Source organism: Miniopterus schreibersii, assembly GCF_964146895.1.
Source record: "Miniopterus schreibersii genome assembly, chromosome: 3".
In the NCBI taxonomy this organism is placed as follows: domain Eukaryota; kingdom Metazoa; phylum Chordata; class Mammalia; order Chiroptera; family Miniopteridae; genus Miniopterus; species Miniopterus schreibersii.
The window spans coordinates 35,772,108-35,916,286 of NC_138103.1; the positions used below are offsets into that span (position 1 = coordinate 35,772,108).

General features: G+C 42.9%; 2 protein-coding genes across 3 annotated transcripts in view; one reads left to right on the forward strand and one right to left on the reverse strand.

Moving 5' to 3' along the window:
* Positions 1-9,231: 9,231 nt before the first annotated feature.
* On the reverse strand, positions 9,232-109,867 carry PRDM6 (PR/SET domain 6). 2 transcript variants are annotated; one of them, XM_081132618.1, is made up of 8 exons: positions 109,596-109,867; positions 108,547-109,120; positions 99,306-99,607; positions 44,977-45,104; positions 41,330-41,454; positions 29,729-30,068; positions 21,460-21,636; positions 9,232-9,355 (listed from the first exon to the last, which is right to left on the reverse strand). In XM_081132618.1, exons 2-8 carry the CDS (start codon positions 109,103-109,105, stop codon positions 9,316-9,318), a joined length of 1,671 nt encoding a protein of 556 aa, XP_080988744.1. In that variant the 5' UTR covers positions 109,106-109,120; positions 109,596-109,867; the 3' UTR covers positions 9,232-9,315. The 2 variants fall into 2 exon arrangements, with proteins under 2 accessions (XP_080988744.1, XP_080988743.1); XM_081132617.1 differs by lacking the exon at positions 9,232-9,355 and adding an exon at positions 13,037-14,019.
* Positions 109,868-143,441: 33,574 nt separating this feature from the next.
* PPIC (peptidylprolyl isomerase C) overlaps positions 143,442-144,179 on the forward strand; it is a 13,583-nt gene continuing 12,845 nt past the window's right edge. The window contains exon 1 of the mRNA XM_081133671.1: positions 143,442-143,804. Coding sequence (XP_080989797.1) covers positions 143,688-143,804 — 117 coding nt within the window. The 5' untranslated portion in view covers positions 143,442-143,687. The remainder of the gene's footprint in view (positions 143,805-144,179) is intronic.

A 144,179-nucleotide genomic window follows, 5' to 3' on the forward strand; every position in this document is an offset into this window, starting at 1 on the left:
TTTAAGGTTTTAGCTGATTTCCAAGTTCTCTTTGTTCTGACTCTGGGCTATTGTTATGATGAAAGTCTCAATAAATCCCTGTCAATGGCTCAAGGGTTGAAACATCAGACTTTTAAGAAAAAAATAAAGAACCTGGGATTGAACAGTCTAGATATATACATTCAGAGGAATGTTTCTGCACATCTTTGGTAGCTACTGGAATTCTATCAAGTGGTCTGTGGCCTTTTAAAAACATGGCCAGCTCCAAAATTCTTTGACATTCCTCCCATTGAGAAGTTGAAGGTCCATGTCCTCTCCCTTGAATCTGAGCAGGTTTGCAACAGCTTCAATCTACAGAATATGGTGGAAGTGATGCTATGGAGTTCCAAGGCTGGTCCTTTTGGGATGCTCAGTCTGGAGGAAGTTAGCCACTCTATAATACATCAAACTCCCCTAAGACTGCTGTGCTAGAGAGGCCGTGTCCAGGCACTACAGTCAACAGCTCAGTTGAGCTCACAGCTGACAGCCAACATCTACTGCCAGCCACACCAGAGCGCCCAGTCATGCCATCAGGGGATCCAGCCCCACCCAAGCACTGGCTGCGACTCCTTGAGAGATTCCAAGCAAGAACCACCTAGCTGGGCCCTTCCCAAATTCTTTATGCACAAAATTGTGAGCAAAGTAAAAAGTCTGTTGTAAGTTACTAAGTTTTGGGGTAATTGGTTATGGAGAAACAGTAGCCTGAGTGTGGTCCCTTGGTAGTTTGGTAATTTCAGAAGAAAATGTGAAGAGACAACTTTGTTTATATACATATCACAAATTTTCAATGTTAGGTTGATTATGGTTTTCACCAAAACCCAATTCTGTCCTCAGTAACCATTATATTCTTAAAAGTGACACATGCATTATTAAAATTATGTATAGTCAGTTTGTCATGGCTAACTTTCAGTTAATAGGATACAGTTGTTCTTTATATTTGCATGTTAATATTTACATAACACTTGTATTTTTCATCTTTATTACACATGCATTTTCATTTGTTAGATGGCAGATATTCACAAAGCACTTCTTATATGCCTGATACTATTTCAAGTGAATACATTTAATCTTCAGATTGATCCCAGGAGGTAGGTATTATTATTACTATCTGCATTTTATAAAAGAAAAAGCTAAGTTACAGAGGGATAAAGTATCTGGCTCATGGTCACATAATTCTTAAGTGTTGGATTTGAAATTTGAACCCAGGTAATCTGGCTTGAGCCCATGAATGTTTTGACCCTCTGCTGTCTCTCAATTATGCATCATTTTATTTCCAATTCTCTCTCTCTCTCACACACACACACACACACACACGAACTCCATTGTGTTACACTGAAGTACAAAAGAAGTAATAAAAATATACAATTTGGAATAATGTCATAAATGCAAATGATCACCATAACTCAAGTGCAAATATAAAATACGTATTCTATGGGCTGGGATGTGTGAGAATCCGAGTATATGATACCTAAAAATTAGATTTAATAAGATTATCTACCCAATTATCCTTTGCCTCTAGTTATGAAACATTACATTATAAAACTTTATCATGTTAGGTTATGAAGCAACTAAAGCCTTCCCCTTATTTTTAAACACAGCACAACCACCTTCCTGGAACACCAACAGAGTTTTTCTAGAACAACTGTAAAACAATGCTCTCCATTAGGAAATTTCCAATTGTGCTGCTAAGGTGCAAGAGAGACCAAAAGCACAGAGGCACCATTTCAAGGGGCACACTCTACAGTAAAACAAGTCACACTATTGCCAATAGGCTTGTGAAGCCAGCCATCTATTTACTGACTGATATCATGTTTGGCAAGAAAGCAGAACAAGCTACAGGAGAAGCTCCCTCTTCAAGTGGCACTGTGTGTGTCACATCATAACAATGACACAAAGCCTGGAGGAACAACCACTGTCATGTGCAGCGATGGAGAACGTGGACTCCAGAGCCAGAAGGCCTCGATCCACATCCCACCTTTGCTACTTACTAGCAGTGTGGCACTGGGAAGGGTACTGACCCGCCCCCTGCCTCAGTTTCCTCCCACACAAAACAGTGATAACAGTGCCCCCTCAGAGCTGCTAAGAGGATTACGTAAATCAGTAACATAAGGCACTTAGGACAGTGCCTGGCACAGGGCATCTGCTATATAAATGTTTGTCAAATAAGTGAATGAGATGTGTGCTAACAGATAATTCACCCTGTGGTTGGCTAAAACCGCTGCTGCACGATGCAATGCGTATACGCACACGTGGGAGGGAGCAACGTGTGACAACTTTTGTCCTAATTAACACTGAAAGTGAATACTGCACAAGAATGTTTTGGTTAACAATTATTTGATGAGCTATGACATAAATAGAAAAGGTGAGTTAGTTTGAGTATTGATGGGGTGCCAAACTATGTGTGCACCAAGAATACAAGAGTAAAATAATCGTTAGTTACTAAGTAAGTGTCAATCCATCCCCAGTTTTATTCACCAAGAAAAGCCAATGGCCAAAAATATGCCTCCAAATCTTAAATGTTGAGGGAAGTAATGAAAGTTGTAAATCTATAATCAGTTCACAGCCACTGGGTGTCTTTTCGGTGCACTGCGTGAGAAAGCAGTGAAATACGAGCATTCCGGTTCTCCGCCCTGAGCTGTATCGACACAGTGATCCCGTGTAACAAAGAGTCGCGAAAACCTTCCTGGCAGGCAACAATACGTGTACTGCTCATGTAGGGGAATCATCTGGGGATTAGCTTGGCAGCGCGGTGGAAGCTGGCTGGGCTCGAACACGCATCTAGGGGTTGGCTGGGTATCAGCTAAAGCTACTGGGGCAACGTGGCTCAGTTCCAAGTGTCTCTGCTCCCCAGGCCTGTTCTCATGGCATTGAAAAGGGCACAACAGAGGAAGCAGGAACACACAAAACCTCCTGAGGACCGGGCCCAGAACTGGCACACGGTCACGTTACACACTCTGGTGACCAACAAGCTAAGTGCCAGCCTATATTGGAGGTGTGGAGAAACAGACTCCACCTCTCGTAGCCCAGACTATAAGCTCACATGGCAGAGAGAATGAAAACAGAGAGAGCCAAAGGAAAAGATCACTCAATCATTTAAAAATGGTTTTAGGCCAATATTTATTCTCCAAGGAATGCATTTTTAAATGTACCTAAAATTGGTGGGCTGTATTTTTATGAACTGCTCATAATGTACTCCGATGCTATAATACATCCTACAGGATCATGAATTTTAAGTTAAAACCATAATTTCTTAATAAGACAAAACTGGAACGCACATGTGTAACTGCCAAGAGCTTTTCTGACACTTGATCATTTCTGTCATTTTTTTGGAGGAAAAAAATCAGTGACGTAATATTGGACACATTTTAGAACCATAAACAAATACTAGAGCAGAACAGGAAAAAATACCTTTCACAGCCACAGGCAACCCATGTGCATTAGGAAACCAGCCTTTAACTCTCAAGTTGATAAATCAAATCTCCAATTCTGAAACAGTATGTGTTCTTCAGGTTAGATTTTGGCACAATGTCGAAAGAGATTTTTAGTGAAAAAATTTGTACTTCCTGGCATTGGGTCTAACCTGAATGTCTACGACTCTCTGACAAAGCCATTGGCTACCTGCTGCCCTTGCCAAACACAGAATTGGAAATTAAGTGTTTCTAAACGAAAAGAAATAAAGAAAAAGAAAATAAACTGATGAGATGTGGAAACAGACCTATGACTCAAGCTATTCATCTTGGAGCCAGATGACGAGATTACCTTTCAGGGAAATAATTTGGGGAAAGATTACAGACACCATCATTCCTATAGTTTATCATGAAAAAAAGTATGGTGAGTTTTTAGATGTTTTATTTATTATTTAAAACTTATACCAACTCTTTTAAAATACTATACCTACAATTGGCAGACTGCATGTATGCTCTTTGCCATTATATTGTCTACACACAATAAAAGTTTAAAAAAGAAGTAATAGTTAGCAAATGTCTGAAAAGGAGCTTGCCAACCCCGAGAGTCAGCAGAATACAGATTCTGTATAGATCCAGGCATTTAACTGATTCAAGAACAGCTATCATTAGGAATGCAGTCATTTTGCATGGCAAAAGCCACATGGGAAACCTTACTGACCAATGAGAGTGAGGACAAATGAAATGATCTCAGTGGAGAGAATTTCCCCAAAGTAAATGTCATTGCCCCACTCACTGTTTGCAAGATGCTGGGTCATAAGCTGCATGGTGTGTTATAGTTTCCTACAGCTGTAACAGATTACCACACACTTGGTGGCTTAAAACAACAGAAATCCATTGTCTCACAGATCTGGAGGCTCCTGCACTTTGAAATCAAGGTGTTACCAGGGCCACACTCCCTCCAAAGGCTCTAGGGGAGACTCTTTCTCTGCCTCTTTTAGTTTCCAGTGGCTCCAGGCACTCCTTGGCTTGTGGCTACAACACTCCAGTCTCTGCCTCTGTTTTCACATGGCCATCTCCTTGTGTGTCTTCTCTGCTTCAGTCTCTTATAAGGACACATCACCGGATTTAGGAGCTAACTGGATGACCTCGAGCACCTTAATTATATCCACAGAGACCCTTTTCCAAAATAAGGTCACATTTGTGGGTTCTGTGTGAACTTATTTTTTGGGGTACCATTCAACCCATTACACAGGGGAAAGGGTAAAAATTCAGAAGAGAAAACAAACAGAAGCTTGACTTTTTTTTTATTAAGGATATCAAATGGATTATCTCGTATAAAATGTGTGTGCCTAGGTGTGCGTGTGAGCATGTGCGCGCATGTGTGTGTGTGTGTGTGTGTGTGTGTGTGTGTGTACTGATTGCCTGAAGGCACATAAAATTGAGGTAAAGGCCTTGTAAGAGCACTACCCCCTCTATTATATGGTGAGTTTGTAACTACAAGTTCTGTTTTACTTGCTCTGAGAGATACTGAGTAATTGATTTTGGCTGTGACTGGGTTCCAAATAATTCGTATTCCTTTACATGTGTATGCATGTCATGCATAAATTCTATATACACAGAGACCTGGTTTTAATTTGGGGATGGAAAAGGGGAATAATCTGGAATAACAGGTGGGAAAAAAATCTCTGCCTGGCTGTTATCCTTTTAAATGATAACAAAATGACCTCTCTAACTTATTGATTTGGCCCTGCTTTCTTGCTAGGTCTCCATGGCCCTCATACTGAGTCATAAGCAGGAAGAGAAGCACCTATTACCCACCATGTCCCATTCATTCACTTTTATATATAAGCATCTCAGCACATAGGCTTTTAAAAGTATTTGTTAAATGAATGTATGAATGAGTGGATGAACAACTAGAAGTCGCATTAAAGCTACTTAGAACTGTCCCAACATGAGGCTGAAAACCAGAACCAACCTTCCACCCCTCACCCCCCGCGCCAGTCAGGCCCTGCCCCCACACACACACCAAGTGGCACTGAACTGAGCCTACCTTCAGACCAGAGAACTAGCGACACAGGGGGAACGGTGCCATGTGTATTCCCAGAGCACCCTTTCCTTAAAGAGTCTCCAGGATGAGACTCAAGCGTCCCATGGCTGCAGAGTTCTAATTTCGAAAGTAGAGTCTCGCTTCTGATTAATCTTTTTTCTTAAGAAACATTTGCACGCCATTCCTGGGCAATGGAATAACTATGTGATGTCACAGAGGAAGCAGGATAAAATTCAACTCCATTTTCACAGTGGAACTGGTGCTGAGCCTGGCCACGCAGGGGAGTCGGCATCCTTGTCACGTAACTGCCCACTGCGCATGATCATTTTCCCATTTATCACACCGGGATGACCCTGATGCTTATGGAAAGGATGAACAACCTGAAAATGGAGCATAAACCCCCAGACCAAAAAGTTCATCTTCCAGTTGCTTAAGCCAAAAAACCTTGGAGTCATCTTGACTCCAACAACCCACAAAATATACCCAGAATTTAACCGCCTGCACCACTATCACCCTTACAGAAGACATCATCTCTCACCTGCATTGAGGTGCCCTCCCCACCACCTCCCATCTTCAGCCCGTATTTCCCTACAGTCTATTCTCAGCAGAGCAGCTGGAACGATGCTTTCCGATCAGAGCATGCCCTGCCTCTGCTCAAAGCCAGTGCTCCCACCTCAGAGCAAACAGCCAGGTTCTTGCAGTGGCCTTCAAGGCCCTAATGGCCCAGCCCCCTTTACCTCTCTGTCCTTACCTCCTACAAATTCCCCCTCTCTCAATCCACTCCAGCCTCAGTGTCCTCTCTGCTGTTCCTTGAAGCTGAAATACTTTTTCTCAGTGTAAAGTGGGGAATTTTCTTTTCTAACAAAACAAGAGATAAATTAAGCAGCTAACTTCAGCTTTCTGACTGAGAGTCCCATGGCCCTGGACATTCAGAAGGGTCACAGATTCCAGCTACTCTTAGAGCAAGAACTTTATGCTTTCCTCCAAGTCTTATGAGGGCCAGAGATTAAATATCAACAGAATTGTGGCTGGGCCTCTGCATGTAAGTTTCCTTGAAAATGGACCTGACTCAGCCGAGCGAATGAGCATGCAAGTACAGGAGGGAGGCAAAAAGCAATTTCAAACACACCTGAATAAATCGCTGGGCTGAATTTTAACAATTATTCTGTTAGCTACTGCTGCAAACATTCTATTTCCCAAGTTATGTTTTCCCAAGGAGAGTTTGTTGGCTTCCTTACTACCTAAGCTGCACACCAAAATCAAACAGTTGGACAAGCAACCGACATGGGGCTGGAAAGACAGATACCATCGGCAGATCAAGTCAGCATAAGAATGTTTTATTAATCAAATATATTTACATTTCTTGGTCAATTATCCCTAAAAGTGTGCCTGTTTTTCATTTAAACATAATGTAATCCCCATAGATTCTATCATAAGAGTACAGCTGCATGCATGAGCTCATTGGTCCTTTGTACTTTTTTTTTAAAAAAAGAAGTGTGTTTAATAAAGCTAAAAAACATAAGCAAATTGCTGACCATTCTAATTTCAGGATAATCATTCTTGTCATACCAGTGGCCCTGACAGCCAATGCTCCTCCCACCCACAATGAGCTTCTCCTCATTCTCTTGACTGACTTGATGACACTTTCCAAACCTCAGAAAACTGAAATGGAGCCCTAACCCTGACTATTCTACATTGTAGGAAGAGGGAGAGAGACATATTTCTATTCCAATGGGGGATCATTTACAGTAAGTTGAAATTAGCTTATTAAGGAAATTTACACAATGCCTTGATGGCATCCGAATGTCCTTCTATTAGCATGCTACAAAGCTAGATTTGATAACTTCCTGGGAAAAGAATTATGGCTCCCTTTTTGCTGTTTCATTCTCTCAAAGTTGGGAGAAACTTGAGTACGTGTCTGAGCTCGTTCAGGGAAAGTAAGTCTACAAGAGCTGCTTTGCGCATTAGGCGATGCTTGAGAGGGGACCGGCAGGACTGTGCGTTGGTGGACATTTGGCCTGAGATGCCTGCTCTCACGGACATGTGGTGATCACCTGCTGTGACAGGATTTTTTTTTTTTAATTCCAGAGTTCTGTTGTAGAAATATATCTCCAACTTGTTGAAGTTTCTATCAGGATTGTTTTCAGTTGGGAGTGATGTGCCAAGCTTTGAGGGGGAGGCGGCAGCGGGGATGTTTCGCAAGGCAGGAAACAGGAAATACCACCCGGAGCCCACCAGCCCGCCTGACAGGGAAACCGACCGTGTTCATCATTTTCATAAACAAACAGGAACTTGGAAAAAAGCAGCAGACACTGTGGCTTCAATGCCATGGTAAAGAATTGCCTTGTAGTAAAGTCAGTTCATAAAGAAATTTTGTAAACTTACTTTCTGAACACATCTTGCCAATAGTCTCTCTAGACTGTGCCTGAGACCAGGAACTGGCTCCTGGAGTCGCCTAATTCACGGAACTGCGTGACCTGCGCCTCTGACAAAGCAGACCCGACTCCAGTCTTTCCGTCTCGCTGCTTTAAACCAGCAGGTGAACCACATGAGCTCGTATTCTTAACGGACACAACTGCATAATCACTCCATTGATACCCGAAAAGTAACTCACTTAGCATTCGGTCAGAACAAAGACAGGCAACTGGATTGCACTTAGCCTTGGTCAGGATGCCTTTTCACTTGTCCATAGTGTTCAAGCCTAGTTCCTCAGTTTTGGCCACTGCTCAACATCACCTGCCTTCCTGCCCGATGCCATTTGTCCTGATGTGTAGCACATACTTGAGAGGATTTTTTTCTTTTAATGTGGAATTTTAACTGCATATTTAGAAAAATAAAAACAATAGCTGCCAGCAATGGGGTATTTGAAACTCTGTTGTCCAACAGCACAGATTTGGAGATTACAAAATCAGCAACTACAATGATGGATATTTTTAAGAGTATTTTAGCATTAACGATAGCATTGTTCCCACAAACACATTTTATAAATAAATCATACTTGTGCTTATTTTTAAAAGCTCTTGTTCTCAGGAAGAAAAAAAAAAGCTTTGAATAAGGAAGTATTTTCCCTTTGAAAAATTACTGTCCTGTTGTTTTGGAGGGGAGAAAAGGTAAAGAAGCGGCTAAGAGAAGATTAGGTGTGTGTGAGAAAGGGATGATAGGATCTTTGTCTCAGAGTGAGGGTTAAATGAAATAATCCAGGTGAAGCACTTAGAACTGTGCCTGACGGTAACTGCACAGAATAAGTTGCTATCATTATAATCGTCCCCATCCACCTCTGAGGGAATTAGCTCAGACTTTTTTTTCACTGAAATTTACGCAACAGATTCTTTAGTAATTCTGAAAACTATAGTAATTTCTAAATATATAGGGAAGAAATACAATAGTCTTTGCTCTGTTTTCTGACTTTATCGTTTTTCATATTGATCTGATGAGACTTCTGACGTTCATTACTTACAAGAAGAACCGAAATAAATATTTTAAATGTTGAACACAACCATGGATTACAGGCTAAACGTCTGTGGCCAGGCTTCGCAGAAAGAGCAATATTCTTCTCAGTTTGGCTTTCTCCACTCAGTTGTACCTGACAGCTGATCACTGGGCCTGTAGAATTTAATCTTGAGAAGGACTGAAATACATGGCTCTTCCTGGGACTCCGTTTGTTGTTTTGCGGTAGTTCAGATAAGTGCTAGTGATGGGAAAACCTCAGGCTCTTGCGTGGGTAAGTACCCAAACATCTAGTCACTTCGTCAAATGTCTCCAAACCTCTTCACCTTGAAAGGATCCTGACAAACGAATGACGTTTTCTGCAACCTGCTGTTATCACTTAGAGAAGCATATCTCTTAGTATCTTGCAAGATTTGGTGTCAGGAATTCGGAAAGGCTGTGGGAAATAAAATAGAATTTACAGAAAGGAAGAAAAGTAGAAGCTAACTTTTTGGAAAGTGTGCTTGTTTAGTTTACTTGTCATTCCTGGCCTGATTTCTGCAGGCACATGTAGCCTTAATATGAGAATGACAGATTTGCCCCTAAACACAAGGCTGCTGGGGCTGCTCAGAGAGACCTGCGGAACCCAGGATGCTCTGAAAATGCCCTACTTTGTGCCATGGTCCCCATTTTAAACAACTCATCAGATTCTTGCATTTCATTTTTTAAATTGATGCTACACAAATGTAGTAATAATGCTACTTCTAATATGGAAGGCAATTAAATATTAGTTTTTTACATGAACATTCTTATAGCCAATGACTAAGAATGAGTTTTGTAAGATGTCCCAGAGACCTGGGGCCTCGGAGGGTAATACTGCTGACAAGGAACATCCTCCAGTTTTAGTGCGGAAGAACTTGATAGTGAGATTCAAAAACCAAAACGTAACCAACACTGCTGTTTTTAAATGAGGGGTGAATATCCACTCTGACTGTGGTCTCTGAAGCACCTGAGAGCAATTCAGGAGTTCCCACTTCTGAGAGCACTGCAGACACACACTGGGGACAGGGGCTGCATTGCCCAGACTTGGCACAGGAGGCCCCTCCGAACCATGCAGGGTCTGCAGAGTTCCTTCCCTGAGCAACCCCAGCCCTGTCCCCATTTGCTGCCTTATCACCAGAATAGGGTCATAAAAACGCTACAATCCTGGCCCTAACCCTGGTATCCTGACATTGTTGCTAAGAACCAATAGCCAAGTGGGTCAACCAAAACCAATCAAGTTGTGGAACTTAATTTGTTTTGAAATATGCTATCTTCTGGTCCTCAACTGAGTTTACATCCCTCTGATTCTCCCAACTGCAGAAATCCCTGTAACTTCACTGAGGCAATGGTCTTAGGACTAAAGTGCCCATGCAACTAGCCTGCCACTGATGGGGAGAGTATTATTTTCTTACCCATAGTCACTTAAGTAACTGCTGCTCAATAGTGAACACCTAAAATGGGATCTTATACAAGAGTTCAACAAATTTTTCTTGAGTAAATTAATAAAACAATGAATCAACTGATGAAAAACTTGATGAGTTGGTACATGTTTGTAAATCTTTCCATAGCTGGGCTAGAATGAAGATTTTACAAGGTATAATCCAATAAATTATAAGCCCTGTGAGGATGGAAGTGGTATCATAATCTTTTTCTGTTATTAAAAAAAGTTTCCTCCATAAGGCTACACTTGAATAGACATTCAGTAAATATTTACTAACTGAATCAAATTATAGAAATTACACAAGATTTCGTTTTACAGCCTTCATTATCCACACAGTAACTCTATAAAAGCATAAGTACCCTGAAAAAAGTCACTTTTTTAAACAATAAAGACAATGAAAGTGAAAAGCTTATCTTAAGAAATCATGCGCGTTTCCTGGGGGGAAATCTTCAGCTTTGCCTAAGGTGATTGAGATATTTCTAAAAATGTGATGTCTGCAGCCCCACCCCCTCATCCTCTGTACCTCGACTTTTATGTGGCATTACCCTTTGGTTTAGACTCATAGCTAGACCAATGAGCATGTGCTGGGAGGGCAGGTCTTATTCTGGGGTAAAAAAAAAAATCTGTTTCTATGGCTAGAAAAGGGCAGAGAGACTGCTTCAGCTCGGACAGTCTCCCTCCCCCGTTTCAGCTATCTTCCCCTCTCCTCAGTGATCCAGAGCATTAATTCTCTTTACACCAGGTTCATTAGAAAGTGGTTAATATGGGAGACTGGCAAATCTTTATAACCGCACTTTTAACACCACTTACACTGCTCCAAGGGAATATCTGTCAATTTTACACGAAAAAGGCTAAAGCAAAGGTTTTAAGGAAAAGCCTCCTCCTCAGAACATACTTCAGGTAAAAGCACTTGGGACTCAAATGATCTCAGCACCTGCTTCAAGGCTCCCATTCAGTGTGCAGGTGAAGGCCTGTCTCATGGACAGATGGCCTAGGCTGCTCTGCTGCAGTCTGGCAGTGGCTCAGCAGTGTGAAAACTGTGAATGTTCCCTATTCTCTATTTGCTAAGTAGAAAATATTTTCTAACCAAATTTGGTGGACAATACCTGCCAAAAACTTCTCCTACTAATAAAGGAGAGAGACAAACTTACATGAACCAGAAGGCTAGAAGAGTCCCTTGGTACAGAGGTTATTGTCATATCAAGTGAAAATTTGGGATCCACTGACAAAGCCATTAGAGTGAAAGAGACCATTGTTACAAAAACCCTTCCCATGCCCGATATCAAGAGCAAAGTGAAGGGTTCCCAATCTTGCATGGGGAGAAGCTCATGAAAACTGAGTGGGGTGCATTGTGTCCAATTATGAAATGAGGGGAAAAACTGCACTAATTTTTCTTACAGAAAAAAATTATCAGAGACATACAGGTGAGTATTTGAAAAAAGCACAACCAAAATGTTTCGACCTTAATAAATGGAACAGCTTGCTCATCTGCACAGCTGATCTGCCACTGTCTTGCAGGTTTGGGGTTAGCATGGCTACATGCTCTTTGCACCCTCCCCATTGCCACACATTGTTGGCAAATGCCTCCATCACTTCAGGCAAGGAGTGGCAAAATCAGAACACATCCCTATCGACCAGAGAGAACCCTTTCGATCAGCAAGTTACACAGCTGTACAGATAGCTGACTCCTTGCGTGATAAGAAGCGAGTAAGAACCGGGAGGAAGTTCTAGGTGAATGACTCCAGATTGGACACAGGAAGTCAGAATTAGGGAAGTTCCTCTTTGGGGCTTATAATCATATATATATAAATTACAAACACAATTAGCGAAGCCCTGTTTTACTCCATTTTGCACGTGGAAGTGGAGCTAAGGGATGGGGAAGCAATATTAAAAGGGAAGGAGGATTTTCTGAGAACCAAATACATGATGATCCATTAAACTGTACCAGGCAGTCTCCTTCCTTTCAGTGGTCAGTTCAATGACATGTCTCATATTTTCGTTGAGGGAAGGCAATGGGAGGGCTAAAAGGTAAGAAGATCCTTAAAAGGCAATGCCCTGATATCAGGCGACCAAGAAACCTACAAATAGAGACCACTGCAGGTAATTAAGCATTCTATATGGAACAGTTTGATCTGCACGGGCCATCAAGGTGGACTCAGTCTCTGAGATGCCGCAGTGACCTAATGGGCCAGAGCGCAGAAGCCGCTGTTTCTTCCTAAAGTTGAATCATTTCATGTAATATGACCCAATTTTATTGAGCATCATTGTTGAATTAGCAAAAGGCTTGCTGAAGTTAAACTCACTTTCTTAGCACTCAATCCCAAAAGAGCGAAATTGTGTACATAATTCTTTCTTTCAATGGATCAGTGCTGAGAGAAGACTATTACCAAGGACCATGGGAGACAAAAAGGTAATTCCTACTGATAAAATTAGCTTTTTCCTGGGCAGCCTGTTCTACCCACAACCCTCTCTGTGGCTCTTCCTTTCAATGTTCCCTTGTCCAGGTTACTTCCACCTATTTTTGCAGAAATGCTCCCTGCATACTCAGGAGGGTCTCCCGTGCTTCACCTGTATGAGGAAGGAAGATGAAACTGCCTAAAAGGCCTTGACAATGGGGCGTGGCACTATTTTTCTTATATATTCAACACTTTCACAGACACAACAAAAAACAAATTACTTGAAGCCTAATACCTTATATTCAGCCTCTTACCAAAGAAATTTTATTTTTGTGGTTTTTTAAAAGCTAAAATGTTACTGAAAACAAAATTTTCTCAACTAGCTGCTTCAGAACAATATACTGTATTATGAAGCTCCGTACATTTTAAATGTTTTTGAAACAGTGCCCCATTTTTTTCCCTTGAATTTTGAAATTGAAACCATTTTCTTCCACTTCCAGGCTCTTCTGCATCAAGACCAGGCTGTTGGATGGAAGGAGCCACTTGAAAAGTGCATGAGGAGTGAGCGTGGGAAACACAGACATGGAATGCCCATGGGCTGGAGGTGGCACCGGCCAAGGAAAGGCTCTCGCTTCTGCTTCCACGGTCCCGCCAGGGCAGCCCGCACCGGCCAGGCCAAACCAAGACAGCAGGAAGAATGGCTGTACAATGGGTCCCCTTGAATCATGCTACTAAAAAAAGGTGCAACGAGAAACAAGTCCCTGTGCATTCTTAGTCACAACTATGGGCAGAAGAACCCATACGATTCCTCCCTTTGGTATTAAATAACAGTTTAAAAAAGCTTTTTAGAAACAAAGCAAATACATGGTGGGACTGGAAATGTTGGCCATCCCAGGTTAGTTGTCCACTGAAATGAGTCTCATCCCTAGTCATAAATAAATAATCTCTCTCCTGGTCTGACTTCCACACCAGGATCGATATCTCTTAACATCTTACTTATTTTATTACTGCTTTTGGTTTTCTGGGACTGATTGAAAGTTGCTCAGAGGAAATCTTTGGTTTTGCTTAAGTGTCCGTGACATTTAATCATGACTTTCCTTGCAGTTTAATTCCAACCAGTCAATCAGTTAATCCACTTCGATTGATTCTGGGCTCTCGGTTATTGGCTTGCACTCATTGGGCATCCGCTGGTGTCGGCTCAGCTGGGTGGCCTGCGTGAAGCTCCTCTCACACCTCTCGCACCTGGTGGAGGCAAGAGAGAAAATTGAGACCAGGGAGCGGGGCCTGCAGGGTGATGGGCTTCCTCTCATCCTGCCTAATCAGAACAGACACTCCAAAGTGGCTTCAGATTTTCCCGGCTCAAGAGGTTTAATTGGTGGCTCCTTCCAAGGCCCCGGTGCCTGTGATGGGACAAAGCCCGTCTGATGCAGAACAGAGGGATCTGTCAATAGGCAGGGGAAGGTGATTTCTCCAGAGAGCCCTGTCCCGTTGCAGCTCTGATCACTGTCAGTTCAAATAGATAAAGAACAAAAAGAGATTTTTAGGAGTGAGCCATCAAAGCAGCAGCTTGTCTGCAGTTTTCTGCTCCGTAACCCGAAAGAGAAATTGATGACAAATAGAATTTCACCTGCTGCTAATTTAAAATCGGGAATTCTACTCCCCTCAAAACAGCAGCTGAGGGGTGATTGTCTCGGCATTTGGAAACCAGAGGAAGCAATACATTAGTTTGCGGGGACTGTGCAGGGTGGGTGTGGGTGGCTGCTTTTCGTGCAAAAGTTTGTTACAGTATCGCAGCCCAACCAAACTCAGGATTAAAACAATGTTTGTGGTTGGGTAGGGGATCAAAAACCGGAAATAAACAAATGATTGTGTGGTTCAAGAAGTTCACCTCTCCAGAAAGTTCAGTGGAAGAACGGCCTTGCGGGATAGTGTGCCTGAGGAGGAAACTGGTTTCACACTTCAAGACTATTTCCTCTCCTTACAACAAAAAAAAGATTGTAATCAAGAAACCCTGGGCCTGACCTACCTCCCAGGCAACACACATTACTAACTTGATGGCTACTCAATCTAACACACACACACACACACTCTCTCTCTCTCTCTCTCTCTCTCTCTCTCTCTCTCATGTAAGGGTGGCCTCTTGTTCTTGTGTGGCAGTTGTTCCTGACTGGTTGTCTATGATTATACACGCACTCTCTCTCTCACACACACTGGCAGCAAGCTGGGCACAGCGATTTCCCTGTCACTACCCTGCTGGGCTGGGCTGCCTGGAGCACTGGCTGAACACCCTTTAGGACAGCAGCCATCTCAGCCATCCCCTTAACATCCTCTCTTCAAACCTTTGAAGAAAAGATATTCAGGAGAGCTGCAGACAACAGTCTCTTTCTCTCTTTTAAATAACACAACCTTTGGTCCCAGAGTCCTTGCACTATTGGGAATGTGGCAAAAACCATCACAAGAAAGTCGTTACTGCCCTATCATGTTCCTGAGTCTTGTTATCTTGTGAGCAGTCCTCTCTTTCTCCTTTTTAGTAAATTATGCAAAGTCCCTTGCCATAGGAATAATTACCTATAAAAACTGAACACACCCATCCACTCTGGAGACTCTTACATGTTCTTGAGTGTTGGGAGGCTGGTGCTTGACTATCAGGCTTGGATTTTTCAGGGCTCCTGCGCCAGCTGTGTGTGTCAGGATGAAGAAGTTGTGTTTCTTTGATTGTCTTTCAGGGAATATTTTTAGCAGCCTGTTCCACTGTTAAAAACTGCACTGTGATCTTGACAAATGTATAATGTCAGCTTTAATGTATCAGACCTATCAGCTCAATGAAAATAACTCAGAAGTATTGATCAGCTAATGATTTTTGGTGTATTCATTAACGTCCACAGGCAGCTCATCCCCTCTCCAGAGCTCCCGAAGTGCTGATGACATGTTAGTGAATTGCTGATTGTTTATTAGAAAACTGATTAGTTACTGGATTAGTGTGTCAAAATATACTACCTTTCACTGCTTGACAAACTTTCAAATTATTATATTCCTTTTTTTTTCTTTTGAAGCTCTAGAATCAATTTCAATGAGAGCAGAACAGTTTGAACAATTATGAGGAATGGCAATTTACCTGGGTCATACTTTTGCACTTCTAACCTTGTATATTAGAATATAAAGAATTCGAAAGTAGGAAGTTTCATGCTTCATAGAAGGCAAAGTGTATGTGGATACGTAATATTTAAACATCCAGGCTGGAGAGAGACATTAAAAGGAGAGTTACATTTTTCTCAAGTGTTCGCCTAAATGCCTCACAGATATTTACTCATGGAACAATTTGTTGTAACAGTCAGGAAATTTACTAAGTCAGATCTAACCATCGCATGAGATCATTACTGAAAATTCATCTTTAGTGCCATCTGCCCACAAGTGTGAGCAGAAACACATGCAGAACCAGGCAACGAAAAATATCTATGAGGTCTGGGAACTAAACGAATACAATTTGTATTATTGAGGAAGCAAAGAGAGCTAGATATAAAAATATTTTTTAAATAACGGAAGGACTTCAGTTTTATGTATATTGTCTTTAATTTTAGAAAATTTCCTTCACAAGTTATTTTCATAGCTTAATAACACTCATCAGAAGGACAGACTCAATGCCAATGCCTACGTTCTAGCAGGCCGGATCTGGACGTCAGCTGGGCTGGCATTTAAGCCTGAACTACAATCCCAGAAGAATGACTGAGCATGGGTACCTCTAAGCCTGGACTTCGTGCAGGGGAGCAGAATTAAGGAGAGAGAGATGCAGTAGTGAGCTGGGAGCAAAGCAATGCCCTTGCACACAGGGTCCTCTTCATTGTGATGACATCACCGCCTTGGTCGCAGGAACAGTGAAGTGGGAAGTCGTCCAAATATTTCAGCAAAGGGAAAGTCCCCAACTTTCTACCAGTATGGGTGTCTTAATTAGACTTGATTTCTTTTTAGATTTGAGGTCATTCTTTACTTACTGTGATGGTTGACTGGATTATAGGTACAGGGAGTTTAACAATTACCATCTGAAATTGACAGAGATGCAAAATAATGTCAAGTTCTGTTACTTTCTGTGCCTCTACAACCTGTCAAAAAATACTTTATGAATTGAACCAAACTGCACAGGGCTTCATACATATGATGCTCTCAATGCATCTTTACTGATGTGCTTTTTAAATTTGCTTTGATTTTGCCTTGATCTTATTAAAGTATTAGATGTTCTCTGGAATACCCTTTGATTTTTTTTTTTGATTTTTTTTTTTTATGCTGAGCCAAACTGTCTTTACTTAAGGCAAAAATGTAGTGATGAGTATTTTCCCCTGCTTCTAACAGAAGAAGAGAAGAACCTCTCCTAGGGAAAGTCCTGGTCTTCCCAGGCACAGAGCCAGGCATGAAGCAGCTCACTTGGATCCTTCCAGGCAGAGGAGCCTCCCTGAAATCTTGAAAGATTGCGTTTAGTAATAGGAAAGGAGAAAGGGTTTCTCATTGCAAAGAATAAGTTTTAGACTCCTTCCTTCCTTCCTTCCTTCCTTCCTTCCTTCCTTCCTTCCTTCCTTCCTTCCTTCCCTCCCTCCCTCCCTCCCTCCCTCCCTCCCTCCCTTCCTTCCCTTTTTTCAATGAAGTGCTTGACAACTGCTATTAAATGAAATGATGTTTCGCTTTTGTTCCTCATTCCCCAGGACTCCTGGTCTCACAGTACAAACTGAAAGCCAAGACCTTTAATATGATCCTTGATGTGTATTTTTCCTATGTGCTCCTTTACCTTAGAAATTCTAAGTCTACAGCCACATCAGCTGCTGACAGGCCTGTGATCTACCTAAAGCATAGGGGATGGAGGCTTTCGGTGGGAGTTCAGCCAATCAGACTGGGATTAAAGCCTGGAATGTGACTGCTCTCTGAATGCCAAACCTTCTCCAGCCTTCTCTGGATGGCAATAACCTTGATCTGCCTTCAAAAACTGTGTCTCCGCAGAAGATTTTAGAGGTTGGAAAGATGTGGTAGGTTCAATATGGCCTGGCCCCTGAGAATTCTGTGAAGGACCTCCTGGGCCCTGGGTGGGTGGAACAATTTGGGGACTGAGACATTTGGGGCATCTATTTGGAAGTGGCCCAAGGAGGATAGTTTAGGGTTGTGCATCTTTTACAAGATTCTTTTCCTTCTTTGCAGCATTGTTTAAGCCAATACCCATTAGTTGAAGCAGTAAAATTAACTGTTGTGGTGAAACTCATTTTATTGACTAATCTGCAACAAAAGTTTTTCTGAATGTTTGTTTTATAAGCTTGTAAAAGGACATCTTCATAATATTTACAAATGTCCTTGGGCTGGATATCCATGAACTGTGGTTGGAAGATTCCCAAAACTCCCCTGGGATAGTTCAATCCTGACCGATCTGTTTGTATACACTGAAGGGTTTGGCTTTCCACTTCCTAGAAAACGTTAAAATCTTGCACTTATAAAATAAGCGTACACTCAGTTATCCTCCAGGAATATATATTTGATAAGTTAAAAAAAAATCCCTACAGCCCGGCTGGTATGGCTCAGCAGTCGAGCATCAACCTATAATCTAGGAAATAGCAGTTCAATTCCCGGTCTGGGCACATGCCTGGGTTTCAGGCTACATCCCCAGTAGGCGTGCAGGAGGCAGCCAATCAATGACTCTCTCATCATTGATGTTTCTATCTCTCTCTCCATCTCCTTTCCTCTCTCTGAAATCAATAAAGATATATTAAAAAAAAAAAAAAAAAATCCCTACAGCATGTGGCTAATCTTAATAAGAGCAGGAGCAGAATGAACTAAAACATGCTCACAGAATCTAATCCAACCAACTCTGGTTGTTTGCCCCACCCTCAGATGAAATCAGGTTATGGTCACAAAAGCATAGTTTTAGAAAGGAAGAAGATAAAATTGCTAAAGCCCTTCAAAATAGTAATCTGATGAATTAAAAGTAAGTTAAAATGGCAACTCTATTGGAAACATGACAAAAACAGGACGTTAAAGAAAAAAAATTGAGTGGAGTCAACGAGGTTACACATAAGTAACACCTTAACATTAATAGAAATCTATTTCCCATTTTGACCCTGAAACCTCTTCAATTAATTACTAAAATCTATTTACACAGCAACAAGATAAAAATCAATCTGATTCCCGGCACTGTGTCCGTCTGGCTGCCCTCTCTAATATACTGGGCCAGAAGGATTGTCAGTCCTGCGTCTCTTTTAAAAAGCTCTCTTAGAACATATATGCATAGCCCATGGACACAGACAACGGAGTGGTGAAGGCCAGGGGAGGGTTGGTGGGGGCTGGGTGGAGGTGGGCATGGGGGGAACAACAGGGGACATTTGTAATAGTTTCAAAAATAAACCAAATAAATACATACAGACATAAATACATAAATAAATGAATAATTTTAAAAAGCTCTTTTGCTCAAAGGCTCTTGGGGAGAGGGGCCACTGTCACCTTCCACATCCAGCGCAGGCGGGAAGCCAGAATCTGTGACCCCCCTGAGTGTCAGGCCTGAGGGCAATGACAAAGTCCACCTTGCAGGACTCAAACACCTGCCATAGGGAACTCTAGGGCTGTGCTAACCCATCTGGTCCTTAGGGAGAATGAAAAGAAGCAGCCCCTCTGAGCTGTCTCAGACCCAGAGATCACAGCTTGCTGGCATTAATGTGGGCTCGATTTTAGAACCCACCCAGTCCCCTTAGCCAGATGCCTTTATGCAGTAATAAGCAGCAACCATGTACAAAGACGAAAATTAAAACTATTTTTATTAAGTAGTTTCATATTTATTCAATTAAGCCACAATGGCAAACAGGAATCATGGATAAAGGTAACGAACACATGGGAGGTGAGTGAAGATGGCAGCCTTTTAGGGCCCCTCCCCCTGCTGGCGGAACAGGATGCTGCTGCCCCGAGCTGAGCCTGGCCTCAGACTGAGCACCGCGGCGACTCAGGCCTGGCGGTCCAGCGGGGACTCACGGGAAATGCGAGTGCAGGAAGACTCCTTGGCTGACACTGAGCAAGGGGATTAGTTTCCTGCTGCCCGAATAATTTCCTTTCTTGCTTGATCTTGTCTGACAGAAGGTAAATAAGCTATACATCTGTGCCCTTTTTATTTTCCTTCTTAACCAGTAGCGTAAGTGAGTAAAGAGAGATGTAAGAGCTTGAACAGAAAAGAGCCCATTACACAGTAGCAACTGCTCTGAGATGACCGACCCATCACACACACTATTTCACATTCCCAAGCCTTCCATACGCTGTCTGGACTACAAGAAATGCCACTTTCCTTTGTATGGCTAGAAAACTCCTACTTATCCTTCAAAACACATCTTAGAAACAAAACAGAAACAGACTCAGATGCAGAGAACAAACTGATGGTTGCCAGAGGGGAAGGGGGTTGGGGGGCTGGGTGGAAAAGGTGAAGAGATTAAGCAGTACAAATGGGTAGTTACATAACAACCATGGGGATGTAAAGTACAGCATAGGGAATACAGTCAATAATCTTGTAATAACTATGTATGGTGTCAGATGGGAACTTGAAATATCAGGGGATCACTTTGTAAAGTATATGATTATCTAACCACTATGCTGTACACCTGAAACTAACACAAAATAATAATGAATGTGAACTGCAATTGAAAAATAAAATTTAGAAAAATGTGGTCAGACATCATCTCCCGTAGACAGCACTGATTACTCCACTTCTTGCTACCCTGAGATACCTGGTTCCTCAGTTCTGAAGTCTACCGTAGTTCACTTCTGCACCATTCACCCTATGTGGTTAATACTTGTTTATCAACTGGGCTTCCCCAAAAACTATGAGGTCTTCAAAGACTGGGGGGCTAGTCTCATTCACCTTTGTATCTCTTGTGCCTCAAAGGGTGCCTAGTACAAAAGAAGGCGCTCAGCAAATATCTGCTGAATGAATGAGCACATTCATGAATGAGTGAGTGAACAGGCCATCTTGCATGACTCAGATGTCCACCGCTTTCATGATTGTGCTATATCTAGAAACACACTCTATCACTCGGCCAAAGCCCTTGGAATTCAGTTCCCCTTCTTTTTACATTCCCTGAGTTTGAATCTTCAAGAACTTAGACGTGCCCTGTGTTTTGTTTTTCTTTTTTTAACCAATGTGGTAATTCTGATCCAAAAGGCACACTGAAAATTGTAAGTTGGCTACTATAACAGAGTCAAACATCTTTAACGCACAGGAAAAGAGAAGGAAATAGTTCACCAGAATCCTACAGGGTTCAAGTTCCTCAAGAGACGGCCAAAACTGTGGGCACCCTGCTGATGGCCGTGGGGCCTGCTGATGGCCATAAGATGGTAGGCCAGAACTGAGCTCCTAGCCCCAATGCTAGAAGCAAGGATCCCTAGGAACCAGAAAGAATCAACCTGAGTTACTCCTACTTCCTTATTTTACTGATGAGAAAGCAGACCCAGATTGTCTTGTGTCCAAGGTTGAACAGCTCGAGCGAGGGTCAATGTACTGGTTTCCTGACTCTATTTTCCAAATGCGAGCCACTAAACAAGTAGGTCCTTTTGCAGCCCGGCCACTGACCTTCCAAGCAGCCTCCACCGGCCGGCCGAGCGGGCCGCGCCGACCCGCCTGTCGCGCTCTCGGAAAGGGCTGGGAACCAGGCGGGCGACAGGTTCGCCGCTACTTACTTGAAGGGCTTCTCTCCAGTGTGGGTGCGGATGTGGTTGTTGAGGGTGGTGGCCCCGGCAAAGGCACGGCCACAGTAGCCGCACTTGAAAGGCCGGTCGCTGGAGTGCGTGACCACGTGGTTCCTCAGTTCTGAAGGCTGCGAGAAGGACTGGGAGCAGTGGCCGCACTGGTAAGGTCTGAAACACAGAGAGGCGCCTGGTCACTACTGCCCGTCGCGGTCAGCGGGAAGCAGCAGCAGGCAAAGGCCACAGCTCTGGGGTGACATTTTCTGTTTTGCATAGAACTTCAGCCTCTAGGTTCCCATTACCTGACTTGTTGCCACAGGAACAACATTCAAAGAACCGCTGAGACATTAATTCCCAAACGATTATTTTTTTCAGGTATTAACTCTACCGTTTCAAGAACCCCTATTTTCTTGTTTCTATCCCCTCCCCTGGGCAAATAATAATGTGTTTTGGGAGCACGGAGAGTGCAGACTTGATTAACCAGAATGTTACAAGAGAAAATATGTAATTGTCTCTCATAATTCCATGGCACTTTTAACTTTTCAAAAGGGTTTAAAATCACTTATCTAGTTTAATCTTTACAATCATCCTCTGCGGCAGGGAAAGTGGTCCTTATTATCTCTGTCGGTTCAGAAAACTGAGGATAAACTGTCCTCATAGGAAATAAGCTCTTGATGCCAAGGTTGCTCTAGGGCATGTGGGCCTTATTCTAAGTGCCAGGAAAACACGCAGGCAAGTCAGCAGTGTTTTAATAAGTACTCCACTGTCTCACGATCTGTCTATAGCACAACCTCAACTTGGAGTCGTCTGACATCGCACAGGCGAACACAGGTATGTGCCCAGATTTGTTTCTTTGAAAAATAAACCCTGACTTCTCCTTACTCTCCTCTGGCCCCCGAATAATATTTATCCATTGGGCCTTTTTCTTGAACGACAGCTCCCCAGTTTAATCTGGTAGAAGCGGTGATTTATAGCAGCACAGGAATGACAGGATGTCACTGTGCCTGCAGAAGGGTGACTGCGATGCACAACAAATGCAAGGAAGTGGTGACAAATACCTGATAATTAGCAAGATGATCAGAGAACATTCTTTCCAGCTCGTGGAAAGAATCAATTTTTGGTTTTCATATAATAGATTAAAATTCTATCTTTTCCACAGAAGTTCTTCTGCTTACTTAAGCAAAATCTGCAGAGTGATATAAAACCTGGGCAGTTTTCCCTCTTTGAAGCTATTTCATGTCATTCTTCGACAGGGCTCCAATTTGTTTATCAAAATTTTTGTTAGGAAAATTAAGAATCTGTCATGAGGGATATTAACAGCACTCACAAAGCCCTGGTTTGCAGCCCAGGCATCTCTGGCTGCATTTAGAAAGCCACCCGAGAAATGGACTTAATTGCTCTCCCTTTAACAAACACACAAGCTCTGATGACCAGAAACCAAAACACAGGGCTAGGAGACAATGGTGGCCGAGCATGTACAACAATTCAATTAAGTGCAAAATAAAGTGTACCCTCTCATTTGTCACGCGAAGTGCTTAATTGTGGCTACTTGCCTCACTGAACACAAATACTATTATTTTACCAGACTTCAGCACGCTGAGCACTGATTGTAGAATTTTTTAGCTTGATTAATAGTCCAGGATTGATCAATAACTCAATACTATACAATTTTAATTACTTACACTTAGAAATCTATTTAACTGCTCTCAAACAGGTTTCAAAGAAATATGTAAGAGTCCTTGATAAGGAGTTTATCAATCTTGACAAACTGCACATGCATTTTATTATAATTATAAAATACTGCTTTGAAAGCCATTAAAATTATATGTAGATGAAAATGTCCTCCTGCCAAATCTGTTCTTTGTTGTAACCATTAACTTTAAAGAGTTTCAAGAAATCACTCTCTCATGGGTAAATTTTTAAATGTTCTTGGAGATTATAAACAAAATAATACATTAATATATGCTATATTCACTGACAATTGATTTTTCTAATGGTGAAAGGACCATTAACATTTATTAGCCTCTGGTTATCTATTTTTAATAGCTATCACAATAAACAATAAGCCAGGAAACAAAACCAATTAATCTTTTCTTTTTTTTTCTAACTCTGCTGTCAAAAGTTGGGGTGATTTATGTCCCCCAGTCAGAAGTCAATCCATCCTTTTTATGTTAATGGTCACAAAGATTTACATGTGGAAGAGCAGAAATGGCCACAGAGAGGCTTCGGTTGAATTCTTATATCAAGGTAATACTGATGAAATGCAAACAGGATTCCAACACATCACCTCTACCCAGGGCCCGCCGGAGAGATGTTGGCTAGGTATCCAGTGACCTATGTCACAGCTTTTAAAACATTGAAGAATTTAGCTTGACTGAATGGAAAGGTCTAGAACAGGGAAAATAGGAGAGGCGAGTCCTATTTCAGTCTCTGACCCCAATCAGCTGTGGGACTTGGACAAGTCACTCAACTTCCCTGACTGTACTTTTTCACCTCTCACCTCTCTGGGAAGGGGGATGGACTGAACCAGACGCTCTCCTGCATGGGGTCATGCTCTGTTCCTGCATTCAGATGTGTGCCCCCTGTGATCTGTCCAAGACACAGCCTCACAAGAGACAACATCAACAATATGATCGCCACCTGCCATCCTGTGTACTAGCCAGTTCCCTGTACACAGAGCTTTCCATGGTTGCGTGCGTGTGCATACGTATGTGTGTGTGTGTGTGTACCATTTAAACTTATTTGGTAAACAGTTGTGAATCAGAGCAACAAGAAAACCTAGTACCAAAATGTAGGATTGACCCTTATTACAGTTGATCTCAAAAAACAAAGTAATTGCCTTTTCTTCTTGAAGGATAAGATTTTAAACCATCAGGTCACGTTCGCCTTTGCAGAAGCTGACTTTATTTAGAATCCAGAACTAAAGTGTGCATTCTGCTTGCCAGTACAAAAATAGATTGTCTCTCTCGGCCTAGAAATGTACAGAAATTAGCCCTAAGAAAGCACAGAAGTTATACAGCCAGTTCACACAGTTCCTTCTTTTCCTGGATTGTCAATATTTTTTTAAAAAAACAAATAAAAGGAAATGATCAAAAAGTAATTTTAACATTGGTTATGTCCTAGGGTTTCATCTAAGGATGGAGGTGGACATTCAAGACAGAATGAAATCCTCAAGCCCAAGAGCAGGGACTAGAACACATCCTCACTGCTGTGGAATCTCAAATATCATTAACTTCTTTAGGGACAACTGGCCACAGCAGTCAAGACCCTGTGTGCATGTTTCAATGAGCATGCCCTGGCGCCTCACCTCTCGATTTACTGCGGGGGCATGGGGGGGGGGGTTGGGGACACAGAACTAATTGCCATTACTCAGTTTCTTATTCTGATGACTAACATTCCCATGAACTTTTCAAAGGTCTAGCCAAAAGGTAAGACTTAATGTATTAAACTTTGGGATACATCAAGTTCACCTCCAAAGTCCTGACCCCCTTTGGTGAGTCATACCAGAAGCAGCAGGGGAGGAGTGACATTGTCATTGCTGCGTTCAGCTTTACTCCTTCCGGAGCCTTGTATCATTGCACAACTGAATGAGAATCTCCTTTCTAATGCACTTTGATTCTTCCTAAGCCATCAAACACAGACAGCACTTTATTATTCTCAAAACAAATGCAACAAGCATTCCCCACAAAGGCATAACATCTCACAAACGGAAGCAGCTTAGGGCTCTCTTACTGATTGAGTGTTGGAAATGTTACCAGCAGTGTTGTCCAGTGACAGAAATGTTCTGTATCTACCCTGTTCAAGTCCACTGGCCACTGGAAAAGTATCTAGGGCGACTGAGAAACTCAAAGTGTTATTTTACTTAATTTTGATTAATTTTAATTCAAACAATCTTGTGTGGCTCATTTCCACAGAAATGTCAAGCTTCATGAAAAACTGGAAGGTGCTCCATACTCAAGAATGAAATAACTAAAAAACAGACGAAGCCTGAGTCCGTTTAGTTAGTGCACATCAATGCTGGTCAGAATTTAAGCAGAAAGAGAGCAGAGGGACAATTCTGTACGTCTCCTGGCATTCTCTGTAACTGGCAGCTCCTCAGCCAAAGATTCCTCCAGTAAAATGTGCAGTTCGTTTACTTTGAGTCTGTAATTGGTTTGGTGTACACATAGGAAAAGAATGAAACATTTAACAAAAGTAAGTGTGGTTTGGTTTAAAATATTATTAATCCTTCTTTGATTTTTCTTTCACGGCATGAAAGCCTCCAGGATAAAAGTTGTTCAGTTGGGGCCACATCCTCTCCTTGCCCCGTTAGTCAGCCCAAGTGCAAATCCCCCAAGACTTCAAAGGGAGCCTACTTAGGTCACTGTTGGCTGTGTGGAGTGAGAAATGACCTTAGCTCCATGTAAGGAGGAAAAGGTTGCAGGAAAGCAGCAAAAGTACAGAGCCCAAGGACCTGGAAAACATGGAATGCCAGCAAGAAGATAACCTTCTCTGTCGGGGAGGGGAGCAGGGGAGCAGGAGCGCAGAGACGCATTCCACAGAAGCGGTTATGGTGATGGATTAGCCCAGGCCCTCCCGCCCACAGCACCTTCCACGGTCATCTGCCCTTCTGGTCAACACCTCCGTACACAAACGACGACAACCAAAACGCCCATGTGAGCAGCTGACAGCGCACCCAGGAGGCTAAGGAAACTTTCCCTGCACGACACAAACCACCAAAACGGAAAAAAGGGAAAGGATGCAACGTGAAGATAAGCATTACAAAGACACTTTCTGCAGAAAATAAAAGGGAACGTATTCATCAGAAAATAATCCACTGTGATTGAAGGCTTTGCTTACCCCTTTCTGGATCCCACCCATGGGACCGTTGAGAGTTTCTGGAGCAGAAAAACAGAAGAGAAAGGGATTTCTAACTCCTGGTTCAAGAAAAGTGAGCCAAGTTGCCCTGGCCTAGGTCATAAGCTTATGCAAAACCCCAAATATTTATGATGTCCATGAATAAAATACTGGTTGGTCTAGATTCCAATAGCTTCTTCCCTTTTAATTCACTTAGGAGGGGGGCGAAAAGTCAGTTGACTGGGAAAAAGGAAGAAGAGATCTGGAGGTTTAATAGTAACAGAACAAAATCAAGAAATAATTCCGCGACTCTCTGGACCCTCGGGACTGTGAATCTTTTTTCGGTGTTCAATGTAAATAACACGGCAGCAAAAATAAAAAATGGTGATGCTGGCAACCCTGAGTTTCCTTGGATCTCTTTTCTTTATATCAAGACATAGATTTTTTTGATGGTCCCTCACATGAAAAAGCTCACAAATATAGACGCACAAAGTCTCTTTGATGAAGGTTGAAATGTCTTAGGTTTCATGGCTAAATACTCAGTCTGTTGAGTGAAAAATCTTTTGGACCTAAGATTCAGGGGCCTGTTTCAAATTTGGATCCGTTTGAAACTCTAACCTGTTTACCTTCTGGCTTTGTCTTCTGCATTCCCCCTTTCTTGCCCCTGGTTCTAGCGAGATTTTCCTATCAAAATAAAAGCACTTGAGTTTTCAAATCAATGGTTTTCTGACTGGCGAGTTCTAAGCTTTTTCGCCGTCTATGCCTGAGTAGGCACAAACGGCCAGCGACGGAAAGCCCCTGGATTTATGGTCACTCCCGAAAGAAAACACGGCCATTCGGCGTTTGTCATTCTCCACACGGATAATAAGAGTAAAGGCTCCAAATTTTGCAACCATCATGCACAAATTCGATGTTTCATTTTAGTTTTGTATATTTCTCTTATTTACCACCCACAGGGTTAAGAATTATACGGAGAGGATCTTTTACCTCCAAACTTGCTGCACAGAGAGCACGTCCTAGGTTCTGGAACTGAAAAGCACTAATCCAATCCCAGGTGCTAAAGGCAAACTATGTCTCTAGAATGAAACTAGTGGGTCAAAGTGACTGGGCATCTCCTAGGTTCCCTTGATCTCCAATAATCAACTCAGAGGTGATGGAGTCATTTGAGCATCTCCTCATCATTACTTTGCCCATAAAGGGACACATTTTTTTGAAGTCTTAATTTTAACTTATTTATGAGTGATGGTGACCACCTCTCATGTCACCAACAAAGCACAGGAAAGGGAGACGCAGGAACCCACTCCGTGAGTAATCTGATCCTTCTCTGGCCATCTACATGGGTATCAGACACCCATTACTTGACCTCATCTGGAGAGGGAAGGCCTGGCCACACCACACTGGGACATCCGAGTCAGAGACGCCCATCAGCATCTAGCACAGGACAGAAGTCTCAGGCCACTTGGATTTTTGCGAAGAACTCTGAATTATCTTGGAATGAACACTGACCCAAAGTCTCTCATGGAAGTGTATTTTGTACACGTAAGTTTCCTAATTTGTCAGGCACTCCTCTGACGGTTTACATAGACGTGTTACAAGTTATGACACCATTATCTGACAGGACAGACTTCACAGGACTTACACCATACTACACACACAGATTTCTCAGTGTGACTGGGCTGGTCCAAACAGTCTTTTTGGTCTCTTCCAATTCACCGTGACATATTTTCATTATGTGACATTCAGTGTGTCATTACTGTATCATACTCAAAGCTAAGCTTTGCAATCCCGAAACTTTCAACCACTACTTCATCTTTACCTTACATGTTTGGTTATTATAACAACGGGTCTATGCAAATAACAAATGTATCCACTGGAACTCACTCAATGCAAAAAACAAGTTTATAATAACAAGATTTAATGCATCATGTCACTCCTAAACTACTAAAATGCTTTGCAGACTTTGAATAGATATATCTTGAGGCTATATGTATGCTTGCAAAGAAAACAAACTTTCAAAAGAAAAATCCTTTCTGATTGAAGGAAACATTTTCAAAACTTTTGTGCCACCTCTAAAGCCAACAGCACTCATTTTCACTGGGGTGGGGGTAGGGGGCTCTCCTACTGAAAGTAAAAGATTGTAAGGACACAGCTGCCTTAAAAGCCCTAAAGCAAATATTTCAACATTAATTAGCTACAGCAATGATTAATGCCAAGCAAGTGATTTCGAGAATGGCAGAAATTAAAACATGTACACATGTAAGTGTGTATGTGTACCCTAAAATGGGTTACGGTTACTTTAGAGAAGACCTACACCCTGCCCACCATGCCCCATCCTTCCTGCTGGGTTTCCTAGTACACTGTCATATCCTGCAGAGCTGAGAGGCAAGAGCTGGATATACATTATAAGGCAAGGAGAGCCATGCGGCTTACGGTTAGTTAATCCAGCGGCCAAATTAAGAAAATAATTTGAGTCCAGCTTCCTAGTCTCTTTTCCTACTTCTAAAAATTATTTCCTGCTTTTACACTGAAAGTGATTTTCAATGCTATTCTTAGATATTTGGGGGTTAATCAAATTTCCACAGGCCGTGAAGAAGAGATAAAACACAACCCTTTCTTTCTGAATTAATTTGATTTTTGTCTTTTGCGCTCCCAGCTATCAAGAATGTCGAATAAACCGGTTTTGATTCATAAATAATAGTTCCATTATATCTACTATGCCACTCGTCAGAGTACCTGAAATTTTAATTCACTTGTTCAGCTAAATTTCATCCTCAGTTCATGGCCATAAAATTCTTTATTGACAAACTTTCAAACCAACTTTGACTCTGAGGTATCTAGTCCACATTTTTCTTCGGTGTGGATATTAGTTTATTGAATAAGTGGCATCTGTTTTCCTCCACATCACTAGTAGAGTAGGTATTTCCTTTTGACAGCTTTGCAGGATTTATGAGTTTGCATGCTCTGAAGAAAAATAGTACTAAGCAAAAAATTCCAATTCATTACCTCTTGGTACTTAATTAAGTTCATACCCACGGCACACTGGAGGTGAACCCTGAAACGCCTGTGACAGCAGCGAGCAGCCAGCTATATTATCTTTGGAAGACAGAGAGGATTCTAATGATCCTGACCTCATTTTTCCATCTCTGATATTCACAACTGTTCCTCCTGTTTTGCTCCCCTTTCGGCTTGGACAGGACTGTATGCAAACAAGAGCAGATTCCTCTCAATACCCACTGTGTGTTCAGCCCTTCTAAACAATAAAGTCAAGCGGTGGCCTAACGGGACTCTGACCTTCCAGAACGCGGACGCCTCTGATCACAGGGTTTTCCCCCAGGGGTGGCTGGAGGAGGTGACTGGCCCCTGTTCGGAAGGCAAGCGGTGGAGCTCACTAACCAAACACGCCAGGGGCAGGAAGAGTCGGGGTTACCTGTCGGGGTTCTGCGTGCACACGTGCATCTGTAGCAGGATCCTCTGCGTGAAAGTCTTAAAGCACTGCCCGCATTTCCAAAGATGCCAGTCACTGAACTCCGAGTGCAGCTGGCTTGTGGACGTGGGGCTCGCAAGGACTCGCTGGTTCTTCACGTTGATTTGGTTAAATCCTGACTCGATGGGCCCCGATTTGTCCAGGAGAGAGAAGTTCCTGCTGCACGGAGTCTGTGGGAAAACGACAGAGCGCTGCTGGGCCGGGGAGAGTTTGTTGCTCTTGCTGAAGGGCTGCAGGGCATCTTGTCTGCACATGGCTTCCATTACCGTTGAGGGGACATTTACTGGGAGAACAACATGGTTTTAGAAGATCAGTTTTATTAGCCCTTAAAATAAGCACAATAACATGCATTTTAAAACAATTCTTATAAATCAACATTTTAAAACTTTGTTTTTTCTGAACTCTGAATTAATATAACAGCAGACAATTTGATTTGAGGGGGGAAGCACTGTTATCAAAAATTGATAACTCATTCAATGCTTATTTAATATGCAACTACTACACGCTCAGGATTGTTTGTACATGGTCTTTGCCCTCGCGGAGTTCACTTAAGACTTTAGACATTAGGACTCCATAATGAGGCCCCACAGTGCACCAGAGATTTGGAGGGAGTTCAGATGGGAGGCACAGAAGAGAGGGGAAGAGAACGGTGGGGACTGCCCAGAGAGGGTGGTCTTGAGCAGTGCAGGGAAGGTAGATTCAGACCTTCCACCAGACCTTGCCAGCACAGGTATTCAAGAAAAACTGGCTGAAGAGATGAAGGGAACAATATGAAATGAAAGACACCTGGAGACAGGGGTCCAGCACACTGGTGAGATGATAAGACAGACTGACCAAGACAGACTGACACAAGCTCTCGACACTGTGGGAATAAGGCAGGAGGCAGGGAGGGAAAGACCTAAATCAACCTTTAAAGTCCAAAGAAATAAACAAATGACTTCAGGCCTAGGTAATAGGTGCAAACTGTTTCTGAGCAGAAATAGCAAGAAAAGAAAACCAGTGTTCAGGGAGGACTTGAGTGAGGCATGATTTACAGGCAGGGTGGCATGGATAAAGTCAGAATGGGAGGCAATGAGTATGGTGCTTGCAAATTGGGCTTTGAAATCAGAAAGACCTAGGTTCAAATCCTGACTCTACCTTTTATTAGCTTGGTGATCTTAGGCAAGTTATTTAATTTATCTGTGCCTTAGTTTCTCCTTCTGCAAAATGAAGATAGTGGTAGTAATAATCCTAAAAGTAACAGCAGATATGGTTGAGTGGGTGAGGTGGTATGGAACACTGAAATCCACATTTAGTCCTTGGTCAAATGTAAAATGGGTCACCCAAAAGATTGAGTGAGATAATGCACAGATAGCATTTGGTAAATGCTATGGTCACCACTCAATAGATGTTGAGCTCTATGAGCCCTGGTTTCCTCCTCTTTAAACCCCCTTTTATGAGGTTTAAATGAGATAATGAAAGTACTCATCACAGGGCCTACCGGCAACAATAGCCAATTCTTATTATTATAGAAGGAAAAGAGACTAGAATGAAGGAAGGTGGCCCTAAACTGGGGTGGTGAAAGTGAGAGTGAGGAAAGAATAGAAGAAATATTTTGGAGGAGAGAAACAATATACTTGAAATTTGTTTCCCTTTTTGTAAGTCATTATTGTGTTAATAATATATATCATGTATTCACTAGTCAACCTACAGTTTCAGAAGTCATTAGAACCTAATATGCTTAAAAACTATTATTCTTTTTTTTCAAGAACCTACTGTGTCAATAAACGTATTTATTGGTTATTTCAGGGGTCATAAAGATTAAAGACTATAAAGTGGACAAGAGAAGGAAATTAGAGACTAAAATATTTGAAAAGGTTGATTGGCAAAAATATTAGTGATGGGAAGTAAACCATGGCTGTTGGCCATTAGTTCAAGGCCACATGGAAGAAACACATGAACTAGGAGCTCTTATCCTTTCTAGCCACAGACCACTGCTGAGGTTCACACATAGCACAAAGACTCAGGCGTGTTCAACTATGAAGAGAGAATGGCAGGGGACCATGACTGCAAAGGACTCTGTGCTTAAGTGGACAGGTAGACATTAGGTGTGGGGACACAGAGGGGTTGCTGTGCTGCCACTAAGCACATCAGAGCATTCTGTATAATCACATGTAATTAGACAAATCCAACAAAAGGAACAAGGCTCTGTTGGCATGATCTACCCTATCCTGAGAAGAAAAAATAAAGCAAGAGACTCACAGGCCTGGAGAGAGCCTAGAGTTTTCCTAGTTGGCAGTTCTTGACTCTGACTGTACCTGAGATTCACAGGGGAGATTTTTTAAAACTTAAATCAGAATCACTTGGTAGAGTCTGGGCAACTGCATTTCTTTAAAGTTCCCCAAGTGCTTCTAATGTATAACTGGGGCTGAGAATCAGTAATCTAATCCTACTCTCTCTTATTACAAATAAAACAGTTCAAGTCCAAGAAAGTCCAATAACTTGCCCAGGGTCACACATTCAGTTAAGGGCACGGCTGAGCTAGAAGCTTTAGCTTTTTGACTTCCAGATCATTTGTTTCTGACCACAATCCTATACTGTCTCTGCTCACTAGTTGTGTTTCAAAAATAAAAAGGATGTTTTATAGCCAGTACATCTCACATGGACATATATGTTTCACATAAACATATAAGTCATATGTACATATAAATACATATATACCTATACACACATACATTATACAGATTTATGTACATATGTATTTTTATATATAAATATTTATGTATAATTCCAACTTCTGGGGCAAAAGTGTATAATTAATATGAAATTTGTCCATACATTTTAGACGTTCAAAAAAATCTTTGCACACAGACTGTTGTTTTAAAAATAGGTATTGAAAAATAAGGAGGAATGTTTTAGTCTATTTTGGCACTTTTTAAATAAAAAAACAACAACACAGCAGCATTGTCAGAGATCAGGGTAGAACTCATCTTGTTTAGCCCATTCATAACTAATCCGGAAGAGACAGAGCACAGGGAAACCCACAAGTTTTCAGGCAACACTGAGCTCCTGCGGGTTGGGAAATGCCCCACTAACAGGAAGGGAGGCATGGAGGGAAGACTGTGGGATGAACATGTCATCAACATGCATGAGAGCAGGAAGTCAGACAGAAGCTTCGCCATTGGGAAGAGGGATATGATGCCTTTGGGGGGAAATAATACAAATAATACTCTAAGTACAGGTTATAAATTCTGACTTCTCACTTATGCTTCTGGAAAGCAACCTAATAAATTAATTTTCAAATACTATTATGGTCACACAATCTTTATATTAAACTAAAGAATTTGTGGGCCAATGAATTTCTGTTACATTTAATGATCAATGTCAAAATGGTAATAAGGAAAAATTTAGACCAGTTTTTATAATAACCTGGGATATATGAGTTCTGAGTTAGTGATAGCAATAGCAGTATTTAGGCAGTAAGAGTGGGAATGGTTGGAATGAAATTATTTTTCTGTCTTATTATTTCTACCCCGAAACAAATGTAATACTTCTTTGAGATACAGGTAGAAACGCCTGCCGTATTCGACTTCTGGCATGATGCTTTATTGTACCTGTGAACAAATGCAATCCCACTGAATACAATGAGCATGTAATTTAGAGAGAAGGAAAACTGAGAACAGGAACAAGCATTTATATCTGATCTCTCAACTGTTCCGCAGTGCTCCTACACACTTAGGGTCCCTGGGACCTTAGAGATCCACAAAGTATAATTTTTTAAAGCAGGACCTACAGGACACAGATTATTCTTTCCAAATACCAGCCTGATTGGCAACAACAATCAAAGCATTAACAAAACTTGCAGGGAATTAACAGAAAGAGAATAAGAAATGAATTCAGAAAACATCATCTCATCCCAACTCAGGACAGTGCAGACAACTGCAAAAGGCCCAAAGATGACAAAAGGACCACAAGAATGCAGTGGTTTCTACCTGAAGACATGCCAAGCTAGTAAAAATCTCTTCAGTCTACACAACGAAGATTCATGGGAAGATGGCAAACTCTTAAAGCCCTAAAGGATATAGTAAGGATGAACATAAACTCATCAAATGCTGGAAAATGAGAACGTTGGATACAGGGGAGCAAGAGAGCCACAGCCCCTGTCCTCATGTCACTTAAACTCAAGTGAGAGAGACAGACAGTAAACAGGTGTTTTTACAAATAAACATTTACTCAGTTTTATCAAATCTAAAATTCCATTAATGGCAAGTTGTACCATTAATTGTAAGTCACCATTCATTGTAAGATATCTTTCAGGTTCAGAAAGAGTAAAGTGTGAAAAATGCATGAATTTTAGAACTGATAATATAACAGCTGATACAACTGTGATAAGTGCTGTGAGAGCAAAGAAAGGGGTGCCAGCAAAACATGTATCCAGGATGGCAAAACCTGGGTGTGAGCGATGGCTTCCCTACGGCAGTGACCTTGGATGGGAGTCCTAAAGGGTACACAGACCAGATAGGTGCAAAAGAGGAAAAGGCAATGCAAGGAGATGAAACACCGGCAGCTTTGCCATAGAGTCTGCGGGTGAGAAGGTGCTCAGGGCACTGAAGACACCAAAAGGCAGCTCAGGTGGCCAGAGAAAGAAGGGGAGAGGGGCTGAAGCTGGGGCTGGAGAGGAAGGCAGAGCAATTCTCATCCTGTGGGAGCTGAGCAGGTAACAGAAATAAGTGGTGGGAGGCAAGTCCATACAACAGAGGACGTTGGGGTTTGCAGCAAACTGAATAGGGCATGGCCAGTCTAATAATGCTTGAATCTAATTTTGTAAAACATTATGTGAGCCACGCAAAATATTTCTGAAGACTATATGTGGCCCAAAGGCTATCATATTAAAGAACTGGAGACTGCCGGGCATGGCTCAGCGGTTGAGCATCGACCTAGGATCCAGGAGATTGAGGTTCGATTCCCGGTCAGGACACATGCCCGGGTTGTGGGCTCGATCCCCAGTCAGGAGCGTGCAGGAGGCAGCCGATCAATGACAACTCTCTCATCATTGATGTTTCTCTCTCTTTCCCTCTCCCTTTCTCTCTCTGAAATCAATAAAGATATATTTTTTAAAAAAATAAAAATAAAGAACTGGAGATTTACTATGAGAGTAATGGTGAGCCAAAAAAAATTAAAGCTAGGGTGTGAAGTCATCAGATTTATGTTTTAAATGGGTCATCACTCTATATTGTTAAATGAAAAAACAAGGTGCAAAACAATGTATACTGCTATTTATATAAAAGGGGCAGGGGACAGAGTGAGAGGCAGAGGAAGTGGGAGGCTTGATGCTTGAATGGGAAGAAATATGTCTGGGAGGGCACCTATGAGTGTGTCAATTGATTGCCTCTGGGAAGGAGAATTATATAAGTCCATAGCCTTTCTGGATTTTGGTCTATGTAACCAAACTACCTAGTAACAAAACAAGTGAGCAAGCCAAAATGATAAAATAAGCAAATCCGTGAAACTTCACTTTGGCTGCTGTGATACTAAAAGAGCAAAAATGTGCCATGCAGTGGCACTGCAGTGGTGCAGGCCAGGTCAGCTGGCGGTGACGCTGACCAGGGCGATGGCGGCAGAAGGGAAAGAAATGCATTTAAGAATATACAACCGACAGGCCTCGATAACTGATTGGACAGAAGGGCGAGGAAGGGCAAGGTGTCACGGTTTATAGAAAGAGCAACTGGATGAGTGGGAGTGAGAGTTGCTGAACTGGGAGAGGGGCAGTTAGTCAGAGTGAAAAGGGTGGTTTCAGTTTTACATGTTTAGTTTGAGGTGCCTGTGAGTTGTGCAAGCGAAGATGTGGGACAGTTGGACAGGAGTCTGGGCCTCAGTGGAGAGGTCTGGATGGGAAATATGAACCTGGCAGTGCCTGTCTTAAGTCAGGTTCCCTGGGAAATAGACTCTGAAACGACATTTGGAGTTTTGTGTGCACCTTTATTGAGTGCATCTCTCAATCAACACCTGCTGAGTGAGGGAAGAGGATTCTGCCGAGAAAGATTAGTAGGCCTTGGCTGGGAAGGTCCTTCAGAGTTGTCCTGCTTTGGGACAGGAGAAACAGTCCCAAATACCCCCTGCATTGGCCATCAGGAGACATGGGCTCCACAGGAAGGGAGCATGAACAAGGTCACGTGGCTCTCAGGCTAAAGGTAATTCCTGGAGACGAACTCACCTGAGCGCTGTCACCCCTACACTACTGGGAATGGGGGGATGAGCACCTCTACCCTGTGCCAAGGGCAAGATCTGGGCAGCACACCACAGCTCCCAAGAGGTCAAACCTCCCATGACAGCGGTTCCGTGTGTCTGTCATTTCTCTGTGTGGAAGCACTTTCATCAGTGACCTGTTGGTGTCCTGTGCAGACACAGAGGCATCCCAATGCGGTGACTGCTCCTTTGCTTCTTCTAGGACCCTACAGGTTTCTCCATTTCTGGACTAGTTTTTGTATTAGTTTCCTGGCCCAGGGTTTCCATCCACGATAGGTGGAACAAAATCAAGCCCACACCATTCCACAGGGAGGGCTGCTTCAAAGATCGTGACATTCTATTTTCACCCAGTGGTGCGAGGACAGTTCCTCGGCCTGTTGGCTTGAGGTTAGCATTTTTCTAGTCCTTACTGAGGGAACAAAATGTAACTTCTGGTTCCTGGATTTACGTAAGGAGCCAATCCCAGCTTCCCACTATATACAGGGGCCTGGAACCCTGACTGCTCCCAGCTGCACTGGTCCTGAGCTTCACCCCCACCCCCCCTGCCAAGCTCTGCTCACTGCTATGGCCAGCTCCCACGGTCGCTGCATGGCGTTCTGTGCCGTAGTTGTGGGCTTATGTGCCTTCTCCTAGACTAAGTCCTTGAGGACGGGGCCTACGTGCTTGTAGCCCATCACGATGCTTCCCATAGGCCCCTGCATGCAGATGTTCTTGTTAGATGCAGCTACACTGTCATCTCCTCAGTGTTCATGGAAATAAGGCTTAAATAGGGCTTCTTTGCCCCGGGGGCTGAGTTTTTTCATTATTGGAGGAATAGTGAGGGTGAAGAGCACTACACAGAGGTGTCCCTTATTACTTTCTGCTCTTTAAAATCAAAAGAAAAAGGCAGGCCTCCCGGAGGCAGAGTTCACTCCCGTGCCAGCAACTCCCGCGTTGCCTTCGAGTTTCACATTCTGCTACGTCAGCTTCATGGGCCGAGGCAGCAAAAGCAGCAGGAAGACTTGTCTGACATTTATTCCCAGGTTTTTTTTTAATTTCCTCTGAAATGAATATGAATACACCGTGGTCTTTACACTCTGCGGGAGCTAATCCCCCCCTGGAAGCTTTGGGGAACCTCGCTCCGCTCTCGGATGCAATCTGTCGACATAGGCGTTCTTCAGGCTCTCCCGAAAGGCCTGCAGTGGACGGAGTGGCTCTCTCTATGGAGCTCTATTACATTTAAAACGATGGCTTTTTAAAAGAAAATAACATAGGAATTGCTTCCAGAGCCCAGATGCCTGTGTGAAATGCTGCCTTAGCTTTGAGGCGAGGCAGCTTTCAATGGCTTGTCTGGGCAGGGCGTGTGCCCACGGCTTCTTGGCCGCTGCCAGGGGGGCCGTTACCGGAGCCTGAACCCACTGCACAAGCTCGATAGGAAATGTGTACTTTCGATGTTGAAAGAACCATGGGAAGAAAATGATATTTTTATAAATGAATGTGTTTAGTAAGTATTATTCACTAAGTAAAATCATATTTTCCTTTAATGTCTTAGGTTGAGTATCAATTTCATTAACAAAGAAAAATCTGGCTGAAATATTTAATCCCCCAATATTTAATGGCAATAAGATTCTCAATATTTACCCAGTGAGCATTTATTAATTGTTTACTGTGTGCATAGCTGTGAGGAGGCTCTGTGGAGGCATTCTGTCAAGTAAGTTTTTGATCTCAAGAAGCCTTTTTTTTGGTTATTTTAAATTGATTTTAGAGAGAGAGAGGAAGAAATAAAGAGAGAGAGAGGGAGATCAATATGTTGTTCCACTTATTTATGCATTCATTGGCTGATTCTTGTACGTGCCCTCCCAGGGATGGAATCCGCAACCTTGGCGTATCAGGACGATGCTCTAACCATCTGAGCTACCTGGCCAGGGCAAGAAGCTTTTTTTTAAGGTACCTAATTTATTTTGTGGCTAGGTTAGTAGGATAAAAACCGTCTTAGAATTGTTGATCCACTTGAGATGATTTAAATAACTCAGGGCTGAGAAAGGCTGTCTGTTTTATCTGCCCACACCCTTTCACACATCTGTGCTTTTAAATCGCACAGAGTATTTTTCTCAGTACAGAATACGGAGTTCTCATTATAAGCATTCCCAGGCCTCTCACTGAGTCATATGGAATAAGAATGCATCTTCGAGTGAGAGTCAAAGTCATATTTCTATCTCCCCCACACTATCTGATGATGCTTTCTGCTGGTTTCTTGGGTGGCCGGTCACATGACAGATATATGACTTTAAGACAGGAACTGGAATAAAATTCCTATAATACCTTTAGGGGGAAGGGGGATTGTCACTGTTGAGCATTTTAGTCAGTGACTTAATTCCTTTTAAACTTCCCTCCACCCTCAGTTAGAGCTCTGAACTTGACCCAAAAAAGCTGCTCAGTTTATCTACTGAATCCACAATACTTCGAGCTGCTGTGGCTTTGTGAATTTTCTTCAAAGGATTTCAGGTGCTAAATGATATAACATATGCCCTGGGAGAGTTTTTTCAATACTCTAATCAGCAACACTTCACACGAGTCGGACTCTAGGAGAAGGAAGGACTGAACAGCAAAGCATATTGTGTTTCCAGAAAGTAAATTTTTTTATGGCACTATGGCACTGAATCCAAAGACCAGACGGGACATTCTTAGACACCCACTTTCAGGTGGCTGTAAACAGCACACAGGAATCCTCCAGCCCAACCCCTAAACCCCTCTCATCACGTCACAATGCCACAAAGCAGAAGCAGTGTTGTAGATGTGTGACTTCCACCCCACAGATCCATGTCAATGGTAAGAAATGCATTCCCTAAGTCGTCACTCCACGGCAGTTTCCCTTTCTGACTCATAACTCAGTAAACGGCCATTCCATCCTTCCAGGTGTTCAGACCAAAGCCTTGGAGTTATCTCTCACTCCTTTCTCTCTTACTCAGCATCCAATGTGTCAGCAAGTGCTGTTGGCTTTACTTTCAAAATATATCTAGAATCAACCACTTCTTACCACCTCCACCGCGTCTACACTGGTCCACACTACCACCACCTCTCCCGTGGATTCCTGCTCCACCCTGTTTCCACTTGGTAGCCAGAGTCACCCTGTTACAACTTCAGTCAGCTCATACCACTCTTCTACTCAAAACTCTGCAATAGCCCCTTTTCACTCGGCCCACACAGAGTAAAACACTGGGTCCTGATAGTGGCCTCCTGAACCCCATGAGATCCACCCCCCAATATCTAAGTTAACTTCTCTCCATCTCTCTCATTCCCAAACACCTCTGCCAAATTCTGTGTTGCTCTTCCAATAAACCAGGAGCATTCCTATCTCGGGGTCTTTGCACGTCTAGACAGCCTGCCTGGAATGCCCTTCTCCCAAATAACACATGGCTTGTTCTTTCACCTCCTTACATCTTACCCCAAAGGTCACATTTCCAGTAGGACCTACCCGGATCACTCTCTAAAACTGATTCCCAACTCCTGGCATGCCTTACCCCTTCTCTCTTTTGTTATCTCTACAACACTTATCACCACCTGACAAACTATTCACTTATGTGTTGATAATCTGTCTCCCTCAACAGGAATGTAAGCTCCATGAAGGCAGGAATTCTTGTCTGGTTTGTTCACTGCTCTATTTGCAGCACCCAGCAAAGACACAGCCTACCGTAGGTGTTCAATAAATATCTGGGCAATGAGTGAATGAGTGAACAAATGGCTGGTTGGACTATGTGCTATGTACTTTAGACTCTAGGCTTTGCTATGCTTATTCCCAGATAATCCTCGACACACACACCAGAACATCTTTAGAGTTTGTGGCAGGTATTAGTAAAGGATTTCTGGAATCCCCTGGAATAAAATTCCATACTTCAGAAGGTGAGGTTATTTCAAGGTTCTATGTACAGACGGGCCCATGTGAGCAGACCGGGGTGGGAGTGGGGGACTGATGCTGCTGCTTTTCTGCCCATGGACCTAAAGCCAGTGTTAGGGAAGCTCGCACGTGGAGCCGCTCTGGGAAGAGCGAGCATACTGGCCCCCATGTCCATATCTGCCTCTAACACCAGCTGCACACTCATGTCCAACACTGAGATTCTCTCCTGTGCAAACAGACACTCCCTCAAATAGGGGTATCACTGCAGGAAAGAAACTTTCCAGTGGAAACCTAGGAAGTCAGAGGAGTGTATTATATGTCCAAAGATTCGTGTTTTGATTTGAGATTGGTTTTGGGTTAAAGCAGAAAAGGAAAGTTGATAGTAATACGCCTTTTGAGGATTCTATTTTTCACAAAGAAAATAAAGGCAACATGCAAAAGAAACACCTGCTCATCAGTATTTTGTTCAGTAGTAATATGAACTTTTTTTTTTTTTTTTGGAGTTTGTGCAAAAGAGAAAGTTAAGTGGAGAAGAATAAAGTAACATAAAACTTTTCTTCAAAATCAAGTTTCTTAAATAGATCTGTTCTCTGGGCTGTATTTTCTGTTGCATAATCCCAGATTATCAACTCACAGGTTAGTCAGTTTTGTGACCAGAAAAAATAGCATCATTGAAACCAGTGTTGCTCACTGAATCACATCAGAATTATCCAATTCTGTTCCAAATACTGGAGATCACCTTAAAATATTTTCCAAAGAATGGATAAAACAAAAATATAAAGTTTACGTGAAAATTGCTGCAAGTCTGCATTTGCTTAGATGTTAGATTACTTTTTAGAAGATAATGGCTGCCATGGCAAGAAAGGCAGAAAATGACATGGTTTAGTCAGGCTAAGAAATTTAGAGAGACACAAGTTCCTCAGTCCTATGTCTACAATTTTTGCTACCATTTCTCACTGCAGTGACTACTTGGGAGGAAGCACACCCATCGACTGGAGGGGGTTACTCCTGATGAAGGGCACTGTGCTCTCATCATTTCATTTTTGCGGGGAGAGTGGCTGGAGCAGGACTGCACATCCCTTCAGAGCAGAAGTTGTACCTTTTGCTGCTTTTGTAACCCTGGAAGGTGGCAAGCACAGCACCGGACACACAGTAGGCTCTCAATAAATACCAGCTGCCTTAACACTGCTGCGAGTGATTATGTAAAACTGACAAACATTGTGATGTTGTAAACAGGCAAAGAAGTATTGGCCTGTACACACCAAGATGCCCCATGAGAAAGCAGCAGACATACAGGGTAAAGAAAATGATAGAACAGACTTGTGCACATTTGCATTATATATCAGAGTGAACCACGTGGCCGGAGTTTTAAACAACACTCTTAAATAGTCAGCTTTAAAATAGGGATTTTGAGATGTAAATTCAGAGCTAAAATAAATTCTTACAGTTTTCATCCTGGGCAATGCATTGTAAGGGGATCCCAAAGAAAGACGTATAGCTGTCATTGTACCACACCAGAAGCTCGGTGCCTCTGGGAATATCTATACAGGCTCGGTAGAATATATTCGACCTATTCAAAACAAAAGAAAACCCAGCTTAGTAATATGTAGGACTCGTGTGCCCCCAACCCCATTTTTTTATTGCCCCCAAAAAGTTCTGCCCATCTCCACCTAAACAGTTTCTGTTTGTAATAAAATAGGCACCCACCTTATTGTTCTCAGCAACCAATGAGAGCCTGTAACCCAGTATGAAAAAACAGCTCACAGTTAATTTCCATAGTTCCCCTTCCTACAAAGTCTTGACTGAAGAGACAGATATTTAGCCCAGGAGATGGCAGAAAGGAAGAGTTCATTTAAAAAAAAAAAATTACATCTCACACTGATGAGAAAATTTTCTCTCTTGGCAAACTACAGACACTGGTGCCTCAACCTTGTATATAAATTAATACTATTGATTTCTTTTTTGAAGGAAAAGCATTACATGTATTCTTGCAGCTTGGCATTGGGAGTTCTCAAATTTGTAATAAAATTAAACAGCTCTGTGATATAAGGATAAAGAGAAACAAAAATCTCCCTCATTGCCTTCCTTCTAAAGTTAGATATAGGAGAGGAGAAAAACCCTCTTCTGTGAAATGGATGGCAATTCAATAAATACAAGAGGAGCACTTGACTCTGGCGGAAAGATTACACTCTGAAATGATAGAGTGACGGTACCAAGAAATAAACTTTTTTTTTTTTTTTAACAGCTTTGGTACTGTAAAGAAAAATCTACAGATAAAAAAAAAAATGAGACCACAACTGGTTTTCTCAATGAAGAATTGCTGCAAATATTAGCCTCCAGTTCAAGATAAAAATGTTTAGGGTCGGTGGGCCTTAAATTTAGCCTTTCTGTGAGGAATTGGCTGTAGCAGGGCAATTTGTTCCTTGTACAACACTGCAGACAGAAGGCGAATCCTTCACCACATTTTTCATGGCAGTGAGATATGCACTTGTCAACATATTTTGTCACCACAAAGTGGCTCTTGGCAATAGGATCATAAAGATCAATAAAAAAGTGCAGATTCTCAATATTTTACTTGCAGCTGCAAAAATTTCATTTATCTTGTTATTTTCCTTACTTGCTGCCATTCTGTCTCACGAGGGCACTGCTAGCTAAGCAGAATGTTTTTTCCCAACATTCTATGAATATCTGACAAAAACTCCAGCCAGTTAGTTGTCCGGACCTCACTACCCTTCCTCCCTCTGCATCCCCAAGCGCCGTGCATTTTATTAATTCTTTCCACTGCTACATAAAAAAAAATCAAAATTGGAGCCGAGCTATAAATCACTGGCATCTCCTAACTTGAGAAAAATTGAGTCTACTTTGTACTTCACCCTTGTAACATTTCATCTCTCGGTTTGGCTTCCCTTAATATAAACACAGCGCCCGGCAAATGAATGTGCTAAAACCAAATGACACACTTTGCCGCTGAAAGAGCAGAACTGTTTTCGAGCAATGGGTGGTCTTCTGAGGCACGGAGTAGGCCGAGAGGGGGGGAAAGTGTAAGCGTACACCGTTCCTTACAAGCAGGCAGAGCTTCCAAAACTCGCAGCAATCTCTGCATGTTGAAGCACATCAAAGGGATTTTTCCCTTTTCAGATAATATTTCCTTTGCTGACATGTATTTAGTATTGTGGTTGGATGACTCATAAAGATAGCTTCATGGCGTCCCAACACAGTTGAAGCAGAACACATGCCAACAAACATTATTGTCAGCCTCAAAATAAAAACAAAACGTTCAGCTCAGGGTCAATCAATCAAGGGCGCTTTGAAGAAAATTCCATTTAGATATTACAAATCATAACAGAACGAATCTAAACCAGCTGACTTTCTGTGAAGAGGACATTCATGTACAATAAAAATTAGGCTGGCTCTTCAGGGTCCAACTTTTCTATTTTCTTACTCTTGGACATGGTCACTAGTGATGGATGCCAGTGTTTTGTTTTTTTTTAATTGTGTTTTTGTAGCTCATTTTATAAAGATCTGAAGTAATCAAAAACAGATTGGCAGAGAGAACTCGAAGCTTAAGCTCCCTCATGAAAGGGGAGCTATAAAATCCACTTAATATTGACAGATAGGTAATGACTTACTCATGCCCACCTTCCTCTCAGGGGTTTTCTTGTTTGCCCAGGTTCAGACTTTGCCTCGAGAGCTCCCTGGGTGCTCATCACAGGACCAAACTATCTCTTGCTGAATGGACAAGCACAGCCTTTACTAATTCTCTAGCTGCGAGTTTCATAAAACCTTCGTGACAGAAATGCAGCTGCAATAAAGGTGAGTGAGGCCCGTCCACAGCAGTGTAACCGAACGCTGCCATGTGCTGTTTCATGCGACCGTTATTTCATGAAATTAGCTGCATAGGAAACCAAGGCAGTGAAAAGTCACATGATGCCCACATACATTCCTTTTGAGTTGGAGACCTTCTGAGAGCAAGCCAGATTTGTGCAGCCTTTAGCCTATAAGGGGAATAAAGCTCTTTTTTTTTTAAAGGCCTCATTTTTAAAAAACAAAAAAAAAAGGAAAGGAAAATAAATAGCCACAGGCATGACTCCAAGTTGCCGAGCTCAGGGCCGCCTGCTTTGATGTGTCAATGGTGCCTAATAAAGTTAAACAGTTGCTTCTGATTCTAAAGGGAGCATGGCTGTTTATAACTGAGGTCATATATTTATATGGCACATGTTTTCGAGGGATTTTTGAGAAAAGGCTTAGTGGTGGGGCTTTTTTCCTATGTGATCTGTTTCTGCCCTCTCGTCTCCACTCCAGCCTTCTTTAGCACTAAATGGTAAACCTTGCCCAACAGGTGCACTGAGCAGATGTGGCTCAGCATCTGCTTCTCAACGCCCCCCACCCCGAGGCCTCCCTATGAGGCTCTGAGAAATGGGGATGGCTCCACCTTGTCTTTGGGCTTTTCGCAAATATCTTGGATACCCGGGGCTTCCCTATGCTCTGGAACGACCTCATCTCCTGAAAACATATTCTGAATCATCCAACGACCAAAGCCCAATGTTTTGGCACCTTTCCAGGGATCAGGAGAGGTAACTCTGGCTCAGATACTGCTGCTGAGCATAATGATTTCGGAAAAGCAGCCTTGGTAAGGCTGAGAGTCCTTGGTTTCCCAGGCCTTTGAGCAAATGAAACTGTTCCTCCTGGGGAAAGGCCTGAAGGTGACTGAAAGCAATCAATCTGGGGCTGAATCTTTGCACTTCTGTTTGTGTGTGTGCACACCTCTGCTGGGGGACTCTGCCCATCAGTGGGTGTGCTGGGCTCATTCAGCTGATGTGGAAGTTCAGGCGAGGACAGGGAAATAGCTTTACCTTGTGCACTGAGTGAAAGAGGCCTTCTACTAGGATTTTTATTCCTGAATTCTCGTGCAATGACTATTGCAAGAACTAAGGAGATTTCAGAAACCTAGCAAAAAAATTTTCTGCCAGTCCTTGCAGAGTTCCTGCAAAAACTCCTGCAGAATTGTTTCAAAACTAGCAGCAAGCCTGCATTTGTATACGCAAGCCCGAGGGCTTCAGCTACATAAGTGGTAAATCGAGATATACTTTACCTGTACTGAACTACTGTTAGATTCTGTTCTCCGCAGTGCCTTGCACATCGGATATACCTCATCCAGCTTGACTTACTAGGTTCCCCACCATCAATAAAGTGCTGTAGTGTCCCATCTTGGTCATATATCTAGAGAAGAGGTCAGAAGGTCAAGTAGTTAGAATGAATCATCAGCAATCATTTTCCCTGCTTCCCTTGGTGTCTTTATGTGTCGGCTGCAGAAATTTATTGTCCTTAGCTTTTCTAGTGCATATCGATGCTTGTGGAAACTGAACCAGAATAACAGGAAAATATTTTTTGGTGATGCAAGTCAATCACACTTTTCTTATCAGGCCAATCTTCCCTGTTTTAAACATATTTGTGGTATCTCAAGGATGTGAGTGACCATGTTTCCCAAAGAATATTTAACCTATTTTGACAGGCTACTCTTAAGTAATGAGCTGCTAGATAAACAAAGCAAGCTGAAGGGAGAGGCTATACTGACATGGCTGGAACATCCACATTAAAGGCCCCCAGTCTCCAACACATAACTGTTCGAAGGCATTCAGAGGCAGTACCGTCTGCTCAACAAGCTGGGTGACACCTAGCAGAAGGCAGCGGGAGAGTTATGGAGCTGTACAGAATTGGTCAAATAGGCTCTGATTGGGATGAAATAAATGGACTCTCACCTCGCAGAAGATGTAGGACTTCAGCTGTCCGGACCTGAAACTATTAGGAGAGGAGTCATCAAAAAACAGAGACCCTCGAAAAGGGAAAGAAAAAAAATACTGTTTTCTATGGATTCAAATGTCTTAATTAAGGTTGGTCTAATAACTATTGCCTTGGGTCATCTCCAACAGATTTTCTTTCAAGATTGCATTCAAGGATATGAAATCTGCTCCAAGCCAGGCAATAAGCATGGGACAAAAATTCATATGCAAAACAACTGGCCAGCTGGGCACAGGTGGAATCAGTGCCAACAGCAGAGGCAATCAGCTCCCACTCCCAGAAACCAGGTCAGGCCTGGGCACTTGGGAGGATGGGAGGTGGTCTCTAAAGGCATGGGAGATCAGGAGTCACATATGGACAGCAATTCTAGGTCATTCCCCATCCAAGGGGCATCCCGGAAGCAAGTGGTACAATTCTCAGGACCATTGTGAAATTGGACCTGTTCAAATAAAATCAACAGTGGGACCCAACAGAGCATCCCCAGAGCATCCTGAGAAATCAAGTCTCTTACCCTTGCAAATCAGCCTTTCCACTTCTTTCTAGTTACAGAGAATAAGTGTTACAGAGAGCCCCACTGGTTACATTTAGGTCCTAAAATTAGTATGGTCATCACATTAATTTAGCTCAGTATTTCTATTCTAGAGGGCAAAGGGCTTAGTGAGGACAGTCTTTTTTTTAATCACCAGTTTAAAACAGCTGGGGTTTTTTTGGCTTTTCTTGAACTCATTTGTCTCCATCCCAACCTTTCCACTAACCCCCACAAATAAAAGATAGATATCAACTAATAAAAACAATTGTTTGAGAATTTAGGAAGCACAGCATGCACCGTGATCACAGCTGATAATCATTGTAGCCTGAGAAGAAGTTCCTAGGTTACATTATATCTCACATTAATGGCTTCTTGAAGTTCCCAGTTTGGGGATGATGGCAGAGAATGGAAACACTTCGTGCGCTGTATACATCCATTGCATGTGCAATCCAATGACAGACTTGGTATTTAGGTTACATGACACTGTAGTTATTTTATTGTTGTTCTGTTTCTGTTTTAAGAAGCTGGTTCAAAGATTGAAGGTCTCAACCCCAAGCCTGCTGTTGACAGCCCATGCAGCACTGAACAAGCCTATCAGTTCCTTAAACTCCACTGTTTATCTATAATGGAGCCAAAAATGTTGATGGCCCAGCCCTCTGCCCTGTCCTTTCCCCAGAAACAAACAAACCTTCCATGAGGACTGCTGGTGAAAATAATTATGAAACATTCTGAGAAGTACAATTCTCCTTTGCGCTTCTAGTCAATGTCCCCAGCAGCAAGGAAAACTCTCTAACATTTATACATAGTGGGTGCTACCTTCAGTGTTAGCTCATCTGAACCGCAGACAGTAGCCAGTCAGTCTTGCAAATCAGTACAGTATAAAAATGTTTCCTCCTACACTCTTGTTTCAGCAATAATTTCCTTAAACTAAGTATATTGTGACTACAGGAATCCTACATTTTTCACCTGCCTAATGAAACTGCTACTTGCCTGGAAGAAAAGTAAGTGGCCACTTGTCAGGCATTTTCCAAATATCGCACAAGGTACAACACAGCATGAGGCTGAGCTTCCCTGGCTTCAGCTAATACTGATATCAAGCTGTTTCACAGGAAGCTGTGATGAAAATCTCATGCACCTAATTAGAGCCCATAACCATGCACCCAATCCGAGATGAGGAAACTCATTCGACCGTGACCGATCGATCTTCTTTCCCTCAGACCCCAGAGCCAAGCTATCACCAAATCCAGTTGAACTTGCCTCTTAAACTTTTCACATGCATCCATCTCTCCTCCAGTTAGCTTCCCAGCCCAAATCAGCTTCCTTTCTCACAAGTATTGCAACAGTCTCCTAACTGATCTTCCTACAGCTCCTCCAGGCCTCCTCCAACATATTCTCTAAATGTAGCCAGAGTGATCTTTCAAAACACAAACCTGATTACGTCCATTTCACCCAACTCTCCCCCAAATAAAAAGCTTCATAAATGTCATAAAATGTCAAGTCATAACAACATACATTGACAGCATGTGTGGAGCACCACGCTCAGATGGCCAGCACCTCCTATCAGTTACTCAGGGAGGCCAAACATGTGTGCCTCTGCATTTGGCTCAAGATAATCCCGGACCTTTTCTGTTAAGGGTTAACATTTAAACTCAGTGTTCTTTTTCTTTCTTTTTAAAAAATATACCTTTATTGATTTCAGAGAGAGGAAAGGAGAGGCAGAAAGAGAAACATCAATGATGAGAGTCATTGATCGGCTGCCTCCTGCACGCCCCCTGCTGGAGATCGAGCCCGCAACCCGGGCATGTGCCCTGACCGGGAATCGAACCTCGATCTCCTGGATCCTAGGTCAATGCTCAACCACTGAGCCACACCAGCTGTTCTAAACTCGGTGTTTCTTAAAAGAGAAACAACAGACCAGAAAGCACGGATGCCTGTTTCTGTTCATTCCTCTAGTTAAAGGAGAATAAAACTGGGAAAACACCCAAATGTGAGTGCTAAATAGGAATTAAGGAGGACTTCTCAAAAAATACTCCCCATACGAATTTGGGCCCTATCATTACTCTCCAGCACAAGCTCAACTTTGTTTCCATTTAAGAGCTCAGTTAAAAAAATAAGTAAGGGGGTAAAGTTCTGCATGTAGCTAAACTATACAAGGACACTGTGCCTGTATCCATCGACTGTATCAGGAAGGGGCTGATGTTCTACCTACCAGGTGGGAAGGAACTACATGTGGAAATGTTCCAACAGGTTTCAGGCTAGGGTAGCAGCAAGAATTTCAAGTTCTGGAAGTTGTTCTTGGAGGTTGCATCAACATCTACATTCATGTGATGCTAAAGGGAACTTTTAAGTTAGATACCTAATAGGTCTAAAAAAATTAAGGAATTTAAGGAGACAAAGTAAGACCAAGACCAAGAGTTATTTTGTTTTCATTACCTTTCTAAAGACTTAAAATAAGCAGAAAAATATTGAAAGTCATGCACAAAGTGTTTAGACAGTCCCCTCACGACCTAAGAATATGTTGAAAAGGTGAGACATTTTATTAATTCAAATACTAGTGAGAATGAAGGCAAGAGAGAGTTAAATTTAGATTAGGGAAAGATTTGTTCTGAAAGAACATCTGAATGTTTCAAAACACAGGTTTTCTGAAAACTGTGGGTTTTATCCTGAATGAACATAAACAACCAACCTTTTAAGGTGTGATCTCTGTTCTTTCTAAGGAAGCTGAACAATGGATCCTCTGGAGGTAAGGGAAATGCATGTAAAGAAACACGCAGGTCCCTCGGTGGGAAAGGGGATAAATTCTGCAGTGGAAACCCCTCAAAACTGTAGAAAGTATACTTGGCATATTTGTTTTATTTATTATTATTATATTTTTAAAAAATGTATCTTTACTGATCTCAGAGAGAGGAAGGGAGAAAAAGAGAGACAAAAACATCAATGATGAGAGTCATTGATTGGCTGCCTCCTGCACACCCCCGACTGGGGATCGAGCCTGCAACCTGGGCATGTGCCCTGATGGAATCAAACCTCGATCTCCTGGATCATACGTAGATGTTCAACTGCTGAGCCACACCAGCTGGGCTGGCATATTTGTTTTAGAAAGCTAGTTCCAGCATTGCAAAAAGAGAGTAGAAAGTGGCACAGTCACACTGGAGAACATTTTGATGATACTGAAATAAAGTTGGCCATGCATATCCTATGACTCAACAATTTCCCATCAAGGAAGCTACTCCAATGAAACTCCGATATATGTGCCTGAGGAGACAAGTAAAAGGGCATCTCTGTAGCATTGTTCATAGTAGTAAATAATGAGAATCGTCAGAAGAATTATTTATTCAACAAAATAGTATAAAGTACCTAAAATGGCTGAACTAGATCTGTTTGTATTAAGATCCAGTTCATATAGAGAAATATCAAAAATATACATTGACTGAGAAAATCAGGTTGCAGATTGTTGCGTATGGTACCACTTGTTAACTTTTCAAAATATACAAGATAACACTCTTAACATTCTATCTTATAATACTGCAGATTATCTTTCTGTCTATCATATTTTGTAAAATTCTGAAAAGGCACACTGGAAGGATTCCTGACAACTTCCTCACATTACTGACTTGGGGAAGAAGAGAATGGAGGAAACACAAAGGGAATTAACACTTTATCTGAAATGCTTCATTTTTCCTAAAAAAAAAAAAAAAAAAATTCTGAAGCAAATACGGAAAAGTGTTAACACTTACTTTTTTGGTGGCCTGTACATTGGCATTTATATATTATATTTTGTGCTTTTCTAATTTTCCCAAAAAAAAATCTCAAAGAGAGAAAAGTAAATAAAAAGAAAACCCAGCCACTTCTTCCTTCGTAGTTTAGTTTTTGCATGCGTTGTTAAAATAAACTGACTATTTTACCCAAGATTAAAAACTATACCTGTTTTCCTCCTGGGAAAAATGGTTGTAATATGTATCACTATATCATCAACCACTGATTTCTTTTGTGATTGTTCCTGTTGCCATTTTAAAACCACTGTTTTTGGTCTGTACTTTCTCTTTTATCTAGTATCAATGGGAGCAGAAGCATAAGTAAGGGGAAGGGCTAATTTTTACCTTTTTAGGGGAATTTTTACAGTTTTCAATCCAGTAATATTTATTGGGATGCAACATGTATGGTTGAAATAATGATCACAAATTCTTCCTCATTACAAACCATGTGTGGAATTAACTGAAAACCACGTCGCAGGAGGTGTGTTTTATTGCAATCCAGGATATGAGGAAGCACCACTCTCCCATGACCTTATTTTCCTAGAACAAGAACCTACTCTGAGAACAGCATGAGTAAAAAAAATGCACCAACATTGTATCTTATAAACCCTGGTCATGAGTGGCTCATCCATGGCTTTGTCATTTATGTATACTGCCAACTTACCTTAACAATAAGAATCATAGAACCAATGTGACTCAGAGACTGACTTGGGTCCAGTTTAACATAATAGCAAGAAAAACATCTTCTGAATGATAAAAATTTGTGTATATTGGTGGCTCTCAGCAATCTGTTTCTCTAAAGTCAGATTTGCAGACTACTGGCTCTCAGGCTGAACTCAGGCCATTGACCAACACTGATTTTCCTCCACAGTGTTTTGAAAATTTTACCTATTTTCTTATTTTTCTTGGGAAAAAAAAATCAAAATATGGGCACCCATTCTCTGGCAATCATCCACCGAAGCTGAGAAAAAGAAGATGGCCCCCTTTAGATCAACCATGTACTTTCTCGTTTTCCATAGTCCCTACCACTCCCTATTGTCTTACATGCTTCCTCAGTAATTTACTTACCTGCTTGTCCTCTTTCAGCATCTAAGTGTGTAATCCCAGCTGTAAAGAAATCATTGCTGCCCCTGAAAATGAGTCTGGTACAGCTGGGGCCACTTTCAAGAGAAGCCCTTTGAACCGATAGCCTGGAAACACTGCAAACATTCATCACTCCTATGCTGCCCAGAGCCATCCTCTGCCTGAGAGCTGGCTTTCTGGGCTGTAGTTTTCCAGGGAGCGGGAGAGCAGAGAAAAGTATGCATTTCTTTCATTTTTACCAGCAGAGCTTTCAGCGATCTTTTAAAGCAAGGGATCATTTTTAATTCAAAGAAGTCTTAAATGTAATTCCACTATAAAAACAGATACAAAGTTGCCCTGGCCCACTATAAAAACAGATAAAAAGAAAGTTTCCCGGTCCACTATAAAAATGGATAAAAAGAAAGTCCATCAGGAACACCCCCCCAGCTCCATGAACCACACCCTTGCTCTCTGAGGCGGTTCCTGGGACCTCACCAAGGGCCCGCAGTGAACTGAGGGACCCTGTTTGAAAACCACAGGCAGCCAGCACACTTCCTCCAGTAGGTAGACCTCCATGAAGAGGTCGGTCACCAATTCCTCTGCTAGAACACTGAGTACCTTGGCCAAATTTAGAGCGTAGGAAAATCAGATTTGGAAGGGACCTCAGAGACCATCTGTTCCAACCTGATCAGTTTACACATAAGGAAATGGGGTCTCCAAAAGTTGGCGACTTAGACAAAGTAAGACTACTACTAGTCAGTGGCAGAATGAGGCCTCCACACATCCTCACACTCACTCTGCTTCCCATTGGAAACGTGCTGAGGCCTCCCTCATCTCATGTAATCCTGCAAGTACACAGAAGAGAGTCAATGATCTTAACAAAAGGAACTTGAATTATAACTAAAACACTAACCTGCTCCTCCTAAAATCTGGGTCCCTGAATTTTGGCATGGGGAAAAAAAAAAAAAGAGCCAAAGGTTTTATATGAAAAGGATTAGCAGTTTTCAGGGACCGGGAGACGTCTCGTCTCGGGCTCCCTCTCCGACGTTTCCACATTTGGCATGCCCCTGTGCGGAGGCCCCAGACACCAGCGCTGAGTCTTGTGCTAAAATGCCAGCCTCCTTCAGCTTTGCTGAGCAGCTGACACAAGAGAGCGTATTTTATGCCCAAACATCTAACATAGGGCCCAGCATGTAAGAGGAACTCAAAACATGCTGAAGTGAACTGGACTAAATTTCACAATAATCCTTTAGCTTCTTAGAGATCTCAGATCTTATCCTAAGCTTGAGAAGTCACCACTAAATGCAATGAAAACGTCATTCTAAGCACTAACAACTAGGGCTTTTTTTAGGAGAATATGGCAACCTCCTTGAACCTAACTACTTTCAATTCTTTGAAATGCAAGGGTGAATTTCATAGGAGGATTAGAACCTATTAAACAACTGCCACAGAAACGGGCTGAGGAGAGACGGGACTTGGGGAGTTTCCCGGGTCAGGCCTGAGAGCCCAGCGCTGCTCTGGGTCCTCGCCCCGCACACGGGGGTCCAGGGATGCGCGGCGACCAAGACGGCCTCTCAGATGCCTCCACCTGTCCTCCACCCTGTGCCTTTGCAGGGTCGGCCTTTCGGTGAAATTCAGAAAATCAGGGTTTCAGAATCAAGCGTATTTGTAATCTGAGAAAATCAACTGAAAAATATACTCTTTACCAAGATGGATAAAAATGTTTCCCTGTGAGCCTCCGTGTCGGGTGGTGGAGGTGCGATACGTTGTGACCTGTGGAAAGCTGCGGGCCACACTGCTCTCACGGCGAAAAGCTAAAACCAGAACAGCGCTGTTGCTAAATAAGAAATTTTACTTTTGCCCTGGCCGGTGTGGTTAGAGCACTGGCCAGCCCACTGAAGGGCCGTGGGTTCGAGTCCCTGTCAAGGGCATGTACCTGGGTTGCAGGTTCAATCCCAGCCCAGGTCAGGGCACGTGTGGGAGGCAACCAGTCACTGTGTCTCTCTCACATAGATGTTTCTCAATCTCTCTCCCCCCCCCCTTCCACTCTCTAAAAATAAATGGGGGGAAAAAACGATTTTACTTTTAATAGTATGGTTGTTACTAGAGACTTTTCTTAAGTATTAGCCGTGAAAACACATGATGGAAGTGAACAGAGAGGAGAGAGCGCAGAGGTTAAGAGCACCTATGTGAGTGTTGGCTCCAATACCTGTGAGCTAGAACTGTGGCTCCAGCTCAGGGGGCCGTGTGACTTTGGGCAGTTACTAACTTCTTGAGGAAGCTAGACCATCTTTAAAAACAATGGTGCTAATGGCGGTCCCAATGTCAAAGGACTAATAGGAAAATCAAATGAGCTTTTATATGTAAAGCTCTCAAATGGGCTCTGGGAACACAGTAAGAGTCCAAAGAGCATTAGCTGTCCTTCAGGCCAGCACTATAATTACATGGGAAATGTCAGCCCAGGCACAATCTACTAACCTGCTTGGGGTCACTGACCGCAAGATAATATGGGCAGTGTATGCAAACTCATTGTTGCTAAAGTTATCAAACTGTAAGCTCAATGAGGGCAGAAATGCACTTCAAATATTTTTAAAACTTACTAGTAGCTACCTTACACAAGGCTTTGTACATACTAGGAAATCAACTTCTGTTGAGAGGGGGAGAGGGAGGGGGAGGGAGAGGAGAAAAAATTGGGGATACATAAGGGAGGTGTAAGAGTAAACCAGTCATTCTAACTTATGTTTTTAATTCCCAGATGAGTCCATCAAAAAATAAGAAAAAACATGCCTGGCTGGTGTGGCTCAGTGGTTGAGCATAAACCCATGATCCAGGAGATTGCAGTTCATTTCCCAGTCAGGGCACATGCTGGGGTTGCGGGTTTAATCCCCAGCAGGGGGCGTGCAGGAGGCAGCCGATCAATGACTCTTATCATTGATGTTTCCATCTCTCTTTCCCTCTCCCTTCCTGTCTCTGAAATCAATAAAAAAATATTTTAAGTTAAAAAAATAAGACAAAACATTTAAAATGCTGGATGAATGTGAATACTATCTAGAAAATAATAAAGAAGCATTTCTTTGGTCCTACAGTCTCCATTTCCTAAATTTAATCAATCTTCAGTTTAATATAGTATTATAAAAATGTCTTCCAAAAGACATAGGAGCATATCTATAACTAGCAGGTAGTTATTACAAGTGTTTTAATTAATTGTGGCTTAAGGACCCCAGTAGACCTCACTGAATGTCACCTATCATGCAGAATTGCTTGACCTCTGAGGCCAATGACATTTCTGGCCAGAGGAGGTTCAGCATACAGTGCCTCACTCCTACATGAACAAGGGACATGGTCAAGGTAGGAGAGCTGTCTGTGTAAGCCAGTGCACCTGGACGGAGAGCAGGGGACATCTGCGCACGGCAGATCTGTGGACAGAGCATCAGGTCAACAGAGATCCAATTACCGAGGGTCTCCAGGCACTGCCTCCCAAGCTAGTGAGGAAGGCGGCAAGAATGCCACTGGGGTCTCCTAACCTCCTTACTTTTAACCTTTCCAATCAAGCTAAATCAAGGCTTGAGAACACAGACCTCAAAACGATGCTTTAAAAAGGAGTGACATCATCTGCCCCCAACCTAACACAAAGAAAGAATGGCCCTGGCCAGGTGGCTCAGCTGGTTGGAGTGTCATCCTGTACACCAAAAGGCTGCAGGTTCAATCCCCGGTCGGGGCACATAAGGGAGGCAAGCGATCGACGTTTTCTCTCTCACATCAATGTTTATCTCTCTCTCTAAAATCAATAAACACATATATCCTTGGGTGAGAGTTCAAAACAACAACAAAGAACAGCAGGTCCTACACATCTGTGTAGGATTTTAGTTTCTGAAATACAAGCTTATTTGGCCCTTCTAATTGACCTCGAAGGCAGGCCGAAACATTGTTCTGTTTCACAAGTAAGAAACCTTGGGCTGATAAGAGTAAATGACTTGCCCACAGTCAGACAGCAGTCAGACAGCTGGTGAGTGTGACAAAGATGTAACTCTCCCGAATCACAGGCTATCGTGTTATTGCTTTTTTCATCACATTCCGTTTGTCCTATCAGGGAAAAATAGTACAGCTTTTCCTCTAAAAGCATCTGAAATTTTCCAAATGAGGGCCATAAAAATGTTCATAGTGATTAATAATGTCATTTATAAAACATCCCTATTTTCAGAGTAAATGTCAATTTAGTGAGAATTACTTAATCTGTCAGTAAAATTTACACAAAGCAACCACGCCACGGATAGACACAACTCCCCAACGCCGCGGTAAACCGCTCTCTGTCCCCTGGCAATAGGCCATAACGACCAGGAACATCAAAAAACGGGGAAGGCAACAGTTTGTAGATGAAGATGCATATTTTATAAGGAAAGCTTCTTTATTAAAGCAAATACTAGCTACTGCTGCCCTATTTATTTGTGTTCAGTTTTTCGACTTTTTTCTCAAGTATGTAATGCTATAGGTGGTTTTTCTTCATTTCAATCATCTCTTCCTCCTCTCTCCATTAGAACTAATTTATTTTTGTTGTTAATTCTCATAAGAAAACTCTTTCCTCTCACTGTGGTTTGGAATATTTTGCAATGTTTAAAATGGCGAGATTTTGAAACGGGGCTTCAAAGGCCAAGTAATAAACGCCCCATAAAATAAATGAGTAATGGTTATATACACCGTTGCTGTATTTTCAGTAATGCTGATATAAAGCTATATACTGTACTTTGTCAATTCACATTCATCAAGTCCCAGAAATATTAGAAAATCATTAGAGGTTTATGTTGAGCTTGCAGATAATACTAACATATAAGTCAAGACTGAAATATGGTCATCAGAAAAACAGTTGAAAAGTGTCAATAAACTGTAAAACACCCGTGGTGGGGTCTGCAAAGCCTGCATTGGAGAGCCTGCCGTGTGAAGAAATGGAAATGGGTATTTTGGTCACACTGTGGGTCGGCGGCTGTTATGTGTCAGGCCAGCAGAAGAGACTGGGCGACTCAGGATTCCAGCACAGAGACCTGGGAGCTCCCGAGAGCTGCTGAGCCTTTGGTGAGTCCCACTTATCTCCGGGGACGCCAGCGGCCATCAATACGAAGCCTGCCATCCATCAATCTGGGGTCCTCTTCAGACATCCTCTGTCTGTTGATCAGAGGAAGACGTTGGGGAATTAGGCTTCCATTATCAGGATTTTGTCTGTGATCTGAACAAGCCACTGAACCTTTAACTTTTCACTTGGCAGAAGCATAGATGCTGGAAAAGTCCTGACAGTTCATTCATTTTGCTCCATCCTGGAGCCAGCTGATGTCTGACTGGTGAGACCCGCCCTCTTTGATGTTGTACTCTTTTGAGAGTGCCCTGCTGTGAAAAAAATTTTATCCATCCAAATTAAAGGGAAATATTTCTGCATCCAGCTGTTAACTGTGACATGTTTGCCATTTTTCAGGGCACTGGCTTGGTGCCATCCACAGGCTCTGCTGCAAACCTATCTTTTCCCCTCTCCTCCGCAGCAGCAATAATATCCACAGTGCACAACTGTCTCCATGTCCACACAACATCAACACTAAGAAGGAAAATGCTGCTAATCCTGCATTTGCTAAGAACAGCCTCAGAAATATTTTCATGTGGCCATTTCTTTTTTTCTTTTTTTAATCTCATTAATGTCTTTCACAAACTGTAAAATTCTTTGACACAATTCACCCATTTAAAAATTGCTTCTATTCTGTTTACTTTTAAAAATCCAGTTTTTAATTCAAGTCACCATCAAGAAGTCCTGACTTCCAATAAATATATTTACAAATGAAATGAATTTGGAGCCTGTGCAAACTTGTTTCACATGTACCAAGTCCACATTTAAAAAGGGACATTTGCTCAGTGGAGAGAAGTCTGTGTAAATGAAGAAAAACTCCCATGAAAGCCTGAATAAACATTTAGATCTAAGTAATCAAGAAAGCCTGTATCTTCTCATATTTATTAAGCGCCAGCGGGGGCTTATAAAGATGCTGCCATGAACTGCGTGTGTGATAAACAAAGGCAGCTCATATTATCACGTTTTGCCCCGCACACTGCGGTGCGTGAGTGAAACCCCACGGTCCCCGCTCCCCTCTCACTCTGGCCGAGGTGCAGCGGGACCAGGCAGCTAGGCCGCGGCACCTGGAGCCCAAGAATCCCGCCCAGACTGATCTCAGACTGACCAGCAAACCTGCACAGCTACTCAGCATCCCTTCTCGCATCGGTAAAGGTGGGTGGTGAAAAAAGCAAAACACAGCAACATGCTGTATGTGAGAAAGTATCCACTTTGGAAACAAGCCACAGGGAAATCTGAGTGAACACGATCCTCCACTTGGAAAAACAAAACCTTCGTTTTCCACCAAACAGGAAAGGGGACCATCATTTTGCTGAACTAATTTTAGAAACATTACCCGTGCGAGCTGCTGGGGATTTGCTCATTACTCATGGGAGCGCGGCAAGTAGTTCTGCACCGGGAACGATAAGTAACACACTGAAGTCACTGCACACGCTGTGGCACACGCGGGTTCTCCGTAGGGTTCACGCACTGTATCTTATGGAGTATTCTGTAACCCGCACTGTAGCGGAAGTTTCTGATTTTTAAATTCTAGTGGGTGTGTAATACTATCTGGACCTCGGTGAAAACGGTTACTGGTTTTACACTTCAACTTGGTGGCTAATGAGGGGTGCGGTGTCCAAGGAGCGGCCTGGACCAAAGCCTAGGTGCAAACTGCCGTGTCAGACAGCGATCCTATGAAATACTTACTCGGCAGTAATTAGGGAACATCCCTGAAAAAGCAGACAGAGCTACTTCCATGCATGTGCAGACACACACCCCATGTCCCAGAACTCACCCATGTGTTGTTTTTTTTAGTAAGAAATGTCTGAAGACACAAAATATTTGTCCCAATGAAGTAATGGTTTCCTATGGTTTTACTTTCTTTTCAGAGCAGTCTACAGCTTTATTTCTTCGCTGAAATGTGTCACTCTTTAAATTATTATGTTTTCCTAAGTCTACGACATTCTTTTCCTAACCACACCAATAAAGCGTGATTGTCAGACACACTTTATTAGAGGGAAAGTGACCATCTGTCCAGGGTACAAAACATATTTACAGATCTTAAATAAGGAGACATTCCTTACGTCAAGTTGAGACAGTACTGAGCACACACTCATTTCCCAATTTACACTTCTTGCCCTGGATCCCAGACAATGGCAGAGACACTATCAACCCTCAGATTCACAGTGCTCCGGAAAGTGAGAGTGCGAAGGTCGCAACTGGCCTAGACCAGGCATGGTCCTGAGGGAGAGCCCCTGAGGTTGCTCTTCCCAAGATAACTGCTTATAGGAAGAACCTAATGAAATTCCAAGTTTGTCCTGGAACAAGACACATGGGACAGGGATGGATTTTGGCTTCTCTGAACCATTTTTCTTGAAGGAAAGGTTGCACAGTTGTACAGAGGACTGAACACACACACATATTTGCCATAGGTCTCCTCCCCATCAAGACCCAAAAGATGAAGTACCAAGGGTAGAAGGTGATGGCATTAATGGAGGGCAGACTTCTGACCTTCCAGACAACACTTTCAACAAACATTTAGTAAGAAGCTACTATGTGCCAGCCAGTGCTTAATGCAGGGTACTGAAAACTTAAGACCCAGTCCCTACCCTCAAATAATTTATAGTTCAATAGGAGAGAGACACACATAAACAAATCAGAAGAGATTTATTCTGGCACCACAACCTGTAGATTTTTCCCATCCAAATTTTGGACATTTGATGTCTAGAATGGGGTTACTAAGTGTGGGAAGGGTAATACATTATAATTTTACCCAAAAAAATCTGATTTTAAAGAGTTAAAACTAGTTATTTACAAATTCTGGATTGTGGAGGCAGCCTTAAACAAACACTTGATTAAAATCTGCCAGACTATCCCTTCAATAAGGGCAAAAATAGAATCTGTCCTATTTACCGTAGTATCCCTAGCAATTAACATAGAGCTTAACTTACTGTAGGTACCTGGTGTTCAATAAATGTCTGTTAATTGGTTGGGTGGTTGATTGGTTGGTTGGTCAGCCAGATGGATGGATGGATTGGTGAGTGGATGGATAGACAGGTAGACGAAAGTATGAATAGCCACAAGGATACAGATGAAAGGATACAATAACTTTTAGGTACCTGAACACTAAGGGCTGGACCATATCTGTCTGCTCTCTGGGCTGGACCATATCTGTCTGCTCTCTTAGCTAGGGCAGAGTGGAAAATCCAACTGGGAGAATTTTAAGGGATGCAACATTACCTGAAAAAGTGTGCTTTGCCTCACTGGCTAAATTAACACTTCTTTTATTATTCTTTCCCCTTAGTTCTTTGGGATTTCTTTTCTCAGCTTTATTGAGGTATAACTGACAAAAGTGTAAGCTATTTGAAGTGTGCGTCATGATTTGATATGCTATAGATTGTGAAAGGATTCCCACCCCGATGTTAATTAACACTTCCATCACCTTCACATAATTATCTTTTTTTTTTAATGAGAACATTTTTCTTTTAAAAATGCCAACTGTCTCTGCAGAGTTCAGGCCACTGTAAAACAGCTGCCTGAAGACTTCAGTCAATGGCGAGGCCAGAGGCTACTCAGAACCTGGCACATAGCTGCCTCCCTGCCAATGTTGGTCCCTCCTCCCATCCCAACCCACCAAACTGTGACCTGCTGAGGGTTACTGTTACTCCCCCTAGTCTTTCCTGTAGGTGATTCTTTTTCTACCCTCCATCAGTCCCTCTCTGCTGGGTCTAGTGCTCACTTGCATCAGGATCCTGGTAGCTGAGATCTACTCCTACCTGTGAAGCTAGGTCAAGGTGCTACTCCTAGAAATATTTGCATTTTGAGCTTTACCTTCAAGTGAGGCTTGAATGAGGGCATAATGCCCTTTGAAAGAAATTCAAAGTGCCATAGTGAGGGCTGAAGGCCGCCTGGGGAGGAAAAATGATGCCTCCTGGGACTCTTCCTATTGCACACATGGTCTGTTTGGTCCTGGGAGAGTCCAGGGTGAGGCTTCGGACCGCCTTCCTACAGTTCCAGGACAACAGGGCATGTTCCTCATCAGAGTGCAACTCAGAGGAGAAGGTGAGGGATGCTGGTGACAGGGCGACCCCAGCTCCTCCTGCAGAAGAGTTTTCTGCGTATCCTCTGCAGGGGGTGCCAGCAGGGCCAATCCATAAGGAGCCTCAAATTTAGACTTGTGAAGTCATTTCCAAATGAGGTTATATATACAATCACACAGACAGGCCGACAGGATTAAAAGGAGGCCTTCTTTGCACACTCTGAACTTCGGTCCTTTGCCTGGACCACACTGCCTGTAGTGAGCCATAAATTAACATTTTTATAAATCCTGTAATTAACTTATGAATAGCACAATTATATGTTTCTGGTATTAAAAGCATTAAGTTGTTAAAGGTAAACATTTAAAGTATACCCGTTTTTGTAACCCTGTTTTGGTTTTTCGTGGGTTTTTTTTCATTTTTCCATATTTCAAGGGCCTCGAAAAACGGAAGTAGCCCAGGCCTCTCAACAGCCCTAGTTTGGGCTTGTTGATAAAGCTCCTTTCACGCAGTTGGGCCAGAGGGCTGGCAAGCGTGTGGCCGGCACTGGCACACGGCGCTTTTGCACAGAGAGACAGCCCTGTGTTCCTGGACAGGCCGTCAAGTCCACAAGGCATGATTCCCCGGAAATCCAAGCAAGAGATCAGCAAACCTGAACGTCTGGGGCGCGAGGTTTGCAAATCCTCTGGTTAGCAGAGGTATGACTAATGTCAACACCAAAGAAAGGCAACCACCTAATTACCACATTGTTATAATCTGTATGCTTCCTCATTTTTAGACAAGACTTAGAATTCACTTCTTTCTACAGGAAGCATCTATGGGCTGAAAGAAAAGAATGGAAAGGGGTCTCTTCCACGGGGTCCATAGAGAGGTTTCAGACAAGGCTACAAACACCCCGAAATCTCAGAAAGACAATGTATGTGCACCTAAGTAATCTTCTGGGAAGATGGTCCACAGATTTCAGCAGATTCTCAAAGGGGTGAGTTTACACACACACACTAAACACTACTGCCAAATTCCACACAGATGGAAGGGCAGAATTGAATGAAGAAAAGGAGATAAGGGCGTGTGAGGATGAGCTAGAATTCTTGGGGTGTTTTATGTACATTTGAGGAGGTGCTCTTCAAAGATTCATAGGTTTCTTTGGTCTCTGAATTGATCTCACTTTCATTTCCTCTTTCCTGGCTCCAGAGACCCTGGGCTTCCTATGTTCCTTTCACTGTATTTTCATTTTGTATTTGGTTGCAACTGTTTTGATGTATTGGTTATGCCTAAATCTCTGACCACATTTCCAGGACCACTAGACAAGTAAACCAATAGAGTCCTTTGGTTGGTTTATTTCATACAGCAGATATTTTTAGGTTAGAAATCATGTGAGTGGGCCAGGTCACATCGTCCAGCTCAGTGTTTCAGCTCTGTAGACATTAACTGCCGCCTATTCTGGATTCAGTGAGTCAATGGTTATTAATACTCCAAAGCATTCCCGTTCAGCTCTAATCAAACCCTTTGATGGTACCATTTTTTCCTACTAAAAAGAAAGTATATAATCACGTTAAATCAGTCAATCTAATAGAACCACTTGCTTTGTAAGCTCTACATGTTTTATAAATTAAAGCACTGTTTACCTTTCTCTGGCTTATGCCTTTGTATTTCCTAGTTTACTCATTCATAGATGAGCTACACATGAGGAATCCTGGGTTCTAATTCTGACTTGAGCAGTGCTAATTTCTATAAGCCTATGAATTGATGACTATGCAAGTGTGTCTTAAAGATAAGTATGTGGCTGCTGGAACCCAGAAGAATAAAAGTCATAACACAACCATTTTGAGCACAAATAAAAATATTTCAATGCCCAATAAGGGGGCAGATAACATAACTATAAGTCACATGCTTTTGCATTAGACCTGTGTAAGTCTAATTATAATTTATATCTTCCAACCTACAGAGCATAACTAAGTCAAGAATAAACTCTTGCCCTGACCGGTGTGGCACAGTTGGTTGAGCAGCGTCCCATGCTCCAAAAGGTCACGGGTTCAATTCCTGTCCAGGGCACATGCCCGGGTTGCAGGCTCAGTCCCCAGGAGGGGACGTGTAGGAGACAGCCGATCGATGTTTCTCTCTCACATTGATGATTCTTTCTCTCTCTAAAATCAATAAAAACATTTTTTTAAAAGAATAAGCTCTTAAGCAATTATATATTTAAAATTCCACAAAATTGTAAGTGAAATCAATTATACAAATGTGTAATATATACACTTAGATTTCAGTGACTTGGAGACACGGTAATGGAGCAGAATCAGACAGCCTGGGTCTGAATCTTGGATTCAGCAATTAGGAGCTGTGTCATCCTGGGCAAAACACTTATCTCATTTGTAAGATGAGAAAGATGTTAATGCAACTTCAAAGGGCTTTTGTGAGGATGAAATGAGATAATGCATGTGTCTGACACATAGTAAGTGCTCAGTAAATAGAACCATTTATTATTGCTTTTTACTGGTGGGTTTGGGTTTTCCAAAACAAATTTCCTTCCACTTCAATATTTCTGAAAAACTAAGTAGGGAAGAAAATGACAGAGAATTTTCATTCCATGGATGCTGTGTGTTAAGTGGAACTGGACAGAGTGGAAATCAAATCTCAGCTGTGTGACTTTAAGCATGTTACTTAACACCTCCAGTTTGCTTTCTGACATGTAAAAAGAGAATAATAACCTCAGAGGATGTGAAAGGATTTACAGAAATAAGGCATAGAAAGGGCAGAGAATAGTGACTGAGGCACAGCTATAAAAGAGAATGCCTAGAAAATAAAAATTATTTTTTTCTGTAGTGCAGTGGTCCCATATCTTAAATATTAAAAGCATCAAATAATAACAAATTCTAAAAAACTCTATACAATTGTTTTGAAATAAAAATATATATGCCAAGGTATTTGATGATGTTTGAAATATTGAGGCACATTCGAACTTGAAATAAATTTCCAAATCATCTCAGTTTTATCTCATTGGCTCACACTGGATTTCTTTTTAAGTTAAAATAGTTTAAATGGAAAGATAATATTAGTCCTATATCCTCAAAACAATAAGAATTGTCCACACACACATACACACACACACGCACATTTGCAAAACAATTCTGAGCTTGGGATATAATTATTCACAACTGGGTTATAATATGATCCTATTAACCAATGTCGCCCTAATAAATTTAATTAAAAAAATTAAAAATTAAAAAAACTGGGTTATAAAACCAAGAAAGTAAAATCATAAGAAGCTTCACAAAATGTATACTTTTCTCTATTTCAATAGAAATATTTAGTTTCTATAATTACCCTTGTAATAACTAGCAGAAGCTACCCTAAAAATAATTCACTTTATTTTTACAAAAATGTTTAACTTAGAATCTGAGGTTCAATTTAAAAGCGGGGACACGTCTGATGAAAGATTAGGCCAATACACAACTTTAGAAACAATAATACTTATAACTATAATTTATTTAAGAACAACTTGCCTTCTCTTGATTGGTAAACCATTTACAAACCAAAGTCCCAGCAAGAGTAAATACAATAACATTTCCATGCACCGAAGGGAGAATCTCATTCATTAAACCCATTTCTCAGACCTTTGCTTTAATTAGAAAGCAAAACTATGTAGCCTTATGAAGATATGTGCCGTTTTTTATTAGATAGGAGTATTTTTGTTCTACAAACCATCTTTGAGTTTCTTTTTACATAAATTAAATACATGTCAATTTCTAAATGGCATAATTAAAACCCAACAAATATCTTTTTACTTAAATTAAATAATTTTGTCTTGCTTAGAAGTTGCATAAATCTTGGCCGGTTTGTACATTTTTGCTTTCAAGGATGTAATATAACCACTGGAGCTGTTACATCATATAAATAAGTTTCAAAGATGGTATTAATATAAAAACTATATCACATAACCCTAAAAATTTAAGATAGCTGCCAGGGTAATAACCAGATCATTTTTCCAAACAAATATATATTTCATCATGTCATTTTGAACTTTTTCTGAACTTTTTTTTTTTTGAAAGAAAGAAAACTACAATTGAGACCAAATGTTTTATGAAAGAAAATACAGGCAAGCTGATTTGGCCAAGCATAGATAATTTCAAGTTAAAGATGTTACTATATCTGAGAACTTACCCCATTTTTTCCTTAAGCCACATTAATAATGATATAATTATAATCTGAAGTTATGATGTCACTTAGGAGGTCTATGAGCTTGCAACAGTGCTTAGAATATTTTTTGAATGGTTTGATATCAGCTATGACTACTGACTACACAGTTCCCTTTTAAAAAAAATTAAATGCAGGGTTTACTGCAGTTTGCAATAAGAGCTACAAATACATCAGCATCTTTTCACAAACAAATTGTAAAAATGAAGTCAATCATATTTTATGGTTAATTCTGGTAGTTGTTACAAGGGTAAACACAGAAACTAAATAGCGCTATTGAGTTAGAGAAAAGTATAAATTCTGCGTTGCTACTCATGGTTTTACTTCCTTGTTTTTATAACACGATTTTGAGTAATTTATATCAAATGAAGACCATTCCTGCAGCATCCTTTTTGCCACCCATCCCTTCTCCTTCCAGGTCCTCCTCCCCCATCACCCAGCCCAACCCTCGGGCTCCTCTCTCTCCTATTTAGTTCAACTCATGTTGGTTCCAGAAAATGTCTTCTTTCAATTCAACTCTGTGCCTGTAACAACCCAAAATCCTGAAATCCCCACATTTTCAGGACCAACTGAATCAGTCAATACATTCAAAACAGGAGATGCAGTGAGTTTATACAATTAAGTCACCAGGGTCCACACAGCCTGTACACGCTAGTGATGCCTGTTTCACCAAAGGTGGGTTCAGCATAAACCAATACAGAAACAATTCTCCAAAGACCCTCTCAAGAACGGCAAAGACCCCCCGTCCTTCACTGTCCGCATTCTCCTCCTCTCAAGCTCACCATGCACAAAACAAAATTACAAAGAAAAAGCACAAAGGGAATTTAATAACACAAAGGGAAGACCTAGCTTTCCCTCAATGTTACCTGTAAATTATGAGCTGTACTCCTTCTGGATTGTCCCCAGGAGGAGGTCAGTTCACAGACCACCTAAAACAAGGTGGCTGTTAGAATCTACCAAGAGGCTCCATGTTATACTTTAAAGCTGATTTGGGCCAGGCTGGATCCCTAGTTTGAAAGATTTACAACAAGCTGTTCTTTTTCTTATTTGTCAAAGAACCAAAAATTTAATGTTAGAACTTTTATTCACTTAAAAAATGACCTAGCACATTTTTAAAAGCAGCTGAAGGGGACATGGTGCTTGACTAGGGTCAGAAAGAGAGTGGTGGGCATTTCCAATAGCTCCCCTCCATGCCTTCAACACAAACAACGAATCAACTAAAGCAAAACCAAACACTTGATGTCTAATACGCCCAAATCCTGAACATTCTGACTGTGTGTCTGCTTTGCTTTTGGAAAATGTGATATAGGAAAGCCCAAATTTACAAGAAATAAGGCAGTGATTCTGTTTGACAAAAAGCTTTACTACAGCCTTCCTTAAAGCAGCCAACTTCCCCAGAGCCCTAAAGTATGGCGTGAATGAAATAAATTCAGAGTATTTACAGCATTTCAAAAGTACAGCTACCGTGTGAAGTCAGGCTTACCTGTGTGTACACACAGATAAGGAGAAGAGATGATATGGGCGCTTAACAATCTGGGCTAGAAAGTGAATGAGTGAATGTGCCTATGCGTGTGATAAGATAACCCACCCGCTATCAGAGCCATTCCTGACATTTCAGTTTTCATATCTGCCTTTTCCTTCTAAAGTGCGTTTCACACTTCCCTCAACTCACTGCAACTGCCAACAACTACTGCTTCTTTTTGCACGTAAGATTCCAGAACACTATGTCAGATGCTGAACCAATATTCACTGTGCTCTGATTCTTTTTAAAGTTATTAGAATAGGAAAAACTCAGGCCTACAAAGTTTATATTTGGACATATAATCATGAATGGAAAAAATGTTAAATTATAGGAAACCATGTGGGCTGTCAAACAGTTCCAGCCTCTATCAGTATTTGGTAGGGACAGGGTGAACCTGGAGTAAGGCAGGATTTCCCTTACCTCAGCACTGACATAAATGATTTTTGCTTTATCTTGACACTATCAGTACCATTATGCATTGAATATTCTTCTTTAAATGACTTTAAATCAATTTTTCATGTTAGCCTCGCCAAAAGCAATAATATTTATAAAATTGTGGGTCTAATGTCCTAGATATGAGTAATTTCAAGCTCTGTGGATCTCCTGGTTTGCACATCCATAAGTAAAATATCAGGGTGATGTCAAAAGTCTCTTCTAAATTAAAACATTTGATGATCCCAGGATTCCTAAGGTGGTTTGCACAGTCACCTGACAGTAAATCGGAGCAGAACCAGGTCCAGACCTAGGGTTTCTGGACTCCCAGTTCAGTCCTCCTGCGGTCCCATCCCACCATGCGCTCCAATGCGCTGCTGACTGGGAAATGACAGCAAATGCGTACCTAGTGATTACCTTTGCCAGGGACGGTTCCAAAGATGCACCATTTATTATATCCCTTAATCCTCACTGCCATCCGTTCACCTGTTTCACAGAGAGGAAACTGAGGCATGAAGAGAAATGCCTTGCACAAGATTATAGGGTTATTTAGAAAGTGATGTAGCTGCAATTGGAGCCCCAGGAGCCTGGCTGCAGCATGTGGGATTTTGTCACAACATACTATGAATTTGGGGAGCCTCTCAGCAGCTAAGGTGCCCATGTACACTTTGCTGGCAGACCTCTGAGCATGTGAGGAGAACAGGGGGGACAGAGAACACCAGAAAACAGTGTCAAAAAGAATGACGTCTAGAAAATAAGGAACAAAGAAATACACTGCAGCATGTATTCTTTTGCTTAAATTTAGCATAAATAAGATCAGTAATATTAATATTTTTAATAGCACTATGAGTAACAGGAAAAAAACTACAAATAACATTACATACCCAGCCTCTTCCTCACAAAAATAGGATTAAAATGAAAAAGAAAAACTGTAGCTAAAATATCCCCAAATAGAGTCAAATGTACTAAAATATATTTGTAATCTATTCTATTTACTAGCACATAGAATAGTTTCTAACTAAGTTTATATATATATACACGTGTATGTATGTGTGTGTGTGTGTGTATACACACACACATACACATATATATATGTATGTATATAAATTTTTCTTTCATTCTTTCTACAAAAGAACAGAAAATAGTAACAATTAGAAACACCCTGGCCTCCTGGGTATCTACTTTGTAAAACAGTCTACTGGATTGGATGAATAATATGGTATATCTCACAGTCTCACTGCCATTCTCGGCGAATGTGAACCCTATAAGCACATTAAAACAGGGAAGAAAAGAAAAAAAACAGGGCAGAAATAAAATAGAAGTGGTATGGTTCACTTTAGGCCTCCATAGTTCACATTACACAATTCAACACGCCAAAAAAATACATTCAAAGTTGTAGTCTTATGATCATAGTCTTAAAACTTATAAGTGCAACGATTTTCCAAAAGGAGATAAAAGTCTGAATTCAGAAAGGGATGGGGCTGGAAATACAGCTTTATAATTGCAGTCTTCCCTGAAACTCTCACAAGAAACCTAGTCACCCTCATCTTCACAGAGACCTCTGCAAAGCCCAAGCACATCGAGTAGAACAGCGAGACTTGGTCAAACAAGAAAGTTTCATTTTTATTGTAAAACCTTAGACCATCTGAAACATAATTTTAATACTTGAATTTTCTTTACTTAGGGAGAGTGAAAAGAAATAAAAAATTTTAAAAAAACATTCCAAGGCAGTGTGACAGTTAACAAAACAAACGAATGAAACTCTAAAATAATTATGTTGAGCTCTGCTGTCCAAATAGATTGGTCTGGTTATTTTAATATTTGGGTAACACAGATAAATATGTATGTGTTGGGGGGGGGTGACTGTTCATGAATAGAGTCTTAGGAATTTAAAAATTCATCCAAAACTCAGCACTTTGAGATGATTTAATGAGTTTGATAATGGGACACAGAAACTTTAATTCTTAAATCATTTGTTTTATTTCAAAGCAGTCATGGGTGATTAATCAGCATTAGTAATAGTTTAGTGGCTTAGAAATAGTTCCCGGGGCTCTGGAAAAGGGAGTTAAAGGTGGTTTGGGGTAATGTTGCATTACCAACATCCTATCTATAGCAACCATTATTGGACACACCCTGAAGTGTTCTTAAACCCACAGGTCTTTAATATAAAGCCGAGCTGCAGCCCTCGGACATGTGTGCAGAGTGGAGTCACCTCAAGGGAGAAACCTCTGCACTGTCTTATAGCCAGGGCCGCCTCTGTTTGGTTTGGTTTTGGTTTTGCTTAGGGGAACAGCCTTAGCTTTTTCAGGATGGTGAGTTTCACAACCTGATATTGCCTTAAAGACTTTTCACTAACACTTTTACCTGAGCTAATGATTTCTAAGCTTTCATCAAACAGGATGCAAACAACGATACACAGGCACTCAGGCAAAGGTGGCTTCATGCATGTTCCTATGACGGCACTTTGCACTTGTGTAGGACTTTAGTGTTTTCAAAATACTTTCATTTCTTTTACCTCACTGTGGTTTCCAGCCCATGTAAACCATCTAACAAATGGCTAATTCTGGGCTGACCATAATCTTTAAATCATGACAACCACAGAGATTTGTTTTCAGCAAATGCTTTTAATTACTTAAGGAGAACAGGGATTTGGGATCTTTTTCTTAAAGAATATTTTTTGGCCCTTTTATGCATTTATTTTGATAAGGTCTGGTTATCCTTACTGCCTGTGGAGGCTGAATGTGTCAATCACTGCAGGTTAAATGTCTCTGCAATGTGGTCATCTTCTTAAAACCTTGTCTAATGTAACACTCTATCACACATCTCTGCACACTGAGCAGTAACTGGAGATGAACCAAGTCATTGCAATAGACTCAAAGAATTAATTTCTGGGAGTTAAACCACATACTATTTAGCAGCAATTTTATACTAGAAACGACTGATAGAGATAAGAAGTTAATAGCTTATATGTCTGTCTACAGTTATTCTGACTTAATTTCGTTTAATTAATCCATTTTATGACAAACACAGGAAAAAGTTCAGTTCCTTTCAAAAACAAATTCAAATGTGTCCATAAATTAGCTTTCTGTGTATGCTACTGTAATTTAAAATATACAAAAATTAAAATGTTTTCTAAACTGATTGTAGGGATATAACATCTAAATCCATCTACTTATACCAACTCATATTTTGTTAACTGGCTGTACCAACCGTCTTCATTAAAGTAAACTTAACCTATTATCTTGAAATTAATATGTGCAATTTTTATTCCATTTCTTCCAGATGCTAATTTGAAGTACTAAAATTAAGACCTGGACCGTAACACTTAACCGACTTTGAATGCCTCCATGTCCTTTTAGAGCTAAAGTCTCCAATAATTAAAACCAGAACAATGGTTAAGAAAGAAAGAACAGGGAACCCAAATGCAGTGGTAAATTCAAGCTAGGAAAAATATTATGTAAACCCCACATTTATTTTTCAGATACATCTTGAGTTTTTACAAGAGGAGAGAGCTACAGCTTGGCTGACAATTAGAGAAAGATATTTGGTAATAGGACAAAGTGACTGAGCTGTTGGAACTATTTATACAGAAGAAACTCAAAAGTTTGTAAAGCGATCCTTAACTGGTTTGATTAAAAGAGGGTAATTAATAAATGACAAGACAGAACGAAAAGTTCATTGTGGCATTTGATAAACCACCCAAGAAGTTAAATCAATACTTTTTCTGTTTAATTTCACTATTTGTTTTTCCATTTGAGCTGCCAGATTTTTAACATGCTATGGAAAAAAGAGAAACTTTCCTCCTTTTTTTTTTTTTGGATTGATAAACATCACAGACTTTTGTTTCAAATCAACTGAACTTTTTCAAGACGATCCTCGAATTTGCTGTCACACTTGTGGTGAAACCATTATTCCATCAAAACTCTTTAAATAGCCTCCCTCCCTCCCCCCTTTTTTTTAACTACTTTGACAAGAACACCATAAACAGTTCACATCACCCCTGACCTTCAGGGTGTAGATCATCTTGTCAACATGTAAACAAACACACTATTGGTTGTATTTTAATAGATTTTGTAAATATCAAGATCCAATTTATCAAAAGGTTCACCCTCAGTGACAGCTCTGAAATTTGGATTGTATTTGCAATGCTAATTCTGACTTTTAATGAAAAAGGATATTTTGGTTGTGTTTTGTCCTTTTGTCTTCCCCCCCAAGAAAGCCTAATAAACTACCAGAGCTATTTTTTTGCCCTTTTCTATGGCAGAAGCTTTGACTCTAATTCCATTTCAAAAGGAGGAAATGACCTGTACTATCGAAGGAGGTTATTTCTCTCAGAGGAGAGACACACATGCTTGTACAAGAAAAATTTATAAAATTCCTACTACTCTCTCCTTAGTTTGGCAAAATTCAAAATATAAAATGTGCCATCAATATTAATGTGCCCTCTCTCCTTACAAGGCCCTTTTTTAGGGAGATAATTATAGGAACACTGTACACTTCATGGACAAGGACAATTCAGTGGACAAAAGGTCCTATTTGTCAGAAGATGGTCCTCTAGATAATATTTGTTAAAGATAACATGTAAGAGTTTATCAAACTTCAACAACTGTAAGGTATAATATCTGTATCTTAGCAAAATATAAAAAAATAACAAAAAGGGAATACTACATCTGGGAGCAAAATTTTAAAATAAATAATTAAAACCTCTAAAATTATAAGAAAATGGCAAGGGTCTGTAAGGGATACTGACCTGTGTAGACACATACGTGTGTACAGTCACAATTCTATCATTAGAAATCATCCTTGGAAACTATCTGGAGTAGCACATTTCTCTGAGTCTGGGCCAACCACTCAGCCCCAAACTCTGATGCATTTAGAGACATTCAAAGCTTCCTGAAATGTCAACACACTTTGAGAGTGCTCAAGCAGAGATATGGGGATGATGTACCTACTCTTCTGAAAAACTAAACAAGGAAACCCATTAGAAGGTACTTACAGAACATCCAAGATTTAGAAACTTCTCTTTGATACAAGTTACAAAGAGGAAACAAACAAAAAACCCCACATAACTCATTGTTACTTGGACAGAGGAATTTGTTTAGCCTTCCGTGAAGGCTGAGCCAGCAATAATTCTAATTCTGAAAGGCCCGAGGTGTTTCTCCACGCTTATGCGCTCCATGTGCTAATGAATGGAATTTTTAGTGCTGAGAAGACCACAATGTAGGAAGTTAGCTCGGGTAATAAACAAAGGAAATCTGGATCTGTCTACATGAACATTTTAAAGTAGGACATCAAAAAAGCTAATGTGTACATATCATGACTATACTTAAACTGTACTGAACACTGGACCTATGCTAGCAGATTTCAGGTCCGCTCATTACACACACAAATACGGTAACTGCTGCCCAGCTGGCGTGGCTCAGTGGATGAGCACTGACCTAGGATCCAGGAGATCATGGTTGGATTCCCAGTCAGGGCACATGCCTGGGTTGTGGGCTAGATCCCCAGTAGGGGGCGTGCAGGAGGCAGCCAGTCAATGCCTCTCATCATTGTTTCTGTGTCTGTCTCCCTTTCCCTTCCCCATTCTGAAATCAATAAAGATATATTTAAAAAAAGAAAAAATGGTAACTGTGAGGAGGTGACATGTAAATTAATTTGACTATAGTAATCATTTTACTACCTATATGTATATCAAATTATCATATTGTGTGTATTAAATATACAATCTTTATTTTTAAACATGCAAACACATTCTTAAAAAGAAAGATAGGTGCTATAAAAAGAGCACATCCTTTGGAATGAGACATGCCCAGGTTGGAAATAATAATAAATTTTTTTTTTTTTAGAAAATTTTTTAAAATGTTTTTATTGATTTCAGAGAGAGGAAGGGAGAGGGAGAGAGATAGAAACATCAATGATGAGAGAGAGTCACTGATCGGCTGCCTCCAGCACGCCCCCTACTAGGGATCGAGCCTGAAACCCCGGCATGTACCCTGACTAGGAATCGAACGAACTGTGACCTCCTGGTTCATAGGGCGAAGCTCAACTACTGAGCCATGCCAGCCAGGAACGACAGTTAATATTTATAGACTGCTTGCTCTGTACCAGGCACTGCCCTAAGTGCTTTATATGTGTTAACTCATTTAATCCTCAAAAAATATAGTATTCTTATGCCCATTTTGCCTTGGAGGCACCTGAGACACAGAAAGGCTAAGCAACTCACTCAAGGACACAGTTCTATTAGGGAACAAAGCTGAGATGCAAACCTAAGTCGTCCCAGATGCAAAGCTTCTGGCACCGTACAAGGCACATAACAAGCACTCAATATCGATAACAATTCCTATCATCATTGTTCATTCAGCAACTATTTATCAAAACTTGAGGATATACATTTGAGTCAGACATGACCTTTGACCCCAAGTTGCTTTTATTCAGTCTACTGAGAAAGACAGAAATTAAAATTTATGACTACAATTCATCATGGTGTTTAACAGATTTAGCCTCTCAGGGCCTCAGTTTTTGATGTATAAAATGGAACTAATTAAACTACCCTCAAAGGGATGATTCAAGCATTTAGATGGATAACGTGTGCAAAGTGCACAGTACAATGTCTGGCACACGGTAAATGTTGTTAATATTAATAATGAGAATTTTTAACATAATAAACAGAGTATAGTAGCAGCAAATACTTTATGTTATTAAGAATGAAAAAATACACGTGCAACTTTACAGCTGTAAAGCTTCTCAGACGATCTCTTGGGAGAATTAGTAACTGCTTATTGACTATCATTTGGCTCAAATGCAATTTTTAATCTCTTAATACTATAAACACTTTAATGGAATACATAGACTTTATCTTTTAAACAATATCCTTAAATAAATGAAAGAATTTAAGTGAAGCCATTACAAAAAGAGACCCTCTGTGCTTGATTCTAATCCAAAAACATTCGTGCACTGCCACATGTATTAAGAAATTAGTTATTCCCCATGCTTGAGAGTTTCCTGATTCTTCAAGATGTGTTTCAGGGCTAAGTGCTGGTGAGAAAGAGATAAAGAGAGAAGAGAGGGGGAGGGAAGAAAAGGGGGAGGGGGCGGGCAGGCAGGCTGCCAGCCAGTTCAGATGCTATTTTTACAAACTAGAATTGCTTAGGTTTGAAATACTGGATTTTCTGATTCTTTCTGGTTTAGGCCCTAAATGAAACAGAACTTTATACTCTAATTTGTTTTAATGCAATAAAGGGAAGGAACCTACTATGTGACAACCAACATGCTATGACATTTATATAACTTTGTTTTACTTCATTCTTATCAAAGTTAGGAAAGATTGATAGTCCTCAGTTTACGAATGAGAAAACCGAAGCTAAAAGTTAAAGGTGACTTGCCCGAAGAAGAACAATCTGCTTGACTGCTAAGCCTCACTCATCATGTCATTCCCACGCAGCTCCTTTCACACAATAGCTCGTTCTCCGCGTAGCACTAGGAGGGAGAAAGATGCTCGGGGAGATCACACAACAACCTTTACTTATTGTCTTCAAACGTTGTTGTGCTTGTTTGCAATACAAGGTGTCTTCCAGACCCCTTGATTCAGCAGCTTTGGGATAGGCCTACAGTTTTAACGACCACCTCAGGAGATCCTTACTGCACTTTGTCAATGAAAATCTATATACCAAGTCCTGGATTTGAAATGATACTCAACTGCTTCGTAGTAACACAGTATCTGAGAAAGCTCTCAGAATGTCATTCCTCTAAAAGTTCTGATTTAGGATCAAAATCCTTTGCTTTATTTTCACCCATAGATCTTTCCAGGCATAGATTTAAAGGTTAACAAACCTTGAAAAGTATTAAGTCTCATAACTAACAATGTTTTCATTTTTTTCCAACCCCAAATAAGTAGTCACTTCTCCATTTACTAGATCTTTTACCCTCAAGCTTACAGTCCTAAGAACTAGACATGAGAACTTTCAATGCCTTTTTTTTTTTATTCCACCTCAACTGTCAGATTTTTCCAGTGTTTCGGGTAAAAAGGAGTAAAAAGAAAGTAAGTTTTGGAAGTAGGGTGAGGTCTTTGTGTAAATTTAGAAAGTCTGAGTTTTAAAAGTACAAAGTCATTTGTACCAAAACAACAGCAACAAAAAAAATTTGTGAACTTTCCTTATGCCAATAGAAGGAGCCACTCTGTGTCACCTTATAAAACATTAAAAGCTCACTAATGATTATGATCAGTATAATAACTCTTGGGAGGCTAGGATCAGGTGAGTAGCTAAAAGATTTCTTTCTTGGCAACAAAGGTATGGACAGGTATAAAATAGTTGGAAATTCTTGTTATTGGCTAGAAATATTCTCCTTGAAATTAATATTACTTCCTACATTCTAAGAAAAATGTAGGAATATGTGTCATCTGTTGTCCAGGAGGTATATCTTGCTTCAACAGACAAGACTTGGTTAAAATGAAATTCAAGAACTGGTAATCTCTTAAAAGAAATGGGCTGGTTCTGAGAGCGTGTCAAATCCCAGGCTGTGGTGCTGGCTCACATGAAAACATTCCCTAACTAATTAGCTAAACCCAGAGAGAACGCTCATCCAAACAGTACTGGTCCATGGGTCACCGCCAGGTGTCTCGGCTTCATTAGTACAGAGATGTTACATATGAAACTTGACCAGAAAAATCATGATCAATGAGGGTCAACAACTCCCTGCTTTCAGACTTTTAAGCAGTCACCTACCTCCTCTGATATTTCACACCAAGCGATAGATACAGTGATTGCCACAAATGGGACATAACTCAAGGAATACTGCTTTCTCTTTCTGCCTTTATCGATACTACCCTACGCCCTCTCAGATTCATGAAGAAGACTGGGCCCTGTTATGCACAAATAAGAGTTGAAAAGCTAAAATGAATTTGTGAGAATTCCTTGCAGGTTGGTTCCTCATTCCCAGAATTTGTCTCTGTGCCAACTTAGCCCCTACTTCCTAACTATTGAAATGTAGGTAATTACGACCTTAAAGTAATATCTAGTTGGCACTAAATGAACTACTATATCTCCTACCCACCCCCCCATCCAACACACATACATAAGAACAGCAGGATGAACAGAGAGGGTCAGGGACAAGAACACCCTAGTCCTGACATGGTCCTGAAAATAAGCACACCTATGCTCTTCTCCAACATCTCTGAGAAAGGACATTCACAATTTCTCTCTGGACCCTGAACCTTGGGTCCAAATGTCCTTCGGAGCAGGAAACCCTCTCTCTTCAATGAGACCATTTTGGGAAACTGCCTCTTTTTCAGATGTCTGAAACCAAAAATATATTTTTTCTAACTTTCAAGTCTTTCCTACTGGAAATCATAAAAAAGCCAAAGAAATGGAGGAGGAACTGTTTCATTCTGAACATCAGGTAACTTATTTCCTAAGCCAAATTACAATTTCCCCCAACCAAGAGTATTCATCTAGCTTACATTCTGCTTTAAGTCTATTAAGCACATAGATGGAGTAAGATTGGAGGAGGGACCGTGTCAAGTAGGCTTTGAATTTCTGGCAAATGGTTCACTGTATATTTCATTTCAAAGGCCTAATTATGTCTGCATAAATAAACTGTGCTACGCAGCTTGATGCATGGCCATTTGTCATATTAAAACAATGGCATCCAAAATAAATCCCCATTAACATTGTTTAACTTTAATGCTTTGGGGTGTTTGCTACTCAAATGATTAAAAAATGGAGTGATTTATGATACCACAATTTAAATGAGGCACCAAAACAAATAGACTGTGAGTCACTAAGACCTAAAATACACTACAAGCCCAGCTGGGTTAGCAGGGCAAAAGACACCCACGGCTGAAGAGTCCTTGTGTGTGTGTGCGCGCGTGTGTGTGTGTAGTTATAAGGATTGAGCATGGTACTGGGAGAGTTTTCAGGAAAATGCAATGCAAGGTTTAAAAAAAATGTTTTATAAGTTGCTCACATTCAGTCTCCAGGGAAATATTTGTAAATGATGAGGTTCTGGCATCAAACCTTTGGAGTACACAAAATAGGAATAGAGAAAATACAAATTTTTCCCCCCACATATCTAGATGGAAAAGCATAGAACTCCCCCCCCCCCCTTTATTTTACTTTTCTCTTTTAGAAAACTGTAAGTAAAATATCTTTATTTTATATGAAGAAAAAAAGCAGAGCTTGAAGACATGTCCTTTCAGAGGTCATGGATCAGCCTTCAAAAGTAAAACATGTTGCATAGGCCAGGAAATTAATAAATGGCAGAGTTGTCTAACTCTCCAGACTTCCCTGGTCTTAACCATAAATTTTCCGGATACAGCAATGTCTTGGTTTTTACTGCTGTCAGACTTGTCCACTTTCCTCCTGAGTAGGGCCGTTTTAATCCCTGATCCCTGTCCCACCTAAATCAAGGCAGTGTGATTGCCAAAAACAGCAAAGTCTCTGAATTAGACACTGTCTCTGTGAAAGACCCAAATCATTGCATTTAATGCCAGCTCTAAGTTGGGCTATTGTCTTCAAAAGCAGATCTGGATAAATGCATTTACCAAAGGAGTAATAATATTTTTGCCTTAGCCTTTGAGAAGCAAACTTCCTGTAAATACTTCCATAAAAATACTTGGCGGTCTTTTAAAACAAAGCACCATATGAAGTGTGTCTAAACAGCACAAAAGTAAACTGAAATTTGGCAACGTTCATTCTAATAATGTGAATGGCTAAAGTGGACAATTTGAGATAAAATCATTTCCATTTGAGTCTGAATTATCCTGCTGACCATCTACACTGAAATAACAAGATCAGCTCCTCCTGTTGTGCTGCATAAACAGTCACAAATGCAAAGAATTTTGGTGTGTCTGCGCCGGGTAATCGCAGCACGAAACAGAGACGCACAGCCCGCCGCCTTCAACACAGAAGCAGCAGCGCCCGGCCCGGCGGGCCGGTGTCCGAGGCGGGCCCGCCCAAGGCCAGGTCCAGTTTGGCCAGGGATCCCGTCTTCCCTGACCTTGCTCATTCCACGCTGGTGAGTTTTGCTTAATGGCCATAACCCACTCCAAACCATGGGTTTCTCCAGTTTTTCAAAATATCCAAATATCTCAGCTCTCCCTTTCCCCACCCAAACCTCAGCTGCCTCTCCCTTCCCTCTCCACGCGATTCCTTTTTCAGCCACACTGTAACGAGAGCTCCTCTGAGACAGGAGACTAGACGAAAGGCAGCCAGAAAAGCCAGATAAGAAAGCAGGGGGCACATCTTAGGATCTGTATCAAATGGGCCCAAAGTTTCAGACTTTATTAGCGTGGCATCAGAGTTTGCATGGGAGGAAAAGTGAACACATGCCGACTGCAGCGTCAGTATAAATACGGGAAGAGAATGAAGCGCAATAAAAACGAAAATAATACACCCATGTGTAAAATATTTTTTCTGCAAACTTGGACCCCAAGGATCTTAAAGATAATCGGCAAAGCTTATTTATTTTGGATTCATTTTGCTTACTCATGAAATGCAACCAAACACCCACAGAATCTGGCATTTCATGATCTCTGCCTAAAATGCAATATCCAAAATGCTCCAACTAGATGAACACAAATTCCCTAGCCAGCTACATGGTTCTGATTATCCCTCATCCCTGTAATGGGGGCTGAGAGCTTCTGAACTGACCACAGGTGGCTTCCCAGACCTCCAAACCTGTTTTCTTAAAACTCAAAGAGTCAAAAGGGCCAAATCATGAATCATCAGGTTCAGTGATGTGCCTCAGAAAGCATAACTGAGGTCCTATATTAACAACCACTAATATGAAAAAGGGAGGGACCCATAAATGGTTTGCAATAGAATGACCACAGTGTAGACAAGGGATCAGGAAACTCTCATCCACTCAGAGGAACATAAACTGATACAACCCTTCTGAAGGCAAATTGGGCAAAATAAAAACTATATATATATTTTTTAACTCAGAAATATAAAAATTAAACCAGGAAAACAGTCATAGATGTGCAAAAAAGCTATAGGGATTCTAACAGAGTATTATCCATACCTGTAAACAATTTTTTTTATTGATTGACTGATCTTAGAGAAAAACATAAACTTGTTGTTCCACTTACTTATGCATTCATTGGCTACTCCTTGTATGTGCCCTGACTGGGGATCAAACCCACAACCTTGGGGTATCAGGATGATGCTCTAACCAACTGAGCTACCCAGCCAGGGCACCAGGGGACAATTTAAACAAGACAAATACCAAAATGAGAGCATACACATATGCTGAGATACCAGGCAGCCACTAAACTGATAGTAAAGAATATTTAGTCATCACTCATAGGATTTTAGACTTTGTCTTTTAAAAAGTTTACTGCCATATGAAAAGACTAGAATGAAATACAATAAAAATACTAACAGTAAATACTTCTAAGCAGAAAGATTATAGGTGATTTCTTCCTACTTCCCTACCTATTCTGTTTAATAACATTTTTGTCAAGTAAAAGTAACTACAGACGTGATGCAAACAGACAGAGAAGTTTTAATACGGAGTTCTCAAAAGAAAGCAGTGAAAACATCCCTAACAAGGAATAATCACTGGGAGAAAAAGAAGTGATCGCAGAAAAAGCCTTATATCATCTCAATTATCATCCAGACAAGAAAGGAGTCCCATTTTGAGAAAATCCAATAAATAAAGGGTTCACATTTGTAAAATAAACAAACTAGGGAACAGCTTACTCCTCTACTAAAAAATTCATTCCAAAGGTGCCTCAAGTATGCTCCTTTGTACAGGGGTTCTCAAAGCTGTCTGTCCGTCGGAATCAGCAACAGAGCTTTTATTAAATGCAGACCATGAGACCATATCCCTGATGATTCTGATTCGGCAGGTTAGAGGTGAGACTCAAGAATTCTCATTAAAAAACAAAAAAACCCCACAACTGTTGAACTCTTACATATTAAAAAAGACCTAAGAGGTATTTCAATAAAATGCAATATGAAGATCTTGTATTCAAACAAATCAATTGTTAAAAGATTTGGGGGTGGGATGAGGGGATATGGAAATTAGATGCTACTACGGTTGTTAATATTACTGGGTATGATGATGGTATTGTGGTTACGTGCTATTTTTTTTTTAATCTGTACCTTTTCATCTAAAGTTTCTGCAGATAAAATGTTATAGTATCAGGGAATTACTTTAAAGTAATCCAACAAAAAATACAAAATGAAATAAAAACAAAGCAAAAAAAAAAAAGGCAGGAAAGAACAGAGGAAACAAAAATGGAAAGAAAAGTTATTCAAAATGCATGCTAGATACAAAAGGATTTATTATACTCTCTACTTGTTTTACTCTACTGCTTATATTTTAAATTCTGGAAAAAGTTAGAGGGGAAAAAAGTATCCTTTAGGGAATAAAAAAGTATCCCAGTGGTTTGGAAACCCCTGCCCTAGTAGTTAAAAGATTTTCAGTTTGTAAAACTAGACCTGACAAGTAACTTTTCAGAACCCTCTCTCGTGTATAAAATAGGGAACTTTGCAATTTTAGAATTATCATTTTCAAAACATCAGTGAGTTACCGTTTACAAACATCAGCTCAGAGATCCTGAAAACAGCCTCGTTAAGTCCAAAGGTTAAAAAAGGGGGGGGGGAACCATATTCAATAAGCACCTACTATTTCTCATATATTAACTTATGCATTATTACCATAACCCTATAAGAAAGAAATAATTGTCAATAGATAGAAGTCAAAATTATAATGGAAAACTATAACTAACATAGATGCTAAATGTCTAACAATAAGGAACCAAACAGTTAAGCAAATTCTGACTCATTTATTTGGTGGGCAATATATGGAACAGAATGATTACAAAAGCATTAAAGATACTAGGACATGTCTAGGTAACAGTTCTAAGTAAAAAATTTTTTCAGCATAATACACACACATATACATATATATATAATTTTTTAGAAAAAAATACACTTAAAGTTTTAGTTTGTCTCCAAATAGTGGGTATGAAAATTTAAAATTCTTTCCTGTATTTTCTGAATTTTTGTTAATAAACACCAATTATTTATTTACTAACAACAACAACAAAAAACACGCAAACAAAACCAAAAACCCAACAACTGAATAAAGAAACCCAGCACTGCACATCTGATCAGCTACCCCCCAAAGGCCTAAACTGTGCCCTGGCCGACTCTGTCCACTTTTGATAATGGAGCAAACCTCACGTCATGGTAACATCACATCCATTCCACAAACAAACAGAACATCAGGCGACCGTGTCAAGGCAACACTCCTCGGACATAACACATTCCAGCCTCAAAACAGTACCTAGAATATTTTTAAATAATGGACATTTGTTTCTATTTAGAATTTTCCATTTTCATCTCCTCAAAGCATTCACCCATCTCTAAGGCTTTCTAAGAGCCACTTTAAATCTTTTCTTGCAACGAGGTGAATTGAGAATAAACCCCTTTTTAAAATGAAAGACACTCAAAACTAACCCTTAACTCTTTATAAGATATCTGATGTATATTGGTATCATACAGGGGCAAAAAACCTTTAAAAATAATTTTTAACTCAACTTAAAATTTTCAGATTAAATGAATTTTGCAAAATAAAGTAAAATATAATTTTTAAACCTTGTATAAAACTCTGGAATAAAACTGAGCTGAATTAACTTGGTAGTGCAACCTTATAGACATGTTTTAATTTAAATGTCTTTACTTAGCTTGCTCCCTTGAATTCCTTTCTGTTGCTTAATTTCCAAACGAGATATTACTGCTAGTCTTAAATGGATGAATCATCAGGGAAGGGTCTGACACCGCTGACAATGTAGTTCTAAAAACAGAAAACTATAGATTATCAGAGAAGGAAGTTTAGAAGTATCAGCTCAGGGTCTGAAGCATGTCTTGGGAGGCCACCCAAGGACTTCAGCTTTCCTTGTACCACACCCCCAGCCCAAAACTCTAATCTGCAGCCCACAAACAGATGCATTCCTCCAATTCCAAGAGGGGGCAGGGCTAGGTATCGCCCGCAGAAGCTTGTGGAGCGGAGATGTTGCAGCTGAGGAAGCAGCCTGGTGGCCCTGGAGGTGGCAGGGCTGCAAACCCCACCTGCAACCGCCGGAGCTCCAGCGGCCCAGCGGCTCCCACCGCCTCTCTCCCCGTCGCGGTTCTTCCTTCACCTTCTCACAGACAATCACCCTTTGGTCCAGGCGTTCGTCTTAACTCCTAACCTTTATCATCCATTTTGCTCTCATTCCTTCATTTTTTTAAAAAATCTCTCATTTTTTTCTTCCTTATGCTAATCTGGACTCACTTAAAAATGTGCATTCCTTAGTGTTCTTGTTAGTCTGAAGGTTAGTTTAGGTTTTAGGTTTATTTTCTCTCTCCTGTCTCTGGATGTGTTAGGAAATAATTACAGTTAATGCTAACCCACTACACGTTAGCCACTCAGTATACTATCCAAATTTTTCTGGAAGTGTCCTATGAACACCCCACCCCCAACACCACCACCACCTTCCAAGGCCATGCTCCCAGATAGCTGGGTTTTCTAGTTTTCTGTTTGTTTCTTTCCTGTGTATCTGCACAGCTCTGTACTATTTGTTGAAGGACTACGCAAGGGCAGAGGCCATTAGATCTGGACCCTCCTCACAAAACGCAATCATCTGTCACAAAGCATAAGATACTCCTCTTTGTTCCAACAGAAAGTCATTCAACTGCGTACGACCCGACCACAATCACAAAAGAAAAGAGCCACCTTTCTAACACAGGGGATTGTTACCTACCTTAAAGAGGCTCCCACTCCCCTTTTGAGCATCACTCTGTTCCTACCTGTTCCCCTCTACTTTGTCCATCTAATTGGACGTTACTTGGAGTTACACACCAAATCTAAGACTTTACAACACTCAGGTGCCCTAAAAGTGCTGCGTGTCCCGCCTGACGGCTCCTGTGTAACATAAGCTGTGCTTCAGTCGCTGACATCCTCTGGGCGGCAGGGGTGTCTCCAGCCTTATCATAATCCTGACCAGTCTGAACGAAGGGAAGAGCTCAGATGTCGGTGAAACTTCCCTTACCTATAGTTAGACCAGATGAAACCAAACCCGTGTCCTCTTCATCTGCCACCAGCCCCCCTCAAGTCACCCTCCCAAAGATTATGTTGTAGTTTCCTCTTTGCACCTCAATTCTCAACTCTCTCATCGGTTTTCAAGAAGCTCTTCGACGTGCCTTCTGGTTCTCCAGCCTCATTTCTTACTATCACCCCACTGAGAGAGACCCACAAACCAGGTCAACCTTTTAAACAAAAACGACTCGTTTACTCCCCGCCTGGGCTTTTGCACTGCTGTCCTTCCCACCTCACATTCCAGCTCTGCTCTCCACGTCTTCTCATCCCTGGGACACTGAGTGCAAACCCACCTCGAGAGGCTTTAGATGACTCTCCCCCCGCTGTTCCTTCACTCTTCAGTCATCCCTCCGGGTTTTCTCAGCCAGGTGCTCTATCATATTTATTGTGCCTTATTTGTTTTGTTTTAATATCTTTCTCAGAGAGTTGATGTCTTCCTTATAGACTGTAAGCTGCTCTCGGGCGCAGACTATGTCTTTCTAACACAACACTATCCTCCAATGACCTAGGTTGAGTGAGTGGATGAATGGCTCTCCTCAGTCCCACTGCAAACACCTCCAAAACTGGGACCGCTTCCATTAAGTCTTTACACATCTCCACAACTTCTGGTCCAGTTCTCAGTTTGATAGTCACCATGCAGGCAAAGCAACACTGCTGGGACTTCACACCCATCCCTATGTGACACGCTCCACAGTTGCTTTGAATGAAACTCCTTGCTCTGGCAACTTCTGCAAGATTTAAAGAGAACTTCTATCACTAGAGATCTCATGTCAGCAGGGTGGCTCTGAGCAAGATACATCGGTGACTCTAGCCAAAAGGAACGGTGATGGGACACCAAAGGGAAAACCACTTTATTTCCCACTAGTTTTCTACTCCTTTCTAATGGGTCCCTAACCATCCACTCTAAACTTTCCAGACACAAACTTGCTGCCATCCAAAGTCAAGAGCATGAAAACTTCCACAGTGCCAGGTCATTGACCAGTTTTCAGAAGCAGAGGTCACTGCTGCTCCTCTCCCTTGGCCAGGGAAAAAAATGCCCCAAACCAGATACCTCGAATGACCCACTGCCTTCTACAGCAGTCTCCAATCGTGGCTATGACCACACCAGCCATAGCAGAGATTGCCTGGGTATGTTTACTCCTCTCTTCTAATCCCCACCCACCTTAGCAGGAGCCCAAAGACTGCTAAAGGTTGCATAACTTTAGAGTTACTCTGGACCTGGGTCCAAAATGAAACAGACTGTTGTGATATTGGGCATCCGGGGGGCCCCAGAAGGGAAGTCATCAGAAGGCTCAAAGCCCTTTCAGGGATCCTGAGCTCCCTGGATGGGTGGCAAGAACCAGTTTGTTCATAAAAGCCAGGGGCAAGACAAGAGTCTCACAACGGAATGTGGTAGCTGGGAAGCCAGTTTGTTTGAGGTACGAACTGTAGGAATTTGCCAGCTCCACAGAAGTGAAATAAATTAGGGAGAACAAGGAAATTACTGGCTGGGAGACAGAGTTATTATGAAAAGCTGATTTCACTGTCCAAAAATGTTAGCCTGCATTTATTCTCAAAATTATCCAAATATTTCAACAATTATCTATTTATATGCTTGTTTTCTGGACATTTCCTTACTGTTTCTCTCCAGTCTTTTATAAAGTGTGAAAGTGATTTGCTTTTGAAACCATTTCCTCTGTTTCATCACAATGGGCAAGGCCTAGTCTATTGGCCAGTCTAGGTCCACAAAGATCTGCACTTGGGAAAAGATTTCAGCTGGCCTGAGGCAAAATGTCCTGGAATAGGAAAAAAAAGTTTCTTTCACTTTGCTACATAATTAACTTAGATTTGCATATTTATCCCCTCCAATAGCCACTGTGGACAGTGGTCCAAATGTGCTTTTAAAAGATGTTTCTGTTTTCTTGTAGAACTCCAAAGCTGGAATACAAGATACGAAACGACTCTCTCAGTGGGAACCCAGCTCAATATTACCTTGGCTAGGCACAGTCTGCAAACCAACTTCTCTCTGTTTTGTACATTTTAGAAAACAAAGCTCATAATAATGAGTGCATGAGTCATTCGCATGGAGGTGACTTATAATTCAAATTGAATTAACTGTAAATGCAAGCAATTGGGAAAAAATTAAGGCCTTATGTTCAGCGTTGTCGCTACATTTGTTAGGGATTTCATCACTGTGTGGAGGCGTTTAGTTCCAGGCTAACATTTGGACAGATGGAAAGCTCCCCTGGAGCATGCGGGTCAAAAGAGCCAGCTCGGGCCTTCCTTCCGAGGAAGAGCAGGCAGCCTCCTGGATCCAGCTTCCCCATCTCACTCACACCAGGCGGGACGGAGCACTCCCTGCACTTGAAAGGCCGCAGCTACAGAATCAGCGAGCAGGTTGTGAAATCTCTTACAAATTAGAAAGCGATGGACAAATGTTTGCTGTCGCTTTTAGTAGGGTTGTTGTTACTATAAAGGGAGTTTCTCTGCGTGTTTTTTTCCTGCAGGTATTCTGGGGAGCATGATCCAATACACTCAGGGTAGCAAATGATTAGTGATATGTTCAAAGTAAGGAGAGAGGGAGGGAGGGAGGGAGGACTGACACAAATGTTCAAACACTGAATTCAACATATTAAGAATATATTCCCAATACATTTTTATAGTATATAGCTAATAATTTTTATTGGCTATAGACTCAAAGAATTTCAGGATGGGGAAAATGCTTATAATTTGGAGGCAAACAGCATGTTTTCATCTATATATTAAAGGAAAATACCACCTGCAATAATAATGACACCAAATTAATTATAACTCATTTTTCTTTTCCTTTTAAAGTATTTTTTCTGCATTATTCAAATTTCCTTTCATAAATATGTTTAGCCCTTGTAGTCATAAAAAAAAATAAAGACTTCACTAGAAGAACTGTGAAAAATGCAAGAGAATATGTGAGATGCCCCACGTGAGGAGGGGAGACGATTGAGATTTTCGGTAGGTTTCAAGTGAGTCGGCTTAAGCATCCCTCTCTATAGTGAAAGGATATCTGTATAGACCTCAACTGGAATATCTAACAGCCTCATGATGAACTGATTCCAACATATTTAGTAGTGGTGACATCATTCTGAAGTCACTCTACTCCTGCCTCACTGTCACGTCTGCCGTACAGGCAAAAGTGAGGACTGTTCCCACTGCTAGCACAGGAGGGACGTGAGATGAGCCACCCAAGCCATTCCTAACTACAAATATGGCTCTTCATTCCATACCTGACCTACAGCTTCAATCCACAGAGACTTATGGACCTGGAGACATATTAGCCCTCCTCTAGTCAAAGCTCTGCCTACCCGCACTCCCCAAGGCACTCAAACGGCCCTGTGGATTTAAAGAACAGCTATAGGCTCACAAGCCTGTCCTCTGAGTTCCCCCTAAGAACATCCACACTTGTCCCACCACAGGCTGTTTTCCACACAACACCCGGAGTGATCAGTTAGTGCTGCTTCTCATTTAAGATCTACTTCACTCGGAATAAATGCAAGGTCTTTCCCACAGTCTAACTTATCTGAGCCCAGCTACCTCTGACCTCATCTCCCACAACACTACTCTGAACTCACTGGTCTTCTCGCATACTGGCCTCCCCGACAGTCACAAGGCTCAGTCCCTTTTCCATCAGGTCTCTCCTTGATTGTCACCTTAATAAATTGCCAAGTTAAGGAAATAAAAATACAGGACATCCACTCAAAGCTGAATTATATATAAATACCAAATAATTTTTATTTAAGTATGTCCCAAGTATGAGCTTACCAAGCTGAGGCTGCAATATCAGGTGATAAAGCAAAAGTTTCACAGCTGTTAGTGGGGGTGGGGGGGTTAAAGGTAACATGGAAATGGTAGTGAAAACCTGGGATTAGCTCAAAATGAATTCTTAGGAGATGTGACTCTACAAAAGTAAAAGATATAGATTGAACACAGTAAGAAGAGGGAGCCTTCCTGGTTAAGAAACAGCTCAGGCTAGATCTCAGCAGTGGGAATTAGCAAGACATTGGTAAAGAGCAAGCGGTTTGCTTAGAGGGAAGGAGCCGATAGGCATAAAGCTGGGCTGGGAAGGGCTCTGGAGCTCCACTGATGAGGGGCTGATCTTCCCCCAGAAGCATCTTCCCTCCCAACGCCTGACTCCTGGGATATTAACCATTTATGGCCCCAGGTTAAATTCTTCCTCCTTCCCGGGTCTTCCCAGAAGGAAGTCACCTCTTTCTCCCATGCACCGCAAAAATCAACTTTTTGCACACTGTTTCCAACTGGAATTACTCATGGTCCTCACTGTTTCCAACTGGAATTACTCACAGTCTTTGAAGGCAGAGCTGGTCTTGCCTATCTCTGTGACCTACAAGATGCTGCATGCATAGTAGTTTCTCAATACGTGTGTGTCTCTAAATGCTGAGGAGTTTAAATTTTCTGGGATAATAAATATGGAACGCACGGTCCTAGAACACAAGGTGGACTAATCATGTCAAGGCCTGAGCTATGGACTTCAGTAAAGCTCCGGCTGGACTGTGTCTGAGAAGCCAAAGCAGTGTCCACCAAGGAAGGAGAGCTCACCCCCAGATCCAGGGGCCTGGTCAGCTGCATGGAGAAGTCCGTGGCAGAGACTAGAGGCCCATAGATAATGAGAGTTCAGGTATGATAGTGGGAGGGAACAGGAAGCACAGCTACAGGCTGATTAAAAGCAAGGACTCTGCAGTCCACAACACCTGAGTGGAAATTCTACCTTTACTACATGCAACCTTGGGCAAGTTACTTAACTTCTCTGTGCCTTCATCTGAAAAGTTTCTTTATCTGAAAAAACTACTTCATTGGGTTATTCTGAAGATGAATTAAGGTAACTCCTGTAGCCTGGCCAGTGTGGCTCAGTGATTGAGAGTTGACCTATGAACCAGGAGGTCATGGTTCGATTTCCAGTCAGGGCACATTCCTAGGTTCAGAACAGGTGAGCTGAGTATGAGAAAGATTAGAAACAAGCTGCAGAATGCTCATAGGCCACTTCTGTCAATGGCAGAAATGGGAAGCCAAATGGGAAGACAGAAAAAGACCAGTGCATTTGTAGATAAAGTTGGCATAGGGAAAATGTATAGACTGCAAATCGCAAATGTCATGAAAGGAGCATATATGGCCTCTCTATATGAAATAGGACTGCCCAGAGGGGCTGGCAGGAGAAACAGAGGATTGTGTGGTCAGATGTAGCTCTGGTAAGAGCTGAGGGAAGTAAGGTGTCTGCTCACAGTCATATAGCTCAGACCCAGGGAGAGCTGGAACTCAGGCACTGTGAACACTAATGATGTTTTCCAGTAGGCCACCTCTTCCTGAAGCACACCTTGATTACGGAGGAGCTAATCACACACCGCAGTTTATATGTAGTATAAAGTTTTCTGCCTTTTTGGAGGCTTCCTTACACCTGGCCAGGTAAACTTCTGAAATATAGAAAAGATGAGTCATAGGAGTCAATTTTTCTGTCTGTTAGTAGTTCTTTAATATTTCTATCTATCTATCTACCTACCTACCTACCTACCTACCTACCTATCATCTACCTGCTTGGGGGGGGGGGGTAGCAAGGAAAGAAATTGGAAATGTCCAGAGATTAGCCAAGGTGTAGCAGGAACGAGAGCAAGGTTAAGACTAGAGTTAACATGCAAACAAGACCAGGTATGGGACTGAAGCAGAAGAGAGGCCAGGTGAGGTCAAGAGTAGCCAATACAAGGGAAGAGGCGGGAAGGGAAGCTAAGAACCACGGGAGTTAGTAGAAAAAGGTGGCACTGGCATTTGCTTCTTAAAGTGTAGTTCCTGGACACAAGGAACGTTTGCTAAGAAAATAGATTCCTGAGCCCTAAAGCAGTTCTCCTGAATCAGAATTTTTTTAGGGGGAGGTCCTCAGATTGAATTTTACTGACCTCCCTGTGACTGTAGAGTTTAAGAATTACTGAGCAGGAGAAAAAAAATCACTGAAAAAAATAATTATGCTTTTTTAAAAAATTGAGATAAAATACACATAAAATTTACCATTAACCATTTTTGTGTGTATAGTTTGGTAGTGTTAAATATATTCACACTGTTGTGCAACCAATCTCCAGAATTTTTCATCTCACACACTGAAACTTTATATCCATTATACCCAATATTCTTACTGTTTGTTTGTTTAATAGTTTTGCTAAAGCTCAACTAGCTATCCTAGATTTGGAGCTGCTATGTTCCCTGTGGAGTGCAGATATGACCGCAGGCATCCAGGTGTACAGGGCAGGGTATAAGCTGAATCGGCTGTCAAATATTTTGAATATCACCCTTGCTTAGATTGCCATCTAAGTAAAAACCCCAGAAACCATAATCGAAATGATTACAATATGAAATAAATATATTAGAAAAAATATTAATTTTTGTCTAAATCTTTGTTCTTTATGACACGTTTTGGTATTTATGTTTATTTGTCCATCTAAAATTTTCTAAACGCAGACTGCAGGGGGGGTCAACACTGACACATATTCAGAATTTGTTTGATGTACAGCAGCATCGGTACCCACTGGTACTCACAGCTGCAGATACCTTTTTATGGACAGTGGCAAATGTGTCATTATGTTGATTGGTTGTCATTTAATATTTATTGACAAGCCACAATATGCTAGGTATTGAGATGGTTTTCTATTCAGAATTCAACATCCTGTGTCAAACCCACCTAATGAACTGCTCCTGATTTGGGGTCCGTGGTCAAAAGATCTTCAGGTTCAGGGATTCCTCCTGACTTTTCTTCATGTTACTAAATCATTCCCCTCACATTTCCATTTTGAAAGTCAGTCCTCTGTTGGGAGGGTTAAGAGTGATTTCACTTACTGAAATCTTGTACATCTAGGAAATGTTCATGTGCCCAGTATTTGCACTTGCTCTGTTGCCCTCCATCAGAATTATAGTTTTAGAAATTAAAGCCACCCAGTGAGTTTTTTCTTTTTATATCCATGTTGTGTGGGACCCCTTTAACACATAATTTTTTCTTACTTATAAGCAGTGCTAAATAAATTTGCATTTAAAATATTATTTAAGCCTGATTTGGTGGTAATTAAACACAAGCTGGGTGTCATGGCCCACTGTGTATAATCTTTTAACAAATAATGAGGTTCTTTGCAACTATGTGCACAGTCCACTAGAGACTTAAAAATTACTATTAAAATCACAACTGAAAAAGGGAAAGTCTCTTTGGTTACACAAAAGTCATAAATATTGTCTCTCTAATTTGCATAAGAGTCCATTATGACTCTCTTTTACACATGGAGAAATAGAGGTACAAAAAAATTAAGTTTCACTGAAGTCTCACATACAACTAGATGAATGAGTCTTCCTCCTTAGAAAAGCATTTCAAAAAGACCTGATCCTCTTTTGCTAACACCTTCATGTGCAAAAAAAGGAAAACAAAAATGCTCTCCTTCCTCTCAGAGGACCATTAAAATCTCCCGGTGGACCCCAGAAAGGCTCTGGTCTTATTAAAGACATGCTATAAAACACATAAAAATATCAGTAGAAGTGTTTCTATAACATCAGTAGGCTCTGCAGATTGTTAATGAAATTTCCCACAGGAAAGATACAGAGAGAGGAGAACAGGACCAGACACAAAATCAAACTCTATTCATGGGTGAGCCAAATTCAAACATTTGCAGGAGATCCTGTGAAGACTATCCCATTGGTTGCTGCTTTAAAAATGTGCTTTGCAGTATCAAGGAGATAGTGCAAATATCTCTTACCAAAACTGTGACTCAATGAAATAAATGTGTATTATATTACTTAGCCATCTCTTTAAAGGCTATTATAAAAATCATCAATAATGGTTACCAGTGGTTTATACTTTTATATAGTTTGAATTTCTTATGATGAGCACTATTTTTTGTTGCTTTGAGACAGAGAGAGGAAGGCAGAGAGCTTGAGAGAGAAACATCAGTTTGTTGTTCCACATAGTTATGCATTCATTGGTTGATTCTCTTATGTGCCCTGACTGGGAATTGAACCTGCAACCCTGGGGTATTGGAACAATGCTCTAACCAATTGAGCTACCTGGCCAGGGCTGAGCGTTAATTATTTTTAACAGAAAAGTTCATTTTCCACCACTTTAAAGCTTAATAATTAGATTTTCCACTCCATAGATTATGCAGGTCAAATTTTAAACTGTAATAAATTGAAATTAAGTGCTTTCCTATCAGTAGGCCAATATTTTCCAGGACTCTCTCCCCCAGGAACTATTTGTGCATTTTTGGTATCACAAATGAAGTTTAATATTAGTTTGGGACGAACACAGCAGGTCCTGGAAGCACTGTACTCTAACCTAGAATTTATTTATGGGTTATCTACCATTTTGGAGTTTGCATGAATATCTGAGAATTTAATAGTTACTTTTGTATAAACATTAATATTCCCAAGTGTGCTAACAACACTTAGGTCTTGGTACTTTACAAGACACTGAAAACATGACTTGATTACATTTCATTTGATTCCAATTAAAAAGCACTTAAGAAGTTTCTACTGAATTACACTACACTGAATGTTTCTATAGAAAACACTTCATTATCTGAGGCAGCTTTAATTTAAAATGATCACACAGAGTGAAAAACACTGTTCATTTTAATAAAATGGGCTTAATCCCATATCGTTATTTCACAATTGCATGCAGTAGATCTTGGCTTATTAAATAAATGTACAAGAGCACTGGCAAAAATATCTGTTAATACTGAGTGCCTCCTTCACAGTTCACCCAAGACAAATCTAGTCAGATGGCTTTTAAGTCTTAACAGAAACCAGAAATACTGCAAAAAAAAAATTAATAAAAATGATGAGATAATATCAAGACAAGTGAAAATAATGCCTTTTCATTGATTTAAGCAGTGAACTTTACAACTAATTAAAAATGAGAATGAACTTCTAAGCAACCATAGTCAAATAAAAATGCAAGGTGTCACCAAACATAACATTCCTCCTTTTAACCAAAGAACTACCTTGAGATCAAATTACTGTATATACAAATCAGGACAAACTTAAAAATTTCAGCCTCCCCAACAGTGTTAAGCAATTTTCTAAAGTGTTACTATTTTCAAGCCCCAGTCTGTGTTAGAGATCCAAAAACGTTAAATTGTGATTAAAAACAAAATGATGATTAAAAGTAAATGCCTAAAGCCAGTTATTCTGTACTAAGCATAAACCACATGGCTAGTTTTCACTGGACAGAACTCTGTACACACACTGCGCATGCCTATCTGATATTTCAGGAATAAAGGCAACTTTGTGGTTTGTGGTTAGTGATTAAGTACCAAGTGAACCCCTTGTGTGTGTTCTTGTATAGGAAAACCTGCAACATTTGGAGCCTTTCACACTTGCAACAATGTCTTTATTATGCCTTCCAGAATTCATTGACCTAAAATCCAGCGACTCCAAGATATATCTATTGGATAATTAGAACTCTAAGGACCAACAAATAAAACATATTATTGACTTTTAGATCTTCAATCAAACAAATATTTGCAGCTGCAATTTGCAAAAATTATTTTCTTTTAAGTTGGCAGCATCTCAAAATTTGTGCTACTGATCTGAAACATCAGGATCATCAACACCCTCTTCCAAAATTAAGATTAAAATGTAAAAGTAATGCTATAATCTTTAGAACAACTGAACAACCTACACCCACCCTCACAGCCTGGGTGGGTCTCTTGTGAAGACGAATGAAACATCATAATTATAAGCTTCTTTGAAAGTGTTTGACCTTGAGACCAAGAACAGCAGGGGGAATGAAGAATAGTGACCTGGTTTAGTGACCAGTAGCTATAGATATCAGAGAATGTGCTTGCTGTCAATGATCGTTGCTGAAATCTGTCTATACCACACTGGAACAATCAATTTTGTAAATGATTGCAATAATCAAGGAAATTGCCTAATTTATAAATCCTTGCATACAGCATCTTAATGGATTTCTCCATTTTAATGCTGATGCCTTCAGAGCTAAATGAATTGTTGTCCGGGCTGTCATTACACAAAATGATAAAAACATTCCGTGTGGTGGGGAAACCACATCTCATGGATATTCAGACCCTCGACCCATAATCACTCATTAGCGACTCCGTGAAAGTTCCACGCTGCCAAGCCTGCGGAAGAGCAAAGGAACAGGCTCGCGGCGGCGCTTTCCTGCAAATCCCTGCTTTCGTTTTGGAATTTGAACAAATTATCTTCCACTGAACTGTCGTGCACTGGATGTGTCCCCGGTTCTGACAGCCCCCTGTTGTCAAAGTTGTTCTTTTTTTTACTTTCTGTCTAATCCGGGGCTGATTTTTACCACCGCGCCTCAGAGCCAGCAGGCTTGGCCGCTCTCAACTTGCAGATCAAGCAGCACATCGACACGGGTGACTCGGGAGGCGCTGAAGCAAACGGGTGACGCTCCACCCCTGCGCCCCCGCTAACAGGTAAACCCACGGGCCTGCTCACAGGGGGATCCGCAGACCGCACGCGGGGTGGAAACCGAGGCTGCTCGGCTCTCCCCAAGCCCACCACCCGCAGATCGCTCCTCAGTTAAACCCCGCCAATTGATTCCAGCCAATAGAGTGCTGTCAGTGCTTTACTTACTGCTCAATCTCACTAACCTGACATTTATGGTGCACTGATTGGCCTCTGTCAGTGGTGCTGGTTGTAAATTCACTTTGAAAAGCTTTGTGTTAACAGCCTTCAGCCAGGCCCCGAGGAGAGCAGGAACAGGCGGCCTGACAATGGCTCGACCTCCTGCCCTTATTACAGTGAGTAAATCAGGGTTTGAGCCATTAGGCTGGAGCCTGGGGCCTCCACAGAAAGGATTGACATGACGAAAGGTCAACCTCTGTCACACATGTGTAACAATTTGGATAATGGAATTCTGTAACTTATCTGAGTGAGGTGGCGAATGCTTACAAGGAAAAGCATATTCTGCTCTGGCTTCTCCGGCTTTTATGCTAAGTAGTTATGCCGGAGTCTGTATTTCTTGTGTAAATACACAAGGAATGTCTGAACTCGCGAATACTTGGAGTACAGAGGATTCTTTAAAAGAAAGAAAAAGAGCAAGGTGGTCTCGAAGTGGCTCCTGCACATGGCATCCTTTAAAACGGCAAAATATCTCCCCCCCACTTAGCGTACCACATCCATCCTCTGAGAAAAGAGAATTCAGATACTGTGGACGTGAGTCCTCGGCGAAATACTATGCAGCTCTCATATTCAATTTTTAAAACCCATAATATTATCCTACAACTATAAGTGATTTCTGGATAACACAATAAATTTACTCAAATAATTAAAACTGCCTTAATTGACACACTGAAATATAAAGACTCCCCAGCAGGTTTCTCAGGCCCAGTGTGGCCATAATCCCATTTTCATCAGATCGCTTGCTGCCACGCAGTCACGGGGGGGAGGGCGATCTGTCCAGGAACCTCCTCGATTCTGATTTGAATTTCTCTACCCCACTTTTCAGTCAGTGTGTGAAAAAAGAAAAAAGAAAAAATTTATGATGTAAGAAAATACGCAGTTATGAACCAAGAAATACTTTGAATTATTTCTTTACATGGACAAATGCCATCAATAAAAGAAGAAATCTGTAAACAATAGGTAAACTGAACTAATGAGAAAAATAGTCCTGTGGATACAGAACACATCACTCTTTACAAAGTATTTGCAACTAAAGCACTGTAGCATCACATGCATATCTGGATTAACCCTCGCGAACATGAGAATTTCCAAATGGCTGTTACAATTTTATTTTAAACAGTCATTTCTGGACTTAGAAAATCAAGGTGGCACTGTCAGGGGGATACATAAGTCAAAAGGACCGGGATTGTACACGGACCTTTTCAAAGCCAATTTTAAGTACTAAGTTTTGAGTTTTAACACAATGCTGGAAATGATTCCAAGAGGCAGCAGATGGTTTTACAGTTTATGTAAAACTACAAAATGCTCACACTCTATCAAATGGGCACCACTATAAAAGACATCTTCAAATCAAATGAGGCAAAACCAGAGAGATACACCAGCTGTTACCCTGCATAATTTAAAACATAGCAGTAACATTACTATGGTTTATTTTTAAGGAAAATTATTTGGATTTCATAAAACTGACATATTCAAAACCAAGCTGACAAGCAGTCTAGTACATTAACTGATAAATTATTAAGAAACACAAATTTTACTTCAATATAACTGTGACAGCCACATAATTCTATCCCCTGGTGTTCTGATGAGTCAAGCCAAAAATGAGCCAAAGTGGATAAAGCAAAATATGGAGTATATAGTTATAGTACTATCACTGGAACAACTTTTTAAATGATTTTAATTTAATTAAAAAATTATTTTAATTTAAAGTAATTAATTTTAAATGTTTTTTTTTCAACATCTAAATATATACAAATGGGTACAGTACTACAAATGGAATTGGGTCATTTATAGAAACATAAAATACATTTAAAATATAAAATCAATTCATTTCCTTCTAGTACCAATTACCTATCATGGTTTTGAAATATAAACATGTAGCCATGTGTAATATATTTTTAATATTGGTTTTCATTAACGTCTTTTGACTTAAGCTAAATGGTAATGATGAAAAATAGACCATTTGCTTAAAAGCAAAACTCTTACTAAATCTAAAATATTATGGCACAACATCAAACCACAAAGAGAATCATATTATGTTATCCCTCTTGCTTTTCTGAAGAAAAATAATGAAAGTTTCCACGTAGTACAAGTGAAAATGAGACACTGGAGTTTACTCGGGCAAAGAGAAGACAGGTTCTATAAAATCAAATCCCTTTCTAGTACCTTGACTGTAATCCTAACAAGTTGCTACATTATTTCAATTAGCAGAATAACTTTTTTAGGGTGAAAATAAGTACAATTTATTTTGTCATTGTTGCTAAAATTTCTTGTCAAATCAGAATTTGAATTGAAATGCCTGAGTACTTCTAGCCTATCTTAAACTGGAACTTTATTTTAAACTTCCGTATTTTGTTCCAGTAGAATTTTAAGTACACACTGTGTACATTCCTCAGGTCCAGTCATATTAAATTCTGATGTTAAGCAGAAAGGGGAAACCATGTGCAACTAGATTAATTTATCTCAAGGGAAAAGAGCACATTAATAATTGAGATAATGTTTTCATAAATGTTGGAATCAAATGTGCCTTTTCACTTCTTTATTAGAAAACACATTAGGATAAAATTATCTCACTCTCATCAATAAGACCTAATTGCTGAGAAAGACTATGTTTTCTTTGCAAAATATTCAGAAAGATTTTTCCCATTACGTCCAAAGAGCTAGAAATATATCATGCATTCAAGTCTTGTTGGAATAAATGTATGCAAGCGAGGGAAGTAATTATTTAATCCACCCTGTAATGTTTTTAACTATCTGAATTAATTATTTTTTTAGAACACATTAAAATTCTGATTTTAAAACAAATTGGCCAAAAGGAGACTAATAATTTGACTTTTAGTTTATTAATCTCCTTAAACTACAAACAAATTACCTTCAGTTATTGCTTAAAAAAAGAAAGAAAAACTCTTAGAACTTCCCATAAACACTCAAAAGAGTCAAAACATATTGAAGGTAATAGAATGATATTTAACTTTCTTTAAATTGCTGTGATTTTTAAGAACCAGGATTATACACAAAGAAAATATTAACTAAAAGATGATAGCACACTTACAAACCAATCAAACAAGCTCTCCATAGCTGATGTATGTTAAATATTAAAAAGTCATTTTTCTACAAATAAAATAGAGCTTTTAATTATTAAACAAAAGGCGTAACGAAGGTGACTCTGATTTTTTTTCTGTAATAAGCCTTCATGTGTATAATAAAGTACAACCATACTAAAAACAATGAACTGTAAACTGAAACAAAAATCCATCATCTACTTGGAAACAGTGACGGGAAAAGATTAGCAATCCATTTATTGTACTGAAATAAAGATAAGTAACCCTGGTGAGATCCATCAGGACCTGAGTATTGAACTCTAAATATAAAGACATTTCTTCATCAGCAAGTGACTTGAAAAAAAAATGTGAGGAAGAAAAACGATTCCAGTTGACTTTTAAAATAAAATAGTCATGATTCAACTGCTTTTAATTTTTTTTAAGATCTGCTTTATGTCAATCTGATATTCTGGAAGATATCTAAAAGAGTATGTTTTTAAAATGGATAATTTTTACATGAGTCACTGAATAATTATTGCCAAAATTTCCTATAGACCTACAGTGTATTCCAATTACTGATTCTTTCTAACATAAATAATAAAATGATTAAAAACTTTCACAATTGAATTTAGGTTTGAAATGAAAGAATAAAATTTAAGGAACAACCCAACATTAAGACTCTTCTGTTATAAATATAACTTAATTCAAATAGTCATGTTTCATAAAAATAATAAATCATAATGCTTAAAAATAAACTAATATTTCATATCTTAAAAATAATTATACTAATAAAAATCTGTAACCTATTAAAGTTTAAGTGTTTTAGTGGCCATAGACTCTAAGTTCTCTGGCCCCAGTCAGTTACATTTTACATGATCCTTCAGGAGACTGATACATTTTGCATGGCTGCATTTTAATATCCTTTCAATCTCCTAAACGTGTGTTAGTCTGACTGTTCTTACAGATGACAAAAACAAATAGACTGTCCTGAATTGGGAGAAGGGACCTGTAGATCATTCAAGCATACACCCAGCAATTCATTTTTATAACACAGAACCAATTCCATGCACCCCTACAATATACTCAACTCACACAAACAACAGGTAAAACTCACTGTATGTCTACTGAAGTAGCAACAACAACAAAAACTAAATTCTCCAGTCTCTTTACTAACATAGAATTTAAATTTCACCAAGTACAAGTAAAGATATAAAAGAAAGGCTCCATGTTTTCAGTATTACTATGAACAATCGTGTTCTATATGTGTAGTGCGCTCTTGACAATATCTCAATCATCCACAGCCATTTAGAAAAAAAACACAAAAAAACTACAAAACAATAGGGATTTTTTCGTGTTTATGGCTTTGTCCCTTGGCACTCTAACCCCAAGTCATCAAAGGGAAATCGTGTTCACTTTTAACAGTTTTAAACAGAGCAAATCTGTACCACTGAACAACTGATTTATAATTTCTTGAGAAAAGTATTAGCAGATCTTTAACTGTATGGTATTAGAGTTCCTATTAAGACCACTAGAACATGAAAACTGACTACAAGTGTTTTATAAACTTTCAACCACATTGGAGGTTACAACAAATTAGTCAGAAACAAAAACCAACTGGGAAAGATTTCAAAACCAGACGCTTTATTTCCCACTTGTCATTTTTTTCTGTCCAAAAGCTCTAACTTCTAACCTGCCTCTATGTACCAAGCCATTTTCTCCTGCTCTCTTTTCCTATAAAAATTTCTGTTAAAAAGAGAAAAAGCACTATTTGGTAAAATAAATATGCCCAAATTCCCCCCCCCCCCATTCAAGAATCCTATCCAGAAAGACTAAAAATGTATAATTTTCCAACAATACTTTAGGAGTGAAACGACCCTGGGAACCGGGCACAGGGCACCAGCAAATGTAGGATCTGTAGCCCATATCCCCTGTGTAGTCATTGGGCTGCTGGGCTGTGAGTTCACACACTGAGCTCCTCCCCCATCAAAGGAGGCTTCGGGACACAGGCCTCAACACCCCATTGCCAACAGCCATGTAAGGGTTCTGGAGACCAGGTCTGTTTTTCACAACACTGTATCTCTAGGGCCTAACATAGTGCATAGAATGAGTGCTCAGCAAAAATATGAGTGGAGTATTGAGTCCCATGAGTTTTAGTTAGTGACCATGAGGCAGCTCACAGTGAAAATAATCATCTTGACAGGCCACTGAGCCAAGGTGTGAGGGGCAAGCTGCTGCAGAAATGACCCATTAATGGAGCCCTAAGGTCCATGCCAACTTGGCTGCTGGCATTTCAGAAACTTTCTTTTCAGACTAGTCCAACTCCATTACATTGCCTGGCCTCAGTCATACTTACTGCCCTTAGGGGTAAGAAGACTTCTAGCACCTTGTATTTCATAAATAACTCCATGGGTGAGTGGTGGCTAATTAGCCGGGGGATTACCTACAGGCAAAGGGTTGTCTCTTCAGGAGTGGACCTCAATCATCAACCATGACGCTTTGAGAGAAAGCTCAGGTTAACATTTTTCAAAGAGATTGTTTATTTTTAAATAATAGTGTCAGGTAAGACTGTGCTGTTGAAGCACTGTCATGAACTGAGTTACACCAACATGCTCCAAGTTTCCCTATGTTCTGATTTCCTGTCTTCTTGAAGACTGCATCGCTGTGCTACGAAGCACCGGAATTTGTGATTTCTGATCTGCAGTACTATAGTTTGCTTACTGCGGGAACTTTGGAAGTTATGAACGGAACATGTTGCGTTCTCTCAGAGTCAGTGTTTTTATCTGACAAAATGAGCCTGACTCTCTCCTCCTATTTATGCTTATGTTCCTTCTTGCCTGGCTCACAAGAACACATCCAAGGAGCTCAGAACAGGACAGAAAGTCCACCTAGCTCACACCCCCAGAGCCCGAGCTCTCTGCTCCATCGCCTCAGCTGGTTTCTCTTTCTTTCAAGAACCCAGGAAATCAAAGGTGAAATCCAGCTCCGCTGGAACAGAGGCTCCTTAAGGTGATTCCACCTCCAGACGCCTGCGGGCCCTGACCTTCCTGGCTGGGCTGCCTCTGTGTCAGGTGGGGCTCCGCACCTCTTTACTGCAGGTGGCGCGGACGTCAGGTATTTGCACGACCAGAGAGATCTAGTCTCCGCTATGAGCTACTCTCTAGGAAAGAAGGGAGGCCACCCTCCGGGCCGGGCTCTCCGCGGGCAGGGGCGGGCGGCGGGACTCACCTCCCAGAGGTGCTGCGTGTTCCGCACGGCGCCGGCCTGCACCTTCTCCGGGGGCAGGAGGACGCCCTGGAAGGGCCCGATCCAGGTGCCCTGCTGGATCCTCTGCGCCGCGCAGATGCCGTAGGCCAGGCCGGGCACGGAGCTGGTGCACAGGCACACCTCCCGCGGCAGGTCTCGCAGCCACTCGGGCATCTCGGGCGGGGGCGCGGCCGCGCTGCCGGTGCTCACCAGCCGGCGCAGCGAGTGCAGCGGCCCGTGCATCGGGCACTCTCCGTGGCGGTTGTCCGCGCACATGTCGCAACCTGACGGAGACACGCGGGAGGGGGGGAGAGGTTAACTCGGCAGCTCCGGCGCGTCCTCCCGTCAGCTCCCGACGCAGCAGCACCCGCCCCGTAAGGCCGCCCGCTAGGGAGGCGACCCCACGAGGGCGCGGCGGCCCCCGGGCGCGGGGGAGAGGTGGGCCCCGTCCGCCGCACCCAAACCCGCCAGGTACCGGGGGGGGGTCCCGGGCGCCCCAAAGCCCTCGGAGCGGGGTGCGCACGCCCATGTTACCGCGGCTGGACCGACCTCGAGGCGTCTCCCCGGTTTCCCGCTGCCCCCGGTTCCCTCCCACCCCCTCCCCGGTCCCCGCCAGTTCTCTCTCTCGGGTGTGTGCTGTCGAACCCCTAGGAAAGCGCAGCAAACCAGCCCGCCTCCGCCGACCTGTCTCCCGGAGAGACTCCACTCTGGCCGCCTGGGAGCATTTGGTTTCCTCCTTTTACAATTAAGAGAAGACACTTTAGAAATCACCAGGGCAGGTGGCGATCTGTCCGCGGGGCAGCGCCCTCCCACTCTCTGGTCCCCTGGCCCCCAGCGCCCAGCCACCAGGCGCCCAGGGGCGCAGAGCCGGCGCCCAGCCACCAGGCGCCCAGGGGCGCAGAGCCGGCGCCCAGCCACCAGGCGCCCAGGGGCGCAGGGCCCCTCCGCGCCCACGGCGGGCGCTGCAGCCGGGTGGGGGCCGCGGGGGAAGGCGGGCTGTGCTGGGGGTCAGGGGAGTCGGGGGAGCCTGGGCTTGGGCGCCAGCTCTTCCCAGAGGACAACAGAAGCGAACAGCAGGCTTAACGATGGGCCGGTGGGTCTTTCAAGATCAGAATAACGGTGAGTGGAGAGGGCCCCAACTCCTGCCCGGACGGCGGGCTCCCGGGCTAGCTGCTCTCATCTCGCCTTACAAACTGCGAGTTACTGCGAAGCTGTTTCCTCCGACGTTCCCCCCAGCAGCCAAGGGGACCCCCACGCTGCAGGCCGCGCTGTAGGCGCCCAGTGTCCCTCCGCTCAAACCCGGGTAAGAGGCCAGGGGCCGCGGGAAGCAGGGCCTGCGGCGGCCGCGCTGTCGGAGCGCAGCGCCCTCCGGGTTATTAATGGGCCTGGCGGAGCCGCCGTGTCTGCGCCCGGGCCCAGCAGACCTGCCTCGGGGAGACAGCCTCGGCGCCCGCTGGCGAAACCCGGCCTCCCCGCCCAGCCTCCCTGGGGAGCAGAGGCGCCCCCAGCCACGCAGCCCTGTGGCACTAGGCCTGACACTGAGCCAGTCCCAGCTGGGGGGCTGTGCTGGGTGGGGGTCGCCCTTGGGGCTTCTCTGTTCGGGGCCTTGGTCCCAGCCAGTCCTCATGGATCACACAGGGTGTGGCCTCTTCATGCTGAAACAGACAAAACCCCCAAGGAACTTGTGACAAAGTGAGTCCCTGAAGGATCTTCAATGAAGGACACCTCATAGAAGGGCGGCATGGTAAGCAAACTCTCCTTTTGCCATTTGCTTCAGCGAGCGCTGAGGGTGGACTGTGAGCATCCTAACTCTGGGAAGGGCTCCAGTCAGCTCTGCCTCTCCTGTCCGCTACTCCTCCACTCCTCCCAAGAGAGCCCAGGGAATAAGGGGACCTTCTGACTGCAGCTTCCTGGAGGTGTCCCCAGGCCTCTCAGGTGAAAAGCAACAACCCCTTTCTGCAGATAGTGAGGTGTCCAGGCCTCTGGACCTCCATCACACAGAGACCCCCTCTTCCAGCAACACAAACTAACGTGAAAACTGTGTCAGGCTCTGCTTTTCACCTCAGGGCCTAGAGAGAAAGTGTCCTCACTCTCTACATGTCAAGCCTTCCAGAACATACACCTTCCACACACCCTCTCAAGATTCTGAGTGTGAAAATAAAAACTTCAAAATAAAGGGGGAATGAAAAAAAAGACAAAAACTAATAATTACCAAGTGCCAACTATGTGCCAGGCACCTGTTTTGACCTAAACAATCACCATATTATCTAAATGTCATGATTCCCGTTTTGCAGATGAAGCAACTGAGCAATGTAAGTTAATCATGGACCAGAAACTAGAAACTGGTAGAGAAAGATTCACAATCAGGTCTGCCTGACTCCAAAGCCTCCAAACATAGAGATCTAGGAAGACTAATGAGAGCTGGGAGAATTTTATATCCAGACTCGTAACTCAATCAATAGAACTGAAATACTTCACTGAAGTCACTATTTAGGGGCCACAGAAAGCACTGTGAATTACTGAGATTTCTCTCGCTCTTTCCCACAGTCTTGAGCTTGGGGTTAAAGAGAATAAATTGGAAAGTAAATAGATAATATCCATAATTTTGAATGTTAGTGCCTAACTTCAGAGATGGCCTTTCAGCACCTTAGCAAAGAAAGCTTAAAACAAATGGCAATTAAACAAAGGCAATATGACCATAAAAATAAATCACCCCAGGTTTTTGATTAACTGACTGTCCCTTTCTGGTTGGCTCAATGAAACAAAGGGTAAGAAGCCAAAATGTTTAGCATTCACTCCCCTAACAGAATTCACCAGAGATTCTGTCAAGTTCTAACATCTCCACAACAGGGAACATCACACCAACTATATCAGTAATAAAACAAGGAGCAGAAGTACCAACCTCAGCCACCACCCTCACTGACAGCAAGCACACTCCTGACATTTGTTATGCATGGTAACACTGTGGCTAGTCCTTTCTCCAAGAAGTTCTCTAAAGCTCTCTTCAGCTTAAAGTTTCATTTTGTCTCCATGAGAGGTTGAAAAAACTTAGTAGCATTGTGCAGAGTGAAAAGCTGAGGCTCTCCCAATATTTAGAAGATGACATGCATGCTAGGTCCACAGCAAAGCAGGCAAGGCCAATCCACTTCCATTAGTCCACCCAACACGAGCCTTCCTAATGTATACACCGCTCGGTGCTTTATCAAAATATTCTGTCAGAAAAGTTGACCAATTACATCAAAATACATGTTATATCCTAACGTTACTGTTTTTTTAATACAGGAAGCTCTGCCACTGAAAACACTTGGCTTCTGACTTATGCCATGGAGTCCCAAAGAAGCCTGAGGATGTGTAAAACAAGTAACTGATTACCGGAGGTTGACAAATGTGGCACAAGGAGAGAAACATTCTAGCAGAGCGTTTTCTCGACAGCAAGCCACGAACACCTACACGAAGAGGCTCGAGGAAGAAGTGGGCTCGGTGCCCAAAGTACACACACATATATATTACATATATTACACACAGCGCTCCACGCCAAGCAATACATAAGCAAGTCTATTTGTGTTCATAAAGAGGAGGCAAATAAATGTTCCTACTTTCTCTTAAAAAATCAGAGTAAGTTTTCATATAAGTTCATAATTACTATTCACAGAGGGTTTTCTAACTGTGAGAAACACTATAATATTCTCAAGCAGGATACTCTGAAATGCCACATTAGCATTAGGGAATATAAGAAGCCACATTCGGTAGCTTTTCTGTCCTGAATAGATCTGGTGATGCTCCTGTTTATGGGTCCCTGGATAAGGGAAGGAGGGATCCTTAAGTTACAGACTCAGTTACCTACTGACTTCAGCAGGCCAGGCCCAGTGGAGTGGAGTGGAGAGCAGACTTCACTCTTCCTTTCAGAGCCCTTGTATTGTTTGAAAGTTTGTACAAGTGCATGTATTGCTTTTGTTATTGAAAATAGATCTATTTTAAGGTAAAGGGGGCAAAGCAGGCCATGGGTTTTCTTTCTTTTTTTTCAGGTATTTTCATTTGTCTTTCTAGGAAAAATAAAATATAAGAAGTTTTGGGGGTTTTATGTGTCTAGAGAGGCCAACAGGCATGTGTGGGCGCAGGCGGAGCTTGGACCCCTGGGAAGCACCAGGCACAGGCAGGCCAGTTCTTGGGTCCCCAATGCCTCTCCCAGCCTCTGCCTGCCCTCACTGGTCCTCTGGAAAGGGAACCAACACGCAGCTGAAAAGGCTGCCTCCCTGCCTAGCAGAGGTAACCACAGGGCTCTAAATCCCCCCCAACCACTGCTGAGGTCGCCGCCCTCACTCTCGCAGGCCCGGCCCAGCCCAGCGGCCGGCGCCCATCAATCCCTGCACGGTGACACTGCCCCAGGAGTGCCGCCTGCTGGCAAGTGCCTCGTGCGCTCTGGGCGCAGAAACGGGGCACCGGCTGCTGCCTGTTAGGGGGGCTGGCCGTTGGGGAAGAGGGCAGGCAGAGCTAGGTTCATACACACACCCGCTCCCCGTCATGGTCCAGCCCAGGCTCTTCCCTAGCCCTCCCAGCGCAAATGGCTACATGGGGTGTCGATGGACCACGCAGGCAGCGAGCAGTCAGGCTGCCCACTGTAGGCCCCCCAATCTAGGGTGCATTTTGAAGGCCTCACCCCCTTCTTACCATCGTGGAGCTTTCTTGCAAGGCCAGACGTGGCCTCTGCCACAGAAATCTGGAGACCCCCACTACGCCCCACCACCCACCAGACCCTCCTCTCCTTCCACCTGGCAGGGGTCTTCTAGGCTCCTCAGATAGGGTCTAGAAGCAGATCCGGAGGCAAGTGAGTTAGCTCTGCTAAGGGGAAAGTGAGCCCACTGTGTCGGGCCCCGTGGGAGGCCCAGCTGGTGCAGAACCTTCTGGAGGACTCTCCCTAGGCGAGTTTAAAGCTCCTGGCCAGTCTGGGAGGCTGGGTTTTCCATGCTCCGCCTGGCTGTCAGCTGGGCCGGCTGGACCCTGGGGCCAAGAGGGAGAGACAAAAGGGGGAGGAAAAGAAAGCGGAGACGAGGTAATGTGGTTTTTATTTGTCTCCCGATGTCTGTATTAATAAATTAAACGGGAGCACCCGTGTGTGAGAGAATATTGCGTGTAGATAAACCTTGCCGGCCCTGCCCCTGCAAAGCCGCCATAATACAACGCGGAGATGATAAATAGGAGGCGTGAGAGGAGATCGAAGCGGGTCTGGGCTGGCTCCACTCGCTCCTACAAAACTATAGGGCAATTAATTGTGGCTTGTCCCCTCATCCTTCATCTCCTGGTGGCACATATCGATGGAGATTACTGCTGATGGACCATTTTATCACCTTAAATAAACAGTCGCCACCTCTTCTAACCTCAATCTAATATATAGCTCTATGTTCAGTTTCAGGGCGCGAGATAACGAATGATGTAAAATAACTAAATCATGTGTGTTATGGGATGGGGTTGGGCGTGCACACAAAAAGAGAAAAAAGAGAAAAGAAAAACAGAAAAAAAGCCCACATACGGTGACGCCCAGCCTCCCTTCCACCAGGGACCAGGTCTGAAGTCTAAGTCACTAGCTGGCCATTGACAGCGGGGACTCAGGTGTGCAGCGAGTGTGCCTCCGTGGCGGGAAAGCCTGCTGGCCGGTGACTGGGCTCAGAAGATTCCCAAAAGGGACCTGTGTTTCCCAACTGGGTGGGAAGAGATTAGGGAATATCAGAAAATACTCAATCTCCTTTCTCTCTTTCCCTGACTCCCAACCAGACAAAACAGTGTCCGATGCAGATTTCTTTCTCTCCCCTAGACACTCTCCCCAAATTTTTGGAAAGGATGGCGCTACCAACTGGAAACCCTGGGGCCCTGGCAGTTCCTGGTGCTGTTCCCTGCACAGCAGGGCTCTCCTAACCCAGGAGGAGACTGAGACCTTCAGCTGGGAAAGTTGCAGAATATCCAAACACTGCACAGAGAGACTGGGTGAGGGCTTAGCTCTAGCCTCCCTGCCAGGTACAGGGGAGAAACAGCTTCACAAAAAGGTACACAAAGCTAATTGGTTCAGCCCTTTCCGTACAAACACAGATGCCAGGCATGCCCATGGCCGCCTCTTTCTACATTCCAAGAGTAGTGACAGGGTTTCAAACAAGGCACCAGAACTGAGAAGGGGCCAGTGCCATGGAGCTGGATGGAATCAATGGCTTTGGGCAACCCAGAAGCAAGGAGGACAGTAATACAAGAAGAGGAAGAAAGGACCCCACACCCCAATTATATTACACACTGCCCCACTGGACTTTAGAGAGATGAAAGAAGAGGCAGCTAAGCATTCAGAGCTTCAGTGGAAAGTGTACTTCAACCATGGAATAAATTGAATACATTGAATTAGATAACAGAAATATAATGGAACAGCTCACTCACCTAGCTTGCGTGGTTTCTGCTGTTTCTAAATCTTTTTGTGGGAAAGAGAGCTATAAGACCTTTTGCTATGGAATTTGCCATAGATGCCAATAAAGTTTCAAGGTGAGACTACTGTTACTGATTCACAAGTGTTACTGGGTTGCTGATCCCAGGCAAAAAGTTACTCTTCCATAGGGAATAGAAAAGTGAGGAGGCCCTTTCTTTGCCTTGTAAGAAAAAGAGAAAATTATTCAATACAAAGTAACAAAATGAAGCAATGCTGAATGGTCTCTTCACAGAGTTCTTTTAGAAGACAATGGCATAAGACCGAAAGGAAAACTAGGGAAATCTAAACATTATAAATTAGTAAGTGCTTCCCTTCTGCCTGCCCTCTCACCTCCCCTGCCCCCCCCCCCCCATACAATCTGGGAAGAGGGAGAGCTCTGTTTTTCACCTTTTTCAAGTAACGAATATACCAGCTTCCCCTGCCTAGGGAAACAGTTTCCCATCCTTTGCAATTCTGATTTCTTTTGAGCCCCTAGTTAGATTAAACTCAATCACTTCTTACTTCATCTTTTTAAAACATATGCCCTGGTTTAAAATGAGTGCCTATGCTTGCCCAGAGAAGTTCCTGAAAGAATGAGAGACACCGTCCCTCATCATTTCACAGAGCTACCCCCACTTTGTTTTCTTTCTCAATTGCCCTTTAATTAGGAAGCACTGTGAATTGTAACTCTAATAGGACGATCTGATTTCTTTTCTCTTCCATCTTTTCTCCTGCACTTCGCATATTGAAGCAATCCATTCTACTCAAAAGGATATACCAAAAAACTAACACAACAGAAATAATTTAAATAAATCATACTTCATTTCCTCCAGCCAGAGGAAAAAAGTTACATAGGTAATAAACTGGTTCAAAGAACCATATATTAATTAGGAATCTATCTCAGTGCTCTCTCTGATTAGGTTTTTCTCTGGTGAGAATACAGTGAATCTCAAGACTGCATTGCAAACAATATAGGAAGCTCAACACACAGCCAGGGCTTTGGGGTACACTATTGGTGTCTTTCTGGCAATGATTTCATTCAGATGAGAAACTGCAAGCTTGCTGAAGCACTCGTAGTCCACAGTGCCTATACTTCTACTCAGCAGTAAGAAAAGCCTTTCCCAAAGCGTTTATCTTTTTACTTCACATTTTTAAAGATTTGCTTTGTAAGTAAGCAACACACTCCAATTCAGTAAAATTTTTTTGAAATCCATTAAGACAATATAATTTTTAAATATTTTCTGAAACTCTGGAAATACAAGTGTCTTAACTGTGAAACAAATTCGAGTGCAAACCCTCATTTGAAACTATTACTTTCCCTTTAGATTCTACAACAGAAAAAAAGTAAATGCAACTGTTCTTTTTGTTAGTAGTATCTCCATTAGAACGATGATCTCCCACCATTATGAAAAGATTGATACAACTTAACCACTAAGCTCCTGCCCAGTGTTTTTTCGTCCAAGTAATGACTTTGAGAGTCCTTCAAATAACGCTAACCTGGAGGGGTTCTTTTTTTTTTTTTTTTTTTTTTTTTGCTTTTACAACGAATTTAAAAGTTCACGGAATGGTAGGCAATCTGCAAGAAGGGGCTTATTCAAAACAGGGTAACAAAAGTGTTTATGATCCTCACGCGGCAGCTGGACCAAGGAACGAGAGGGAGAAAACGGTGAGCGCTGATCCTTCAGATCCTGTATTGCTTTCAACCTGACTCTCTCAACCTGATTTAATGTTCTCTCCAGAGGTCTCTGGAAGTATATTTAGCACTTAACTCGACACGTTAGGTGTAAACATGTAACTTTTGAAGTTACCAAAAAGAATCGGATAGAAAGCAATACACATTCCTTGGTCTTCAGTGAGAGTCCGGCTTCCAAAGCTCAAAATGGAACCGCACTTGGGAGGAGCGCGTGAAGTTAGCGACCTGGGGACCGAAGCTGGGGGAGACCTGGAGTTGAACGAGGCCCTTGCTATTTGCTGGGGGGACAAGCAGAGTCAGCTTCTTAAACTGAATTAACTGTCACCCCATTTTCACAAATAAGCCACCGAGCGTGGCTACGGGCTGCGAACGTGCTGAGGACCCAGGGTGCGGGGAGAGCGCAGGACCCGCAGGGTACAACTCTATCCTGAGGACGGAAAATTTCTCGCTGCGCAGCTGGCATCTTTTTCTTTTCTAAATAAACGATAGACCTAAGAGTAAGGCCTGCGTGCTGAACAAACTGACCCAGGATCCTCCGAAACTCCTGCTCCCGCGAGGCTAGGCCGGCCGGCAGCTCCGGCCGACCCCCTAGACAATCGCGCAGCCCGAGCAGGAATCGACGCGGTTAACTCCAGGAGTGGGGTACAGAGGAGAAACCAGCCCTGGAGTCCAGACTCCCCAGAAATGCTCAGCGCCTATCTCGTCCCCCGCCTCCCCCAAGGCCAGGCCAGCCGCCTCTCGGGGCTCCCTCCCCGTCGCGCCGCCGGCAGCCCGCCGTCCCCGCACCGTCCCGCGGGCAGCGTCGAGATCGGAAAGCCTCGGCCCGCAGGCGACTCGAGCCCGACAGACTCGGGGCTGCGAGGCGGGGGCGGAGGGAGCGAAGAAGTGATCGCGAGGCGCCGCCCGGACACCCACTCCGCTCTCCTTCCTTCCCTGACGCCGGGAAACTCTTCCCACTGCGCCCGGGGACAGCGGGCCGGCTGCCTGGGCCAGTCCTCCACCCGGGTCCCGCCGTCCGACCCGCCTCCCCGACGGGCGCCCGCCCCGGACGGCGCCAGCGCCCCAGGAGCGCGCGGGCTGCGGCTACGTACGGTTGTTGGGGTCGCTGGTGTGCTGGTTAAGCGGGATGATCTCCATGCGCTGCTGGCCGTACAGGTAATAGTCCAGCTCCTCCGCGCTGCAGCGGAAGCGCGGGGCGCCCCGGCCATCCCCGCCGCCGCCCTTGGAGGGGCCCAGGCCCGAGGCGGCGCCGAGGCACAGGTCCTTGGGGGGCAGCGGCTCCGCGGCGACGGTGGCGGCCAGGGGCGCGAACACGGGCAGCTGTGCCACGGGCAGGGCCGAGAGCCCCGCCAGCGCGGCGGCCGCGGCGGCGCAGGAGGAGGCGGCGGCGGCCGGGGCGGCGGAGGAAGCCGGCGTGGAGGCGGCGGAGGAGAGCGAGGCGGGCCGCGGGCGCAGGCTGTCGGGCGGCGGCTCGGCGCGCTCGGGGGGCGGCGGCTGGAGAGGCTGCGGAGCGCCCAGGGGACCCGCGGCACCGCCGCCCTTGAGCGGGCCGCCGCCGCCGCCGTGCGGAAAGAGTTGCTGCCAGTGCTGCAGATAGGCTGGGTCCACTTTGAGGAAGGCCGAGCCGCCGGGGTCTCCGGGCTTCAGCATGTCCGACGCCTCTCGCTGGGGGCAGAGGGCAGAGAGGAGGGTGTGCGTGAGCCGGGCCGCGGGCCTGGTGCGAGACGGGCGGGCGGGATGGCCGCCGAGACCCTGGAGCGGGAGCCAGAGCCCTTGGCTTCGCCGGCAGCAGCCCGGTTCGGCGGCTCCTTCCTCCCAACTCCGCCGGGGCGCAAAGTTTACTCTGAAGGGAGCAGGAGCTGCGTACACGCCGCCCGGCCTCGCAGCCAGCGGCGCCCAGCTCCCGCCCGGCGCTGTCGAAGCCCGGAACCCGGGCGCTTCGCCGCAGAACTCGCTGCGAGACGCAGCCCCCGCCCCCGGCCGGCGCCCGCGGCCGACCCCCGCCGGAGTGGCGCGGCGCCCGCGTCCCGTTGGCCTCCGGCGCTAGGAGGCGGGTCAGGCTCGCCCCCCGCCCCGCCCGGGACCTCCGGCCTCCCGTCTCCGGCTCCCGACGCACAGCCCCAGAGGAGCCGCGCCTTACCTGACAACTCGGAGCCGCCGGCGGCCGGTGCGTGCGTGCGTGTCGGGGAGCGTGCGGTGGCGTGTGCGCCCGGGGTGCGCTACATGCCCCTGGCAGCGCGCGGGAGACTCCTGGGGATCTGGCCGCGAGCGAGGGCTACGGCGGCCCGCGGAGGGCGCGAGAGCCGTGCGGCCCGGAGCGCGGGAGCGCGGGCGGGCCCGGGAGTGCGGCGGAGTCGCGGCGGGTCGCTGCGCCGCGCGTGCTGACTCCTCGGCTCCACGCTCTGGCAGCCTCCCGGCGGGACACGTGGGTTTTACGACAGCACAAAATACAAGAGAGTGTGTGTGTGCGCGCGTACGTGTGCGTGTGTGTGTGTGTGTGAGTGAGGGGGGGAGAGATGGGGTGGGCGGGGGCGGGGGCGGGGGGGGGGGGCGGGAGGCAAGCCAGAGGAACGAAGGGGAGGGAGGAAGGAAGTTCTCACTGGGCTGGATCCACAAACTGCCCGCGAGCCTCTCCCGCACAAATGCCTCCTCCGCACGGTCCCACCCCCGACTTTTTTTTTTGGCGTGACGTCTCCCACGCGCCTGTTGTCTCTTTCTGCCCAAGATTTGTCTTTTCTAGGTGCCGGCTCACTGCCCTGATCCTGAAAGCAGTGGAAACGCGGAGACCCGACTGCATCTCCGCACGCTCGGGTCCGCACCGGGGCCGGGCCGGCGCGTGCGGCTGAGCGCGTGGACCGAGTCCCGGCACCGGGTTTGAGCTTTTGCCCCGCTCAGATTTTCCAGGAGTACTGCTGGGTGCCAGAGTCGACTAGCCCGTCACGCAACTTCTAACATAAATGGGGGGGGGGGCAGGGCGCGGAGGGCGGGGCGGGAATGGAACTCTCAGTTCTCAGCGGCGCAGGCAGGCTTTGTGGGGGTGGGAGTCGGGAGGCAGAGGATCTCTCAGGGGCGGCGGGTCCTACCGGGGCTGGAGCCCGGCCGCTGGCTGGTCGCGGCTGCAGTGGAGTCTCACACCGCCCAGCGCTCCGCGAACTCTCTCGAATTGTCTCCCTGGGGGGCTCACTCCTTGCTGGCGTCCGTCCGAGGCAAGTATCCAGAGCTGCATCTAGTACAACTGCTCCGGGACGGGGCGAGGCTCGTCTGCCTTTGGCTGCCGGGGACTGTCCTGGGGGGTCATGTATAGGTCTCTCCTCCCAAAACTTAGAGCCCCAGGAGCAGGGTGGGAGCGAAGTCCCAGCCCGCCACCTTGACCGCCCAGCGCCTTGGTCCGAGCGGCCCTTCAGGCGCTGCCTCACTTCCACAAATTAGCCCCCACGCCCCAGCGCTTCCAGGCGGTCACGGCACTCGGTGGGGAGGGCGCAGGCGGGTGTGTGAAACTGGTCCGCTCAGGCGCTTTCCCCTGGTTGCAGTTCTGTCCACGCCTCAGAGAAGAAATGGCATTTGTCTTTGCCCAAACAAACCAACTTATTCATCACCCGCCCCTCTGAACAATTACTAGCCACACTTTCCTGATTTCTGCTTCTTTCTGTCTCTCCGCCACTCCTTTCGTCTGAGCCTGGGAATCCTGCTGTTTAGACTTTGTCCGGGTCTCACGCAAGATGCCTCGATGCTGTTTGGAGCAGGGTTGGACCGAAAATGTTTTGACTGGCATCGCTGTGACAAGGTCATCAGTCATCCCTGGATAGATTGATAGTGCCCAAGTTTAAGGCAGACACCACGAGGGAAACCCCACGGGGCTGTGGGCACCGAGGCGAACCAGGCAGGCTCCGCGGGCTGTGAACGCTTCGTGGGGAGGAGAGGGTGGCGGTGCAGGCCCGGGTCAGTTCGTCTGCCCGCGGGACTGCCCAGCAGTGGCTGTCAGACCACGAGAGAAGCAGCAAACTCTTTCTCACACTCCCGGGTTCAGGGCTGAGAAAGGAAGAGACTTTCCTGTCCGCAGGGAAGGACCGGGAGCCCCAGGGACGGGAGCCCAGGCGCTGCAGCAGCGGCCGCGTCCCTTTCTTGCTTCTGCCCGAGCCGGCCGCTTACTCGCGCTCGGCCCCCAGGACTGTCCGTCCCCCAGACACATTTGAAAATCTCGGGCATTTAACACACTAGTGACAGCGACTGTTTCCGAGGCCTCACGCCGCCCACTCTCTGGGAAGCCCCGGGGTCCTTCGCCGTAAAATTAGCGGACGGGTTCCGTGCGCGCTTTCCGCGTGCCGGGCGCGCGTGGGCGCCTCAAGTACCTTTAGTCCGCCCAGCAACCACGCGGAGACGGCTTTATCGTCAACCCCGATACCGCAGAGAGGGTCACTGAGGCTCGGGAAGGTTAGGTGGGTTCCCTAAAGTCACGCCACGATGAGCCACGGAGGCGGATTCACACCCGGGGTCGTGAGGCGCCGAGGGCATGTTCCTGCGCCCCCCAGCCAAACCTCTACCCTCGCCGTCGGGCGCACGCCACAGGGAAGTGGGGGCGCCTTGGGGGTGGTTTGGCTCCCCTTGCTGCTGGGGCCCGGAGAGACTGTAGGGGAGCTTCCTTTCCGCCCTCTGCACACGTGTGTGCGGCGTCCCAGACCCGCCGGATTCGAGGACCCCCAGCAGCCCGCGGCCACGCGGGTCTCGGAGACGGAGGCCTCGGGGAGCTCGCGTGGAGCGGGCCAAACGCCCGATGGTGGGCTCTGCAGGCCCGGGGTCCAGGAGCGCACAAATAAGGTCTGGGGGGGGGGGGCGTAGCGGAGGTCCGAGCATCCTCGGCGCCGTCCCAGGGGGCCCAGGACCCGGGCGGGGCGCCTGCCCGCACTGGGACGTCCTCGGGGCCAGCGGGGCTTGGCCGGGACAGGGCGGCCGGTCCTCCCCCGCCCGGCACAGCCCCCGTCAGCCGAGGCCGCAGCCCACTCACCCCGCTGAGCCCGGGCGGCCTTGGTCCCCGGGGGCTGGCAGGTCTCAGGGGTTTTTCAGAAAGTGAGCCCACGGACCATCAGGACATGCACCCCTCAAACCCGCTGGCCTCCTCTTCATTCCTTCGAGGGAGACGGCGGACACAAATCACTTCGACCACTTAGGAAGCGATCAAACCTTTATAAAAATCCATGGCTCCCCAATCGATGGGTGAATATTTGCTGGGAATTTGTTCCCGAGGAATAAATAAGGGGCGTGAGTGTATTAAATGCAAACGGGGGAGGGGGGCGCGGTGGTGTTTTTCTTCATTGATTAATGACCTCTAATACAAAACAAGTGGGAAGAGGCTCCGGGATCAATAAATTAACTACCCAAATTCATCATTTTCCTGAGCAATTTTCACCCCGAAAATTATCCTTAGGAAGCCCGTCCTACCCTTATCTGGGAGGGAGGCGGGGAGCTGGAGGTGGGCGCTGGGAGAGGGTGACAGGCGGGAGCAGGAAAGCAAGAAGAGGATTGTGTCCAGGAGACCCTCTATCTGATTTCGTTTGACATACAATTTTCACGTTTGCCTTTCATATTAATTATTTTTTTCCTGATGGAGGAGGGGAACAAATGGTCGGTTGCCTTTGACAGGACTCCAATAAAGAATTCAACAGCTCTCCTCTCTGCCCTCAGCGCTCTGCTTCTAGGTTTAAGGTCATGGGTGGCTGAGTTAATAATTCATTAATATAGACATTTATTCAGAAGGGTTCTCTGAGATCCACTCTCCCGGCCTCCTCCCGGAGATTTATTTTCCTGGGAAATGGATGGGGGCGGGAGGGTGGCTGGGCTGCAGGTGAAATGAGGAAAGAAGGAGTGAAAAGAAAATGAAGAGAGAGCCTGGATACAGCTAGGAGGAATCTCTGCTCACCCACACCAGTGGACAGGTCCGTCTAGCCTGATGTCAAAAACTTGGTTGAAAAATGTAGCATCCAAACTGCACAGGGACCCTGGCCTCCAGTCATCCCTTCCCCACTTCTGCATCTGCTCATTTACACTTACTCACACAGCTCTGTTCCTCCAGCGTTAGCATCCTGGAAGAGCCATCTCACCGTGGACCTTGGAATGCAGGCAAAGGGGGACACCTTGGGAAAGGCACCTCCCCCCCCCCCATCATAAATTCCCAAAGGAGGAGCTTTGCAGCTTCCTGACCTGGAAGCTACAGGAAGTTCCACGCCTAAGGACACAGGCAGCTTCTGGTGGACACTGTCCCCTCACAGGGGACTATGGGGGCATTAAAACAAACCAACCAACCCCCAAAGTCCACCTCTTCATGAAGTTTACACTGTAAGGGATGGAAACAAAAAGTAAACAATCAGGTAGTTGTCAGATGGCAACAAGTACTAAAGGAGAGCAATAAAGAACAGGTAAGTGGGGAAGGGAACAGTAAGCGGAAGGCGTTACTATTTTAAATATAGCAATCAAGGAAGGCTGCTCTTATAAGGTGGCATTTGAATAGGGAATTAAAGCAAGACAATGCCACTTTTGTGCCCAGAGTGGGGCATTGTCTGCCCTAACCTGTGGCCCAAGGGCAAACACAGTAGAAGAGATCTCTCCTGAAAATCCCCCAAGGCCCTGGGTAAGGATCCTGACTGGTCAGGTCAGCCCCTGGCCTCTCTGGGCTCCCATCTGGTTCCCATGAGGTGCTGTAAAAACTACTCAGTACCCTTTCAAATACACCTGTTCACTGTCTACATCAGCTGAAGTCACCTCTGCTGCTGGTGACGCAGAGCCTTACACAGTGACCGACCCCAAACTGGGCCTCAGTGTCTTCAACCGTCAAATGAAAGGATGGGACTGGCATGGCTTCCTGTCTTAAGCTTTTTATGAAGCATTTACCAAATTCCAACCTCCCTCTCTACCACCCACTCTATACCGCACCTGCAGGATGCGGGACGCGAAGTCGTGCAGTGTGTAAAACGTACTGAGAAGCCGAAAACAAGAAAACTCACACCTTTTCTTTTCATCATTGCCATCTTCCCTTTGGTCCCTTTGCATCTTCAGTCACTCATCTTTAGCGACAGAAAAGCATAGTGCCAGCTGCTATGGGGAAGAAGGGGCGTGAGGGCAGGGAGCCTGAGGAGGAAGGCACTGGAAAGCTTAGCAGGCACCGGTCAGCTCTTTCCCCCCAGGACGCAGCATGAACTCCACCACTCTCCTGAGGCCTTGGCAGTTCACACGCGTGGTCTCCTCAGCCTTTCTCCTGTCACAACAGTATCGGGAAGGCAAGCTCCTCGCTTTGCCAGGTCATAGACAGCCTCTGGGGCCGAGAGACCAAGCTCAGCCTATTTCTGACCCTGTCTTTCATCCTACACCAGGATCGCCACAGACAGCACCTGTTCACTTCACTTGAAATGCAGCCCAGCCCTCCAGTTCCTTTCACCCTGGTCACCCAGCAGCTGTCACTCAAACAATGCCTCTCAGCCACCCCAGGCCTGATTTGGATTTGACCTACTGACCTCGAGGTGAAAAGCTCTGCAGTCCATTACCAATCCCTGGGGCCAGTTCATTCTCCCAAGAAAGCCTCTAAATATATCCTTTCCGTTTCTAGGGAAATCAACTATTATTATTTGCAAAGGCCCTGTGAGTTTATAACTCATCAGCGCAGTTCAGTCCCATAAAGATTTAATGAATAGCCACTGAGTGAAAAACAGCTGCTCTTTTTTCTTTAAGTCTTGACAAGGAAAGGAAAGGAGAAGTAATCAGACAAGGAGAACTGTCCCTTCAGAAACTCCTGTATTCCCTTCACTATCTCCTGCCCATCCACCTTCACCCAGGAACTTACTCTTCCATTTTCCCCAGAATCTGTAAGAATAGATAAGCCCAAATGAAGTTACCTACAAATGAACAGTTATATGTAATATCTAATGTGCACCTACTGTGTGCAAGATACTACTGATAGGGATCTTTGGGACAATATCCTTTGAAGCTCTTCCAGCAAGTGCTATCTGGTTCTAACAGTCTTCCTTTGGTTACCAGATTGTTGCCTAAATTAGCTGAAGCCTGTAGGCCTTAAGTTACAGTCCGGATGAGGCAAGCATATTGCAGTGCATCTGTTTGAAATCAGGAACATGTGCTATGGTTGATTCACATTCTGAGCGTTGGTGGTTCCTAGTGCATGGTGGGTTCCCTTTACTGCCTGGCAACAGCCCCCAGGAGCAGGATGGCTTCCAGTTAGCCCCATAAATGAGGGGCCCCTGAGGTCTCCCCCCCAGGCCAGCCTGAGGAAACAGGACCCACATGCTCCTACAGGGGCTCTCACATACACCGTGGGGCTCTGGGAAGCCTGTCTGCCCCCTCATCCCACAGTGTCCTGGCGGGATTGGTGCCTGCCCTTACCCTCCTCTGAGTTAGGGGGTCAGAGGATAACAGTAATTGACTAGTGACCCCGGGACATTGATTTGAAAATTCAGTAAGTAACAATATGATGGTATAAAATATTAAGTTTGACCATGTTTCAGGCATTTTCTTGTCTGTCTACATTGGCAAGCACTTTTTCAATTGAAGCATATGTTCGGGTGGACAAGTATTTTATTGGGCAGCAAAATAATAGTTTAAGCATAAATTTCAAAATCAAATGTTTGCTCCATAATCAAATGTTTTCAAGCAGAAGCATTTCTCACAATTGTTCCCTCAAAATATATGTTCATCTTGGAGCCAAACATTCCAGTAAACTTCTTCCGTTAGTCCCTCATTACTATTCTGTTACTTTCAAGAGTTTCTATTGGTCACATTTCTTAGATTCCCATAGGTTGCTTTACAAGGCTCGCCCCCTACATGCTTTGTAGTATGAGTACAAACAAATTTAAAAGGATTCATTTTTGCTAAAAATGAGTCAGAAATACATGCACATTTAGCAATGTTTCATTTCATTTGTGTAGATGTCACTTTACTTGTGGTATGATTACTGGCACTAGTTGCTTCTCATTTCCAGTTACAGAGTAGTGAAAGTGGGTGGTAAGAGGCTCTTCTCAACAAAGAGAGAAGATCGGGTCTGTGTGAGTCTCTGAGTGACTGTGTATGTGCGTGTGAAGACAGAAAACCACTATGATTTGTCCCCAAAGTTGGAGAAGGGTGTTAAGAAGAATCAGGGATGACATAGTCTGGTTATATTACTGAGGACTCTTTCAACTGTAGATGACAGAAATTAAATAAACTGGTAACAGCTTTTTAAAAGGATTCAGTGGCTCACATATATAAAACCAGGTTATTGGGTTTCAGGTATAGATGGATTGAGAGGTTCAAACAACTTTATGAAGTCTCAGTCTTTCTCTTCATCTCTTTTTTTTTTTTTTAATGTTTTTTTAAAATTGATTTTCAGAGAGAGAGGAAGGGAGAGGGAGAGGGAGAGAGAAACATCAATGGGCTGCCCCCTGCATGCCCCCTACTGGGGATGTGCCCTGACCAAGAATGGAACTGGTGACCTCTTGGTGCATGGGGTGATGGTCAACCAACTGAGCCACACTGGCCAGGGCTCTCTTCATTTCTTGATTCTGCCTTCCTCTGTTCTTCCTTTAATCTCAAGCAAAATCTACCACGTGATTGCCCTAGACACTCCAAGTTTGCCTATTCTTCTGGATAGCAATTCCAGGGAAAAGATCACTTGTTTCAACAAGTTCTGGAGTTGAGTCTTGACAGGCTAATTTGAGTCACCCAGATATCCCTGAACTAGTTGCTGCAACCAAAGAAGTGGAGGGTATTGACTGGCCAGGCCTAGATATTAGCTCTAACGAAACCACAAAGACTGAGATTGGGCAGGATTAGTTTTCCAAAAGAAAACTAGGATGCTACTACTAGAAACATGGAAATGAACACTGACAAGTGAATAGCAGATGTCCCCTCCCCTGCAAAGGTTTTGCCTGCTCATAGCTAATGGTCCATTTTTGTAGGAAATATTGCCATTGACAAGCCCCAGGCTGGTCATAGTGAATTTCTATCCATTCCTTGAATAATGGGCAGCAGTACTTGGCTTTCCTTCCTAAAGCCACCATAGCATCTCTTAGGAGCAGACTCTAACAATTTTGGCATTGAGAGCAGGTCATCTGGGGCACACACCAAGGGCTGACCGACCTAGCTCCCATCTGCAACCATCATTCCCTTATTCACTTTGTAGGACTGACTTGGTAGTAGCCAATGAAATATAAATAAGAGGTCTTGGGTGAAAAACTTCTAAGAAAGCTTTTTAAAGAGTAGCGTAAGCTGCCATGCCCTTTAGACTTTTGACTTCTGTCCTTTGCCTCTCCCCATCTCTTCATCCTGGAACACAAACACAGTAAGTGGAGGTACAGAAGTCATCTTGCAATGCTGAGGAAGAAAGCTACAGGCTAAAGAGGGAAGAGCCAGGGATAGAAGTAGCCCAGGTCCCTTGTAGACTCACTGAGCTACACACCTTGGACTGTCTATCCCTACGCTTCTTGTTGAGCAAGACAAAGCCTTTGCTCACAGCCTAATGCAATATTAACCAATACACAAACCTCTGAATCATCTATGTAATTCATGATGTGGTTTACAGAAAGATTTTATTAATTAGATACCCTGCCTGCTGGCTCCCTACTTTTATTAATTATTCTTGCTAACTAGGTGCTAAGCTCACAGTGTCTGTGCTTTAGGAAAATGTAGTGTCAAAGTAGGCAGTATAATTAGATGGTAAACTTAGTGGATATAACTCTAAATCAGAGCATTTGGATGGATTCAAACCTAGTTCCAACACTTAAATTAGTAGCTGTGTGACCTCAGATAGGCTTCTTAACATTTGTGTACCCCACAGACCTCATCTGTAAATCCCTAGTGTTGTTATGAGCATTCGATATGTTTAGTCCTAGAAAAATATTCATAGAAAGCACTCTCTATATAATACATCATTACATATGTTGCCTTTTAAAAATTGCTTAAGATTTATATCCCTTATATTTTGGTATCTTGGAGGTAACTTCAGTTAACACATATGGCTCACAATGAACACACAGCATGTAGATACAGATGGTTCATTGTTCCACTTCCTTGTCTCCTTGATTTCCCCTCCCACTTCCATAGTGTGGAGACAGTTGGCTCCAAGAAGAGTTGGTATTCCAAAATTATGCCACCAGTGTCCTTATTCAAAACCAAGGTTGAGCCTGGCTGGGGGTGGCTCAGCGGTTGAGCATCGACCTATGATTCAGGAGATTGCAGTTCGATTCCTGGTCAGGGCACATGCCTGGGTTGTGGGCTAGATCCCCAGTGGGGGGGGGGGGGTGCAGGAGGCAGCTGATCGATGACTCATCACTGATGGCTCTCTCTCTCTCTCCCTCTCTCGCTCTCTCTCTCTCCCCCTCCTCCCTCTCCTTTCCTGTTTCTGAAATCAATAAAGATGTATTTTTTTTAAAAAAAACAACAAAGTTGATTATATTTTTACCTCTAAATATTTATGAATCACAACCCTATCCATATAGAGACTGTGTTGTCAGGACAGTCAAGGTGCCATCTCCAAGTTCCCCTTGACCATATGCCTCATTCTTTCTCTTGCAAGTTGATTGCAGTCACTTTCAAAATATTTATTCCAATGTTGGGGCTGATCCCTTAAATGCACATTTACTTGCTTTGGCTGAATATATCTTCTCTTTGACTGCAAAAAGCTCGATATGAAATCAATAATTATGATTGAGAACATAAATCAATAATTATGATTGAGAACATACATATTTCACACAAAAAGAAATGCCTAAGGAGAAATATATGCCATTCAGAGTCCATAACAAGCAGGCTAAGTAGCAGGTCACTGTCTTGATCATGAGAACACTCATCTTGGAGTTAACTGGTTAAATTAACTCCCCCTCACCCCCAACCCAAGTACATGCTGTTTGCCAGGAAAAGCACTGGGTTTCAGAATAAAGAGAAGTACTTTGAGCTAAAATTTATTAAGCATAGACTGTGTGCCAAGTCATGGGTTAAGTGCTTTTCACGTAATATTCACTTTGATATTAATTACCTTTTAAAGGTAATATTTAGGGTTTTTTCTGTATAGTTTTACTACCTAAGAGTGTCTCTGTAAATAATATACTTAATTTCACCTGTTTTTGAACTTCATGAATAGAATCATACTGAGTGCTTTCTTTAGAATCTTGCTCTATTTTCTCAAAATTATATTTGTAAGGTTTATCCATATTGTTGTGTGTGACTCAGCTCATTCATTTTTAATGTTACTTATTGTAAGAATATACCAAACTTTACTCATTTTACTGCTGATGGACATTAATCAAAGAGCAAGTGAAAGTGATTGTCTGTAATTTTCTGTAAAATCGCTGGAGGTGTGCAGGCCTCCCTCTTGCCCCAGCTCCGTCCTTCACCCTCCCTGCAGCCTAGTTACTGAGCCAGCGCATCCTCCCTCCCAAAGAGGCGCCAGCACAGGCTTTCCCTCTGGCAAGCCTGCCTGCCTCGGGCTTACTCATGCAAGCTGGGGTCAGAAAGTCCTCCAACAGTTTACACAGAATTAGCAAAATTAGACATCACTCCTCTTTGCGCCCTTTCCGCTTCCTCCCACTACTACCTGTTAAGGAGGGCGCCCTTATCAGGGTTCACCCCCCCCCCCCCCCCCGCCCCCAGGCAGACCACCTGACTATCGGTAATGAAGGAATCCTTAACTGTCTTAAGCTGGTTCTAACAGCATCACATTTCTGTTCCAGAGTGCCAGTGCCCTCAAGACCCATATCAAATAAAGTAAAAAAGCGGTGCTTCTTTCGGTCAGATTCCTTCATCGGTCTGGCCCTGATCTAATTGGACATTCATCTCCCATAACTTCAGATGTGGCCGCTTTCTCCTTGCCAGCGTGGTCTCTCCACTCTCCCCCGCAAGCGCCACTCTAGTTTATGACCTTCTGCCTTTGCTGATTCCGTTTCTGCTTTCAGGTTCCTTCTCCCCGTCCCATACCTCCCAAAGGCCCCCACGTTTTAGGGTCTTGCTCAAGCCTTGCTTTCTCCAGGAGGCCTCCACTGCTCACACTCACCTTTCTGGGAGCTCCTAGAGCTCTTACTATCTGGCTCACTTTTTTGGCAATGACCTTGTGAACTACCATGTATTGTACCAGACTCTAAAATGTATGTTAGATTTGTCTCTCAAATACAATAACATATTTCTGGAGAATGGGAACTGTGACTTAACTTTATTTTTATATACTGCTCACTACTTGACATGCCACAAGGGACATAGAGGCTGTCATCAAATACCTGCTGGATCATTGTCAAATGAGTGAGTGAGGGCCTTAGTGTGTGAATAAATGAATGAATGTGTACATAAATAAACATACAAATCAATGAATGAATTGCTCCCAAGCACATGGAGGCCTGTCAGAGACAAAACCAGAAGGGCCAAAGCCAGCAAGTGGCTCTCGATGTGCAGAGACCATGGCAGGGGTCAAAGATGGGGCTGGCAGATCCAGGGACAGGGAGAGAGTGTGTGAGACCAGCTCCCCTCTCTGCTTCCAGAGAGTGCTATCTTGTGCCCTAAGTATACAGAGCTCGCTCTGATTCATAATGTCAGGCATAAACAAGTACAGACTGAATTATTTCCCCATTCGTATGTTTATACTCCCAAGTCCTCCCTGGAGAAAAGGGTCTTTGCCCCTGAGATCCCCCCGTGGCCTTCACACAAGCCCTCTGGACTTGTTGCACTGCATCTTTGTAAACAGTCCTTCCAGTGAAGGAAGGAAAATTAAGGGATTCCTCCCTTCGAATGGAATGACCGATGGCATGATCGCATTACCATTATCGCTTACAAATCTTCCCTCTGGTCCAATAATTCCCATCTAAGACCCAATAAGCACAGGCAGGAAGCATGCAGTCCATTTTCTTTTAAATGGGAAATGCCAGCACACGTCTGTGGGCTGGCAGAATACACACATATCTCACACAGGAGTGGTGCCGAGACTTTCTAAATGAGGTCCAGTGAGTGTAATAATGGGGTGGAGAAACCTAAATACAAAATAGTATGCGACCTAATCGACACAGAGGAAAGAACTGGAAACTTGGCCGGTCCTAGCAAAGCCTCAAGGAATCTGCAAGAGCAATCTAATTTTGAATTACAGGGCTTTCGTGTAGGAATTACAGGAATTCTACATGGAATACAGAGTTTGGAAATAAGCGACATCAGCTCCTAGAAGAGTGAGGGACATTTCTACTGTATACACCCAATTTCCAAATTTCTGAGAGAAAAGCGAGTAAGTCTACACCCTCAGAAGGAAAGCCCCGCACAGGTGAGTGCTCTGGCACTGGGGTGGGTGGGGAAGGTGGTAGCCAGGGCACATGGAGGTCTAATAAGGAAATGGGCAAGGATGGATGGAGAATTTCTCTCACTTCTCTGAAGGAACAGAACTCCAGGGGCTGGAAAAATTAAGTCAGGGGCCTTCTGGGAAACTTCACTGTGCCTGCCTTTTCCCCGCTTCCCCTGTAAAGGGTTTATTACTGGTAGATTAACATAAAAATGTATCACATGAAACCAGTACACTGGCCACAGCTAATGTGACCAGAAATGGGAGCCTGACCCCATCCTAGCTTTCTGTACATGACTAAGTGTTCTTGTCCACAATCCCTGCCCAGAGGCACAGATCTGGAAGGGACTGACCAGCCAATTAGACCCATTCTCTTGGGTGGTGTGAGTTTGAGCTAAATAGAGTCTCTGGTCTGTAAGAGCAAGTTGGAAGAAGAGAGCAAGAAGCTGAGCCTCCCCATCACAGCATAGTAGAGAGGCAAGGGATAGAAAGATGCCAGCTGCTGAAGGAACAATATGATCTATTTGCTAAAGTTGTATTGTTTCTTTTTTAAATAAGTATATTTTTATTAATTTCAGAGAGAGGAAGGGAGAGGGAGAGAGAGAGAAAAAAAACACCAGTGATGAGAGAGAGTCATTGATCGGTGCCTCCTGCACACCCCATTTTGGGGATCGAGCCCACAACCGGGGCACGCGCCCTGACCAGGAGTTGAACCTCACTGGCCGGACTGTATTGTTTCCTAAAGAATGTCATGGCCTTAGTGGAGCGGGGCTCTTTCAGGCATCCTGAGTGAGTCTCCTTCTTTTTCACCTGAAGTGCCAACATGCATACTAGTTATTCCCCACCTGGAGTCCTTGGGGTGCATGGCAGTTCTTGTGCTTATTTCAGCCTCAGGTGAAAAAAGTGCAGCCCCAACACCTGAAGAGTGTGTCCTTTATTTGTGGTAGGCAAATAAGTTCCTTGGACAGCAGGGTAAGAATGGCTTATCCTATGTAGCACTGCCTGGCACATGGTAGGACTTCAACAGATATTTGTTCAGTAAACAAAAGTTGGATAAAAACAGTCCCCTGTAATGTCTTCCTCTCCGTTAGTTCAGAAAAATACAACCCAGTCCTGCCATCTCACTAGCAGCTGGCTGATGGCTACGAAAGGCCCGGCAGCTAGAAATGCGTGTTAGAGAAGTTGCCAAGCTACAACCTGGGCAGGACAGTCCCCTGGGTTTCTCCCTAAGAAACTCTGAAGGCAGCATGACCCTGCTGACACCTTGGTTCTAGGCCCTCAGGAGGAAAGGCCTGTTAAAATCAGCACTAGAGGTTGGGAGTTAAGGGACTGGAAGAAGGAGCTGCCCTTGGCTTCTCCAGGCCTGTTGTGGGGCTAGAACTAGTGCTCTGGAGTCTCAGAAAAGAGGTCCCAGTCTCAAGTCTTTGAAATCCTTCACAAAAACCCCCTCCTGAAGCACACAGGCCAGTAATTTTGCATTGCAGAAATTACTATGAGTACTTACACTCTTTGAGCCCTGGTTTCTCTTGTTGGAAAAACACTGAACTCTTGCAATTCAAATATTCACCATAAAACGTGCAACCTTCATTCTCCAGACTGCAGAACTACTCTCAGTGGACTCACCATGTGTCCCATTCTGTCCCAGATAGTTCCAGTTTCAGCTATTATCCCAATGGCATTATGAACAGCTCCCCTTTCACTCACCAAAACTGTCCCAACTTGACGATGAATTATATGGTCACCCAACGTTTGAGGAATTCTCAGACTCATGGCAGAGAAAAAGTTGTGGTGCACACCTGAGCCTCGGCTTGAGGACACAGAGTGCACCACAGTCATAGCTCAGCCACCACCCCAGAGGATGGCATTTTCTGTTATTTATATTCGTTGTGTATCTTTAACATATTCACATATTGCCTATCTTCACTACAGTTCATTTCAGTGAAGGACAATAGAGTATGTATGCAATACGGTGTAGTCTGTAGCAAACACAGAATACCCACTGATGTGTTTAATAATTAGATGAGTGGAGTTCTTAATGCTTTAAATGGTGCAGAAAGCCTCGATGGACCATTATATAGATGTTTAAGATGTTTGGTGATATTGGAGCAAATAGATTGCAATTTTTGGATAAGTCTAGAGCTCATTATAATTTTTTTGGTGTTTAAATAATGGAATATAGTCTCTCTCATTCTCCATCCAACACATTTTCAGGAGCAAACTAAATTGACAACGAGGGGCACTAACCTCACTGGGCTGCAGAAAGTAACTAGAGCTTACACGTGTAAAGCGTGTGGCACACAGTGGGGCTCCGTCCCCTCTGCTTGAAATAAAAACATTACGTAGAGAGCAGAAATGTCAGCCCCCAAGCTCAGTGTGCTAGAATGATCACTTCCTTTATTTACATTTTTAGTGCCCATTTACACTGAGTGATGGAAATTTCATGTCACTTGGGGGGAGCTTCCTGCCTTCCCTAGGATCGTGCAGGACATTGCGGGTGCTCCTGTCATGCCAGGGCACTGGGTGTGGGGGTCACCCGTCCACAGTCAGAGTCGGGGCTTCCTTTGGCCCTGCCTGTGGTTCCTTAAGCTCTCCTCCTGACTCCTGCTGCCCCGGGTTCCCACGTGGGGTGCAGAGCCTCCCTCATCCCTGCTTCCTCCCCACTTAGTTCCCAGGTGCCGCTGTTGCAAATCGCCACAAACGCAGAGGCCTAAAACAATACGAATGTGTTATCTTACGGTTCTGGAGGTCAGAAGTCCAACTGAAATCAAAGTGTCAGCAGGGCTGGCTCCTCCGGGAGGCTCTAGGAGAGAACCCGGACTTGCTTTTGCCACCCTGAGGCTCCCTGCCCTTGGGGACTGGTGGCCATGCCCTCCATCTTCGGAGCCAGCAGCCGGAGATCATCGCATCTCTCACTGATCCTGCTCACCTGCCCTCTCTTGCAAGGGTCTGTGGTTACATTGCTTCACCTGGGTTTTCCTGGATACTTTCCCCCATCTTAAGATCCTTAACTTAATTCTATCTGCAAAGACCTTTGTGCCATGTAACATATTCACAGATTCCAGGACTGGAATGTGGAAATTTGGGGGAGGCATTATTCAGACTAGCACACCCCACACAACTGTTCCCTCCTTGGGGCCTTGCAGCCTCCCAGGCTCCCCTGGAAGGCAGGGCACCGTCCCCTCTGCTCTGCGACCCACAGTCCTCTCTGTGCTCACCTCAGCTCTCCCCCTCCCCACCCTAGCCCAGGTGAATCTTTTTTTTTAAATCTGAAGGTAAAAGGAAAGCCCCTCACTCACCCAAATATTTTGCTCAAACCCAGAATCTTCTAAGCTCCCCTAAATATTTGGGCTTTTGAAGCACAAAAACAAGTAATTTATAGTGTGCCTCTGCTTTTTGGCCAGTCACCTCTATTCTGGAGATTGTGGACCCTGGCCAACCATCTTCTGAAAAGGAGGGAGGTGGAAGGGGAAGTATAAGAAGAGTCTGAAAATTAATATCTCAAAGTATTATCCAGTTACATTTGCAAAAGAACGCAGCCCCTTCTGAGGGATAGATACAGAGGCATGCCAGGGAGGGTCCCAGCGGAAACCGGCCTGAAGCCTGGCTCCCGAGCCTCTCCCTCTTGCTGACGTCTTCTCACCCTTATTTCCTCTGCAGCCACCGCCTCCCTTGGCTCCAGGAGCACCCTGCTTTCCCTTCAAAATATTGGCCCAAATCTGCACAGAACCTTTGTCCCTGTTTCCCTTAGCACACCTGGGACAGGTGGGCACTTTCATAAAGAGCTGTACTCAGGAGTAAGACAGACAAAAAGTAAATAGCTACAAATACAAAGAGCTTAGAAAATTATCTTGACTCCCTCAGGCAACTTTCTGACCGAGACAATACCCTGTGGCCAAGGAGACTGTTGCAACCGGCTAAGAAGAGGGTCTGGCCTTCTCCCTTCCCACCCTCCCCCACTACCACCCCATCCAAGCCTTCCCTTCCGGAGCAGGGCCACATCCTTCTCTGACAGAGGGCAGCAACCGGGCGACCCTTCTCCCTCCTGGTCTAGGTTAAACAGAAGCCCCTGTTCCCAAATCTGCACCCACCTCACCACGCAGCTCCGGTTCCTCATTTGAGGGGCACCCCCAGACTGAGGACAGTGCCATGGTGACTGGCAAATCCATTATTTCACCACCTGTGGAGGATTTTATATCTTACTCATAGGTAAGGATGCCCCCCTATCACATACCTGCACAGAGCTCTATGTTGTAAAAAATATCTCAAGAACGTGTAACTGTATTTTCCCCACACAACTACGCACTTACGGAGCGGGAAGGCAAATTTTCCAAAGGAGCGACTGTAGAATTCTAGGGGAGAAAGCATAACTTACATTTTTCAATAAGAAATACAGAAGCAAGCCAGTTTTTAAAAATGGGCAGAGGCCTCAGACATTTCTCCAAAGAAGATACACAACTGGCCGACAGGCACATGAAAAGATACTCAACATGTATTAGTCACCACGGGAGTGCTAATCAAAACTACAGTTAGATACCACGGCACACCCACCAGGACGGCTGTAATTAAGAAAACGCACAGAGGAAAAATAACAACTGTCGGCGAAGATGTGGACGAATTAAACCTTCATGCATTTCTGATGGGACTGGGAAATGGTACAGCCGCTGTGGAATAGTTTGGCAGTTCCTCAAAAAGTTAATCACGGAATTATTATATGACCCAGCATTCCCACTCCTAGATATATACACAGGAGAATGGAAAACATATGCCCGCACGAAAATCTGTACATGAATGCTCGCAGCGGCATTATTCATAATGGCCCCAAAATGAAAGCAACCCACAAATCCATTAGCAATAATTAGCATTATTTGAACAAATGTCCAAATGTTCTTAGCAGCACTGTTGACGAAAACCAAAAAGTGGAAACAATCCAAATATCCATCAATGGAAAGAGAAATTGTAGTATATTCATAAAAGGCAGTATTACTCATCCATGAAAAGGAACCAAGTACTGATGCTGCTCCGGTGTGGATGAACCCCGAAAACACTACGCGCAGTGAAAGAAGCCAGACACAGAAGGTCACATATTGTGTGACTTCATTTATGTGAACTTTCCAGACGCGGCAAACGGCAGACAGAGAGCATTTTGGGAGTGACTGCTTCATGGGTAAGGAGCTAATATTTGGGGTGATGAAAATGTTTTGTAACTAGATAGAGTTGATGGTTGGCCAATATGATGAATGTACTAAGTGCTGCCCAATTGTGCACTTTAAAATCGTTAATTTTGTGGTATATATAAATATTCCACTGTGTAATATTATTCAGCCATAAAGGAGGAGATCCTGTCGTTTGTGACAACATGGATGAAACTTGAGGGCATTATATTGAGTGAAACAAGTCAAACAGAGAAGGACAGATACTGTATGATCTACATAAATGTGGAATCTGAAAAAAACAAAACAATCTCCACACAATTAAGCTCACAGATACTGAGAAAAGATTGGTGGTTGCCAGAGGGGGGGTCGGGGGATCAAAAGGTACAAACTGAGTGAAGGCGGTAAAACTTCGAGTTATAAAATAAATAAATCATAGGGATATAAACAAACAAAAAATAAAATTGTTAATTTTCATGTTATGTGACTTTGACCTCTTGTCTTTTTTTAAAGGAAAAAGAATGACAGAACTAGGAGTAAGCGGACCTGAGATGGAGTCCTGATTTTAATACTTATTGGCCATTTCACTATGAACAAGTTACTTAAACTTCTCTGAGCCTCAGTTTCCTCATCAGTAAAGTGAGACTAATAATATTTGTATCACCTACTTGATAGAGTTATTATAGGAACGAACTGAGATGTTGTTTATGACATTTTTGTATCATGGAACAGTGACATAAAATGCTAGATATTACTTTGAGGTTATAGTCATTAAAATATATATACTCAGTAAGAAAATCCAGAAGTTCCTTTCATATTTTTGTAAGATCCAAGTTACGGTAAATGTATTCACAACATTCTATTTTTAATTAATTTATATGTTTCAAGCAAAGAGTTAAAATAGACAGTTCTTATCCAAATAAGTAGGCACCATCTTAAAGAATTTACTCTACAATATCGGGTCTCATTATAGAATTGACCCTAGGGGAGAAAGGTGAAACACACCACAAATTCTTTGCAGACAGGTGATGGAAATGTGACTCATTTTATAGGTCCCACAGGCACAAATGGCACGTGGTTACCTATGGTCTGTCGGTCTTCCTTGGAACAGGTTTGCATATTTTCAACAGGGTAATGATAAAAAATATGGGAGGGGGAGTATAAACATCTTTAGTTTAAGAAAACATAAAGAGGACTTATCTGGTCATTGCAATGGCTTAATGTTTAGTTGCCCTGTTATTAAAAAATGTCTTCTCCCAAATTTCAATCTGGCTTCAGTCTAGTTCAAATCAGGATAATGAAACGGTTCACTTAAAAATACAAAGTAACATAAAAATCATCCACATATTAAAGGAGTTAACAAATACTATCAAAATATCAAAAGATCTCTCTCTTCCTCCCTCTGTTTCTTTCTTTCATACCATAAGCAGTCCTGTGGGAATTTGGTAATAAACAAGTGAAGTCTGATGAAATCATTAGGATTTATATCGCATATTTATGAGCCTGGTAAATTGTTACTCTTCTCTGATTTTATATCTCTATACTAACTCCCCAAAGTATGCTAGCTGAAATTTCTTAAAACATTTTAAAGAGTAAAATACAAGAGAGTTGAAGGTTTTATAGGATTTCACAAATAATCTGGACTATTTAAATATAACTATTTTTCTTTAGAATGTCATAGTCATTTCATGCCACTGGCTCTCTAATAGTAAAAGCCTATAGTAAAATTATTCATCATCCACCATCTAGTAACTTACAATAAAATCCTCCAACACAAACTAGACTTATGCAGTTGTTAGGCAAAATTGTAATAGTTGTGTCTAGCCAGAATATGTGCTTTTATTGTGAAACTAGTTTAGTTTTATTATGAAACACACTCAATGTGTCCAGCAGCGAACACTTTAGGCCTCCAAATTCTGTAAGCCCATCATAATTCTAGATTGTGCTCCAGGCCCAAAGTAGGTGGTTCTGAATAACCAAGGGTTCATTGTAGTTCCCAGTCACCAAGGACACTTCATAAACTCCACATTTTGAATTTCTATGTATTAAGTTATGCACATGAATGGTTCATTTTCTCATTTTTAATAAATCTAAGATGTGTATGTACCAAGAAAGATTGCTGACTAGCATGATACAGTAAATTGATACATTTCCCCAAAGAGCTTAGCATTTTAGTTAATATTATAAGTAAATATAACACTTCTATTAGCTTCTTTGAACTATTAAAAATAGTTTGCAGTCCTGGCGGGGTAGCTCAGTTGGTTGGAGCATTGTCCTGTACACCAAAAGGTTGTGGGTTCAATTCCTGGTCAGGGCACATACCTAAGCTGCAGGTTCGATTCAGGGTCGGGGCACGTACAGGAGGCAACTGACTGATGCTTCTCTCTCACACCGAAGTTTTTCTTTCTCTCTCTCACTCTCTTCCTCTCTCTCTAAAATCAATAAAAACATATCCTTGGGTGAGGACTGAAAAAGAAAAAAAGTTTGCAGCCCTTTTTTTTTTACTACTTTCAAGTTCTACACATCAGTAACTTGAGCCGTGAGCAGAAAAGATCTAATAGTACTGAGTGCTTATGCACGAGAGTCTGTCCTAGACAGATACATATCCTAGGCAGATGTGCATGTGTGTACACATGCACACACACACACACACACACACAATCTCACTTACCTCTCACCCAAATCTTGAGAAGAAGGTGTTACTATCACCTCCTTTTCAGAGAGGTTAAGTAAATTGAAGTCCCATAGCCAATAGGTCAAAATTGGGCTCAAACCAGGGTGTTTTCTGACTCCAGGGACAAGGCTTACACACCCAAGTTATTGAGTTAACTAAGGAACCAAGCATCCTGACGTCGCACTAGCCTCCTGGGTGTTGAGAAGAGAAAACCAGAACCAAACCTGCTCCTATAACAAGTGTTTCCTGAGTGGCTGCTATGTGCCTTGCATTGTGAGGGGTGATTGAGACAGACATGGTCCCCGCCTTCAGGGAGTTTACACTCTAGAACATGCCATAGGAAAAGGGCCTCTGGATTCCAAGCAGACTCTCAGGATGACGGGAAGGAGGTGAAAATAAACCTTTTAATTGTTTCAAAAATAACAAACTTAACATGAGAACATTGATTGATTTAACAACCATTGATAGAGGACCAACTAAGTGCAAGGCCAAGCTGGGCCCTTCCTTTCATAAGGTATTCTGACATTTCATGGGTGTCCTATTTCACACATCCTGGCATCTCCTAAGAGACAGCTGTACCTCCACTGAAAGATCACAGGTATTTCTTAAAGATCTCACTATTCTAGAAGTGGTATGACGATTAGAGTCTCTTCCATGGGGTAGCCTGGCTGGACTGGGGGACCCGGGGGCGGGTGTTCCGGACCAGATTGCACGCAGGCAATGACCACAGAATCGGGGCATTCAGACCGTGTCTCCCTCCGACGCATCTAACCGTGGAAACTCAATCAGGTCCAGAAATGAATCAATTTCCTTTGCCTGTGTCCTTAAATTTGATGAATAGAGCCTTTGCTTAGAGCTACTGAAGCTGCTATTCATCTCAGTTAGCTGCTAAATAAAACGTTGTTTTTGGATGTAATTCTGGTGAATATGACTTTGGAGATTTTTCATTTAACTATGTACGTCCAAATTACTCCCCAAGTGATTCTGCGTTTGAGCTATTTTGTTCCACAGGCTCCATACTTTTTTCCACGTTAGAGATGGGGGTCTGGGAAGGCCAGGCTTGCTGTGGGCTGTGACGGGATAAACCCGAGTGCGAGTGCAAATGTTTGCGATAAAACAGCTGAATTCATTCTTATTAAGATTTACTTTTCTCTTCCATGCAATACGATAATCCAGAAACGTTTTTGGACCTTTAATGAAGAAAGATAAAGTTTAAATAAACAAATAAGCCCGTGTCTGGTGGGAGAATCGGCGATTTTGACTTGAAATAGAGGTGGCAGCTCCTCTTAGCTCAGAGCCCCGTGCTGTTCTGGGGGAAGGACTTCCCCACGGTCAAGTAACCAGCAGTGGTAGGATGTAATTCGACCATGGTTCCCTTTTTATTCCTTTAAATTTCTAAACACATTTTTATTTTGTCTGGGACAGGCATGCTCATAGTTTAGAAATCAAAAAGCAACAACTAAAAGTCATCTCACAAGACACACCAGTCCCTGGCCCGCCCTCCCTGCACCTCTGGTCTCTGTCTTCAGAGGGTACTTCTTGGAGCAGTTGTTTCCAGCATTTACACACCTTCATTTTGCTAGATCATAAGTTTCAACGCACAGTTTTTTATTATAACAGTTTCAAGCAGCACGTATATAATCGCGCACGCACCATAAGGAGGTTGCAAACATCCTGACACACCTTTCCTAAACGCTATACAGTAACACTAGACAAGATGATGCGATCTCGGCTTCCTCTTTTAGACGTTATCACGTGACTTTCTGTTATGAGAGCTGAGGATTTAGTTTTCTAACACCACCATCCATCTGTTTCGCATTCCCCATTCTCCCAGTATCGTTATGGTACAATTTTGGGTTAAATATATTCAACGTTATATATTGTTTTTCCTGAAATTAATAATTGCCTTGGTGTTTCATTTGTTCTTTGCTTAGTTGCTTATTAACTCTTCCTACAGCTTCCAAAAATCTTTCATAACATTTCATTTACAGACCAGTTTCATCAGTTAATTTGTCAGTACACACACACAGAGTTTTGGGTTTTTTAAGACATCCTCCCAGAGAACGCTTGGCTGTCACCCTGGGCTGCCTCTGCCTGTCTCTGAGTTCAGATTCCCTGTTTCCTGGGTCTTGCGCTTGGTGTACTCCCTTATTTTGGTGGGCTAAAGCCTTTAATAGGCTTCTGAGGACGAAAAGGGAGCGCACAGGACCAAGTCTAGCTCTGGGCCACACTGCTTCAGCGAGGCTGGTTCCCTCCTCACCGGGCGTGCCGCTCTCACCCTGGCATCCCGCTCCCAGTTAGCCGAGGATCCCTGCCACCCTGCGGCTGCGTCCCGGCTCCGGGCACTATACATACCGCGTCTTCCCTGCTCTTGGTGTGTTTACTCCCTTGCTTTGGTGGGCACAGCTTCCAGGAGCTTCCTGAGGCAGGGTGCACAGGAGGTAAGCTTTTTCAGAACTTTCATGTCTAAAAAATGTCTCTGTTCTACACTTGATTGATCTTTGGGCTGGCAATGAATTCTAGGCTGGAAACAATGTTCCTCCATTGTCTTTTAAATTCCAGTGATATGGTTGAAAAGTCTAAAATAATTCTGATGCCTGATCCTTTCAATGTGACTTGTGTTGCCTTTTTGGAAACTCGTAGAACTTTCTTCCTGTTTTGAAATTTTAAGGTGATGTGCTTTGGTGCAGATCACTTTTGATTCATGATGCTGGACACCTAATGGGCCCATTCAGGGGAGATTCGTTTCCTTCAGTCCTGGGAACTGTTTTTAAAGATTTTTTTTTATTTAAAGATTTTTTTTTCTTCCCCTCCTTTTTCTATGTTTTCTCTCTCTTTTAAAGTAACTCCTATTATTAGGACGTCTGTACTAATTATCTAATTTTATTGTCTTTAATCTCCTAGTTTCCATTCCTTTGTCTTTTTTTCTTCTGTTGCTGGAAATTTTATTCAGCTTATCTTTCAGCATTTCTAATTCCAGTCCCAGTACCATTTCTGCTATTATGCTTTTGATTTCTAAAAATTATTTTTATTTCTTTGAAAGTTCTTGGCTTTTATTGTTTTTCGGTTTGTTTGGTATTTTTTGACCAATATCACTTTTTCCCTAACATCTCCTCGTAACTCTCTGAGGATATTAATGATCATTTTGGTATTTTGTTTTGTTTTATTTTGTTATTGTCTTCTTTGATTTCTCCATGTTGCTTTTCCCCCTGTTGGTTCATTTTAGCTTCTGTTCTTCAGGGTTAGCAACATCTGCTTATGTTTACTATGGCGGACCAGAAAGCTAGTATTGGTCAGGTTTTTTGATTGCAGACAGCAGAATCCATGTTAGCTAGTTCAAGTAGAGAGGAGTTTATTGAAAGGTAGTAGGTATTTTATAGAATTTCTGGAAAGGTTAGAGAACTGGGCTTGGTTACTCAGCCAGTTTCAAAGCAGCCAGGAGAAATGGGCAACTACTCCACTGAACTACTGCAGTGAAATTTCCCTGCCACTGCCATCTGCCACACCCTGGACACCAGACTGTCCAACAGAGCTGAACCAGGAACTCCAGGTGTCTCACTCACTGCACATGGCAGGCCTGATCTCTCTGCAGAGACACCACTCACTTTTGCCACCTCTGCCCCCTAATTCCAAGCAGCATGTATTCTTGGTGGAAGAGAGGTCACATGTGGAGACTGGTACAAGAGTGTCTTGGGAAATGTAGTTCTAGAATTCCAGTTTCTTCCATACAAGAAAGAAAACTAGAGGCAAATTAGAAAGGGTATTTAGTGAGGCATTTACCATATTTTTCACACCCTAAAGAGACTGGGAATTCCCCACATTCCTCATCTGGGATAAAGAAGTTCCCACCGTTGGGTTTAGGCTCTAGGAGTCTAGACAGGAGGGTGTTCTATATGGTGGCGGGAAAACAGTATCTAGCCAGGGAGGCAGGGTGGGAGTTAGGTAAGGAGCTAATGCAGCAGAGAATCCACTATAACAGTTGGTACTGAGAGCTCCTAATAGCCACTTCTAGGAGCCACCATGCATGACTCTCTGAGCAGTGTAGTTGTGAACAGTGCAGACGCTGGAGCCAATACACTGGGCTTGAATCTCAGTTCCACCTTCTTAGCTTATAGTCTTGTGTGTGTGTGTGTGTGTGTGTGTGTGTGTGTGTGTGTGCAGCTTCCCCTGGGGATGGTCTTTTGATCCATGCCAGGGTGGTGGTAGTGATGGGAGAGAGGGAGAAGCAGCCCTTCCTATATAAGATTTTCTCTCTACTACCAAGCCTGGGAGACTGGAGCATTCTTTCATTAAGCCCACTGACTGCTGCAAGGAGCTGGCTGGTTGGCTGGGCCAGAAGTCCAAGCTGTTCTCCTGCACATGCTGGCTGTGGTGCCTGATTCTGGCCCATGTGGCCTCTCAATCTCCTGTAGGCCAGACATTATACGTCTGTCTCTCTGAGAGCTCCAAGAGGCTAAGGCAGTGCTAGGAGGCCAGCTGAGCCCAAGGTTTAGGAACTCAAACTACCTCATTCCACCACATTCTGTGGTCAAAGCAAACAGGGCTAGCCCAAATTCAAGGGGTAGAGAAATGAGCACCACCTCTGGATAAAATGAACAGAAAGTCACATTACAAAAGAGTACACACGGGGGGGGGGGGGGGGCGGGATTTGCGGTCATTAAACAATTTACCATACACAGGTAAATTCAGAACTGATATAATTAAATATTCAGTAATTATCTAGAAATTCCACATTCAACACCCACCTTTTAACAAGGCAAACACAACCATCATAGTGACTAATAATTTCCCACTTTTTTTTTTAAGATCAGAAAAATTTGAAAAACTATTTTTGCAATAACCGTAGCTTAAGGCAGTCATTTTCAGTAACCTCTTGATGATGGAATTAATAACCTCCTGGGTATTTTTTTAACTGTACCTTAGAAGTCATCCACTTATAACAAAATATCACCTTTATAGAGCCCCTTCAAACCACAAGAGTCTAGAATTCCAAGATTCACATCAGGCTTTGAAGGACTTTATTGGGTCCTGTTATTGAAAACATAGTTTTCCAGTTTCTCTGGCACATTCCTTCATTGAATGGAAACCTTAGAGGCTTTTCGGAATCATTCAAATCAGCTTATGATGTGCCCTTGGTAGAAAGAGAGGTAAAAATCCTCCTTCTCGCCTGTTTAAAAACTTCCATCTGGGCTTATGTTTGAAAACAGGCCAACTGTGGCCACCACTGCTGGGCAGTCCTCCGCTGGCAGCCTGGGGCGCGGACCAGCTGGGAAGCAGGGAAGTGGCCACCCCCGGTTCAGACTGGGGGAGGGAGGACTGCACCGGCGACAGAGCCAGCCCAGAGTGCAGTTATTTCACTCCCCAAGGCCTCAGCATTCTTATCTGTTAAGCGAGAGGCACTGGATTAAAGCCCTTCCTGCTCTGATATCGAAAGATTCTAGAAGCAGGGTAGATGGGGCAGGGCACTTCTTCCCAGCCCCCTGCCACATTCCTGGGGTCCGGCTGTAGGTTGCAGCACAGAGGAGGTGGGCAGAGGTTTGCAAGGAGCTGGTGTGGCCCAGAGAACAGGCTGGGGATTCAGAGCCAACCTGAGACAGGAGTGAGTCTCCACGACCCTCCCCATCTGGCTGGGATTCTTTAACCTTCTTCCTGATACCTTTGCAAATTCAATTTTTAATTGTTACAGTAATTTCTTCAACAATAAAGATACATTTTTAAAAAAGAAAGAAAACTACTGTGTGGAATTTACAAGACTTGAAAATCTTTTCTTTTGAACAATTTTTTTGTTGTTGTTGCTACAGGAGCGACAAGATTTAATGCTTTTTCATTTCTGTGAATCATCTTCCATCTTCCAAAAACATGTTTTAAACTAATAACTTATGTATTATCATAAAAGACATCCCAGAGCATTATGTTAATTGAATTCAATGAAAAAGTAAAGTACAAAGGTAGATGAGCAGGATAACCAAAAGGCTGAAAAGAAAACACCAAAATATTTACAGTATTTACTTTGGGGAATTAGTACTTTGAAGTTTTATCTTCCTTTTATTTTCCTGAATTTTAACCTTTTTATTTAAAAAAGAAAAAAATACATGCTCAAACATATTTGTTACAATAGGCCCATACTTAGAGCTACATGTTTAAGGAGCAATTAAGAATTTGGTTTTCCCTTCTAAAATAACGCAGTAGCTTGTTTGTATAGCTAGACATGAAAACAGTGGCTTTCAGTTTATCTTATATTTGACTCTAATTTTATGGCCACGGATTAGCCCTGTGACAGTGAATACAGGTTATATTTATGATAGCCGTGTCTTTTCTCTCCAAGGAAAGCATGTTAGTCTGCCACTGCGGGGCCGCAACCATCTCAATCTGAAAGCTCAGGAGCCTTTAGACTTAGCTTTAAAAAGGAAAACCAAACAAAACAAGAAAAAAGAGTGTTTTCTGTAACAATTTCAAATATGTGCCATTGGCTTTCTTTTCTAAGCAGTGCTCACGACCAGAAATCCTAGGAGCAACTGGTTTATCAGCTGATGGAGAAAAGATACTCAAGGAGAAATCCACACAAACACTGTTAGCCCGGCTGGCCAGCCCCCAATACACAAAATGATAAGAATGCCAATGTTTAAAAGACCTGGAACTTTCTGAAACAGAGTCACACATGGACTTTGTCAATATGATGTTTTAATGAGGAGATAGATGCCACCAATTGACTTGGCCAACTTTTTTTTTTTTTGGTGGGGGGGAATGTTTATTTCTGAGGATGCTAATCATATCTCAAGTTGCAGCCAAGAAAAAATTGCCCTCTAGACTATTGTTGCTCCCAGCAGTTGGACTCAGAATTGGGTGTTTTTGTAAAACAGTAATGCTGGAAGTCTTTTAATGTCACTTAAAAATACTAACAATTTGAGCTTTCCCAAATTTCCAATTTTTAAAGAAAAATCATTCAGGAAATTTCTATTACCAAGAATACAAACGTTACATAAGTATTTAAAGTGGAATTTCTCTCTTCTACAACAGTAGGGTTTCCTTAAACACAATGAGAAGTCATTACCAATAAATGAGAATCAATTTGCATTTTGCCTTTTAAATTAAGCATAATATATAGTATGATTCAGTCCCACAAAACATGTTTGAAGTAGATAAATACGCTCCTAGTAACTTCACAAATGTCCCTTTGATTTTGGATTTATTATTTCAACTGTCTCTGGTGAGGGCCTTTCTTATGCTTATAAATCTCTTGAGTTTCTCTTTGTGGTTTAGTGCTGCATGTTCACGGAGTCCATAACTGCTAGATAAAACACATCTATCAGCAAAGGTTTAGAAACAAACATTTATACCAAGGCTGTTTAAAACTTGGCAGCCTTGGTGAATAGTAACTAACAGTGACGAGGAGAGAACATGGAAATGCAGAGCAATTTAATAACATATTGTCTCCAAACAATTTTTTAAAAAGGTTGTCTCATCTGTTAAGGTAGACACAGCCAGCACTCAGATCAATGCAGCATGAAGTGGGAACCATCAGCGTCCCATAGAACCAGGTTTAGTTCCCTGGCATAGATTTTCCCTAACTTTTGGAATATAACCAATGTTTAATTAATCTCCTATTTCACTCTGCAAGAACAGTGCACTTACTGGCCACTTCTCATCACTTCGCAATTAGCATACTCAAATCCACCTATGCTTCCACGGTCACTAAATTAACCATTTCGACCACTCAGTTTGTTAGCTATTTGTGATGTTTCTATCATACTTGAACTTCACAGAAACATGCATGATAAAATTTCAGATGAGCTTCCATTCCTCAGTTTATCTGTCTCTAACAATACCTGCCTCACAGGGGTAAAGGGAATATTGTATGCAAGGTGCCTTGTATGTACTAGGAGCTCAATGACGGTTAGATTCTTCTGGAATCTTTCTCAGTGAGCTGAATCTCCCAGGCCATGCTCTCTGGCCACTGACTCAGATGCAACAAATGTTATTGTACATAGCTTAAACCTTTTTCTTGTACACATCCTACCTTTGAATCTCCTTGAGGACAGGAACCACGCATATTCACACCTTCATTTTTATACCCCAGTGCCCAGCGTGTCAGCAAATGTCAGTGCAACCACTTCTGTTCTGGTGAAAGAGCTCAGGGAGGGTGAGAACAGGGCCATCATCTGTCATTAAGAGAGTGGGCCAGTTTTGTCCAGGTGGGCAAATAAAATCAAGATTAGTTTTCAATTCCTTAAAGATTTTGTCACTGAAAGTTTCACAGGGGCATCCCATGAAGGGGAGAATATTTGGGTAAGTGACTAGCTCCAGAAAATCTTGCTATGCATATTAAAGACAAGGACAGTATGAAAGTCCCACTAATTTCAAGCCCATCCCAAGTCCTAGCTCTAAGTGCCTCCTGATGCTCTAAGTTACTGCACGCTTTCCACATCCGAATACTTAAAAGAAATTTCCCAGGCAAAAAGTCACCATTCAAATAGCTCATAATGAATAAAAGCTGTGGGCATTTATTTGCTAACCATGAACTTGATTTAAGAAAAGTATTTGTGCTAGTTACATTGTAGTTCGAGGGGAAGGGAATATTTGATTCAACTAAGATGTTATTTACATAAATGAGGGAAAAAGTTAACTGAACCAAACAAAAATCAAGGGTTTTGAAAGACACTGAAATGTAGCTTTGAGAGCCAAGATTATTTTATAAGTAGCAGAAATACAAAACTTGCTCCGATAACTAGGGGGGAAATTAAATATGATAAAACTCTACCCTCTAATGCTCATAAATCATTAATAAACAAAAGTCTTTCTTCGTAATGAAACTACAACAAAAGAAGCAAGGTACTAAAATATTATACCTCCCTTGTTTGCTTTGATATGATACAAGACAACTGCTAATAGATTACCTAAACCTTTTTATAATTCACGTTTCCAATATATTTCCATACATGTAATACATAATGCATACATTTAATATTTAGTTTTATATTTCATCACTAATTTTAATTGCACAATTTTACATTATGATTATATCATTTCATATCTTTTTTTAAACCATGTGCAAGAGACTATACCAGAATACACACAAATGAAAGTAACTGAACCAGGTAGTGAGACTAATTTTAAGTGACTTTTGAAGAATAACTGAGAATTTTCCAAAATTGGTAAAAGGTATCAATCACAGAGTCAAGAAGCCCGACGAATCCCAAGCAGGATGAGTAAATAGAGGTACACACTTAAGCAAGTTCTAATAAACCTGCTTAACAAACCAAATATAGAGAAAAAATATTAAAATACTCCAAACTAATAAAAGACAGATTACCCTCAATGGAGTAATAATTAGACTAATAGATTTCTGAATAGAAATAATAGAAGTTAGAAGTGAAAAGAAATGTCATATCACACTGATAAAAGAAAATAATTTTACACTGGGCAAAAGTATTCATCAAGAATGACATTTTCAGAGAAACAGAAATAAAATAATTTTGTACCAGCAGACTAACACTTAAGGAAATGCTAAATGGAGTTCTTCAGGCAGGAGGAAAATGATCTCAGGTATAAAGTCAGAAATACAGGGAGTATTGAAGGGCAATGATACTGTAAATATGTGGATAAATTAGGCAATAATGATTATGTGTTGGGGGCTAAATAAAATGCATGACAACACTGCATAACATTCCAGAGAGGGCAAATTGAGGTAGTGTCCTGAGGTTTTGTAATTATCTGGAAAGGCAGTAAAAGGAGCAGGTAACATTAGGCTTTGAAATATTAAGAATCATGCTGTGACCTTTATTTAATATAATTCCTGAAAGAGGAACAAGAAATGTATAATTATCACATTAGTAGAGGAGGAATGCAGACTACTAAAATCTGTTACATCAGATCAAAGTAAGGTAAGAAATGAGAGAGGAACATAACACAGGGTACCAACAGAAAGAAAATATTAAGGTATCAGATTTAAATCCAAACATATAAGTAAATATATAAATGTAAAAGGCTATATATTCTATTTAAGATTAAGATGATCAAACTTTATTAAAAACCAATTTATGCTATTTGCAAGAGACATATTAAAACATAAGGACAAGATGAGTACTGGGTTTATTAGGTCATCACTTTGTAAGTTACTTAAGTGTCTAATCACTATGTCGTACACCTAAAACCAATGTAATATTGTATGTCAATAGTAATTGATAACAAAAAAAATTTAAAAACATAAGGACAGAAAGACTGAAAGTAGAATCATAGAAAAAAATAAACCATGCATTCAGTACAAAAAGAAAGATTGTAAATTATAGTAGCATCAGACTTTAAGATAAAAAGCACTACCAAAAAATGACACTTCATAATAACAATTCAATTCACTGAAAAATAATATTAGATTTTAAATACAAAAATTCACACACTGACAAGGAGAAATAGACAACCTATAGCCACAATAAGAGATTTTAACATGCTTCTCTCAGTATCTCATAGTGAGCCAGTAAAGATTCAATAAGAATAGAGCTATGAAATGTATGATTGACAAACTTGATCTAATGGACATACACAGAATACTGAATCTAACATGGCAGAATTCCAACACTGATCAGGTCCAATGTCATAAAACAAGTTTCTACACATTTTAAAAGAATGAGATAATACAGAGTATGTTGTCTCATCACACATACTCTGTAATGTTGTGTGAAATATTGGAAGGTTTCCCCCTGGGATTGGGGCTAACACAAGTTCATTAGTTTCCTAGCTATCATAACAAAGGACCATGAACTGGATCACTTAAAAAAACAGAAAGTTATTGTCTCACAGTTCTGGAGACTAGAGGTATGAAGTCAAGGTGTTGGCAGGGCCATGTTCTCTCTGAAGGCTTTAGGAAAGGATCCTTCCTCTCCTCTTTGTAGCTTCTGATGGTTGCCAGCAGTCTCTGGCATCCTCTGGTTTAAGGACACATCACTCCAATCTCTTTGTCTGTCTTTCCATAGTGTTTTCTTCTGTGTGTATCTTTGTCTATCCTCTTTTTATAAGGATACCAGTCATACTGAAGTAGGGAGCACCTACTCCATCTCAACTTGATTATATTTGTAAAGACCCTATTTCCAAATAGGGCCATATTCACAGATACTGAGGTTTAGGACTTCAACATATTTTTTGGGGGGGGGGCAAAATTTAATCCACAAAACAAGGACTCTCACTATTGTCACTTCCTTTGGTACTAAAGGTCCTAACCAATGCAATAAGGCAAGAAAAAGAAATAAAAGATATAAAGATTAGAGAGGAAGAAATAAAACTTATTATTCATAAAGGATATAGTTAGCTATACAGAAGAATCTTAAATAATTAACAGATAAATCATTAGAATACGTTTTTAACAAACTTTATATATTCAAGATTAATTTAGTAAAATCAATTTTACTAAAACAAACAGTAAAATGAATGTTTAAAAAGTATAATTTATAAAAGCATTGAAAAACACCTTGAAATCAATCAAACAAAATATGTATAAAGCCGTTAGGCAGATAACTATAAAATTTTGAGAGAAATTAAAGAAAACCAAAATAAATGGAGGAATATTCCATGTTCATGAATTGGAAGACTCAATATCACAAATATGCTTTCTTTCCAAAATAATCTATAGATACAGTGCAATGCTAATCAAAATCCCAATTTATGGAAAGTAACAAGTTGTTTCTCAAGTTTATACAGAAGGTCAAGAACAGCCAAGAATCTGTTGAACAAAGTCAGAGGACCTGTACCTTTAAATATGAAGACTTATTATAAAGCTATTTTCATTAAGACAATGTGGTGTTGGCACAAAAATAGACAAATAAACCAGTGTTACAGGGTAGAGGGCCCACAGACCCACACATATATGGATACTTTTCCCACAAAACAAGAACCATCACAGAGCAGTGAGGAGAGAAGATTGTGCTGGGACAATTGGATATTCTCATGGAAAAAAGACAAAGATGCACCAAGAGTTACCCACAAAAATCCCCCATGAATTTCACAAGCATAAATTTGAGCAAAAGAATATAGCATACTATAAGATTCTACTCATATACAGTTAAAAGTAAACCATAGTGTAAGAATTCATGATTGTGGTTAATTTGTGGGGGGAAAAGTGTTAGTAATTGAGAGGTGGTACAAGAGAAGTTTCTAAAGAGCTGACAAATATTTCATTTCTTAAGGGGGGTGGCTTCTAGTTGTGTTTGTGATAATTCACTGATATGTATATTTTGTGCACTTTCATTCATTTTTATCAATCTTCCCAATTTAAAAAAATTTTTTAAATTAGTTAGACAGGCATTTGCATTCATTTAACAAATATTTATCTAGAAATCACTATATATCAAGCATTTTACTAAATGTAGGTCATCAAAAGGAATAAATAGCTCTTAGAGTTATTATTGAACTCTGATAGGAAACAGACAAAACAATTACAATAACAAATACAGGTAAATACACAGAATCACTCAGTGGGATAAGGGCTCTGATACCCTTAGCTTGCTACAAAAGGGGGACTCTTTCTTTGTTGGGGTTGGGGGTGATGAAGATAGACATTAGATCCTTCACTGGACTGAACTATCAAAATAATTCAGAAGTGTTCTGTCCACCCCTCAAAAGTTGAGGTTACTCCTTTTGCATATATATTAGTCCCAACATAATTTTAGATCTACTCTTAATTGCACATAAAAATCCTATCTCCTTACCTGAGAAAAATCTTGGCATGAAAGTCATGACACCAGCTCCTAAGAAAACCAAGAGAGTACTATTACTAACTTGCAGTTAATTTTTGGAGCTATTATTCTAAAATAAAAAAGTTTCGAAGTCCTAATTTAAAAAGTATTGAGGCTGGGTTTTTTAAATCCTCACTTGAGGATATGTTTTCATTGATTTTTAGAGAGAGAGGAAGGGAGGGAGAAAGAGAGAGAAACTGATTGGTTGCCTCCAGTATGTGCCCAACAGGGGATAAAACCCACAATCTAGGTATGTGCCCTGACCAGAATCTAACTGGAACCCACAACCTTTGGTGTAGGGAAGGATGCTCTAACCCACTGAACCACCAGGCTAGGGCAAAATAGCATTATTTTAAAATAACATTTTCTTGATTATAAGATAGTTACATTTTCTTGATTATAAAAGTTTTGAGCCCTGGCTGGGTAGCTCAGTTGGTTAGAGCCCTCCCCATAAGCCAAGGTTGCAGTTCCAACCCCCATCAGGCCACATACAAGAAAGCAACCAATGAATGCATCAATAAGGGGAACAATAAATCTCTCTCTCTCTCTCTCTCTCAATTAATCAATAAAAAAATTTTAAAAATACTAGATTATAAAATACTTTTATCTTAGAAACCAGAAAATTACAACGAAAACAAAAATCCATAATTCTATCACCATAGCTACTGTAAATGTTTTGGTGCATTTCTTTCCATTTAAAAAAGTCCTTTATTTTCACAGTTGAGATCAGAATTTCTGTGTGATTTCTGCATTCCCATGCCATTACATAATCTTCCTACACATTATTCTTAAATTTGTAAAAACGGTATCCCCAGATTGAATCACCGCCACGAGAGGTCATTCATCATGTGCAACCCGGTCAACCCGTCTGCGCGTCCCGCAGTTCGCGCGCCGCCCCGCACTTAGCTGCGGGCTCTGCGCAGCACCGGCACCCGCAGCTGCCGGGGCCTGCTCTGAGGCACCCGAGGCCCACGACCCGGGCTCCTAGGCGCAGCCCCCCGGCCCGGCGGGGCGCAAACGGCCACGCGAACCCGAGCCCGGGCGCCCTGGGCTTTCCCGGGCTGACCTCGCGCCCACGCCGTCCATCCCCGCAGAGCCCGGGCGCGCCCAGCCGCGGGACTCCGCCCGGCCCGCCTCTCGGGCGCGCGCCCGCGCAGCCGCCGGGACTAGCTCCGGCCCCCCGCGCCGCGGCCGCGCCCTCCGCCGCGAGCCTCCGCGCCCCCAGCTCGGTCGCCGCGCCGACCTTGGGCGGGGCCAGCCCCGTGTTCCGGTCCTTCCCGGCCCGCCCCGTCCCATCCCTAACCCTCCCCACCCCCAACCGGGAGCGCGCAGGCGCAGCCACCGGGAGTCCCGCCGCCGGTCCGCAGCCCGCAGAAGCCCCGAGCCGCCGCCGCCAGCGTTCGCCATGGGTTCAGGTTCCCGGAGGCTGCTGCCTCTGGTGCTGTGCCTGGGGCTTGGCTTGCTCGTGCTTTCTTCGGGGTCCTCGGGCGTGCGCAAGCGGGGCCCCACGGTGACGGCCAAGGTGACGGAGCAGAGGGTGCCCTGTCCCCTCCTGCCGGGAGGGATGGAGGAGCTTTGGGGACTGGGACCTCCGGGTGGGGGAGCCGGGAGGCGGCGGCGGGGCTGGTGAGAGGGGCCGCCTGCGCCCGCGGTGGCCGCGGGGCTGCGCGTTCTCCAGGGGGACCTGCGGGGGCCCGATGGCCCGCGTCCCAGCGCACCCCCGCCGCGGGTGGTTTGAAGTTCATCTCCCAGGTCCGTGGTCCGAGGTGACCAGCCCAGGGGTTAGGAGAAACTTCCGGAACCGGTGGACACTTTCTCCTGGAAGGAGACCGCCCGGGAACTTCCTTCGGCGTGGCGGGGACTCGGGACCAGCAGCAGGAAGAGCGCGGGAGGGACG

Excerpts from the sequence above, each read along its gene's own strand:
- PRDM6 (XM_081132617.1), bottom strand. The coding sequence starts at position 109,105 with ATGCTGAAGCCCGGAGACCCCGGCGGCTCGGCCTTCCTCAAAGTGGAC. Across the intron at positions 99,608-108,546 it reads CACCAGCGACCCCAACAACC|GTTGCGACATGTGCGCGGAC; the intron begins GTACGTAGCCGC and ends TGTCTCCGTCAG. Across the intron at positions 45,105-99,305 it reads ACACGCAGCACCTCTGGGAG|ATATATGACCAAGATGGGAC; the intron begins GTGAGTCCCGCC and ends CCTCTTCTCTAG.